The sequence below is a fragment of the Coffea arabica genome, chromosome 3e (assembly GCF_036785885.1).
Source record: "Coffea arabica cultivar ET-39 chromosome 3e, Coffea Arabica ET-39 HiFi, whole genome shotgun sequence".
Taxonomy (NCBI): domain Eukaryota; kingdom Viridiplantae; phylum Streptophyta; class Magnoliopsida; order Gentianales; family Rubiaceae; genus Coffea; species Coffea arabica.
Genome location: NC_092315.1, coordinates 8,203,787 through 8,347,965, shown reverse-complemented (window position 1 = coordinate 8,347,965; position 144,179 = coordinate 8,203,787). Strand labels below are relative to the sequence as shown.

Sequence of the window (144,179 nt, the reverse complement as noted above, 5' to 3'; positions counted from 1 at the left end):
ATAATTGATGAGCGCGAGGTATACATATTACAATTAACTCATCCACAGTCAATTAGGTGTTTGGATTCTCCTGAATAATAATAACTTTGATGTAAATGAATCTTGTTTTGTTTGGTAATTTGAAATATCACTAGGTGTTTGGATTTCTTCTTTATCTGATATTTTGAATGGCTAGGTCCCACTTTATTGAATTAGACTACAAATTCCATAGCAATCAACTTCATTTTCTGGAGCAGGGTCTTGAGAAAATTCCACTTTTTCTTCTCCATCAATTTGGGATAGAGTATCGATCAATTTTTTCTTGAAATCTTCTTCACTGGTATTGACTTCCATAATTCATTGAAATCTAATTTTGGTAGTAAAAAATTCTTGATTTTTGTTTGTTCTGGTTTGAGAATCTCTCGTTGCATGGGATATTTTATTTTTTTTACCAAGTCCCACCATTTTATTTTGAATTGTCTGGTAAAAATATCAATCTCTTGGTAGATAACCTTGTCAAAATTCCAACAAAATATCCATGAAATCCTATTTTTGATGGAATAATGAAGTAATATTTGGTAGTCCACATAGTTTTTGAAAGTTGGATCCTTTTCAAAGAGCTTGAAGTCTTCTTGAAGGTTAATTGGCATAATCTTTAGATTTCTGCCAAAAACTTTCCACTATATATAGAACCATTGTAGGAAATCATGGGTGGTAGTTGGAAGTAATTATAATGAACCATGAATGGGAAAATGGTCTAAAATAAAATATATGACACCAGGCTTTGATATAATTGATGAGCGCGAGGTATACATATTACAATTAACTCATCCACAGTCAAGTTTTACATTTATAAATTTCTAAATACCCCACACGCGATTTGTCGCAAGTATACGAATCGTTTATTGAGTATAGGGGTATTAGGTGTCGATCCCACAGGGAAAATTCTCAATTACCGGTGGTATTCAAACTCCTTTATTATTTAGACTATCACAAGTACAAGAAATTAAATCTACACTATAAAAGTAACAAAAATACAATAGAAAGCTCCTACAGGTATGGAATTCCTTTCTACTATTGCAAATGAAATTACCAGTTAATTGAATGCTATTATCTTGGCTAGTTATGGTGTAATTTCCTAATATATATGAAACCTACTTTCGTAATGAATCAACTATACTTGCAACTAAGCCATACCTACTCTCGTGATTGTGAATTAATTATAAGTTCATTTCTTCTATGAAATTACATGAAACAAATCACTTAAGCCACAAAGGTGCACCTCTTCTCTCGTGAGTGTACTCCCTAGGTTTATCACTTTCTTGAACTAGTATTAAATCCCAATTCTCATTGCAAACTTAACACCTTAAGATTATCATAATTAATGGCCGGTTAATCATGATTAGAAAAGCAAAAGTGATAAATAACTTGCTCAAAATAATACCATCAAATAACCAAGTAAATATCACTAGCAAGATATCGAAAGTTCATCCATAACTCTAGGCATAAACTTTAACTAAACATAATAAAAACACAAATCCAAACTTGTATTATTGCTAAACATGAAATCAAATACAAGAGAAAAAATAGTAGAAGAGATATCACCCTTGTCACATGAGATCAACCTCTCCATCTTTGCTCCTCAATCTTCATCCAAATCTAACTATAAATACAAGAAGGATAACCTACACTAACTATACTATACTACTCTAACTAATGAACTAAGAAAAACTAGTGAAGACTACATTTTTAATGAGTTTCTCTAGCCTTTCAAAATTGTTAAAATGTCCTCCAAAAGCCCTATTTATAGAGGAATTCAAGAGCCAAATAAGTTATTTCTAGTTGTTATTTTTGACTCTTGAAACTCCCATGAGTTGTTTCTTCAAATTCCACACTCTTCTTGATCAGATACAACCAAAATCACTAGCTGGAATTGAGCTGGAAAAGTTGTGTGAAAGCAATACAAGTTGATGAGAAAGTTGCAGAAAACAGGGGAGAATACGCGACCTCAGGAATACGTGACTTACGGTCGCGTATTGATAGCTCGCGTTTTCATTTATGCGAATTTAGCACCATTTCAATTGATATTTTCTCAATGATGGAGGCTGAACTAGCTCTTGTGCAAAACATGAAAGTTGTAGCCCTTTGAGTTAGCATTCCAATGCCTTAACAATCATCCAATTTGAAGCTCTGTAGACCAAGAAACGACCAAAATATCCTAGACTGGTCAGAGCTCTGTTTCAGCTTTCGACAACAGAGTTGCACTTCTGTATTTCGACTTTTTGACAAGGAAAACGACTGAACTGGACTTTGATGTATTCATAGAAAATGTAGATCTATATCTTAGTTTCAAAATAGTTCACGAATCACCTCAATCCAATGCTTGTAACTCAAGATATTACTGAAATACCACAAGGTATCAAAGCTGGAAAACTTGCATTTCATCTCTAGCACTTCATATTCTCTTTTTATCACTTCAAACCATCAATAATCATTCAATTATCTTCTCAATTCACTCCATTTGATGATTGAATCCTTAAACCTACAAAACATGAAGTTTTCACCATTAAAATCCATAAAAATATAGCTTTCATACTTTAAACCGCAAAATGCATATTTTCACTAGAATCATAGTTCACTATTATAAAACTAAAAAAAATACACCAAAACTAACTAATAAAACACACTTAAAACACGTAAAATATGCACTTATCAATAATCATGATAAGTATAAACAACTGGTTTGAAAGGAATATTAAATTGGATTTGAGTTTGATATCCTGTGACAGGCCACTTTTCTAGTTTAATAATTTTTTTAAATTTTTATTTTTTTAAATTTTTATTTTGTGGTATTTGGCTTATTCTTCTAGGGTTTCTTCTGGAAACCATTTCAAAAGTTTAATAGAATCGGTTTCTAGTAAATTTTGTTCAAAGAATTTTCTGGTTTTGAAAAGGGTTTCGGAAAAGTAGAGTAGGTTTGGATGGAAATAGATTTGAATCGGTTTAGCTTAGATTTTATTTGCAAAAAAAGGTTCAATTTCTCCAAAATATGCCTCATCTTGCTTAGAGAAATAATTTTGGCAGTAAAGAGATTTAATAACTTGAACTGGTTGGAAATCAGGAGAAGATATATTTGGGTTAGATACTTTAGGAGAATTAACTGTTTTTGGTAATAGAGTTTGGTTTGGACTTGGGCTTGAAGTACATGGGTTAGATAGAGAAGTTTGAATTATAGGGTTTTAATAGCACTCATATAGGTGTTTGAAGTCTGTTAAGTTAGGGCTAAAGGCCTTTGAGACATGGGCCTTTGTCTTGGAGCTTGAGTCGCAATTGGACTAGGAGTGTTTGAATAGGCTAAAAGGGGCTTTGAAGGCCTGTATTCAGGTCTTCTGGACATTTCCCTATAAAAATTCTCTAGTTAGAACATTTGGTAAAGAATTTTGCTCTCCTTTGATAAATTCGAATTCAAAGTCCAAATTTCAAAATAAAGCTTGCCATCTTGCAAAAATTTGTTTTGAAACTAAACTTTTAACATCCTTTTGTAAAACATCTTTTACTGCCTTATAATCAATATTTGATAAAAACTTTTTTATTTATCAAATCATTTTGAAATTTGTAATATATAAAACAATTGATAGAATTTCTTTTTTAATTGAAGAATAATTTTTTTGAACTCCAATCCAGATACTAGAATAATATCAGACTAATTGCTCATTTGTTTGAAGTCAAGCCTGGAATCATGCATATGTTCATATGTTGTAATATGCTTATTTGGTTTGGGAATGCCTCTGTATCTTACGTCTTCAACTATCATAAATGCATGTGGATGAGAAATTCCTAAAAATGAAGATGCTTAACAATTTGCTTAACCCTTTGGACCGTTTTAGTATGATCTTCAGTCCAAACTGGAGGATTTTTCCTAAATCTTTTATATAGTAGTCCACAAATTTGTCTTAAATTCAGAAACATAGTTAAGACATCCTAAAAATCTTTGATTTTTGTCTCTAATTTTATCTGAAAATTTATTAGCAAATTCTAGGGATCTACCAATTGGCTTGTAATTTCCTTGATCAATATCGTGTCCTAGAAATCTTATTTTTGTTTGAAAAAATTTTAATTTTTGATTTTGAAACAGCTAATTCATTTTTCTTAATGGTATTAAAAAAATATTTGTTAGTGTTTAAAATGTTTTTCTATTGATTCTAAAAAAAAGTAATATACCATCTATGTAGACAATAGCAAAAGTAGAATAAGGATTACACACACATATATATGCATGTGTGTGTGTTTGTCTGTGTTGCCGCACAATTCTTCTAACAATGATAACAATAAGACATGAATGAACCTATAATTTGTATGTTGTTAAGATTCAAACTTAAATATTCTTGTCATCTTTGTGCTTTGAGGAGACATTTCAAATATCATAGCTCATTCAACTAGTTGAAATACTATAACTATAGAAACATTTTCAAATTGCTAATAACCAGTTAATAGGCAACCAAATCCTTTATTCATCCAAACCTATACATAAAAAATCATTCATTAGTATAACTATTGCCCTTAACTTTATAAACACCTAAGGTAAAGGCACGCCTTATTCTTCACTTAGAGATGCGTACCTTAGCCTCTTGTGGCTTAATTATTAGAAATTTCACAACTATAGAAATATAATAAATTACAAATTTATTTTTATATTTGATGGCCGTGAGAGTGCTAGATGCTGGGTGAAAATCTATGCGAACTTATCGAGCATTTAGAGAATCTGTTAAAAAATATCAACAACAAATTTTTCATTGAACACTTTCTACTGAGTTTCACTTTTACGATAAACTTCATGAGAGCATTAATAGGTTTGGAAATTTAGTCACCTGATTGCTCAAGTGAGTTCAATTGGTTTAGCTGATCAATGCTTCCAATTCAAAAGAAGGATTAAATTCTTTTATCGTCGGAACTCTGAAATATTTATTGCCCTTTATTTTTAAAACACCAAAGTTAAAGGCATTTTCCATTCTTAGCTTAAAAATTTGTACCTTAGGCTTTTGTGGCTTAATTAGCACTTCTCTGATTATAGAAATATAAAAAATTACAAAAGTTATTTATAGTAGATTTAATCTTGGTGATTTGTATTAGATACCGGGTGAAAGTCTATATAAACTTCTTATGCATGTAGAGAATCTGTTAAAATATATCATAACTAAACCATGAAGCACATTGTGACCAAAGGGACATTTTCATTGAACACTTACAACTCAGTTTTATTTTTACTTAAAACTTCACAGCACTAATAGGCTTGGAAATTTAGTAGCATGATTGCTTAATTGCGTTCAATAGATTTAGAGCAGATGTCGTTACTGTGAATCACTATATTACTTAAACATTTTTTTTTATAATGCAGTTAGAAGCAGGATAGTTGAAGACACTTTGATTAGGGTCGTTGCTCATCACTTAAAATAGTTCTTCAACTTTTTTACTAATTCAGTTTTAGTCCTCCATCTTAAAAATGGAACAGAATGGTCCTTCAACATAATTTTTTGGACCAAATTTGTCCCAATACGGTTGAGCAGCCATGCTTATTCGAATCTCACCACCATCGGGCACTAAGTATAAGGGCATATTTGTCTGTCCATATGGGTTGACCGCTGACCAGACAAAAAATGCAACAAAAACATGAAAAAACCCAGATAATTAGCAAAAGAAGATCAAAGCCTTTATCTTCAATGCCTAGGCAAAAAAAAAAAAAAGAGCCAAACCCTAGAACAAGAATGGGGCCTCGAAGTTCATCATTGAAGACCAGATTCGATGGTGGGAGGAACAAGAATACATGACTTGCGTGGTCATTGGCTCACTAGTAAGAATATTGGTTGCACAAGGGATATCCTGGGGGAGATTGTGAAGAAATGGGGTATATTAGAGTAACGGAGTGCAGCGAATCGACTCGAAGTGGTAAGTATATTTTGTCCTGGATGACTTTAGTTAGGAAGTTATATTATACTCCCTCTATCTTATTGAAATTGTCATGTTTTCTGTTTTTTTATCTATCCCAAAATATATGTCACTTTCTAAATAGGGTAAATTATATTTTACCCCCCTGTGGTTTACCCTTTTTTACATAACCCCCCTATGGTTTCAAAAGCTATACATAACCCCCTCATGGTTTGGATTAAAGTGTCAAAGTAACGGAAATAGTCCCTCGTAACGGAACTTCTAAAAATGTCGAAATTACCCTTATAAATACATGACACATTAACCCCCTATGATTTTTATATTTTACCATATAACCCCCTTATGGTTTAATACTTTACCATATAACCCCCTTATGATTTTCAAAATATACACATAACCCCCCTTGGTTAATACATAAATTTCAGCCTTACATAAGGGTATTTTTGACATTTTAGATGACGCCGTTACGAGTGACTATTTTCGTTACTTTGACACTTTAATCCAAACCATAAGGGGGTTATGTATAGCTTTTGAAACCATAGAGGGGTTATGTGAAAAAACGCTAAACCACAAGGGGGTAAAGTGGAATTTGCCCTTCTAAATATGACAAACAATTTTTTTTTTTATCTAATTTCCATTCATACCCTTCAATTAATGTTAGCTGCTAGCCCATCAAAATGCTTTTGACTTTTGTTAAGAATCCATGCCTGACCGCACCACCTTGATACATAGGGTAAGAAATCTAGATGGCATTCAAACTATTAAGTTGATCGACTTTTAACCCTTCAACTATTAAGTACATATTTTTGTCCCTCGAACTTGTAAAAAAGTATATTCCCTCCCCAAGATTTTTGTAAATATTACTTGACACTCTTAAAATTTCAAAAATAACATCAACCTCCCTTAAAACCATACCTTTTATAACTATCTCAACCTTGTATCATTAAAATATTCTTATAATAATCATTTAACAAGAGAGATATTCTTTCTCCCACTTCTATCCTTTTGTGTTTTTTATATTGAATTTTCTATCAATTTGATTATAATATAAGATTTACATGTTTTACCTAAAAATTTTCTTTTCTATAATGTTTTGCCTAAAAGTTATTAAAGTAGTGAAAATAATTTTGTGAATTCGTATGCTATGATAATGATTAATAGTCCCATCTCATTGGTATGGAAGTTGAGTGATATTTTTGAAACTTTAAAGATACCAAGTGATATTACCATAAATCACAAGGAGGTTTTTGAAATTATCTTTAGGCAAAGAGTGAAAAATATACCCTTTTATAAGATTGAGGGCAAATATATGCACTGAATAGTTGGAGGGTTAAAAGTCGATCAACTGTATAGTTTGAGGGCATTTTGATTTTTTTACCTTTGGTACATATGGTGGGAGAAAGGAGCGTGCTTGCACACATTTGCGTTTCATATGAGCATGAATCCACAAAGGAAATGACTTGGACCCCATGTTTTTCTATATCTCGTACGCAATTTTAGAACGTGAATTGCACTAACTCTAGTATCAATAGAGCGTTCAACAGACGCATGGCTCTTGATAGCTTGTTGACAAACACATCAATTCTGTTTGCCTTGCACCATTGCTTGTCACTGGTACATTGAAGGGCAAATAGAGAAACTAAAGCAACATAAAATGATGTAAAGGAGAACAACAAATTATTTAGGAAGATGAAAGTTTAACTCAAATGACACAAAAGAGAACAATATTCAGGTCACCCAAATTCAACCAAAAAACCAAAATATTGAACGTACTGTTATAAAAACGAAAGTGCACTTGGGACAAAGGATGTTTTGTTGCTTGTGCCTTTGTGTTGGTTAGGATGAAACAAGTTTCTAAAAATATATAAATATTAAGCATCTCATTATTTTGTCTCAATTACATTGATTTTCTTGGTTTAAGTCCACCTTATTTGACATACTAGTACAATCGTGGGGAGATGCATGCATGCTAGCAGTACATCATCCATGCATGCATAAACTGAAAACCACACCATATATAGACACTAGATAATTAAAGTACTTGAAGTCGTTGATCCTCAGTTGATGATCAAGAGTAGTGCTTGATTAATTCTTGTACCAGATGAGTCTCATGCCTGCAGTTGGGACCGCAAAAACCAATGCTTTTTGGAGGAATGTGGCGCCGCTACTATCCTGAGTTTCAATGATAAGCGCGTAGTAAGCGCCACCAATAACGCCCCACATGAATCCACCAACCACGCAGATGAAAACCAGCTCAGTCCCGGCCTCCTCGTTGTGCTTTGTCACTGCAAACTGTCCGATCTCGATCACACGAGGGTCAGCCGGCTTCACTGGTTCTAGGTCCGTTATGTCGTGCTGTAAACTCGAAACGTTTATTTTTCAGTAAGAAAATTCAAAACAATTGAGTTCCCAAAATCAATTAGAATCCTTTCAGACAAACAAACAGCTAGAAAACTAAATCCAACCAATTAATAAGAAACTACATTGCTCGGAGGAACCTTAATCAAACAATTCAAGAAACCGCTGCCCATGCAGACAACTAGAAATACATAATACGGTATTGCTTAAAGACAATTTAAGAATGCTGAAATTACTTTAATTTGCAACTCCTTTTTATACTTTTTCAAACGTTTCTATGCAAGTTGCTTGTGAATTGATTCCCAAAACCACACACAAACTTGAAAAAGAAAGAAATCAAGGTCTAACTAGGCATACAATCACTATTCACCTTTCCAGCACCGATAGCAGATTTGGCTGCAGCCATTTTTTTCTTAAACAACTAGCTAGCTAATTAATAAGAATGAAAATGGATATTTGTAACTGGTGGTGACTGACGAAAACTTGGTAGCTGAGTTTAGCACATTGAAATAGCATACCAAACTCCTTGTATTTATAGGCAATCTTTTTGTCACCTAAAATCATCTGACGTTTGTACCAGCATGGAACACGTTTCATTATTTATAGCTATAATGAAATGTCACCTCATTATAGCTGGAACTGGGCCTCACAATAAAACGCTGGCAAATACTAACATAAAATTTGCTACTTCTCAAATATTCTAAAATATTCTCCTACTTCTCAAAGCAAAAGAAAAACCAATTTCCGTCCAGCCTTTCATTTCCTACTTCAAAAATAATTTTCGAAGTACCTATTATACGGTTATAGGTCTAAATCTCACGTACTCACACGCACAACCACTTTCCCCTATATGTCCTGTTCTTAATTTTTTTTCCCTGATTCTTTTTTCTATCGGAACATTTTTTTTTGGGATGGGGGCTTGGTTTTGTTATTTGTAAAAGGATAACTTTTTGGATTATTGACAAAATCATGTAATAATATTGGTCTCGATCCTTATTTTTACTATACATTTGTGGAGTTTACTTCTTTTGAGCTTGGGGATGTTTAAATCTTGAACTCCTGGTTATTTGTGTAAACCGGTGCCTGGAGTACTTGGGCTATTATGGAGTCACAACGGACCTGGTTGAAATATTTGCACCTAATGTAACACTATGGTTTTAGAGGTAGTTCTGGAGAACTCAAGATTTTTGTCCAATTTTTCCACAAGTCAAAACTGAGTGTGGTACATAGATGACAATTTTGTTAATATTTAAAGGAGTCACTAACAGTGGGTCGAAAAACAAAATTTGGTTTGTATTATTCAAACTTTGATAGTATTATTAATAATTTTAATACAATTGTGTGTTTGGGGTTTTATACCTTGTCCCTTGGGGTGCGTCCTAAGTGTGTGATTCTTGTTGAATCTTGTCCGGGTTCTAGTTTGAATCATGTTTTTCTTTTAGGGTTGATCGTGAGTTACCTTTAATTCTTAGATGTTCATGTAACCTCTTTAGTTTATCATGCTTACGTACTGCATCAGGTGGTATCAGAGCAGGCTTCTCTTGCAACTAATGCATATTACTATAATTCTTAGTTTGAACACTATATGCAGACATGTGACAAGCTCAATTGATAGGCTTGAAGCACAAGGCTACTTCAAGAGATGAGTTCATGATGAGTATACATGTGTGAGACAAGGATGCAGACACTGCGTCCAAGATAGGAATACAGTTGGGAGATTCACTCCTAATGAGCCTATTGTTCATGCCGTTTCCCTATGTTGTTATAGTTATACATAGTCAAATTTGTTCTCACCATGTTGGATGGTGCAATTTTTGGTTTTGAAATTGTCCTAAGTTTGTATGTAGTTCCTTATGTTCATGAATAGGTACAACGGTTCCATTGCAAGCATCGACCCTACAAGATTCGTGGAAGAATTATGGCTACTTTTCATGGCTCATGTATCAACCTTATCCATGGGAGAGTCTAATACAAAACGAGGACCCGTAGATTCTCGTATTCCTTGTCTATATCAATAATACTTCATTTAGGGTTCTTAGTTAGGGTGAATTTTTATGTTTAATTAGAATTTTTAGTTATTTATCTATTATTTTAGTTATATCTGTGTCAATAAAAGACGGTGGCAGGAAGAATGGTCAAAGAAGGAAAAGGCTTGCACATGCAATCCAGGCCTCGAATCCACTGCCAGCTTGTCCAGTAGGATTCGAGGTAGACACTGGCGAGACGAATCCGCAGCCTGCCGAAACGAATCCATCTATGGATCCTAGTTGATTGGCACTGTGAAGTTTAGTCATTTTTCTATTTTAATTGTATTTTTTTTCTATTTGGCATAGACTACTTGTTGCCTACAAATAATTATCCTTTGGGTTCTACTATTTAGGCATTGATAATACTATTGATATTTTTAAGACAATTGTATATTTGGGTGTAAGATTCTTGTTGAATCTTGTGTAGGTTCTAGTCTGAATCCTAATTTCTCTTAGGATTGATTGTGAATCACCTTTAATTCTTCCTATGGAGAGTATTTGTGTGATCCTTTGATTTATCACGCTTTCATACCGTGTCACATCTATTCGAGGCCACCATTCATGTCCAACCTTTTTTTTCAGTCGTATCTGCTCAGTTTCTACAAGGGAGCAAAGATTAGTCTCAATTACCTTGTAGTTAGATTTCCTTAAATGATTAGGGTCCCAATTGCTTATCATCTTGACTAGCAATAAATTCTTACCACTGGGCTCTAAGATATGCGTTTTTTTTTTGAGGAAACGAGAAACACGTTTCAATCAAATTGCAATAAATTCTTTTCACAAACTCCATCAAATTTTTTTACTCTAACTTTGAGAACTTTAAAGTTTGGCCTCATGTGCTACAAAGTTACCTTCTCTTTAATTTATAGTGAGTCTCAATTGCCTTGTAGTTAGACAAACTTAAATGATTAGGGTCCCAATTGCTTATCACCTACCTAGACTAGGATAGTATATAGTCCAAAAGTTTAGATAAGGCTAGCAATAAATTCTAACCACTTGACTTTGAGAAACACGTTTTTTTTTTCAGTCTTATCTATTCGATCAGTTTCTACAAGGGAACAAAGATTAGTCTCAATTTCCTCGTACTTGGACGGTTGGACCACCTCAACTTGATGGAAAACGCCATAAATCATCAGATGACTATGCTCCCAATTGACTAAGATAGTATACGCGTCAAAAAGTTTAGACAAAGGCCAGCAATAAATTCTTGGCTTTGAGAAACACCTTTTATTTATTTATTTTTTTTTTGAGGAAACGAGAAAGACTTTTCAATCAAACGGTAATAAATACTTTTCTCAAACTCCATCAAAACTTTCTACTGTAACTTTGAAAGCTTAAAGTTTGGCCTCAAGTGCAGCTGAGACTTTTGGGTTTTCACAATTATTTTTCTTGAGGGACGCCCTACAACTTTTTCTGTAATGACTTAGCCCAGTTTTTGTTTCTGGATGAAAGTTAGTACCACGAAGTTACCTTCTCTTTAATTTGTACATCAGGCCTAGCTAATTGAACAAAGTTTTCTGCAAATTGGACTGCACCAATTGTGCCTCCTATACAGGACATATTCTCAAAATACTACTGCAGAATCAACATTTGAGCTAAAGAATCACACCTTTGTCAAAATACTTATGGGAGAGGGACATAGCCTACTGTGGAAAATATTTGAATATTGAGGGTTTGGTAATATATATATATATATATATATATAGAAGATTAATTTCTAGTAGTGTATTGATATTCACACCCCCATCATAGTGCTTGCCTTCAGGTCTTCATTATGTCTTTGCCTACCATACATGCTTGTCATATGATATAAACAAATGTTCAAAATATGTGCAAGAAGTTAAAGAAAGATGCAAATATCATTACCCTTTTCACTGGAGTTTATTTGAGAGTTGGATTTGAAGTGCATGACACTTTTAGATATGCGGATCTTAACTATTACGCGTGATAAGAGTTTATTTTACGTATTTTTAAGTGCATTTTATTAGTTAATTTTGAGTTGATTATTTAGTTTTATAAATAAAATAAAGAGGTTTTTGGTAAAATTATATATTTTTGGTAAAAGTGGATAATATTGCATTTTTAGTGATTTTAATGGTAAAAACTTCATTTTTATGCAGAAATGATGATTCAATCACCAAAGGATGTCAAATGAGGTGAAAAGTAGATATTTGGTGATGAATTCAAGTGGTAACAAGAAGAATGAAGTGAAAAACGTTCAAGTGAGGAAATGCAATACAAGTCAGTTTTGACACTCTTCAGTATTTCGACCATATCTGGAGTTACACTTATCGGATTGAGGTGATCTTTATACCATTTTAAAGCTAAGAAATAGATCTACAATTCGTATGAAGACATCAAAATCCAATTCTGCCATTTTCATGGACAAAAAGTCGGAATACAGAAGCTGCATTCTGTGGTCGGAAGTTAAAACAGAGGTTTGACCAAGTGATAGTATTTCGATCATATCTCAGGCTACAAAGCTCCGATTGGGATGATTCTTGAAGCATTGGAAAGTTAACTCAAAGGGTTACAACTTTTGTGATTTGCACAAAAGCTAGTTCGGCCTTTATCATGGAGAAAATTGCAGTTGAAATAAGGTCAGAGTGAAAATGCGAGTATAAAAAACGCGAGTTTATGACGCGTTTTGTGTAGGCGTGTTTTATAGCCGAAAATCTGCAATTTGCTCAGCCATTCCTCTTGTGTTCAGACTACTTTCCAGCTATAAGTTGCAAGGGAATTCAGTGCACATGCTTCAGAAGACCAAAGGGCAAGAAAGGGGGTTTATTTTCAAGTCAAAAATATTGGTTTTTGACTATGCTAACAAAGTGGAGATTTGGGAATCAAAGGTTAGAATTTGACTTGGAAAAATGGAGTCTTTGAGTAGTTTTTATGCAGAGACATTGAGGGAGGTCTGGACATCCAGACGTAGCTAGTATTCTCACTAAAAAACATAGTCTCTCTAGCTAGGTACTTGCAAGGGGCAATTGAGGTTTCATCTTGTAATCATCTAAGTTCAAGACAAAGGAGATTTTTGGAAGGCTTCACCATATCTTGGCTAAGACTTTCTTTACTCTTTTTGTATTTGTAATTCATGATGATTTACATTAATGAAGTTATGAGTGTTTCATCACTCATGAGTAGCTAATTTCCTTTATCTAGGGAGTAGATGAAACTTATGGCCAAATGATATAAAGTGATTGTGATTTATACTTGTTATGTCTTGTATTAACTTATCTACTTGTGTATGTTGGATTACTTGTTGTTGCTTGATCACTAATAGCAGGTTTATAGTTGTTTTTACTCATTGAGAAATGGCAAAAATAATGGAATGACATAAGTAGAGCTTGAAGAGTATATTCATGAGAATAGAAATACATTCAAGTGGATGAAATCTACATTTCATGTATGCACAAAACAGATTTAGGATTTACCAAGAGATTAGGAAAAACTAATCTGTTTTAACCCATTATTATCATGAGAATGTGATTTTGGTATTGTTGGAAATGGATCCTTGGTTAAACAAGAGTAGTAACAAGTATTAAATTCATTCGTTTTAGATCTTTTGTGTCATATGTGTAATCTACATCCCTAGATCTTAATATTTAGTCAATTCTACTCCTTTTGCGAAATTGCAATTTATCTAGTTAAGAATTTTTGTAGTTGGATTAATTTCTAAATTTTCTGCTCAAATTTATTGTGAGTTTAAATAATAGAGTAAATTAGTATCTAATAATTGTTTTAATTGCTCCTCGTGGGATCGACCCGATACATACCCAATATTACGATTTTGACCTGTATACTTGCAGTAAAACGGGTATAATTCGGAATTAAACTTGCACTTAAAGTAAAAAACCAGTCAACGCGTAGCATTTATATGTAATAAAGGCGTAAAAAAATATATTAATACTTGAAAGAACTAGATTTGAACATATATTACATTAAATTTTATGGAAATTTTTATACACTCATATCATATATCTAAACATTCAACATTAGAAAAGTGTCCCAAGACAAGGTATATTTGTTACTAGACAATAAGTCGATGCATTGCAGACAATACAATTAGAATTTACTTCTTTATGTGGAGAAGCTAGTTCCAAAAAAGTTCCTTAAATTGTGCCTTTACCTGTTAAAGTTTGAGGTAAATTGTGCTTTTAGCTCTTGGTTCTAAGCAATTACTTGAGTCCCTTCTCATCTAATGCAAAAGTTTATAATAACCAATTTTTTTATAAAAAAAAAAAAGTGAATAGTAACCTAGTTTTACTCCATAAGTAAAAGTGGTAATTCTAGATATGTTTTTAGCTTTTGGAAATAGATTTCTTGGTCTTGTAAGAAAATAGGGAGCAAATTTATAATTTTGAACTGGCCTTTTTTCCCATATCCTACAAAATCTGTTGGCGGGAATGAAGTTATTTTTTTGTGGGCGGGTAGAGGAACATACTTGAAGCACTGAAGCAAATAGAAAGGACCTTGTGTGGCATTAAGTTGAGGCAAAATTTCAGTTCAGATGGACTGGCCTGATTGAGCCTGGAATTGAGGAAACTTCCTGGCCTCATTAGGAATTGACTGATGATGTTGGAGTTGCATCCCCATGAATACTTAGCTTGTAATGGTCCGAAGGATGAAAGCTGATAGTGAAACAGAATGAGCAGAAGCTTAATAGGAGAAAACAAAAAACCAATAAAAAGAAGAACAAAAATTGACAATAACCTGACTGAACGTCGACTCTACATGGTGAAACAAGTTTTTTTTTTTTTTTTTTTTGGAAATTAAAAGTTTAGATTGGTTCGACTCTGATAACACATGATTGTTTTTTGTAAGAAAGTGGTACTTCTTACCAGTTGAGTCAACTTATTTTGAAAAACATGGTATTTATGAGTACAATGAAAAGTTTCAAGCGCAAAATGAGAGGAGACTTGTTGAGGTATTGATAAGTGTTTATTTTGCATGATTTTAGTGTGTTTTATTGTCTAGTGTTTAGGTGTGTTTTAGTCATTTTAGTTGCTAATTAATTAGGTTTCTAGTGAATTTTACATTTTGTAGCTTAAGTGAGAACTGTGTTCGATGAATTTAAGTGGTTTAAACTTTATGTTTATATACGTTTTAATAATTTAATAATCAATTGGAGTAAAATGAGAAGATGTTTTAATGATTTTTGATGATGTGAAGTGATTTCAAATGAACATAAAGTGCAAAATATTCAAAAGTATAAAATGCAATTAAGTTCAAAGAAGTTAAGATGGGCAGCCCTAGCATATCCATTTCCTCAATTTTTAATCCTCATTCAACAAAACGTACAGTTCTGCAACACTCCAAAGCTACATCCATTCAAAATGGTACATAGCTATGACACCAGTCATTACCTTAAATGCATTAAATTTCTTCGACTATGGTGGCATAGCTATATTGTGACATGGTCATTGCTGCAATAGCACTATGGATCATTTTACATTCCACCATTAATAGAAAAAAATTAAAGGGAACTAATAAAAGATTCGTAGAATGACATGAAGGAGAGCAGCAAATTATTCAGGAAGATGAAAATTTTGACTCAAATGACATAAAAGAGAACAATATTCAGGTCACCCAAATTCAACCAAAAGACAAAAATATTGATACGTATTGTTATAAAACAAAACTACTCTTGGAATAAATGATGCTTTGTTACTTATGCATTTGTGTTGGTTAGGGTAAAACAAGTTTTGAGAAATATTTAGAAAACAAAAATATTAAATATCACATTATTTTTGTCTCAATTACATTGATTTTCTCAAAATTTTGAGAAAAAAAAAGGAAAATCCAAGAGCATCATATTCACGGCTAATTTCTTAGATTATAGATGAAAAAAAGAAAAATTGGTCAATTGTAGGTCTAACAAGGGAGTTTTACAAAACTACTAGTATGTTTGTTTGGATAGAGTATTATTTGGAATAATTACTATAACATTTTTTATGATGTGATGTATGTGAGATAAAAGAATAATTAAGAATAAAAAATATAAATTAAAAAATATATTTATGTTGCAAGTAAAATATTATTTGAGATAATTTATTATCCATACAAACTGAGCAGCTGACTCAGTACGGCAGACAGAAGTGCAAAAAAAAGCCTGCAAATCTTGCCACCTGCTGGGCTGACTTGGGCCGGCAAGGATGATTCTTAAAAAAAAAAAAAAGTAAAAGAAGTAACCTAAAGCTTCTTTTTTTTTTTTTTTTCAAAGAAAGTTGCCTCAGCCCGGCGGGGGGTGATTGTTTATGAAAAAAGGTGCCTGGGCGTCTGAACCAAGGACTCGTGCGTCTCTTGGTTTGATGGGGAACTTTAAGCATCTTTTGGCCAAATCAAGTACTTGTGCAATTGTGCTCCTTCAATTCCCTCTGTCCCCCTAAATTCCAAACATATACACTTTACCTCTTGTGGTCAACTCTTTGATAGGGTTAAAATGAAGTTATATTTTTAACTATCAAAATATCTCCGGTTAATTCTTACACATATATAATAATTGTAACATAATAAATAGTTATTTTTTAATATTTGTTAAATGCATTTAAATATAATTACATTATGCATTTCGATCTTTTAACACTAAAATGAATTAAATAATTTATGAAAAAGAAGTCTAACCAACTTAATGAGTTTATCTCAATGCCGTAGCAATACTTCTTTTAAATAAAACAAAGCGTATTAGTAAATTTGAAATGAAAATTATTTGCTTATACTTTTTTATTGTAGCACTTTTTAAAGTGTTTTATATCAGATAAAAACTTGATTAAAAATAAACTTTATGAAAAAAATACTTTTTCCTATCGTGCTAAGTTATAGTTTTGCAAAACCGCCTTGCCAGACCTATAATTGACTGATTTTTCTTTTTTTCATCTATAAACTGAGGAATTAGCCCATATTCGCGTGCAAGTCACATACTTTATTACTAGTATTTATGTATGTGTATGTGTATATATGTGTGTGTGTGTATATATGTATGTATCCTATATCAAGTGCCTAAGCACTTAACTATAGTGAAAAATCAAGAGATAGTGTTGTACAAAAAGAAGAAAAAAAAAATGGTTCTAGAACTGAAAAATGAGAAAAGTCCTATTTATTTATTTTTCCTTAATATTGCCCATAAGATATTTTTTTCTTCTTGATTGCTTGAATGATTTGGTGATGAATCTCATGATCTCTGCTCCATTGAATTTTCAAACAAAATATAGGGATAAGTATTATAATCCAACGGTACGTAGGTCTATTAATGTTGTTGTCACATTTTAAAGATAATGGACCGTTCTTTGTTCATACCTATGCATTCTAAACTTAATTAGCACATGGTAGGACACATATTGTTTTCAGATGACCAAGGACTGGCTGTAGAAAGTAGAAACTCTCATCTTTGAACTCTAGTTTTCGAGCTACATGTCTTTCTCTCAATATATCAGTTAATCTTTCATTTCCTTTTCAGGTTTGTGTTCATTTTTTTTTTTTTTCTAAAAGTTACGGCGGTACTCCATCAAAATTAGTCATAGATATAATGAACATGCTGCCTTACTACTAGAGATCAAATTCATTACATATGAAATTAGTGTGGCAATTGTCTGCAGGTGGGACAATACCACTTTCCTCTGAATCTTGTCTCTGGTGTCAAACCAACACAAGAGTAATGGAACCATTCACCGCCTTGGCAATTTTCATTGTCGCAAGCAATCATATCCCCGAATGACACCTGATTGCAGACACAGTAGGTAGGCTCATTAGGATCAATTGGCTGATCAACATCAACAGGTGCAGTAAAATCCTTTTTATTACCACTCCCAGGAGGAGGCATCAGTTCAAAGTCTCTATCACGCTCCCGGTCCCAATCTCTGTCCCTGTAATCAAGCTTCTTAGACTGAGGTGTTCCATAAATTGGTTTACGCTTTTCGTTTTTAGGGACCAACGGTAACGTTGGAAGAATAGCTGGCTCATCTGCTGCTAATTTTCCCTCTTGCTTAAGATCTTCAGCAAAGTTGTTCAGATCCTCATCAAGACGTTTTATGTGGCTGTCTATAAGATCATGCGCTTGTCTGGCCAATAAAACCTTCTCAGTACACAGGCTTAAGGTGTTTTCTTGAGTGGCCTCAATCTCCTTTTTCATTTTCTCGAATGCCTCATCATTATCTTGATCACGGTAACTATCATGATTCCTATGCGATGCCATTCCTAGACACAACTTCGTTTGCTGACTTGCCTGATTTATCATCGCTTGGGAACGCTCGTCGAGTTCTCTAATGGTATTGAGTAGCCTCTGAAGTTCAGCAGGCAAAGTGTTTGCATACTCTAAATAATCATCGACGAAGACTCCTGTTCTTGCAATCGCCATTAGAGTGAGCAAATTGGTAACCACTCCGATTTAATTTGGTTTAAAATCGAAAGGATCGTATTAACAGTATTAAAGAGGTTAAGATGAGCGAGACGACGTTGCAGTTAAGGATGGCAATGGCGGCCCCGCGGGAGGCTAATGGGGGTTGGAAATTTTCCCCCGTTGAGAAACGGGGTGGGGGCTAGGGAGTATAGCTCCACTCTATCCCTCATTTGTGTTCATTTTAAGTAACACTTAACTAGTTATCAGAATTCACAACTAGTCATGAATATGGTAGTTGACATACAAGACTGAGAGATGGGAACCTGCATGCAAGTAATAGAGAAACAAAATACACGGATACAAACTCAAACCCATGGCTGTTTTTATTTATTTAATGGTGCATTTTTGTTCGTAAAAGTGCACCTTTACATACTAGTACAAGGATACAAACACAGACATAAAAGACACAGATACAAACTCGAACACAGATGGAATGGTGCATTTTTGTTGGTTTAAGTGCACCTTATTTGACATACTAGTACAACAATGGGAAGATGTATGCACGGCAGCAGTACATCATCCATGCATGCATAAACTGAAAACCACACCATATATAGACACTAGAAAATTAAAGTACTTGAAGTCGTTGATCCTCAGTTGATGATCAAGAGTAGTGCTTGATTAATTCTTGTACCAGATGAGTCTCAAGGGTTGTCCTTCCACTTCGACCATAACGACAAGTGCTTTATGGAGATATGTGGCGCCGTTATCATCCTGAGTTTCAATGATAAGTGCGTAGTGATCGCCTCCAGGAATGGCCCACCTGAATCCGCCAACCACGCCGACGAAAAGCAGCGCATGACCGTGTTCTGTCACTGCAAATCGTCCGATCTCGATCACGCGAGGGTCAGCCGGCTTCACTGGTTCTAGTGCATCTATGTCGTTCTGCAAACCCCACACATTTTTTTTTTGGTAAGAAAACCCAAAACAATTGAGTTCCAAAATGTCAATTAGAATCCTTTCACACAGACAAACAACCAGAAAAGTAAATCCAAACCAATTACTAAGAAACTACATCACTTAGAAGAAGCTTACAATTTAGTAGTTTGATTTTGAGTTATTATCATTGACCGTCAGTTTTAACCGAAAAATTAAAGGTGAATTACCTTTCACCTTTTCCGTTAATAAAGCAGTAGACATTACTGCTAGTGCCAGTGATACTCTATCATCCAGTAAATTACTAAATTACCAGTGATACTCTACCTTCAAACCACAGGGATGTAAAAGATAAGTTACCCTTAGTTGTTTATGAATTGATTCCCAAAAACCACACACAAACTTGAAAAAGAAAGAAATCTAGGTCTAACTAGGCATACAATCACTATTCACCTTTCCAGCACCAATAGCTGATTTGGCTGCAGCCATTTTTTCCTTAAAGAACTAGCTAGCTAATTAATAAGACTGAAAATAGATAATTTGTAACTGGTAGCTGAGTTTAGCACATTGAAATAACAAACCAAACTCCTTGTATTTATAGGCAATCTTTTTGTCACCTAAAATTGTGGTAATGCACCAGCATGGAACACGTTTCATTATAGCTATAATGAAATGTCACCTCATTATAGCTGGAAACGGGTCTCGCAATAAAACGCCGAAATATACTAACAAAAAATTTCCCACTTCTCAAATATTCTAAAATATTTTCCTACTTCTCAAAACAAAAAAAAAAAGAAAAACCAAATTCCGTCCAGCCTTTCGTTTCCTACTTCTCAAATATTTTCCAAAATATCTATTAAGCGGTTGTCGGTCTAAATCTCACGTACTCACACTCATAACCACTTCCTCCTATATGTTTTGTTCTTAATTGTTTTCCCTCATTCTTATTTCTATTAGAACTTTTTTTTCGGATGGGGGCTTGTTTTTGTTATTTATAAAAAGATAACCTTTTGGATTATTGACAAAATCATGTAATAATATTGGTCTTGATCTTTATTTTTACTATACATTTGTGGAGTTTGTTTGAACTTGGGGATGTTTAAATCTTGAACTCTTGGTCATTTGTGTAAACCGGTGCGTGAGGTACTTGGGCTATTATAGAGTCACAATTAGAGTTGCAAACAAACCGAACTGCTCGCAAGCAGTTTGAGTCAAAACTCGACTTGAGCTCAATCCATATCGAACTCGAGTCGAGCTCGAGTTGGCTAAATCAAACTCGAGCTCGAGTTTTATGCTCGTTAGCGAGCCGAGTATATATATATATATATTTTTTATTTTAATAGTAAAATTACAAATATATCCCTAATTTTTAATTATTTATTAAGAAAAAATAATTATTTTATTCATTTTTAAAAATTAAAATACTTATTTTTTTTGAGCTCGAACTCGACTCAAATTTAAATTGAGCTCGAGCTCGATCTTTAGATTGGCAGCTCGTCGAGCTCGAGCTCGGGTTCAAGTTTGATAAAACTAAGTCAAGACTCGGTTCGATTAGGCCGAAACTCAATTCGACTCGACTCATTTGCGACCCTAGTCACAACAGACCAGGTTGAAATATTTGCATTTAATGTAACACTACGGTTTTAGAGGTGGTTCTGGAGAACTCAAGATTTTTGTCGAATTTTTCCACATGTCAAAATTGAGTGTGGTACATAGATGACAATCTCATTAATATTTAAAGGAGTCACTAACAGTGGGTCGAAAAACAAAATTTGGTTTATATTATTCAAGCTTTGATAGTATTATTGATATTTTTAATATCATTGTGTGTTTGGGGTTTTATAGCTTGTCCCTTGGGGTGCATCCTAGGTGTGTGCATCTTGTTGAATCTTTTATGGGTTCTAGTTTGAATCATGTTTTTCTTTTAGGATTGATCGTGAATTACCTTTGATTCATAGATGTTCACGTAACCCCTCTAGTTTATCATGCTTACATACTGCATCAGGTGGTATCAGAACAAGCTTCTCTTGCAACGATCACTGATGCATATCACTATAATTCTTAGTTTGAACACTATATGCAGACATGTGACAAGCTCATGTGAGCAATTGATAGGCTTGAAGTACAAGGCTACTTCAAGAGATGAGTTCATGATGAGTATACATGTGTGAGACAAGGATGCAGACACTGCGTCCAAGATAGGAATATAGTTGGGAGATTCACTCCTAATGAGCCTATTGTTCATGCCGTTTCCCTATGTTGTTATAGTTATACATAGCCAAATTTGTTCTCACCATGTTGGATGGTGCAATTTTTGGTTTTGAAATTGTCCCAAGATCGTATGAGTTCCTTATGTTCATGAATAGGTACAATGGTTCCATTGCAAGCATCGACCCTACAAGATTCATGGAAGAATTGTGGCTACTTCTCATGGCTCGTGTATCAAATTTCTCCATGGGAGAGTCTAATACAAAATAAGGACCCGTAGGTTCTTGTATTCCTTGTCTATATCAGTAATACTTCATTTAGGGTTCTTAGTTAGGGTGAATTTTCATGTTTAATTAGTATTCTTAGTTATTTATCTATTATTTTAGTTGTATTTGTGTCAATAAAAGATGGTGTGGGAAGAACGGTCAAAGAAGGAAAAGGGTCGCACATGCAGTCTAGCCCTCGAATCCACAGCCAGATTGTCCCACAGGATTCGAGGTAGACGCTGGTGAGACGAATCCGCAACCTACCGAAATGGATCCGTTTGTGGATCCTAGTTGGTTGGCTATGCGAAGTTTAGTCATTTTTCTAGATTAATTGTATTTTTCTTTTCTATTTGGTATAAACTACTTTTAGCCTACAAATAATTATCCTTAGGGTTCTCCTATTTAGGCTTTGATAATATTATTGATATTTTTAACACAATTGTATATTCGGGGTTTTATGCCTTGAGATGCATCCTGGGTGTGAAATTCTTGTTGAATCTTGTGTGGGTTCTAGTTTGAATCCTAATTTCTCTTAGGATTGATTGTGAATCACCTTTGATTCTTTCTATGGAGAGTATTTGTGTGACCCTTTGATTTATCACGCTTTCATACCGTGTCACATCTATTCGAGGTCACCATTCATGTCCAACACTTCGTGAAAGATTATATTCGTGCTCAGATGCACGAATAATTGTGAAATAATTGTGTAATAATTCGTGCTCCGAAAAAGTTGTAGGGCATCCCTTAAGAAAAATAATTGTGAAAACCCAAGAGGCTCAAATGCACATGAGGCCAAACTTTAAAGTTCTCAAAGTTAGAGTAAAAAAATTTGATGGAGTTTGTGAAAAGAATTTAATGCAATTTGATTGAAACGTGTTTCTCGTTTCCTCAAAAAAAAAACGCATTTCTTAGAGCCAATTGGTAAGAATTTATTGCTAGCCTTTTCTAAACTTTTGGACCATATACTATCTTAGTCAAGATGATGAGCAGTTGGGACCCTAATCATTTAAGGAAATCTAACTACAAGGCAATTGAGACTAATCTTTGTTCCCTTGTAGAAACTGAACAGATACGACTGAAAAAAATAAGATAAAATTCTTATACGAACATTCTCCAGAAGAAGATATATACCACTAAAAAATAGAAACAAAATTGCAGCTTATTTTCCCAACGCTCAGCATTTTACATCAATTAGAAACGGCAAACAATAGAAAACTTGAATGGTGACTCAGCCCAGCTTTTGTTCCTGGATGAATTTTAGTGCTACAAAGTTACCTTCTCTTAAATTTGTAGTTAGTCTCAATTGCCCTGTAGTTAGACAAACTTAAATGATTAGGGTCCCAATTGCTTATCATCTAGACTAAGATAGTACATAGTCCAAAAGTTTAGGTAGGGCTAGCAATAAATTCTTACCAATTGACTTTGGGAAACATGTTTTTTTTTTCTTTTTTTTTCAGTCTTATCTGTTCGATCAGTTCCTACAAGGAAACAAAGATTAGTCTGAATTTACTCGTACTTGGACCACCTCAACTTGATGGAAAACGCCATGAATCATCACATGACTATGCTCCCAATTGCTTCTCAACTAGACTAAGATAGTATACGCGTCAAAAAGTTTAGACAAAGGCTAGCAATAAATTCTTGGCTTTGAGAAACACGGGTTTTTTTTTTTTTTGAGGAAACGAGAAAGACTTTTCAATCAAACGGTAATAAATTCTTTTCTCAAACACCATCAAAACTTTCCACTGTAAATTTGAAAACTTAAAGTTTGGCCTCATGTGCAGCTGAGCCTCTTGGGTTTTCACAATTATTTTTCTTGAGGGACGCTAGCTCTACAACTTTTTCCGTAAGGACGTAGCCCAGTTTTTGTTTCTGGATGAAAGTTAGCACTACGAAGTTACCTTCTCTTTAATTTGTACATCAGGCCTAGCTAATTGAACAAAGTTTTCTGCAAATTGGATTGCACCAATTGTGCCTCCTATTCAGGACATATTCTTAAAATACTACTGTGGATCAACATTTGCGCTAAAGAATCACACCCTTGTCAAAGATAAAGAATCACACCCTTGTCAAAATAATTATGGGAGAGGGACATAGCCTACTGTGGAAAATATCTGAACATTGAGGGTTTGGTAACATAGCCTACTGTGTATTGATATTCACACCCCCATCATAGTGCTTGCCTTCAGGTCTTCATTATGTCTTTGCCTACCATACATGCTTGTCATATGCTATAAGCAAATGTTCAAAATATGTGCAAGAAGTTAAAGAAAAATGCAAATATCATTACCCTTTTCACTGGAGTTTATTTGAGAGTTGGATTTGAAGTGCATGACACTTTTAGATACGTTGATCTTAACTATTATGCATAAACATTTATATGTAATAAAGGTGTAAAAGAATATATTAGTACATGAAAGAACTAGATTTGAACATATATTACATTAAAATTTACGGAAATTTGCATACACTTATATCATATATCTAAACATTCAACATTAGAAAAGTATCCCAACACAAGGTATATTTGTTACTGTACAATAAGTCGATGCATTGCAGACAATACAATTAGAATTTACTTCTTTACGTGGAGAAGCAAGTTCCAAAAAAGTTCTTTAAATTGTGCCTTTACCTGTTAAAGTTTGAGGTAAATTGTGCTTTTACCTCTTGGTTCTAAGCAATTACTTGAGTCCCTTCTCATCTAATGCAAAAGTTTATAATAACCAATTTTTTTATAAAAAAAAAGTGAATAGTAACTTAGTTTTACTCCATAAGTAAAAGTGGTAATTCTAGATATGTCATTAGTTTTTGTAAATATATTTCTTGTTCTTGTAAGAAAATAAGGACCAAATTTATAATTTTGAACTGGCCTTTTTTCCCATCTCCTACAAAACGGTTGGAGGGAATGAGGTTTTTTTTTTCGTGGGCGGGTATAGGAAAACACAGAAGCTCTGAAGCAAATAGAAACCACCCTTATATGGCATTGAGTGAAAGGTAAAATGACAGTTCAGATGGACTGGCCTGATTGAGCCAGGAATTGGGGAAACTTCCTGGCCTCATTAGGAATTTACTGATGATGTGTTTGGAGTTGCATCCCCGTGAATACTTAGCTTGTAATGGCCCTTTGGCCCTCCGAAGGATGAAAGCTCATAGTGAAACAGAATGAGCAGAAGTTTAATAGGAGAAAACAAAAAACCAATAAAAAGAAGAACAAAAATTGACAATAACCTGACTGAACGTCGAAATTATTGCGTGCGGTAGGTAAATAAGTTTATACAGTGAACAACGTCTGATTGAGCATAATGAAAAAAGTCAAGGTTGTTGAGTTTAACTCTATATGGTGAAACAAGTTTTTTTTTTTTTGGAAATTAAAAGTTTAGGTTGGTTCGACTCTGATAACATATGATTTTTTTTGTAAGAAAGTGGTCCTTCTTACCAGTTGAGTCAACTTATTTTGGAAAACATGGTATTTATGAGTACAATGAAAAGCTTCAAGCGCAAAATGAGAAGAGACTTGTTGAGGTATTGATAAGTGTTTATTTTGCATGATTTTAGTGTGTTTTATTGTCTTGTGTTTAGGTGTGTTTTATCCATTTTAGTTGCTAATTAACTAGGTTTCTAGTGAATTTTGCATTTTGTAGTTTAAATGAGAACTGTGTTCTATGGGTTTAAGTGGTTTAAACTTATGTTTATATAGGTTTTAATGATTTAATATACAATTGGAGTAAAATGAGAAGATATTTTAATGATTTTTGATGATGTGAAGTGATTTCAAATGAACATGTGTTGGTTTTTTGGGGCATAAATTAAGAAACAACACCTTAGTGTTGCAAAAAAAACTTATAAGAAACTTGTATTAAAGATGGAAAATGAGTTTATGTTGTACATTTATCAACTCACTATTTATAATGATTATATGAAATAAACTAGCAATATATCCAACTAACAATTATTTTAAAAATCTCAACAAAATATCTTCTTCTACTAGCAAATCTTAGCTAAAATATTTGTTAACAAACCAACATGATCTTTAGTTAACAAATATCTTTATTTTTCTAATAACTAAATTATTTTGATGTCAAATTCAATCTAATAAAATCTATAGGAAAAGCTGGCATATCTCAACACTCCTCCTTGCCACTTTTGCTGCAAATTTGCAATTGTCTTTCTCAAATCTTTGAATCTTGTTTTGGATGAGACTTTTGTAAGAGATTCTACAATTGATGATTAGCCTTGCAATGAACTTCTTCCTTTGGATTTTTATGCAAGCTAAGTATTAGTCTTGCAACAAACCACTTCTTTTGTCTTCTCATGCCAAACTCCACATAAAAGATGATTTTTTTTTTAATGTTTCCAAATAACCTTCTCATAGGTTTAAAGTGGAACATCCTTTGATGATATTTGAACCTATACAGAAAATATGAAATTCTGTATGGTTCTTCATTTTGTCATCACCATCAAAATCTGTAGACTCAAAAACAGCAATATTATAATCTTGATAAATATCAGGAATCAATTTGATACCTCCTGACTTATCAATGATCTCCTCCTGAATTTTTTCAGGTTCTGAATTCTTGATTTCATCATCATGTTCCACTTTAGAATTGTCAAAATCTGACCAATTCATAGTGAAACTTTTCCTTTTTATTTTAATTGAGAATAATTTATTTTCAATCAGATCATTAGCCATTATCCTTGTGAAAACGACAACAAAAACTGATATGTGAATGCTGGTTTTGGATCTCTGTCTAACTGCAACTCTGTGGTCTCTAATTTGTGTATCCATCAGCTCTTCAAATACTGGTGAAACAAAATTCGTCTCCACCATATCCCGTAGATTTGATTATCAAATAAGTCTAAAATTTTATGGCCCAAATTTGGTAAGTTTCACCACTAAAAGTTGAAATATTTAACAAAAAATTCTTTCCTGTCATGGTTTTGAACTTATAAAGGATCCTCACCAATGCTTCACTCTCAAAAAAGACTCAGGCCCTTAAGATATAGGCTCTGATACCACTTTGTTGATTTTTTGGGGTTTTAAACTAAGAAACAATACTTTAATGTTGTAAAAAAAACTTATAAGAGACTTGTATTAAAGATGAAAAATGAGCTTATGTTGTACATTCATCAACTCACTATTTATAGTGATTATATGAAATAAACTAGCAATATATCCAACTAACAATTATCCTAAAAATCTAACATGCATAGAACTTAGGGTACTATGTGGATTTGGTTTAAACATATTGGTATATAATTTTTAGGGTTAATTATTGTTTGCACCCCTCGACAATTTGGTTATCAAACATTGCATCCCAAACTTTCAATTTCAGCAATCTAATACTTTCAACTTTTAATTTTTAGCACAATTAATAAATCAAGCTAAACCTAATCACGATAAGGATGAGTGTAGTAGTTTACCCGCGATTTCCTACAGAACATCCAAAAAATGCCCATTTCATTTTCACCTTAATGAAGTCAAATGAATCCTTGGGAGAACCTTTTAACACCCAAAAAATAAGCAATCAAAGTACAACCTATGTCCATATTTCACCACTATCAGCTCGTGTACTACCACCATAACCTCTTCCTACACCATCGTAATCTCTTCACCAATTTCCTACTGCTACCTCCATCTTATCATATCAAATAGATAAATACCAAAAAAAAAACTAGACAAGGAAAAAATAACTTTCTTGTCAAACCAAACAAATTAACACCAAAAAAAGTCAAAGAAAAAAAATAAAAAAAAATTCTATATCCAAATCTCATCATTGTAAACATTTGCATCACCGTCACCATTACCATTAACACCACCATAACCTCTCAACCTTACCACTATCATAACCTCTTTTAATTCGCACGATGAATTAATCCCAAAAAATCATTGGACGAAAATGAAAACCAACAGCAAAATATCCCATATCCAAATCTTGCCATAACAGGCGCACCTCCACCAGCATTATTACCATAACCTCTTGAATCTACTAGTATGGTCATCTTCTCTTGATCAAATGCAAAACTTTTTTTTCAACCTTTTTGATCAACACCCTTTTTCAATTCCAATCCTTCAACGGCAGATGATTTTAACTCCTTCAAGCTCCACCTTTTTGCGCGAAAAAAATGCATGCCACCCTTGTTCTGCTGCTCGTCGTTAAGATGGACAGCATTAAGCCCTTCCCTAGGACAAGAGGCTGGTAGCGTGAAGGGGTGGAGATGGAAGAGGTAGCAATGGTGCTGCTTCTTCTCTGGAATTGGGACGACCGAGTAGGGGGCAGGAGATGGAGATTTTGGGTATGTCTTTTGAGATAATTTTTAGGATGGTTTTGTGGGACTTTGGTGATTGAATTTGGAAGGTAGATTACTTTTTTTTTACATTTGAAATCATTTATTTATTAGCTAATTACTTGTGCAAAATTTCTGTAACTATTAGTATATGCATAGAAAAGGGTATTTTTGGAACAAAGGATGATAATGGTCTTTTTAATTGCCAAAATTTAGTGGATTGTAATGGATTGCAAAAAAGTAAAAGTTAAAAGTAGTTGATTGCTAAAATTAAAAATTTAAGGTGTCAAGTTCAATTGTTGAATAGTTTAGGGTGCAAACATGATAGGTTGCATTTTTTTCATTAATTTTATGGTTATTTCCCTCTTTTATTTTACCAAATATTGCGTTAATTGATGGATTCTACTTATATTTGGTTAATGGTGCTAATTGTAGGAAAAAGAGCAAAACGTGACAAAAAGTGGTAATTTTCCAATTAATTTGATGGTGGCACGTTCAGAACCGGTTTCTAAGTCTGAATCAAATTCAAGGCAATATTAGAGGAAGATTTTGAATATTTTAATTTTCATTATTAGTCTTAGTATTGGATTAGAAAACTTGGAATATTATCTTTAGTAGTTTCCTTTTTATATTTTGGAGAACATATTTTATTATTAGTAGTTGAGGTTAAGTAGAAAATAAAGAATAAGGGAAGCCCGATTCCCGTTTGATATATACCTCGGCTAAGGAACAAATCTAAGGAGAGTACCGTGACTCTTTGTGGGGGAAACGGCAGCCGCTTGGCTGTCTATTCTTATTACTTAGTTTTCTTTGTTGAATGCTGACGCGAAGGGTCTCAATGAACTCGCGCGGTTTCTTCTCAATGATGTGCGGCTAGTTTTCTTTTCTAGTCAAGGAACAACGGAGGTTTTGGTTCATCTAAAAATTGTGAGATCGAACTAATTTTATTTATTCTTCTTATTTACTAGTATTTGTATATTCTCTGATTGTAGTGCTTATGGTTGTTTTGTTAATTGAATATCTTGAGCCCGGATGTTGAATTAATTTGGCAACCTAATGTCAATTGGAGCGTTAAATCCACTGACAGTGTATACACTATCAGCGTTGGATGAATGACAACTATGCAAAATTTGAAATTGAAATTCAACTTTTGTACACATGTCATGAAACCAACAATGATAGTGTATACACAGTCAGTGTAGGAAAAATTTACTCATTGTTTAATTGCTCTAAAATAGTGGCAACTGGCATGATTAGATTTGTGTTAGGGGAATACGCGAGCTAATCTAAAATAACCCTGGTAGCGTGTTATTTGGTTAGAATAGGGCTCCTCTAATACGTAAGGCAATTGAAAAATTAAATCTTACGGACGTACCTAAGATTATTTTCTCTATTAGAGTAGTGATTAACAGGCGTACCTTAATCACCGATACAGTAAGGAGGAGTTGACTGTCATCGTTTGTTTGGCAGTTATAACTTATTTATTAGTTAATAATTGGAATTACCTTTGCATCGATAATCAATTAGATGAACCATTGCCGAAGTTATTTCTTGACTAGAGCTTAGTTATTATTAACTTGATTTTAATAATTTGTCATTTAATTTTTAGTCGGCTATTTATTTTTATTCTGACCGTTTAATTACTGCCATTGCTATAAAAAAACCCCCCATTGTTAGTTTGAACTTCAAAAGAGACAAATATCCCCAGTCTCTGTGGATTCGACCTTGCTTATCACTATCTACAGAAATTATATTTTGTTTGAGCAAGTATTTATTATTGCACAGACTCGACAACCTGTCAAAACGGTAATTAACCCTTTAATTTAATTTGATTTTCGAATATCACATTTAAATATCTCAAATTAACTGAATTCACTTTCTGAGCCAATCCTTGGTTTTTAGTTTGCAGTACTAGTTGTATAGTGATTGATCCCTAGATTTGTTCTTTCAGATGTAGTAGGAGCTATTACTACTTTGTGAAGATTTTTTTGATGATCAATAAAAGAAAGGGTTATTTTTCTAAAAAAAAGGTTTACAGAAAAAACTTTTTGTGCCCCAATAAATATGTGTGCTAGTAGGAATCTGTATGCAAATTAATAGAGAAAAAACTCATAAGAAGAAAATTAAAGCTATTGGCAGATCTTGGAGATTTTTTATTTCCTGGGGCCTGCACTCTTCGCGGTCTTGCAATTAGCCTCTCAAACCATTTCAACAATATTTGCTATTTGCAATCAGCCCTTCTGCAGCCCGTCGTTTTCATTTTTCATTTTTTTTTCTAGAACTATAATATCATTTTTCCCTTTGTTGAAAAGGTGAAAAAAGAAACTAAAAATTAACAAAATGGTTAATAGTTAACACCCAACCCCTCCTTTGGCATTTTTGGCATAACAGTGGTAAACAATTTGACTAATTATACCTTGTACCTGTAACTTGTGTTTGATTATCACTTTGTATCTCAAATTTCAATTCTAGTCACATTGCACCTCAAACTTTCATATTCTTCCCATTTTGGTTTGGTCGAATGGCTTATTGTGTCAATAAAATTAGCAGAAATTACACTCACGCACCTTATGCACTTTTTAGTTAGCAGCTCAAATGTAGCTTTGCACCCCTAACTTATATAACCTGTTTCTACTTTGCACCCCTAGGCACTAATTTAGTTTCAATTTATTGTTATACAATTTTTTAAATGTACAATTGCGATTTTTTTCCGATACTTGGTAGACTTCATCATTGTACACACACGCATGCGCTATGCGCTAAGAATGACTACACTGAACTTTGATCAGGGTCGTTGCTTATCACTTAAAATATATCTTATCCAAACTCTTAAAAAGAGAGAAAAATATGTTATTCCAATTTTAAACCAATTTTTGATGCAAATATCACTTTTACTGATACTCAATAAGTTCACAGAAGAGGCAGGAATATTGTGACATGGTCGTGACTGGCTGCAGTTTAGTATAGTCATGACTACTTGAAAGATCAGATAATCATATAGAAGTAATTCTGGCTTTAAGTCAAACTCAGCAATTGGTGTTATCTAGTGTCCTGGTCGGAGCTGCCACTATGACGTAAATTAACTTAATACCTACAAAAAATTGACTTAATATGCGTAAAAAATTGACAAGGAGCAGTGTGGAGCACGAATTTACGCATCCATGATTAGGCCGGTGTGGAAATATCCATTTCCTCAAGCTTCAACCCTCATTCAACAAAACGTACAGTTCTGCAACACTCCAAAGCTACATCTACTCAAAATGGTACATAGCTATAACACCAGTCAATACCTTAAATGCGTTAAATTTCTTCTTTATAATTGCAATATCACTATGGATCACTTTACATTCCACCATTAATGGGAAAAAATTTGAAGGGAACTATTAAAAATTTCATAGAATGATATAAAGTAGAACTACAAATTATTCAGGAAGATGAAAACTTTAACTCAAATGACATAAAAGAGAACAATATTCAAGTCACCCAAATTCAACCAAAAGGCGAAAATATTGATACGTACGGTTATAAAACGAAAGTTCTTTTGGAATAAATGATGCTTTGTTACTTGTGCATTTGTGTTGGTTAGAGTAAAACAAGTTTTGAAAAATATTTTTAAAAAATAAAAATATTAAATATCACGTTATTTTTGTCTCAATTACATTGATTTTCTCAAAATGTTGAGAAAAAGGGGGAAATCCGAGAGCATCAATTTCACGTGCAAGTCACATACTTTATTATAGTATTTATGCATGTGTATGCATCTGTGTGTGTATATGTATATGTGTATATGTATACGGGTATATATATGTGTATATACACATATGTATATGTGTATCTATATGTATGTGTGTGTATGTATGTGTCCTATATCAAGTGCCTAAGCACTTAGCTATAGTGAAATCAAGAGATAGTGTTGCACAAAAAGAAGAAAAAAAATGGTTCTAGAATTGAAAAACGAGAAAGTTCTATTTATTTATTTTTCCTTAATATTGACCATAAGGCATTATTTTCTTCTTGATTGCTTGAATGATTTGGTGTTGAATCTCATGATCTCCGCTCCATTGACTTTTCAAACAAAATATAGGGATAAGTATTATAATCTAACGGTACGTAGATCTATTAACTTTGTTGTCACATTTTAAAGATAATGGACGATTCATTGTTCATACCTACGCATTCTAAACTTAACTAGCACATGGTAGGACACATGTTGTTTTAAGATGACCAAAAGAATGGTCGCAGAAAGCAGAAACTGTCATCTTTTTATTTATTTAATGGTGCATTCTTGTCCGTGAAAGTGCACCTTTAACATGCATACCAGTACAAGGATACAAACACAAACACAAACTCAAACACAGACGGAATGGTGCATTTTTGTTGGTATAATCGCACCTTATTTAACATACTAGTACAACAGTGGGAAGATGTATGCATGGCAGCAGCACATCATCCATGCATGCGTAAACTGAAAACCACACCATATATAGACACTAGATAATTAAAGTACTTGAAGTCGTTGATCCTCAGTTGATGATCAAGAGTAGTGCTTAATTAATTCTTGTACCAGATGAGTTCCAAGCCTTCATCTGAGATCGCAAAAACCAATGCTTTGTGCAGATATGTGGCGCCGTCACCATCCTGAGTTTCAATGATAATCGCGTAGTAATTGCTCCACGTGAATCCGCCAACCACGGCGACGAAAAACAGCTCAATCCCGGGCTCCTCGTTGTGCTTTGCCACTGCAAATTGTCCGATCTCGATCACACGAGGGTCAGCCGGCTTCACTGGTTCTAGGTCACTTATGTCGTTCTGTAAACCCCAAACATTTTTTTTTTCAGTAAGAAAACCCAAAGCAATTAGAATCATTTCAGACAAACAACCACAAAGCTAAATCCAACCAATTAGTAAGAAACCATTGCTGGGAGGAAGCTTAATCAGGCAATTCTAGAGACCGCCTACCCATATGCATGTAGACAACTAGAAGTATAAAATATTGCTTCAAGACAATTCAAGAATGTTGAAATTGCTTTAATTTGCAACTCCTTATCCTTTTCGAGCGTTTCTATACAATTTGTCTATGAGTTGATTCCCCAAACTACACACAAACTTGAAAAAAGAAAGAAATCTAGGTCCAGCTAGGCATACAATCAATATTCACCTTTCCAGATTTGGCTGCAGCCATTTTTTCCTTGAAGAACTAGCTAGCCGAAAGACAGATATTTGTAACTGGTGACTGTCGAAAACTTGGCAGCAGAGAAAAGTGTCCCAACACAAGCTATATCTGTTACTATACAATGAGTCGATGCCCTCAAGAAAACCGTGCAATAACTCATGGAGATTGCGATTGTTTCTTTCTTTTTTTTGGCTGGAAAGTGGAAAGTTTGGGAGATGAAGGACAATAGCACTTAGCCATTTACAACCATGACAGAGTTAGTACTAATTTCAACAGGCAGTATTGTTTACCTAATCAAGAATTCATAAGGGGACACTATCGATTCATGTGTGCACTTCGTGAGTACGATTGCAACAATTTATACAGTTTTTGGAACTTTTGTTCATGTCGGCTTTGAAGGTTGAATGCATCGGTGCAAATATTATCCATAAATGTCTACAATAAAATATCTCAACTTAGTCCTTGAAAGACAATTATGTTTCCACACTCATTTTCTACTATTTTGAGTAATATTTAATGATTGAATTTGGGGCTCTTAACAATATTATCACTTTAAGATAAATCTATGGGTGAAATAAAGAGAACCAAATGAAAATTCATATACTTTTGTTTTCTTTAAATATCGTTTCTAATTTCGTTAAATTTTCGAGCTCAAAACAAAGCCAATAAATTTACTACGGAACATAGCTAAATATCAAATATATTATGGTGATTGAAGCATTTGTATCTTGCCTTAAAATAACTGTTAAATGTCTCAGTTTCTGTTTCGTACATCCTCGTCCCCTCCTATTTTGATATTCTCCTTTTCTATAAGTGGAAAAAAAAAAGCTACCTACAAGTCACATTATTTATGGAACACAGAATTCACTGTGGAATGTTACAAGTGAACAATTGATTAATGCTTAGACGGCAGAGATTTTGTTCTGTTGTTGATGGTCATCACAAATGTCTAAATTAGCAAGAATTTTAAAACTCATGAGTCATGCTCTGAAGCAATAGAAGAAGCATATTAAACTAAGGTGGGAATGATATGGCGTCAATAGGAATTGAAAAACATGAAATCTCTCTAATCTTCTGTCATTTCTTGTCAATTAATTTACATTTTGTAGGTGAACCATCACCCCAACACAGGTTGAATTAAAACTCTGCCTACACATAAAATTCTTGCAGTTGCATGTCTTTTTCTTCTTGTCATTCATAAGCATGAAGAAAAAAACATCAAGGTTGCTAGGTGTTGTAAAATTTTAATATGACTGCATGTACATAAAATCATTCTCAAACTAACATGTTCTTAAGTTTAATCTCCTTGGCTTTGAATGCTTAATTGCATTTTCCTTGGCTCTGAGTAAGAATTTGGAAGTTTTACTGAAACAAATAGAATGTAAAAACCAGGCTTCTGTTTTGTTTCTTGATCTAAGTTGAGGGTTTTTTTTTTCTTGCCTATTTCTTATTGTTCTCATTGTTGCAGGTATGTTAGCTGCTCTTACTTTTTACTGCCAAATTTTAGCATATTGATCAGCAAAAGAAAAAAAGAAGAATATTTTCAAAAAGCCCTTTCATAAATTATTTTTTACAAGAACAAAGTACAATAACCTCCAGAAAAAGTGTTTGTTGCCATAAGAATAATCATCATCCAATTATTTCGAGTTAAATTGCTATAAAGTTAGAATCTGGTGTTGATGTTTCGCTTAAGATAATAATGCTGATTGTGTAAATCTCTTCTAAATGTTAACGTGAACAAAAAAAAAATTAACAATTGGCTTCTAAAACACCCACATGTTGTAATAATTATAATATATACTCAAAACAAAGCCAATCCAGCATCTTATTTAGCTCAAGAGTGAACATCTTGTCATCACTCATGGAGAGTTTTGAAATGGACAAGTGGAAGTGGGGTGGAAAACTTCTCAGTTTTGACAAATTGACAAAAAAAGGTCCCATAAGAGTCTTACAAGTTAGTTAAAGGTCACATAACATAATTATATTTTCATCCCAAACGGCTTTGTCTACTTTCACTACGTTGATGTTCCCCATAAAGGTTTTTTTTTTTCAGGGTATTTTCCCCCTTGTCTCGGACCTTTTTTTTTTTTTTTTTTCAGCAACGATAGATTTTGTATTGATGGACAAAAAATGTACATTTATATGAGTAAAGGCTCAAGTGATTCTATACAAAAAGTGTTAGCCACACCTATGAAGCACACACCAATAGTACATTTCTAATCCATCCGTTCATTACGTTTTTATCTATAATTTAAAAGTTTAATTTATACACACATAATAGGCTTTTTGGAAAATTTTTAAATTTCCATTAATCTTAATGTCCTTTTCCTCCATTTCTACCCACTTTTAGACCAAAAGTAAGCTGACCAAAAATAACTAAATCCTTTTCCCTCCCAATCATTTCCTCTCTCTCTCTGCAAAAACCAATCCCAAACATCAAAAATCATTTCCCTCCATTTCCTTTCCTTTCCCTTCCCTTCCCTCCTATTCCGTCAAAACAAATAGCGTGTTAAAGCTTCATTTTCTTTCATCTTCTACCATTTCTTACCCTAATTTAATTAATGAGGACTGTTAAGCTATTGATTTTTTTTTGTTTGATTGCCTTAACCCTAATTTTGTCTAACGGCAAAAATTGATAAAAGTGCTTAAATTGATCATTTTTTTTAATTCAAGGGCTGCTTTGTGATAGTTTATAGTTGATTGGCTAAAATCATACAGAAGCAATCGTTTTTATGGACCATCCACGACGTTTCCTCTTTAACTTTATGCAGTGATCAATGACTTTTTGAACATAATGGCGTACAATGAAACAGCCATTGTCGAAGGCTAGATTATATATAAGAATTCAATCTCGGAGCTATATTTTAGTTCGCAGCAACTTTTTTCTTGCCTTTAAATCGAATATTGTGGTTTCCACATTTCCACGATATTACCCATATCACTTGTTTTATCAATAATATGAGGCCACAAAAAAAAAAATTCCCTTAACAATCTTGTTAAGAATAAAAGTTTAGGAAGCAAGTTGCGAGGTTGCCCATCCTTCAAGCCAGTAGTTCTTACAAATCTCTCACCAACAACAAAGAATGCGCAAATGTCCAAGAAATGTGACTGGAGCCAACCCGTGTTATAAGTACAAAAAAAAAAAAAAAAGGTCCATGCTGAATGAACTCCACCATATCCAATATAGTTAAGAATTCAGAATACTTTTGGTGGAGTGCATTAGCAATTAACTATAGGGTGTGTTCTATTAGATTTCAATTAATAAAGTTTACCTATCCAAAACAAATTAACTAACATGTGAGAATATTGAAGTTAAAGGACAAAGAAGCACCACCATTAGATTGTTGTGACATTAATAGCATATGCCATTGAGACATTAGGTTTGTTCCATATTGATGATAAAAGAGTGTAAGGTGATCTGAACTTCAGCCAACTGGCTCACGAGCTTCAGCTTAATCACCATTTTCCCCATCCGTACACGTACACACAGACCGCATATAGACAGATCGAGCAATGATCATCAATGTACTCCAAAATTAAACATCAGCAACATGAAACTAATGTTAATATACCCATCATTAAACTAGATGGTTCATGTACCAAACAAGCTATCTGCTGCTCTGAGGGTTAGACTACTTGTCTAGTGATAGGTATCTTTAGTAAGAGTAATCTCCGTGCCGTAGGGTTGCTAACTTCATTTCCCTCCAAGGAAGACAATATTGGATAACAGTCTAAGACAACTAATTACCTGCGCACATAGAGTTTCACCATGAAACTCAGCCCCTTTAAGTTGGCCAATGTGATCACTTCACAGGGAGAAAAGCTGGAAGCTATGTTGCTAACCATCTCAGCAACCTCCTTTTCGAGTCAATGATAAATTACCTAATCAAGCATTCCAAGGAATATAGAGAAGAAACAGGGAAGAAGGAAAGAAGAGAGAAAAGGGAAGGGGGAAACCCAACCTCCCCTCTTCCCCCCCAAAAAAAAAACCAAAAAAAAAAGGAAAAGACAAAAGAAACATGAGGAAAGGAGCATTACAAAGTATCAAGTACAGAAACAAACTTCATCTTCAATCAAAATTGGACCAACAAAAATCAGTGAACAATTCAATGTATCAGTCAAAATTAACAGCAAAAGCTCCTGCCACTAGACCACCAGAATCCATGATTGCATACCTTCATATACAACCAGATAACACAATCTTGCCAAATTGATCAGTAAAGCACCACTTGATACCAGCTTGAGGACCTGCATGTTCTTGAAATGTAACAGACCCACCAAAACCATCAAATGCGAATCTAAAATGAACTATTATTGCCCAAAATCCCCTATTAACATAGAGCTCTGCCCGCTGCTTATCAATAACAAATTCAAGAAGAAAATATAAAAAATATGTCCAATAAAAAAAGAACAAAGGGAAAGAGGTGTAAGATGACCTATCTCCCCGCGAGTAAACAAATATTCTGTAATAAAAATAATAGATTAATTCCTAACGTGCAGACTATGGTTCTCCTTATTCCAAACTGTATACTTCACCAAGGAAAAAAGAAGGGGAACAAGAACTCACAATAGCTAAGAGTTCTAATGTTTTGAAACAGTTTAAAGATAGGTGGCCGGTTCCTCTAACCACAGATTTCCTAAAGGACAAGCAAATACCATTCAAGAGGAAAGAGATGCAGGACAAAGTTCAGTAGTAACATTAAATGAGTCACCAGTATCCTTAAAAAGAGAAAATCCTTAAACAGAGACAGCATTGAACAAACTCACTACCTACTGATAAAGGTAAGAGATCAGCTTAGATCAAGCTCATACAGTAGTTCCGTAAATTATAGCTCAGTTGATTTAAATAGGCACAGGACTTCCTGAAATATGATAGCAAGATAGCTTCAGAATACAGCAACTCCACTCCATCAACAACCTGCAATCGGGAGAAGGAAGGAAAAAAAAAAAGAAGTAATTATCACAAGAGAGCCACATATCATCCTAATATTTGGGAGCAGAAAAGAAATTGAGGCATCTTCCAAGAGAAACCCAGATCTTCCTCTTTTCACAGCCCTTTCCACACAAGCCTAAACTTCAAACCGAGTTACTTCAAAGTACAGGTTGCTTTTGATGCATTAGCAATCCTTCATTACACTAAATAAATACCATTGCCTTTGGTGACAGCATTTCAAACTAGTTCACGTTTCTTTGGTAAGGTTTAGTTCTGTCAGAGTAGCCTCGGTTCTATCATAGTCACGCTCATCCCTTTTATTGATTTCCATATGGCCATCATCATTTTCTGAATCATTTAAGTCCATAGGACCAAGTTCCATGGAGGAATCATCTGATTCGGTGGGTCTTTCCTTCAGATGTTTCACATTCTCATGCTTACTTTCCTGTAGACCATTGTCACTCGAGTGATACTTGTGTTCCGTTGACCTTGACCTTGAGCGCTTGCTATGTTTTGTTTTCCGTTCATCAGTCCTTCTAGGCTACATCCCACTACTTTTGTGCCGTTTACCTTCAGTAGACCTTGACCGGGACCGCCTTCTTTCGTGTTGCTTGGACTTCTCTTCGCTGTTTTTGTCTACTTTACTACCAACGTGACGTCTTTTTTCAAGAGATCTAGACCTGGACCGCCTTTTATATTTTGATTTGGTTTCACCTGAAACTCTTGGTGACGATCTACTTCGTTTCCGAATCTTGTCCTCAGTGGACGAGGACCTGGACCGTCTCCGCTCCTTGTGCTTGGACTTCTCTTCTCGAGTCTTGCCCTCAATGGAGGAGGACCTGGACCTCCTCCGCTCCTTGTGCTTGGAGTTTTCTTCTCTACTTTCATCCATCCTATCACCAAAGTTATGGTTAACCTCAGCTGATCTGGACCTGGATCGTTTTGTATGTTTTGCTCTGGTTTCATCGTTTCTAGGGGATGATCTACTTCCCCTGTGGTGCTCATCATTTATGCCTTGAGGTGCATCGTAGGTGTGTGCTTCTTGTAGAATCAAATGTGGGTTCTAGTTTGAATCCTGATTTTCTTTTAGGATTGATTGTGAATCACCTTTGATTCTTCCTATTGAGAGTAGTCGTGTAACCCCTTTTATTTGTCTCACTTTCATACCGCATCACCCATGTCCAACACATTGTGAAAGAATATATTTGTGCTTTGCTCAAGCTTCAGTGCTTAATGTATTCAAGTTTTCTATTGTTTGCTGTTTTTAATTGATGTAAAAATGCTGAGCTTTGGGAAAATAAGCTGCAATTTTGTTTCTATTTTTCAGAGGTATATATCTTCTTCTGGAGAATGTTCGTATAAGAATTTTATCCTTTTTTTCAGTCGTATCTGTTCAGTTTCTACAAGGGAACAAAGATTAGTTTCAATTGCCTTGTAGTTAGATTTCCTTAAATGATTAGGGTCCCAATTGCTTATCATCTAGACTAAGAATGTGGTAACGCCGGACCTGAGCACCAAAATCATCTGACGTTTGGACCAGCAAGGAACACGTCTCATTGTTTATAGCTATAATGAAATGTCACCTCATTATAGCTGGAAACGGGCCTCACAATAATACGCTGACAAATACTAACAAAAAATTTCCTACTTCTCCAATATTCTAAAATATTTTCCTACTCAAAACAAAAGGAAAAAAAAAAAGGAAGACCAAATTCCGTCCAGCCTTTTGTTTCCTACTCAAATATTTTTCAAAGTACCTATTATACGGTTATTGGTCTAAATCTTGCGTACTCACACGCGCGACCACTTCCTCCTATACGTCATGTTCTTAATTTTTTTCCCTTATTCTTTTTTCTATCGGAATTTTTTTTTTGGGATGGGGGTTTGGTTTTGTCATTTGTAAAAGGATAACTTTTTGGATTATTGACAAAATCATGTAATAATGTTGGTCTTGATCTTTATTTTTACTATACAATTGTGGAGTTTACTTTGTTTGAACTTGGGGATGTTTAAATCTTGAACTCTTGGTTATTTGTGTAAACCGGTGTGTGTAAGTACTGGGGCAATTACAGAGTCACAATAGACCTGGTTGAAATGTTTGCACCTAATGTAACACTATGGTTTTAGAGGTGGTTCTCGAGAACTCAATATTTTTGTCCAATTTTTGCCCAAGTCAAAACTGAGGGTGGTACATAGATGACAATCTTATTAATATTTAAAGGAGTCACTAATAGTGGGTTGAAAAACAAAATTTTGTTTGTATTATTCAAACTTTGATAGTATTATTGATAATTTTAATACAATTGTGTGTTTGGGATGTTATACCTTGTCCCTTGGGATGCGTCCTAGGTGTGTGATTCTTGTTGAATCTTGTTTGGGTTCTAGTTTGAATGATGTTTTTCTTTTAGGGTTGATTGTGGTTCACCTTGATTCTTAGATGTTCATGTAACCCCTTTACTTTATCATGCACGCTTGCATACTACAGCAGGTGGTATCAGAGCAGGCTTCTCTTGCAACGATCACTAATGCATATCACAACAATTCTTAGATTGAACACTATATGTAGACATGTGACAAGCTTATGTGAGCATTCGATCGGCTTGAAGCACAAGGCTACTTCAACAGATGAGTTCATGATGAGTATACATGTGTAAGACAAGGATGTAGACACCGTGTCCAAGATAAGTATACAGTTGGGAGATTCGCTCCAAATGAGCCTCTTGTTTGTGCCGTTTCCCTATGTTGTTATAGTTATACATAGTCAAATTTGTTCTCACCTTGTTGGATGGTGCAATTTTTGGTTTTGCAATTGTCCCAAGATCATATGTAGTTCCTTATGTTCATGAATAGGTACAACAGTTCCATTGCAAGCATCGACCCTACAAGATTCGTGGAAGAATTGTGGCTACTTCTCATGGCTCGTGTATCAACCTTCTCCATGGGAGAGTCTAACACAAAATGAGGACCTATAGATTCTCGTATTCCTTGTCTATTTAAATAATACTTCATTTAGGGTTCCTAGTTAGGGTGAATTTTCGTGTTTAATTAGTATTTTTATTTATTTATCTATTATTTTAATTGTATCTGTGTCAATAAAAGATGGTGTAAGAAGAATGGTCAAAGAAGGAAAAGGGTCGCACATGCAATCCAAGCCTCGAATCCACTGCCAGACTGTCTAGCAGAATTCGAGGCAGACGTTGGCGAGACGAATTCGCAACCAGCCGAAACGGATCCGTCTATGGATCCTAGTTGATTGGCACTGCGAAGTTTAGCCAATGTTCTATTTTAATTGTATTTTTTTCTATTTGGTATAGCCTACTTGTAGCCTACAAATAATTATCCTTTGGGTTCTACTATTTAGGCATTGATAATACTATTGATATTTTTAAGACAATTGCATATTTGGGTATGAGATTCTGGTTGAATCTTGTGTAGGTTCTAGTCTGAATCCTAATTTCTCTTAGGATTGATTGTGAATCACCTTTGATTCTTCCTATGAAGAGTATTTGTGTGACCCTTTGATTTATCACGCTTTCATACCGTGCACTACAACAAAAATGGTCTTTCCTGACACGTCTATAAGGACACTTGTTGGTTTGTGTCATTATAACACTTCTATCATGACACTTGTTATTAATTCAATAATATATACTTTAATTTTTTTTATTTTATCTGATATAAAAATAATAATGTATCTTTAGGCTCCCTATCATGACACTTGAGAAAATGTGAGACACATCAAAAAAGTTAAAACACAAAACCATGTCGTTTGATTTTGGTAGAGGATTCCTTTGCCTGCCAAAACACTTAGTGAAATCTCAAATCTTTCATTTTGCCGGCAAGTGAAATTTTGATTCTTCTCATCTCTCCCACAAACTCTCTCTTGGCAAACTATCTCTCAAAACTCTCGGCCAAAATTTGTCTTTGCCCACAAAGTTTTTTCTGTTGAATCTCTCCGCAATCAAACTACCCTTGCTTTCCTATTGAAGGTATGGACTGCAGAAAGAGGATCTGGGACAAAACCCACCACATGAAAGCTTTGAAAAAAGTAAAAAGAGAGAAAAGAAATTCCCAAGGAAAGAGGAGGCTCTGTCCATCTGAGGAGGAAGGAGCTAAGACCGGTAATTATGCTTGGGCCTCTCCTCGAGAGACCCTTCACTGTTTTCAGAACCTGCGATTCAAGTGCCACCGCTTCTTGGCTCTCTCTTTTTGGGACCCCAAGAAAGAGGCTTTTGCCGAAGATCTTAATTCCCTCGTCGTTGCAAGTTGGAGTGCCAGGAGGCTAAGGCCCTAAATTCAAGTGCACACAATCGTGCCTTGGCAAACTTGGGTAGTTTCAAGCAGGCCATGCGAAAGCAACAGCCCACACAGGAGCCATCTGCCCTAACTGAAATGGGGATGAAGACTTGTGGGCTATTAATATCTAGCAGCGAGCAATCAGGTTGGTGACAGCGGAACAATCGATATCCAACCCCTTTGGCAGCAAGCCAGATTCCAGCTACCACACAACTAACCCTTGTTTGGTTGGGGTACTACTACTCCTTATTCGATAGAGGGCATTAGGGACAACCTGCCTTTCTACAAAGATCCCAATCTCCCACCAGCCTAGCCACAAGAGTGTTGGATAGCTGAGTCCTTGAGTTAATGCAGTTCTTGCAGCTTTTGCAATTTGATTTCCAGTTTCTAGTCTTATAGTAGGAACCTCCGCTCCAAGGACAAAAAGACCAGGTGAAAGGGGTGCGGGACTCTCTTTAACCCCCATGATATACCTCGTTTACTTCTTCCTGCCCTAAATTGATTCCTATTGGTTGTCTACTTGAATCTGATACAATGTTTTTGTTGAATCTGATATAATGTTTTTTGCTAAATCTCCCTGTTCAGCTTTAAGGATTTGTTGTCCATAACCTGTTCGATAAAATGTCAACCTTCTTTCTTTTGGTACTGATATTAATTTACTCAATAATATATACACTAATAGAAATTTAGTGAAAAGAAACTCATTTTCTAATATTGATACTACACTAATTTGTAGCTTTGACAATAATACAAGAAGGTAAATCTCTTTTTAGAAGCTAGTAGTCTCATTTGATTGGCTACTTGATGAAGATGCTATTTTTGGCATGGAGATCATTTTGATTTTGTGCAACAATGAATGTTTACTGCTATGCTCTACTGTAGCTTGAAATAACTCATATAGTCGTCAATTTAATCAATCTAGGTTGGGTAAACGAATTGTGTCAATATATATAGTCACATAAGACTCTGTTGCTGATAAGTGTATGTTTCCTTGTTAACTCGAAGGTGATAAGTTGAGCTAAACTTGTAATTTTTTTTTAATGTGCAAGTATTATGATCATTGCTTTATAAGTTGGTAGATACACATGTTCCGTTGTTTTTTACTGTATTTCAAATTTTGTTATCTTCTGATTAATCTATGAAAAAATGCAGTCTCCCTGTTGGAATATGATTCGGGTTATGTCGTTGGTTTAGTGATAGAACAAGTGGAGGACTGAGATTAAGTTGTTCTGTCCTAGAAATATCTCATCTTAGTTTCTTGAACATTTTGGGTTTAACTATTTTGTCTTTACACCAAAACATAAAGCTGTAATTCTATTTGGATACCTTAGTTAAGGAGACAGAAGAAGTGCACTTTCTCCAGAATGAAATATCTTTTCTGGTGTTTTATTAGTATGAATTCCTTGCAAATAGTGCCTAATCAGTCTAACCTATATCCAATTTTTCTAGGTCAATCCTTGAAACCTGACTAGTTTGACTTTTACCAAATTAGCATTTTGAATTTTATGATATGACTACTGTGAATCTCATTCTATCTTTTATTAATTCACTCCAATTTGTACTGAAAAAGAAATTTTGTGTGTTTATACACGAGGCAGCAGGTCCATTGAATACAACTTGGAACTCCAGAACTTCGAAAGAAGACATGGAAGATATGTGGATTTGTCCCAATGTTAATAAGGAATGGATGAAGTCAGGAGAGAAAAAGGGAAAAGTTCAATTTTCTCATGACACAGAGAAGAGGCCTTATCTTTCCCGTGTGGAACTAAGGGTGAGATATTATTTATACAATACGTATTTAATGACTGACTATTGAATGTTAGCCTTTTTCTTTAATTTGATCTCTCTTTGGTACGCATTTTGCAATTTCCTTTTCCATTGTGCTTTAAGTTCGTTTTCTGCATACCTGTGTAGTTTTACTCCATGGTAATTCGTCTTTAATGCCAATTAACTGTTTGTGCTCTCAAGCAGACACGTCATGGGCTTTTCTTAGACAAAAATGCTGCAGGCTTGTGGGAGTTTTTAATTTCTTTTAATAACTGGGTTGACTGACGTAATGAGTTTTGTTTGTACCTATGTTCTTTCAATTGCTATGATTTAATCATAGGATGCCTTAAAGGGGACAGAACAAATACTCAAGCAAATATCTTAATGTTATTAATTAGTTCTATAATTCGAAAATCACTCCCTTATCCTTGTTTATTAGTATTTGATATGTTTACTTACTATATAGTCTAGATGTGCTAATTGTGACAATCCAGTGAACAAGTAATCACAAGTAATCATTCAAACTTCTTCATTGAGCACTTGGATTCGTTCATTTGTGATGTTAGTGCTTCGTGAAATTTTGTCCAAGATATCTCTGTTGTTTAACCTTTCCAGTGAGATAAGAGGAACCAGTTGAAGATTGATGGGATATTCATGGTTATGACTAAAGGCTCTTATTTCACTAGTAGTCAGTTTTGTTTGATTCAATTGGGCCTACAGATGATGTTCATTAGTGTTTTCCATGTATTTGTTGTGAAAGGGTTGTGAAAATTGTAAATGTTCCAAGAACCATTTCTTGTTCTGTTCTTTCTTTTTTAAGTTTTCTTTTTTTTTTTTGGGTAGGGAAGAGGAGGGTCAGGGGGCAGGAGATTGGGTTTATTGGACTTTGTGGTTGGTATAAGAGGATGAGTGGTGTGATTATGGTTGTTGGCAAGTATGAGGTGGTAACTAATAGATGAAATTAAAGCTTCCAGGTGGGAAACGTTATGATCTTTTCTCTAGCTAATATTTAAGAAGTAAATGCAACTAAAGCTTCATGATCAGCTACTGCTGCACATTTATGTATTGGCTTTATGGGCATTGAGTTGCTAATACTTATTCTGAAAGCTTTTAACTTTACGCATTGATCTGTCCTGTAATTGCCGATATGAAATGCATGTAACTAGTTTTGTTAGCAGTTGACTTTATGTTACTGAGTGGATACAAGGTTTAGTTTTTCATTGATAGCAGATTGATCTTAAGTGTGAGTGGGTTGCAAAATTTCCCCCTGGAAGTGATTATTTCGTCGAATACAGAAAATTTGAACAAATTTAAATCCTTAGAATGGTTCCTAACTTTGAATCAAACAAAATGACATGGCTCGTGGCCTAACCCAGAGTAGTGGAAAAGGGGTTCATATCTTTACATCGTGGCTCTTAGGTCTCATCATGAATGGCTTCGCCTCTGGAATCACGACAATTTAATTTGATCTTTAGCAAATACATAGTGGCTTTTCTGGAAAGCTCTTGTTAGTATGATGATCTAATGATCTCCCACAAACTTTGTGCACAGGTGGAACCAGCTGAAGATTGATGGGGACTTCGTGGTTATGATTGAAAGCTCTCATTTCATTGGAAAGTTTGGAAGCTACTGTTAGTTCTTTCAACTTGTTAGGGATGAGAATCTTTTAGTTTGTGCACAAGAGAGTATTTCAAGTTTGTGTACATGAGAATGTTTTAGTACTTGTTTGGGATTTTAGTACTTGCTATGTTTGTACTTGTTACCGACTTTTAATTCAATGAATTATATTTGAGTATCGATTTCTTCTTTTAAATTGCTATATGCATTCTGCTCTTTGGGTTAATTTTACAAGTCCCTTGGGATTCTGGTTGATGGAATGTACAGCGGGGAGGACTAATTGCAGGTTGCTTCCATATAAAAAAAATAGAGAAAAAACTCCTAGCAATTAAAAGTGTCAGCATAGCTTAGCTTCGAAAAACACTAATGACAAATGGGCATGTCGTCCAAAGCAGTGTAAATTCACATGGCTACGTGTCCTTAAAGCCATATATTAAGACAACTCAAGATGCCTTCATAAATTGGATATCCTATTGATCCGCTACTGATGTTCTAATGGTATACTGACACTTTCGATTATCACAAAAAAAAAATTTTGTTGGCAGAGGGAATGCTATAGCAGCATGGTTTTCCTGACACATTTGAATGTTGCTAAAGATTTGAGGCTATCCCCACATTGGAAGGGACAACACTCGCCCTAGGTGTGAGGATAGATAAAGTGTCAGGTTAGATTATCTATACTGATACCTTTAAATGTCGCTAAAGGCCATTTTTGTTGTAGTGGTGTCACATCTATTCGAGGTCACTATTCATGTCCAACACTTCGTAAAAGATTATATTCGTGCTTTGGTCACCATTCAAGTTTTCTATTGTTTGCCATTTCTAATTGATGTAAAATGCTGAGCGTTGGGAAAATAAGCTGCAATTTTGTTTCTATTTTTCAGTGGTATATATCTTCTTCTAGAGAATGTTCGTATAAGGATTTTATCCTTTTTTTGTCAGTCGCAACTGTTCAGTTTCTACAAGGGAACAAAGATTAGTCTCAATTGCTTTGTAGTTAGATTTCCTTATATGATTAGGGTCCCAATTGCTTATCATCTTGACTAAGATAGTATATGGTCCAAAAGTTTAGATAAGGCTAGCAATAAATTCTTACCACTTGGCTCTGAGAAACGCCTTATTTTTTTTTTTGGAAACGAGATACTCGTTTCAATCAAATTGCAATAAATTCTTTTCACAAACTCCATCAAATTTTTCTACTCTAACTTTGAGAACTTTAAAGTTTGGCCTCATGTGCATCTGAGCCTCTTGGGTTTTCACAATTATTTTTCCTAAGGGATGCCCTGCAAATTTTTCTGTAATGATGAATTTTAGTACTACAAAGTTACCTTCTCTTTAATTTGTACATCAGGCCTAGCTAATTGAACCGAGTTTTGGGCCAATTGGATGGCGCTAATTGTGCCTCCTATACAGGACATATTCTCAAAATTCTACTGCGGAATCAACATCTGAGCTAAAGAATCACACCTTTGTCAAAATACTTATGGGAGAGGGACATAGCCTACTGTGGAAAATATTTGAATATTGAGGGTTTGGTAATATATATAGAAGATTAATTTCTAGGAGTGTATTGATATTCACACACGCATCACAGTGCTTGCCTGCAGGTCTTCATTGTGTATTTGCCTACTGTATATGCTTGTCATATGATACAAACAAATGTTCAAAATATGTGCAAGAAGATAAAGAAATATGCAAATATCATTACCCTTTTCACTAGAGTTTATTTGAGACTTGGATTTGAAGTGCATGACACTTTTAGATACGCTGCTGATCTTAACTATTACGCATAACATTTATATGTAATAAAGGTGTAAAAGAACTAGATTTGAACATATATTACACTAAAATTTACGGAAATTTGTATACACTCATATCATAAATCTAAACATTCAACATTAGAAAACAAGCTATATTTGTTACTATACAGTAAGTCGATGCATTGCAGATAATACAATTAGAATTTACTTCTTTATGTGGAGAAGCAAGCTCCGAAAAAGTTCCTTATATTGTGCCTTTACCTGTTGAAGTTAGAGGTAAATTGTGCTTTAATCTCTTCGTTTTAAGCAATTACTTGAGTCGCTTCTCATCTAATGCAAAAGTTTAAAATAACCATTTTAAAAAAAAAAAAGTGAATAGTAACTTAGTTTTACCCCATAAGTAAAAGTGGTAATTGTAGATATGTTTTTAGCTTTTGTAAATATATTTCTTGGTCTTGTAAGAAAATAGGGAGCAAATTTATAATTTTTAACTGGCCTTTTTTCCCATCTCCTACAAATCTGTTGGAGGAAATGAAGTTATTTTTTTGTGGGCGGGTATGGGAAAACACTGAAGCACTGAAGCAAATAGAAAGGACCCTTGTGTGGTTGTAAGTTGAGGTAAAATGATGGTTCAGATGGACTGGCGTGATTGAGCCTGGAATTGGAGCCAGGACATAAGTATTAGGAATTGACTAATGATGTATTTGGAGTTGCTTCCCCATGAATAGTTGCATCTCCGAAGGATGAAAGCTGATAATGAAACAGAATGAGCAGAAGATTAATAGCTGATAAAGAAAATTTTATAATGTAAATTCTTACGGTCTTACTGCATGTGAATATTTGTATACATTAACTTGGTGAGGAATACATCAAATTTTGCAATTATTAAAACACAACTCAACTTGCCCAATCACATCTTCACCAATCTAGTTACTAGCTAATCACATATCTCGAACTTTCAATCGAACCCTTAACACGCATTTTGGATCTCCTACTTATTGCACTAAAGGAGCTACTGGCTAGTATCTTAATACTATCTATCAAGTTGGCAAAAATAAATGAAAAAGGGGGAAAAATATATCTTTCTCATCTTTGAACTGTGGTTTTCAGAGTTACATATCTTTCTCTCAATATAGCAGTTAATCTTTCATTTCTTTCTCAGGTTTGTGTTCATTTCAAGTAATACTTAACTACTAAGAATTTATAACTAGTCATGAATATAGTATCCAGTTGACATACAGAACTGAGAGATTGGAGCCTGCATTCAAGTAATAAAGAAACAAAATACACGGATACAAACTCAAACTCACGACTGTTTTTATTTATTTAACATACCAGTACAAGGATACAAACACAGACACAAAAGACACAGACACAAACTCAAACAGAGACGGAATGGTGCATTTTTGTTGGTACAAGTGCACCTTATTCAACATACTAATAAAACAGTGGGAAGATGTATGCATGGCAGCTGTACATCATCCATGCATGCATAAACTGAAAACCACACCATATATAGACACTAGATAATTAAAGTACTTGAAGTCGTTGATCCTCAGTTGATGATCAAGGGTAGCGCTTGATTACTCCCAGTACCCTTTGAGTTCCAAGCTTCCATCTGGTTTCTCATGGACAAGTGCTTTGTGCAGAAATGTGTGGCCTTTACCATCCTGAGTTCCAAGGATGAGTGGGTAGCGAGTGGCTCCAGTAACGGGCCCATGGTATCCGCCAACCACGGCGACAAAATTCAGCTTATTAGTCGGCCGCTTCTTGTTTTCCTCATCCACTGCAAATTGTCCAATCGCGGTCACGTGAGGCTCAGCCGGGTTCACTGGTACTAGGTCCATCTGTAAACCCCGAACATTTTTTTTTCTCAGTCAGAAAACCCAAAACAATTGAGTTCCCAAAATCAATTAGAATTATTTCAGACAACCAACCACAAAACTAAATCCAACCAATTAGTAAGAAACTACATTGCTGGCAGGAAGCTTAATCAAACAATTCTAGAGACCGCTTACCCATATGCATGTAGGCAACCAGAAATACAAAATATTTCTTAAGACAATTCAAGAATGTTGAAATTGCTTTAATTTGCAACTCCCTAACCTTTTTCAAGCGTTCCTATACAAGTTGTTTATGAGTTGATACCGAAAAACCACACACAAACTTGAAAAAGAAAGAAATCTAGGTCCAGCTAGGCATACAATCAATATTCACCTGTCCAGCCAACTTTTCCTTGAAGAACTCGCTAGCTAATACACTGATATTTGTAACTGGTTACTGTCGAAAACTTGGTATAGCCGAGAACCAGACTCCTTGTATTTATAGGCCTAAAAATGTGGTAATGCACCCCATAAATCAATTCGTCATAATGTCGGACCTAATCACCAAAATCATGGTCCACCAGCATGGAACCCGTTTTTACACGTCCGTGATGAGGTCAGTGTGAAAATACACACCAACATCACCTAATTACTATAGCTAGCCCTATAATTTTGTGCTATTGTAATGTCATCATTCGAACTTTCAGCTTCATCCCACTGGGCCATGTTGGTTCAGCGGCTATGAGCTCCCGCAAGTGTCAAATTCAAAGTTTGAGTCATGAGGCTGATAATTGAGGATGGGAAGGAGTGTGGAGAGGGGAGGGAGGATTGAGGGAAAAAAAAAAACTATATATTTTGCTATAATAATAACTCATATTTTTTGTGTTTCTTTCAACCAAAATTAGTTTAACTATTTAAGAAAGTCCTTAGAAATGCATCTAATGTCGCTGCGGTGGATGACAGATGATATCCGATGCCATCTTAGAAAGATTGTTATATTACTTCTTATAACTGCCTTATGTGATATTTAATGCTTTATGAAAATTCTCCTTGCCGTTTAAATAGGTTTCTTCAAAATGTAGTTTAGCTCACTATGTCGACATGATCAGTTTCAGACTTTCACAAGTGGAAATAACCATAGTTTAGCTATAATTAAGATGAGGAGTTTCAAGGATTACAAATTAATTCTACTCGCATTACTAGGAATGATATTGAGAAAGATATAGAATGGATATAATATTTGTGAGTTGAGGTAGTACCTTTGTAACTTAAAAACATTTTTTTCTTATAGTGCACATAGGATCAAGAAAGTTTGATCAAGATCATTGCTCACTTAAAACATCTTATTTCCAGCTTTTAAGGAAGAAAGAAAAATATGTTATTCCAATTCTAGACCATTATGTCCATGCATACATCACTTTAATTTGCTGACACTCAAAATTTCACAGAGGAGGCATTTTAAATCATTTATTGGAACTTTTGTTCATGTCGGCTTCGAAGGTTGAATGCATCGGTGCAAATATTATCCATAAATGTCTATAATAAAATATCTCAACTTAGTCCTTGAAAGATAATTATGTTTCCACGCTCATTTTCTACTATTTTGACTAAAATTCAATGATTGAATTTGGGGCTCTTAACAAAATATCTATCACTTTAAGATAAATCTATCAGTGAAATAAAGAGAACCAAATGAAAATTCATATTCTTTTGCTTTCTTTATATATCGTTTCTAATTTCGTTAAATTTTCGAGCTCAAAACAAAGTCAATAAATATACTACGGAACATAGCTAAATATCAAATATATTATGGTGATTGAAGCATTTTTCCACTTAATTGTAGGATGGGAAGGAGTGTGGAGAGGGGAGAGAGGATTTAGAAAAAAAAAAAAACTTCAGCTTGAATCTGCTAATTCCAATCAAGTAAAAAGCTTATATTGTATTTATAATAATATGTTTATTGCCCTTTGCTTTTAAAAACGCCGAAGGTAAAGACATTTCCTATTCTTTGCTCAGAAATCTGTACCTTAGGCTTTTGTGGTTTAATTAGTACTTTAATGATTTTAGAAAAATAAACACTGCAAAAGTTATTTAAAATAGATTTGATGATGACTAATTATCCTAGATAGCGGGTGAAAATCTATGCAAACTTCTCTCGCATAACCAAACTACGATGTACATTGTGACCGAAGGGACATTTTCATGGAACACTTTCAAATGGATTTGGTTTTTACTTAAAACTTTATAGCATGAATAGGCTTCGAAAATTAATAAATTTATTGTTTAATTGCGTTCAATAGATCTAGAGCAGATATCATTATTATTACTTAAAAAAAAGTAGTTGAAGAAACTTTGATCAAGATCGTTGCTTATCACTTAAAACATATCTTATCCATGCTCTTAAAGGAAACAAAAATATGTTAATCCAATTTTAAATCAATATTTTATGCAAATATCACTTTTGTTGATACCAAAAAAATTCACACAAAAGACAGGAATATTGTGACATTGATACAACTCACGCCCTATTTTAGACGCAACTCGTAACATGACGAGCCACAAGATTTAGAATTGGTAAATCAAGTTTGGATAGAATGACACTACAATTAAGTGTGACTGTTGATTCGTAAGTCGGACCAACATTTAGGATAGTTCTAAGGTATTTCAAATTCCTATTACAAAGAAAAGACTCGCCTATTTATGGACAACAACCCTACTTAGACTAATCAAAATGGAACTAGGATTACTACAGTTATCCTAGTTTAACTAAACTAATGACTTGAACCATCAATCTTTTTTTTTTTTCAACAAAATATCACATGGCACTTGATACGTTTTAACTCTACGAAAGTTTGGAGGCCAGTTATGCAGATGATTTTTTAAGAAATCGGAGAGAGGGAAGACCTAATTTATCCAACCTGACTGCCCCTCTTGCCAGCTGTGGCAGGCGACTTGGTTGGTCATAAACCCTAATCGGGTCAAGTGGCTGTAAGAGACCTTCATTAGCGAGTATGTCTACCACCTTGTTTGCTTCTCTGAAGCAATGAGAGAATTGCTCTGGACCCTCAGCCAGCTGCCATATTTGGAATACCTCTTTACGAATTTGCCACGGGCACTGAAACCTGCGTTGCAATATGCCTACTAACACCAACGAGTCGGACTGTACTTGAACCATCAATCAAACAAACTGGCTGATTATTTCATCTATAAACTACCAAGATTCACAGCCCAACAAAACATGTAGTTGGCCGACTTTGGATTCAACCCTGACAATCTAGCTAACCAAAACTCAACATGAGCTGGCTGTTTTTTTGATAATAAAACATATTTTATTCAAGGATTACTGGAAATCGTGCAACACAATTGAGATACATTGCTGCCCTCATGGCAGATAAACATGCACTAAAATTATAGATCTGCAATTTAACAAATACATAAGATTTGAGAAATTAAGGACAGATCTAAAAAGTACCATAAATTTGAAAAACATTTCATCATAGAATAAGTCGCTGCAACTCTCTTTGTGTATGTTGTAATCGTCAGATTTGCTAATCAACAGTTGTAAGGTCCAATAAAGATAGTGAGATCTGCCGAGATTGATCCAAATATGAAATATTCCCTCAAATCTGCTGTCCAACTGGTTCAAGCTCAATATTGAAAGTGAGATCTGATGAGAAGACTGAAGAAATTGTAGATCTAACATATAGATCTAAAAAAAACTCCAATATTTGAAAAAGTAAAGAAACAAAACTAAATAAAATTCTCACTAAGATAGTTTAGGAGGGACTAAAACTCTCAATAGGACACCCTATGAGAGAAGAAAACTCTCACTAGGATAACCTAGGAGATACTTTATTGAATGAAAGGAAGAGCAAAGGACAAAGGAAGAGGAAGGGAGACCTTGGCTTAAGGCCAAGATCTCCCTCCTATGGAGGGAGGGTAGAGGAGGAAACCTATGAGCTGGCTATTTTTATTGTCTAAGTAGTGTACGGATATTCACACACTACTTAGATTAATTTTTAGTAGTGTATTGGTATTCACGCTCCATCAAAGTGCTTGCCTGCAGGTCTTCATTATGTATTTGCCTAATATACATGCTTGTCATATGATATCAACAAACATTCAAAATATGTGCAAGAAGTTAATGAAAAATGCAAATATCATTACCCTTTTCACTAGAGTCTGTTTGAGAGTTGAATTTGAAGTGCTGCAAGTACATGACACTTTTTTCCTCCGCGCGCTTAACGCGTTCGGGCCGGGCTGGGGGCGCCGGGCACGGGTTACAGGGGATTAATCGGGCCCCGTAAGGATTGACCCAGACACCCCTGTGTCGAAAAAAAAAAAAAAAAAAAAAAGTACATGACACTTTTAGATATGCTGATCTTAACTATTACGCATAACATTTACATGGAATAAAGGCGTAAAAAAATATATTAATACTTGAAAGAACTAGATTTGAACATATATTACATTAAATTATCTAAACATTCAACATTAGAAAAGTGTCCCAACACAAGCTATATCTGTTACTATACAATGAGTCGATGCCCTCAAGAAAACCGTGCAATAACTCAATGGAGATTGCAATTGTTTTTTTCTTTTTGGCTCGAAAGTGGAATGTTTGGGAGATGAAGGACAATTGCATTTAGCCATTTACAACCATGACAGAATTAGTACTAATTTCAACAGGCAATATTGTTTACCTAATCAAGAATTCATAAGGGGACACTATCGATTCATGTGTGCACTTCGTGAGTACGATTATAACAATTTATACAGTTATTCAAACTTTTGTTCATGTCGGATTTGAAGGTTGAATGTATCGGTGCAAATATTATCGATAAATGTCTATGATAATATATCTCAACTTAGTCCTTGAAAGACAATTATGTTTCCACACTCATTTTCTACTATTTTGACTAATATTTAATGATTGAATTTGGGGCTCTTAACAATATCTATCACTTTAAGACAAATCTATTGGTGAAATAAAGAGAAGAACCAAATGAAAATTCATATACTTTTGCTTTCTTTATATATCGTTTCTAATTTCGTTAAATTTTCGAGCTCAAAACAAAGTCAATAAATTTACTATGGAACATAGCTAAATATCAAATATATTATGGTGATTGAAGCATTTGTATCTTGCCTTAAAATAACTGTTAAATGTCTCAGTTTCTGTTTCGTACATCCTCGTCCCCTCCTATTTTGATATTCTCCTTTTCTATAAGTGGAAAAAAAAAGCTACCTACTCGAACATTATAGGAACTATCAAGTCACATTATTTATGAAACACAAAATACACTATGGAATGTTGCAAGTGAACAATTGATTAATGCTTAGACGGTAGAGATTTTGTTCTGTTGTTGAAGGTCATCACAAATGTCTAAATTAGCAAGAATTTTAAAACTCATGAGTCAAGCTCAGAAGCAATAGAAGAAGCATATTAAACTAAGGTAGGAATGATATGGCATCAATAGGAATTGAAAAGCATGAAATCTCTCTAATCTTCTGTCATTTTATGTCATTTAATTTACATTTTGTAGGTGAACTATCACCCCAACACAGGTTGAATTAAAACTCTACCTTCATTTAAAATTCTTGCAGTTGCATGTCTTTTTCTTCTTGTCATTCATAAGCATGAAGAAAAAAACATCAAGGTTGCTAGGTGTTGTAAAATTTTAATATGACCGCATGTACATCAAATCATTCTCAAACTAACATGTGCTTAAGTTTAATCTCCTTGGCTTTGAATGCTTAATTGCATTTTCCTTGGCTCTGAGTAAGAATTTGGAAGTTTTACTAAAACAAATAGAATGTAAAAACCAGGCTTCTGTTTTGTTTCTTGATCTAAGTTGAGGGTTTTTTTTCTTGCCTATTTCTTATTGTTCTCATTGTTGCAGGTATGTCTTACTTGTTACTGCCAAATTTTAGCATATTGATCAGCAAAAAAAAAAAAAGAAGAATATTTGCAAAAGCCCTTTCATAAATTATTTTTGCAAGAACAAAGTATAGTAACCTCCAGAAAAAGTGTTTGTTGTCATAGGAATAATCATCATCCAATTATTTTAAGTTTACTTGCTATAAAGTTGGAATCTGGTGTTGATGTTTCGCTTAGTATAATAATGCTCATTGTGTAAATCTAGAGGTGGCAAAATGGGCGGGATTTGATTGGGTTTGAGATGGAACCGAGTCATATGGGTTTGGGGCCAACCTTACCCATACGTGTTTTGGGACTAACTTGGGCGGGATCACTTTGGGATGGGTTTAGATTGATCCCGCCCAATACCCAAATCTATTTTCTACATATTTTTTTTCCTTTAATTCATTTTTTATTTTTTATATAAATTTAATATTTTTGATTTATTAAATTTCTTTTAGTTTTATTAAATAAACATGCAAGTGCTTTATACTCAAGATTCCCACCAAAAATTGGATTAACAAATAAAGGAAAAAATAGATATACAACCATATTCCAACATATATCAAGATGGTCAAGGTACTTAGGGTGTTGAATATTTATTCTCATCATTGTCCAAGGATGACAGGTCTAAATTGACTGAAATGCTGGAAATTCTTGTGGATAATGACTAGGAAGACTACTAGATTATATTCGTTAGTATGACTATAAAAATTGTTAAAGATAATTTTTGAATCTAAGACTCCGTTTGGATTGGCTATTTTTTCAAAAAATAAGTTTTTCAAATACAATATTACAGTAATATACAATAATTCAAAAAATATCCCATCTATATTAGTATATCAAATATTTCAAAAAAAAAATTTATAGTAAAAATTTTTCATATACACTACTACAATAAAATATTTCAAAAATACCCCCCAAAAATAACTAATCCAAACGGAGCCCTTGCTATTTGAGCCCAATGGGTACCCAAGTAGTTCCCAAGATTTCCCATCAATTAATGGGTACAATTGGGATTTGTCTCATTTTAAACCCAATATCAAATTTCAGTACCCATCCCGCCCAAAGTCCCCATGGGCATGGGTAACCCATTGGGACTTGGGAAAAATTGCCACCTCTATGTAAATCTCTTCTAAATGTTAATGTGAACAAAAAAAAATTAACAATTGGCTTCTAAAACACCCACATGTTGTAATAATTATAATATTTAGCTCAAGAGTGAACATCTTGGCATCACTCATGGGGAGTTTTGAAATGGACAAGTGGAAGTGGGTGGAAAACTTCTCATTTTTTGACAAATTGACAAAAAAAAAAAAAAAAAAAGAAGAAGAAGAAGAAGGTCCCATAAGAGTCTTACAAATTAGTTAAAGGTCACATAACATAATTATATTTTCGTCCCAAACGCTGTCTACTTTCACTACGTTGATGTTCCCCGTAAAGGTCTTTCTTTCAGGGTATTTTCCCCCTTGTCTCGAACCTATGAAGCACACACCATAGTACATTTCTAATCCATCTGTTTGTTAAGTTTTTACCTATAATTTAAAAGTTTAATTTATAAACATATAATAGGCTTTTTAAAAATTTTTAAAATTTTCATTAATCTTAATGTCCTTTCCCTCCATTTTCACCCACTTTTAGACCAAAAGTAAGCTGACAAAAAATAACTAAATCCTCTTCCCTCCCAATCATTTCCTCTCTCTCTTCAAAGACCAATCCCAAACATCAAAAATCATACACCCCTCCATTTCCTTTCCTTTCCTTTCCTTGCCCTCTTATTCCAGCAAAACAAATAGCTTGTTAAAGCCTCCTTTTCTTTCATCTTCTACCTTTTCTAACCCTAATTTAATGAATGAGGACTTTTAAGCTATTAATTTTTTTTTCGTTTGATCGGTTTTACCCCTAATTTTGTCACCTCTAACGGCCAAAATTGATAAAAGTCCTTAAATTGATCATTTCTTTTAATTCAAGGGCTTCTTTGTGATAGTTTATAGTTTGATTGGCTAAAATCATACACAAGCAATCGTTTTTATGGACCGTCCACAAAGTTTCCTCGTTAACTTTATACAGTGATCAATGACTTTTTGAACATAATGGCGTACAATGAAACCGCCATTGTTGAAGTCTAGATTATAAGAATTCAATCTCGGAGCTATATTTTATTTCGCAGCAACTTTTTTTCTCGCCTTTACATCAGTATTGTGGTTTCCACATTTCCACGATATTACCCAAATCACTTGTTTTATCAATAATATGAAGCCACCAAAAAAAATCCCTTTACCTAGTCTTTTTTTTTTAAAAAAAAATCTTGTTAAGAATAAAAGTTTAGGAAGCAAGTTGCGAGGTTGCCCAACCTTCAAGCCAGCAGTTCGTACAAATCTCTCACCAACAAAGAATGCATATGTCCAAGAAATGTGACTGGAGCCAACCCTTGTTGGCAACAATTCCTGTGAAGTACTCGTGTGGAAGTACATGTTGAATGAACACCACCGTATCCAATATAGTTAAGAATTCAGAATATTTTTAGAGGAGTGCAGCAGGAAAGAAACAGACATTGACAACATGAAAATAACATAAGCATTAGCTATCAAGCAATTAACTATAGGGTGTGTTCTATTAGATTTCAATTAATAAAGTTTACCTATCCAAAACAAATTAACTAATATGTGAGAATATTGAAGTTTAAGGACAAATTAGATTGTTGTGACATTAGGTTTGTTCCAGGTGATCTGAACTTCATCCAACTGGCTCACGAGCTTCAGCTTAATCACAATTTTCCCCATCCGTACGCGTACACACAGACCGCATATAAGTGAACACTCAATCATGGATATAGACAGATCGAGCAATGATCATCAATGTACTCCAAAATTAAACATCAGCAACATGAAACTAATGTAATATACCTATCATTAAACTAGATGGTTCGTGTACCAAACAAGCTATCTGCTGCTCTGAGGGTTAGACTACTTGTCTAGTGATAGGTATCTTTAGCAAGAGTAATCTCCGTGCCCTAGGGTAGCTAACTTCATTTCCCTCCAAGGAAGACAATATTGGATAACAGTCTAAGACAACTAATTACCTGCGCACACAGAGTTTCACCACGAAACTCAGCCCCTTTAAGTTGGCCAATGTGATCACTTCACAGGGAGAAAAGCTGGAAGCTATGTTGCTAACCATCTCAGCAACCTCCTTTTCGAGTCAATGATAAATTACCTAACCAAGCATTCCAAGGAATATAGAGAAGAAACAGGGAAGGAGGAAAGAAGATAGAAAAGGGAAGGGGGAAACCCAACCCCCCCCCCCTCTTCCCCCAAAAAAAAAAAGAAACCAAAAAAAAAAGAAAAAGACAAAAGAAACATGAGGAAAGGAGCATTACAAAGTATCAAGTACAGAAACAAACTTCATCTTCAACCAAAATTGGACTTCAATCAAAATTGGACCAACAAAAATCAGTGAACAATCTATCATTCAAAATTAACAGCAAAAGCTCCTGCCACTAGACCACCAGAATCCATGATTGCATACCTTCATACACAACCAGATAACACAATCTCGCCAAATTGATCAGTAAAGCACCACTTGATACCAGCTTGAGGACCTGCATGTTCTTGAAATGTAACAGGCCCACCAAAACCATCAAATGCAAATCTAAAATGAACTATTATTGCCCAAAAGCCCCTATTAACATAGAGCTCTGCCCGCTGCTTATCAATAACAAATTCAAGAAGAAAATAGAAAAATATATCCAATAAAAAAGGAACAAAGGGAAAGAGGTGTAAGATGACCTATCTCCCCACAAGTAAACAAATATTCTGTAATAAAAATAATAGATTAATTCCTACCGTGCAGACTATAGTTCTCCTTATTCCAAACTGTATACTTCACCAAGGAAAAAAGAAGGGGAACAAAAACTCACAACAGCTAAGAGTTCTAATGTTTTGAAACAGTTTAAAGATAGGTGGCTGGTTCCTCTAACCACAGATTTCCTAAAGGACAAGCAAATACCATTCAAGAGGAAAGAGATGCAGGACAAAGTTCAGTAGTAACACAATTAAATGAGTCACCAGTATCCTTAAAAAGAGAAAATCCTTAAACAGAGACAGCATTGAACAAACTCACTACCTACTGATGAAGGTAAGAGATCAGCTTAGATCAAGCTCATACAGTAGTTCCATAAATTATAGCTCAGTTGATTTAAATAGGCACAGGACTTCCTGAAATATGATAGCAAGATAGCTTCAGAATACAGCAACTCCACTCCATCAACAACCTGCAATCGGGAGAAGAAGGAAGGGAGAAAAAAAAGGTAATTATCACAAGAGAGCCACATATCATCCTAATATTTGGGAGCAGAAAAGAAATTGAGGCATCTTCCAAGAGAAACCCAGATCTTCCTCTTTTCGCAGCCCTTTCCACACAAGCCTAAACTTCAAACCGAGTTACTTCAAAGTACAGGTTGCTTTTGATGCATTAGCAATCCTCCATTACACAAAATAAATACCATTGCCTTTGGTGACAGCATTTCAAACTAGTTCACGTTTCTTTGGTAAGGTTTAGTTCTGTCACAGTAGCCTCGGTTCTCTCATAGTCACGCTCATCCCTTTTATTGATTTCCATATGGCCATCATCATTTTCTGAATCATTTAAGTCCTTAGGACCAGGTTCCATGGAGGAATCATCTGATTCAGTGGGTCTTTCCTTCAGATGTTTCACATTCTCATGCTTAGTTTCCTGCACACCATTATCACTCGAGTGATACTTGTGTTCTGTCGACCTTGACCTTGAGCGCTTCCTATGTTTTGTTTTCCGTTCATCAGTCCTTCTAGGCGACATCCCACTACTTTTGTGCCGTTTACCTTCAGTAGACCTTGACCGGGACCGCCTTCTTTCGTGATGCTTGGACTTCTCTTCACTGTTTTTGTCTACTTTACTACTAACGTGATGCCTTTTTTCAGGAGATCTAGACCTGGACCGCCTTTTGTGTTTTGATTTGGTTTCACCTGAAACTCTTGGTGACAATCTACTTCGTTTCCGAATCTTGTCCTCAGTGGACAAGGACCTGGACCGTCTCCGCTCCTTGTGCTTGGACTTCTCTTCTCGAGTCTTGCCCTCAGTGGAGGAGGACCTCGACCGCCTCCGCTCCTTGTGCTTGGACTTTTCTTCTCTACTTTCATCCATCCTATCACCAGAGTTATGGTTAACCTCAGCTGATCTGGACCTGGATCGCTTTCTATGTTTTGCTCTGCTTTCATCGTTTCTAGGGGATGATCTACTTCCCCTGTGGTGGTCAGGTGATCTTGAATTGGCACAAGATGATTTCCTTCGCCTATGAGATGGACTGTCTCGATGACGTTTTGGGGAGTCAGAATCGTCTCGGTATGATCTTCTAGTTCTAGGGCTCCCACTCCTACTTCTACGTCTTCTTGAAACAGGAGAATGGCGATCATGAGATTTACCTGAATCCCTCCTCCTACTTCTTCCACTATCATCCCTGCTATCCCTGTAGGACCTCCTTTCATGCTCATAGCTTGAGTAATGACGAGACCTTACTGGTGATCTAGATCTGTAACCTCTTGAGTACCGACGTGGTGGTGTTATAGAGCGAGACTTACGCCTAAGCCGGTAACTGACAGGAGATCTTGACTTCGACCTTGACCTTGCGCGGGTTGTAGATGGAGACCTACCCTCGCCACGGAGCAACATACAATGTTTGTCAAAAAGGCACAGCTGAAGGAGTTACACTAGATAAAAGAACATAGCTAAACACGCAAACCATCAAAATAATTTCTAGATATGTCGGCAAGAGTATAATACTACAAAATTTCCAGTTTTGATATATTAACTGCTAAATTTATAGATCCTATAGTTAGATAGACATGAGATACTAAAGCAAACTCTTTATTAGATACATCAACTGTTAACATGAAAGAACACCTTGTGGACCGAAGAATTATGAGGAAGAATTGCAAATTTAGTTGTTAAATCCCTTCTATATTTGGAAATCATAACTTCAAATTTTAAAATAAATCATCTTAAAACACAATCTTGAAACATGAAGGATGACACGCTAATATTGAAACATCAAAGTTATGATTATTATGTAAATAAAAAAAAATTTATGATTATGTCAAAACATGAAACAGTAAAATGTCAAACACGAAATCAGAATCACTAGATTTAAATTTGTACTGAACATGTGACCAGAACTAGAATTTGCCAAACTAAATTAAATAAAATAGGATCGGACATTAAAGATGTAAATGCTGTCAACTTAGATCATGCCAGGAATAATAACACTTACAACGCAAGAAAAGGATAACAAAACAAAAGAAAAAAAAGAAAGCAAACCCCAAAGAGACACAACAAAAAGCAGTTAAGAGCACGTTATAAAAAAGATTTCAAGAATAACTACTCATTCACTTCAAGGAGAGGACACAACTTGCTACGTCAGGCTAAAGACTTCCAAATCAGTAAAGTCCACATTACAGGGGGGGGGGGGGGGGGGGGACATTGATCAAAATCTGAAAGAACTTTACTGACCTGAGTTAAATACACCCCACCATAAATATCATGCAAGTGTAAAACAGTCATGAGAAACATGCATCTTTTGAAATATCGTCCATGAGTGACTACCATTTCTGCTGATCTCAGCTTTAGGAAAAGAAGAGTATATGAAACACATCCAAATAATTAAAAAAGAGAAAGGTGGTGTGTGACTTGACAAACTACCCAGGAAACTTCTGACATCCCAGCTTACAGCTATAGAACCCAGCTATTTAGTACTGAACAAGGACAACAACAAAAAGAACTCGAGGAAAATACTAACAAAATCACGCCTGACATGACGAAAGGTTCTACCCAAATCACAAAAGATTTTGCTCAAATCAGCAGGCCTATTATACTTAGATGAACAAAACAGTCAAAACTATTTACAATGTCAACATGAAAGAATCATTATTTGATAAACAAAGTAAGAGATTCAAGAAGTGCAAATAACCTAGATTTGCGATCAGCTTCCTTATCTTCTGCAACAATCCCATTAGGATTCAAACTTTTACTTATTTCAGCAGCTCTAGCTGCTGCTAACTCGGTTGCAGTCTTCATGCTTGCTGCTCGATTGGCAGCCTGCTGCTGTGTCAATGTTTGCTGCATTAATAATGCCTGCTGAAATTGCATCTGCTGCATTGCAACAGCTTGTTGCATCATTAAAGGGAGAGAAGATGAACCAAGAATGGCCGATTTTGGAGGAAGTGATTTTGCCATTTCAACATTCAATGGGCGACCAGCAACGTCCATATTGTTCAATCCTAATGCGGCAGTTGCTTCTTCAGGCTTTGAATATTCTATATAAGCAAAATATTTTGAATCTGTCACATTACATTCAACAACAGTTCCATACAAGCCAAATAACTGCTTCAGCTGATCCACTGTGAGAAGTGGGCTAAGGTTGCTGACTTGAACGGTTCTTTTAAGGGTATCATTTTTCCCCTCTTTATCAGCTGATCCTGTAAAAAAGCAGATAAAGGTAGAAAACACCAAATAAGAGAGTGAAAAAACAGAAGGAAAGATAAACTTCAGAAAGCATTACAAGTTTGCAGTTGAATACATATTTTTCACAGCAATAGCGAGATTGTTAAGCATCAGAAGGACAACTGATGTCTTACTTATAAATATCGAAAAACATGGACAGGGTACAAAAAGCAAAAGGGAAAAGAAAGAAAATAACAAAGATCACCGGAAGGCCATAATGGACATTATACACAGTAGCCTAATGCCTTTCACAGTTATTAGCTGAATGGTGGCAAATTTTAGAATCAAAATTCTTCCCAGACAATAATGATGAGCAATGAATAAGAGGATTATTAGATAGTACACAAATAGTAGGCATTAGAAATACCAGAAGAATCTTTAGCAGATTGTGCCTGAGCTTGTGCTGCCTGAGCAGCATGAGCTTGGAGGGCTTGAGCAGCAACAATAGCCTGAGCAGCAGCCATTGCAGCGGCAGAAGGTGCCATGGGAACCTGACTAACAGTGCCCATACTAGTTGTGGCAGCTAAAGCAGTCATCAGAAGATTGTGAGGAGGATGACTAAACTTGCAATCAGTTTTTGCACACCGACCATTAAGGTATTCTCGACAAACTTCTCCAAGAGATGCACCAATCCCAGGTAAAACCACCCCGCCGGAAGCTCCCTGAACAATACCAGGAATCATCCCAAGCAATCCAGGAAATGCACCTGAAACAGAACCAGAATAATTTGGCATATTGGGCATGGTTTGATTAACCATATTTGGGTATGTGGAAGAGGGAGCAACCCCCAGCAACCCTCCAGTTGTAGGACCTGCATAGAAACATTACAAACTCCAAGTCAACAAGCCAAAACACTTCAAACCTAGTGAATTTGGAACAACTTAAGAAAGCATGTATAACTATCAGCAGTTTTGTCACTAGTAAAGCAATTCAATGGGAATTAGATGCAGAGAAACCTATTCTCTCCCCAAGAATCTAACAAAGACACTTAACTGTCCTATCAAAATGTCCAATAAACAAACAGAATAGTATTCTGCAAAATCTATGCCTGATTGGCTCATATTCACAAATCCAATCATCTGCTGACAATTAATATGTAGTAAGTTTCTCAATTAGCATTTAAGAATCACTATGTTGCAACAATAAAATGTACTTCACTCGAGGATTAGATGAAATAATCTTTCTTTAAAGGATCTTAAGATTCACTTGCCATAAAGGAAAATTTTAGGAAGAGCAAAAATCACACTTTCCAAGGTCCATATTTAGCTAGAAGGGAACTTCTATTCAAAATTTAAGAAGAGCAAAGGGGGATGTTACTTAAAAATTACAGAATTTCCTAATCAGATATGTAGTTCTTTCATAGCTGAGAGGGGCAATAATATGAATTCGCCACTGCTCCAAACCGTGTTTCATCATTTGGGATGGAAATTAGATGGTGCGTTCCAAAATCCTTTTTTAGGAAAGCAGCTGTGGGAGGATTTTGGGTGCAATCAGGTGGTGCACCAGGCCCACAACTCACAAGTGGCAGTAGAGTGCTTGGCTTCGTCTACAAAGAAAGCAATTCAGTAAAGGCAAAGGCAATATATATCTTCAGACGACATGGAAGGGCCAGCAAGATCAGTACTAGGGTGTCATTGGGATTGTGACTGCCAAGTTACTACGAAGGGCTTTTAGTAGGACAAAGGAGGACTGGTTCGTGTAGAGTGTAAAGAAGCAGAGACTGTAATGATGGCGAAGACAAAAGGCAGAGATGAACTGCTGGACATGCGTAATGAGAGAGAAAACAGAGAGCAGGAAAATGGACTTGTAGAGAGAGCATTGACTTTATTAATCAGGAATAGATTAGTCTTTCCATAGCATTCTGTGAACTGCTAGGGCTGTGGTGACTTAACAATCCATCAGCTAGAATCCAATACAGGAAAAACAGGGCAAACTTTTCCAGGATCTACATTAGACTTTCTTCCCCCTCCCCCTTCTTAAGCCTCGACATATAATTGTTTTCAAGATATATCATTCCTGGAAAATTATTATATAGTTTCAATGGCCAAATCCTACTTCAGCAAAAGCATTATTTAGTTACGCAATGATGAAGACTAAAAAGCACAACTAAATTATGCCAAAAAAAGGCTACTACGAGAAATGAAAACATGTGTTCATGTTCTGCTGGAAAAATAGTAAAAGATGCAGACCAAAGTCAAAGGGAAGATTTATGGGTATAAATAGTATTAGACTGCTACATTACTCAAACATCAAGATGAGTAATACATGGCACCTGTTCCCAACTCCAAAGTACAAGAGCCAAAGGTTTGACATGCTATTCTTGCTCTGAAACCAAAAAAAAAAAAGGAGGGAAGCAACAACTGGTATAAAAAATGATGCTCTAAAACTTTACAATCAAGCATTAGCAATATAAACTCAATGTAACTCATTAATAAGCTGAAAGTCAACCAGTGTTTTATACCAGCGCCAGCTAATTCATCTAAATTAAAGCACAAAATGTTCAAGAACTAAAATATAAAAGGTTCCTCCAACCCCATAGAGATTAAAAAGATAATCACTAGCAGGCATAATGTCTGAAATACATAGAACCTCTAAATATATCTTGAGTCAAAACTTCACTAGTCCAAAAATTTCGGCACACATGTTTATACACAGAATAACAATGCCATTTATCAAGAACAAGCTACAAACTCAAAAATCCTTATCCCCACATATGCATCACTCTGCATACTAAACTACATCTTCACGAAATATTTTATATTTTAGGTTATGAAACTGACATCTGTTGAATTCTCTGTACAAGCATTCGAGAAAAGTAGTATATCTTTATGTTTTTTTAACAGAGTTTCATATATACCTGAGCTGAAGAACACAGGGAAAGGGCTCCCCATGATAGCCTTCCCATTACACTCAACATTCACCATATAATTCCCTCTCTTTGGAACAACATACGTCACTGTATACGTCCCATCCCCCATATCCTTCACAATCCCCTCCTGCTCGGTTCCTCCCACTCCAACTCCAGGTGAAACCCTAACTTTGACCTGAGCCCCACCGTGAGGCAACTTCCGGCCATCCGCATCCTTTGTAACCACCACAAAAGTCGACCCCACGCACGCAGTCCCACCGGCGATCCCTGCACCGGCAGCGGTGCACTTACCGGGGTCCACTGGACCAATTGGCTTTAAAGCCAGCCTTCTTCGCTCTCTTTCCTCCTCATCTTCATCGTCGTCATCGTCTTCGGACCCGGCAGCTGCAGCCGTATTGTTGGAGGAGTTCTTAAACGTGGCCTCGAAAGCTGCTTTGGCAGCCGCAGCTTTCTCCGCTTCGCTTTTGAGCTTAGCTTCCTCCGCTTGCTTCATCCATATCGTCTTTCCCACGGCGCCGGTGGCAGCCGCCCCCGCCGCCGCAGCCGCAGCCACATTGGGATTGCCGTTCGTGCTGCTGTTCCGATCCGCCATTAGATTTGTAGTAAATTACAGAATCGCCCTCAGATGATTTTCCCCCACAACCTTAATTCAAGTAGTACTAAATTATTATCAGTAATAATAAAAATCGAAACTTTACAATAATTTTAAAAACCCTAATTGGAAATTTTTGCCCTCGTGATGAGTGTGTGTGTGTGTGTGTGTGTGATTGTGTTTTGTACGCGTGAGTGTGTATGCACGCGCGGTGGAGGTGGAGGTGGCGGCGAGATGGCGTACCTTAGGAGTAACGGCGAGTGGGTAGGACTGGGCAAGGGGTGGAAAAGGACGATTGCAAGATGCTTTTAACGATTGAGAGGAGTATTTTCGGCTGCAGAGACTCTACCTTTTACAATTTGACAAAATTACGTTAACCTCCCATATAGTTGTCGTAATTATGAAATCATTCCCAATTAGGCAATTATATTTTGGACAATATAATTTTGTAAAAAAAAATCCTCTTACATTATAAATATAATTTTCAACTAATTTTTTTATTTTACATGTATCACGTCATTATTTAAAATAATATTTTTTAAATAATCTTATATGGTATTATTTCAAATAATATGTTTCAAATAATCTTATATTTTTCAAATATCAAGTATGTAAGAGTAGTAAGTTTTGAAATATCCAATTATATCCAGACATATTCTTTCAATAAATCTTATATCCAATTATAGTTCAAGTTATTTACTTATAAAGTTTTGGATCTTGAATTGCTTTTTATACTTGATACTGCTTGTATTTAATTAGATTAGTCTTTTTTTGCATATTATTAGATTAGCTTTTTTTGCTACTAAATAAGAAGATTTATAAGTAGAAGATGCTGGATTCCTTTCATTTGAAAAAATGATTAATCTATTTACATAGAACAAAATCCTCAAAAAAAGTATAGTTATTATCTTTTTTTACAATTATTTTCGAAGTTAAACGTAATTCCTTCCTTGCCTAGCTGTTTGTAAATTTCAAAATTTTAACAAAGATCAAAAGAGGACTGGACTTGTACGGATTTGAAGGGTCCATTTCTATTAATTTGCCTAAAGTCGGTAAAACCTCAATAAAACCTAATTTTCCATGTCGGATGGAAAATTACTAGGCATTGTGCCCCGCGAGTTTCGCGGGGTGCCCATTATTAATTGTTTAAGAGTAATGTAAGATTTATATAATAATTAATGTTTAGAGTGTTTTATATGATAGTGGGGTTGGAATAATAAATAGAGGAATAATATATTGGATTAATATATTTATAAATAGATATAGTAATATTGTTGTGATTTGTATTTAATTTTTAAGAGTAACAGGATGTAAATATTATTTAAATTAATGGAATGTAAATCATTTTTTAAGAGTTGAGATAAATTAATAATTCGAAATAATTTCGATATGTTTATTTTTATATTGTTAAATATAAGTGGAAGCAGAATAAAGAAAATTTAGGGAACAGATAATTGCTATGTGCAAGAAGCTGTAGTGGACACGTTTAATTATGATTGTTGGATAAAGTCTCTACTGAAGAGTTGCCGATGATAATTATTTTCATTGAGCAAGGTGAACAGGATGACACTTCCTTCATGTAAGAAGTGTTTTTGTGCCAATATTGGCCAACTTTCTGTTATTTCTATTCCTTCTAACTGAAAGATCCATCGAGTTTTAGTATGATAGCAATTGATGACTCCTATGTTGACTGTTTGTATATGCGAGGGTATATCACCAATGAATACATGAGATAGAAAATAGGGAAAAAACGTAGTTGTATTATGAAATGAGAGTAGCAATGTAGTGTATGAATTATATTGATTGGAATGTAATTTATATGAAACTCACCAAAGATTCAAGATTGTGTGTTAGATAGTGGAAGAGTTTAGTATTAGAAAAACTAAAAGAAAAGAAATATAGTGAAGAATATAAATTCATAAATATAATATATACAAATTAAGGATTTTTAACAATTTGAAATTATAAATTTAGAATCATATATTTGTATTTATTGATCGAATAATTTTTTTGAATCAATAAATATTGGATTGATTTATTTTTAAGTTTATATATATTAGATACATGTCAAGTACATATGATTTTCATTCATTTGTATTAATACGAAATAGCATAATCAATTTATATATATTGACTGGATACACATAGAATTTGTATTCATTTGCATATATTAGATGCACGTAGGTTTTTTAGCGATTTGCATATTTTTTTCATATTTAATATTTTTGCTAATATATACATTTTTGAGAAAATTAATTAAATTTATATATATTAGATACATGTTAAGTACATATAATTTTCATTGATTCGTATTAATACGAAACATCATAATTGATTTATATATATTGATTAGATACACATAGAATTTTTATTCATCTGCATATATTAGATGTACGTAGGATTTTTAGGAATTTGCATATTTTTCATATTTAATATTTTTGCTAATATATATTTTGGAGAAAATTAATAAATAAGCGAATAAATATAAAAAGAAGGCTATTTTATGTATTAGATATGCATTAGCATTTTTAGTGATTTGCGTATTTTTTTAATAGTTAATATTTTGATCAATATACACACTTTCGACAAAATTAATAAATAAGCGAGTTAATAAAGAAGCAGATAAATATAAAGAAGGAGAGAAAATTATAAATATAGAAATAGTCTCGAAATTACAATGGTTAGAGTAGTACTAGTCCAAAAAATTCTTGGAACGCATAAAAATTGCACAAAATCTGTTATATGACACTAATCTATGCCATGTTAAAGCATTACACATAGACGAGAGTATCTACTGATATTCCAAGCTTTTGATTTCTTGTCCGGGCTTCGTTTGGATTGAAGGAAGGGAAGGGAAAGGAAAGGAGAGAATATCAATGGAAAAGAAAGGAAAGGAAAGCAGAGGAAAATGGTTTGCTTCCATCTTATTTGGATTAAATATGGAAGGAAAAGAAAAAAAATACTGAATTTTTATTTGGATTGAAGAAGGAAAAAAAAAAGAAAAGAAAAAAATAAGTGTCAACTTAGTGAAAAAGATAGAGAAAAACAAATGATCTTTTGAAAATATTTAAATTCATTTCAATTAATTTCCCCGTTTCCGCCCACTTTGGGCCGAAAATATAATTTAACAAAATAAAATAGTTAGAGCCTTCCCCTCTCTTTTCCTCCTTATTCTTTTCTTTCCGTGCTCAAAAGTCAATTGAAACAACAAAATATGTTTCTCTCCCATGCTCCAAACTCCACAGGGGAAAAGTGTGACTTTCCTTAATGTTGAGGAGGCAAATTGTAATTAACCCTTCAAAAAATCAGAAACTAATACTAAGAAAGGGTTTCGTTCTTTCACTCTACCACTATCACTGGAAAAAGACTAGGTTAGGTTCCGTTTGATAAAACTGGATCTGGATTCTGAAGTCTGAATTCTGAAATCTGAATACTGAAATAATTAATTTGCTGAATTTTAAGCACTGAAAAAAATATATGAATGTCTGAATTTTAATGCTAAACCTATTTATATTGTTTGATAAATATTTATAGTTGAATGCTTAATAAGTTTAATTTGACAATTTTGCCCTTATATCTTTCATTCAAAAAAAAAAAAAAATCTATGATTTAATTAGTTTAAATTTGTTAGGTATGAAAATGATAATATTTATTTTTAAATCAAATTAATATAAAAGATGAAATATATTATATGAGGAGTATGGAGAAGATGTGAAAGTCATTAAAAAGATAGAAAGAGAAACTAAAAATCGTTAGATAGAGAATATTAGGTTATTTAATTAAATAAGAATTTTGAACATAATTAACAAACAAGGGTGGATTTGGTACATAAGATAAGGTAGTTGAAGTAATTCTATTGATTCTTATCAAAATTAAGCATTCAGTTAGGATTCTTGTGCTGAAAAAAATACACACAAGTTCAACACTGCTTAACAAGTTCAGCAAATTGATTTTCATTTATCAAACACTCAAAACATCTGAATGTCTGAAACAATTCAGATTCAGCACTTTTTTATGTTATCAAACAGACCCTAGGGCTGAGAGCTTTATCGAAAATCTTCCCAGAAAAAGGTTCATTCGCTTTCTGTCTCTGCTTCTTCCGAAATTCCCCAAAGTTTTTGTTCCGACTCTCTTGTGCCTCTAATCAAGTAAGCTTTTTTCTCCGGCTCTGAAGTTGTTAACGACTGTTATGTATTATTCGCATTTGTATGTAGTATGAATTGTATCTGCTTTGTTTTCTTATTGGGATGATTTTTATATTCGTATCAAGTATGTTGAAAATTTTGATAACTTTTGGTCTTAATTATTGCTTCTAGTAATTAATGTTTAAGTAGGGGCTAACACAAGGTAGTATTATAACACTTATTATATGTTAATACAAGGTAGTATTATTAATTTATATATATTAGATATAGGTTAAACACATATAATTTTTATTGATCTGCATTAATGCAAAACAGCATAATTGATTTATGTATATTGATTAGAAACATATAGAGTTTTATTCGTTAGTATGTATTAGATATACATAGGATTTTTAGTGACATGCGTAATTTTTTGATATTTAATATTTTTTTTCAATACACACACTTTTAACAAAGTTAATAAACAAGTGAGTTAATAAATAAGCGGATAAATATAAAGAAGGACGGAAAATTATAAACATAGAAATAGTGTCGAAATTATAATTATTTCACATAAATAACACTTATATATGTTAATACAAAGTAGTATTATTAATTTATATATATTAGATGCATGCTAAATATATATGATTTTCATTGATCTGCATTAATACAAAACACAATAATCAATTTATATATATTGATATATATTGATTAGATACATATAGAATTTTTATTCGTTTGTATTTATTAGATGTACATAGGATATTTAGCAACTTGCATATTTTTTTGATATTTAATATGTTTGTGTATATAGCAACCTGCATATTTTTTGATATTTAATATGTTTGTTAATATACACGTTTTAGAGAAAGTTAATAAGTAAGGGAATAAATATAAAAAAGTGGTAAAATTGTAAACATAAAAATACTTTGGTCAATATACACGGCTTGAAGATAGCAAAACGACGGGAGGAAAAGATCGAAGAAACAAAAGGACAAAATTGATTGGCAAATTACAAACGAACCAAGGGAAAGGGTACAATGGGAACAAAGCAACAAAAAAAGAAATGAGGACAAGCGGAACAGGAAGCAAAGCCGCTGCATGGAGCCTGCGAAAAGACCAAAAAGGACGAAATCAGCTGCGAAATCACAGCGAAACCGGCACAATTAACTGTAGCTCGACTTTGGGCGCTTTATGTAGTTTAGGATAGGATTTCGGCGCTTTATGTAGTTTAGGATTTAGGATAGGATTAGGATAGGATATGAATAAGTTAACTACAAAAAATCAAAAAAAAAAGAAAAAGGTCAAAAAGGAACAACAATAAACTGAAAACCTTAAACCCTCCTCTCAACTTCTGAAGTCGGTAGTTAGCTAACCTCTTAAAGTTAAACCCTCCCCCCTTCTCCCTCCCTTTTCCAGAGATTGAGCTTGGGTGAGGCACCAATGGCGACGCCCGCGGACGCTCGAGCCGTAAAGTCTCTAAACACAGGCGAGGGAAGCAAGAAATTTGTTGTAAGCTATCTATCTTTCTTAATTTTTTGTATGCAAATAAAAAATTGCAGTTCTTTTTATTCAAGTTGTTCATTTTTTTTCCTTCTTGGTTGACGAGAGTATTATGGAATTATTTTTTTTTTAATTCTGAAGTTTTTTTTTTGGGGTGGTGCAGTACAAGTCCAATGTTCAACAAATTGCAGAGATTGATATTAATGTATACCGAAGTTTGGACCCTGTTAAAGCTGAGCCTTCTGAAGGGTCCACGTTTTTTCGCGATTGCCTAGTTGAATGGAGAGTATGTTTCAATATTCTTCTATTTCTGAAGTAATTGTGATTTGAATTGTAGTTTTTTTTTGGTGTAACTTGTGCAGCTATTTCTCGAGGGTTCTTATTGGGGATATCAGTACATTTTTTGGCTGTTCTTTTAGGATAAAGATTTCATTTTTAGACGACAAGTAGGAAACATTAAAGTAATATGAGACATATTTTATTGGGTTTTGGAATTTGATGTCTGCACATCGGGAGAAACTGCTAAGCTTACATGAAAAGTGGGTAGCATTTCAAGAAAAGCTTTTTCATCTGCTTTGTTCCGACTTATTTGGTTTTAAACATCAGTTATAGGTGCCTGCTTATGTTTTTAAAGGATTCAGAAAGCCATTTGTGCAATATAAGCAATACATGGAATCTAGTTGTGGCTTTCTTTTTTTCTGCCATATATCTTTCAAAAAGTTCATTTTTTATTCAGAAGCTAGAAAATTATTTTTATTTTGAGTGTGTTAGTTTGGGAATTTCAATTGGTAAGGGGGATTTTTCAGGGGGTTTTGCGGTGCTGGACAATGTGCTTTGGAGATGTTGATGATGCTGTGTAGAATCTTGGTGGTTTTGATGTAACAGTGACTAGATGAGGATGACCCTTCTGGCTTTGTGGACTAATCTACTGGCATATACAGGCAGATTAGTTTTAGTAGTTTTGGCACTGTCTTTAATCTACAAAGTTAATGTGAAATAAATGAAGGTGTGGTCCATATCTTGCTTGAGGTAGGAGGAGTAAATCAATGGCATCCTTTTGAAGTAGGAAGTGCTATTACTTCTAATGCACCAAAGAATGTTTTCAAGGCAAAGGAGTTTGTGTTAGGATAAGTAATTTATGAAGGTGACATGATCAGAATCATGTTTAGCGAGGGTTGTTTTGAATATTTTCTGGAAGTTCTTGTTTTCTTCCTTTGGTATTTTTGCCTAGGCAGGAAGGTCTAAAGAAGATTCTTGGCATTGTTCCATATTGGTTTTCAGCCTCTATGTTACTGTGCTGGAAACTATCCACAAGGTTATGGATCTAATGTATGGCATGGCTGGTCTGTCTGCTTCTGTCTGGGTGTACTTGTCAGCAATTTATTATGTGTCTTGTATATTTCTAGATTGCTGTTTGTTTTGTCCTTTCTATCCAACTTCATATGATTATACCTTTTTTGAGATAGCAAAAATTTGTACACTTCCATCTCACATTTAAATTCTGCTGATATTGTTGTCTTTTTTTTTTTGACAAATGCAGGAATTAAATACTGCCGAGGATTTTATTTCATTTTATCAAGAAATGTTCCCCTTGGTACAAACCCTACCACAAATTATATTGCAAAGGGAATTGATCGTTTCAAAACTGCTTTCTAGATTACAAATAAAAAGCAGGCTATCACTGGAGCCAATACTCAGGTATTCTTGCAAATTTGGTGTTTATGTATGTTTTTGAAGAATTGTCTCATCGAGATTGGAAAATGGTGGAAAGGAAAAACAAATCAATGCTCAAGGCCTTTTTCTTTTTTGGTTCTTTAATATTATTAGTGTTTCCTGTTGTTTTAACTTGGATCATTGTAGGCATATGTTCTCGATATTGGAACTAAAATTTTTCAAGTGAAGATTTATTCTGAATATATACCTTTTAGAACTACACTAATGTATTTGTAGAGGCCTGAGTTAGTGAAATGGGTTTAATCACATCCTGAATCATATCTCGGATGCAAAAGCAAGCACTTATGGATTTTCTAGTTTTCTAGTTTGTTTCATTTCTTATTTAATTGCAACGTGTTCAACTCTCACCTCAGTAAACTGTAAAGGTGGATGGTTGGTTTGCCATGGAAGTTGTTGACATAAAGTATTGTTTAGTTACAGATTGTCATTCTCCTAATTAAGTGTGTATTGATTCCCTTGCGGTTTATTGTTAAACATTGCTGGGTGCATATGTGGCTTTTCTTTTTCTGGCAGGTTGGTAGCCACATTATCAAGGGATCTTCTGGAGGATTTTTTGCCGTAAGTTCCATTTATGTTATCTGAGGCTTTCATGTTTTTTAAGTTTCTCTTTCCTGACAGTTTACTATGCTTGTAGTGAGATCCATATGTATATTTGTGGAGGTTTTCCTGTTGCCTTTCTTTCAGTATTTGGGATTTTCAGAATCTGAGAATGAGAGATCAATAATTATGGCTAGTGTCACTTCTCGCGTGACATAGCCCAAAGCAAGAGAAAAGAATAAGGAAAACAGAATTTAGCATAATATTTTAGTGCTATGAGAAGGAAATATATAAGAGTCACGTTTTGTATTAAACAAGACTTAGTGAAACGCATTGTACTTTATAGATTTCCAACTGTATAGGGTTAGATAAAGAAAATTTTCCTCCCAAAAATTGAATCCAATGGGTCCCTCAATCAGTTCCAGGTCAGCTAAGAGAAGAACATAATGAGAATCAATCCCTGAAAAAAACTGAAAACCTACATTGCTACAGTAATGGCAGATACAGATTCATCGACCTTAACTCATAGATACCAACTAATTTTTCTTCTGCATCACATTACCGTCTTATGTTCATTTTTTTCAAGTGCTTGGGAAATCTTTTGGCTTACACTCCTGTGTAGCAGTATGTGCATGATGGAGTTCATGAGCTCTGCATGCAGATTGCTAAAAATTGTAATGAATTTGCTGTTACCCAAGTTTTCCCCCGCTTAACATTTAGGGCAATTTTTGTTAGCAGTTAGAGTTTCCCAATTAGTTCTCTTTTGCTCCTTTCTGGCATGTTTTTTGGCACTGGGGTTCCTGGGGGCATGTAGAAATATGGACAACTCATGCTTGAACGTTTATTAATTTAACAATTTTAACTTGTATGCTGGCTCCTGTTGTGCATGTTTGTCTTTGTTAGAAGTGCATGATATTCAGTGACTGGACCAGTGGTAATTCTTAATTCCTACCCTTTCGCAGCAATATTGTCTTCTAAGTCACTCCTAATGCGTCCTTGTTTTTTGTGGGTGTTTCCTTGACTGTGTCCCAGCTTTCTCCAGAGGATTGTGAATGCTATAGTATTTCTTCTGAAAAATGGTGGTGATAAGGATCCAGACATAATTAAGCAGGTCAAGCCAAGTATCTTGTTGTGTTATTTTGTTTTGAATTCTGATGCAATATCTAATTCAGAATACTAGATGCTGAAATTGTGAATTTGGCTTCCGCAGATTTTTACGTCATGGTCATACATTATGATGTTCCTGCAGAAATATCTGATAAAGGATGTCATTCATGTGCTAAAGTAAGTACATATGATGGAAGTTGCTTTTATCCATGTTTATATGTGTGTGCATGTATGTTAAGTGTTTTATTGGATGTAAGGAGAATATGAATGCCAAATTTTGGTTTTAAATTGCTTCTTAAACAACTTATTTTGATTTCTTGAGTATTTCTCAACAAAATATAGAAAACTGAGGTTAATTATTCTTGTACTACCTATTGCTGCCACAAATCTGTAGAAATCCACTTATATCTGAGAGAATACAGTAAACTCAAACATGGGTTGGAAGTAAATCTATGGAAATCAAGAAGCTTGACTGGCTTTGTTGATTTACTGGTGCACATTCAGTGTGTCTTCCCTGTTGTATTTATCATGTAAATGGTTTGATTTGTAGAAAAATTCCTCGAACTATACTTTAAATTCTAATGTTTCTTCTCTCTCTCTCTCTCTCGCTTGCTCTATCTGTCTGTGTATAACAGAGTAACAGTGAAACTGAGATACTATCCACATGGTAGCATACAAAAATTTGTGGCGGAGTCCGTCTCTTTCTTACTCAGGAATGCACCTGTTGAGCAGCTTATAAAAGGTATTGTCTTTAATTATTATGTTAAAAGAGTTATCAGTTTTTTGACTTGGCCAGGTTCAGTAGTTTTGTAGATATACAATTTAAAAGTGAAAATCTATAGTCTAACTGATACAAATATTCTTGTTGGAAATATGCACGTACTGGCTTGTGTTGTTCTGGATGGAAACTTTGAGCTGCACTTTCCAGTTACAAATCAAGCAAATGCCATGTTTCTGTACGTTTTTGACATTGGAAAAGAAAGGTATTAGAGTGATGTTTTAGGAAAGGTGAACGTGATTTTATATGTCCCAGTATAGTAGGTTTGACAAGGTTATTGAATGGAGAGGGTATAAATTTATAAGAACAACTTCTTCTAAGAATGTTATTGTGGAACTATCTCAAGTTTGATCTGTTAATTTTTTTTTTTGTGGAGTATCTAGGGTGTATTTTATGAAAAGTTGACTCAGAACTGAAGTACAGGTTTATGAATGTCAAAGGTCTTAGTGGTCATATAGCCAAGTGATTATGCACAAAAATGTCAATATACGTGAATGGCTAGTCTTTTTCTGCAAATTACTTATTGTGCTTCATTCTGTTGAACTTTTGCCTTTGGGCTTACTTAAATAGAGGAACTTGGAATTCTCTCCTTTTTTTTTTAACAAATATGTTCCATTGGGAATAAGAATGCTCTTTGCTTGATGTGACATCTGTTACATTCCTTGCTTGCATGAGTAATAGCTGATTTTTTCCACAAGTAATAGTCTTATGCTTGTTTACTAAGCATTTCTCCTGTCTAAATATGACGACGATAAATTTATGATTGTCGCATACTAGAGATTTGGATAAGACAAGACAAACTAAATGAAAAATAGTTTAAAGAATGTTGTTATTGAGTTTTGTATATGACAAGGATTATGCTTTCAGTATTTTTAAGGGGATGCATTTTTCATGAAATACTGATCTTTATAGACATTTTTCCTTGACTTTTTTTTTTGTTTCCTAATGGATGAAAACTACAGAGGCCATATCATTTGGATGCGTTACAAATATCAAAGTGCAAGAGTATGAAATTTTGGGATGGTTAAAAACCGTTGGGAAAAATTACTCATTTACTATGAGTTTGTGAACAAGCTTTTTGATATAAAGGTTTTAGGCTTTTCTTAGAGAAGAACCTGGAGATTTTCTTTGTAACGTCCTAACGTGTGTACATGCTTATAGACACTGTGCACATTGAGTCCCTACTGTCATGAGCTTCCATCAAAGTGTTTTGGGGAACTTGTTTAGAGCATATGCAGATATTTGTTGTGTACTAGTACTATGAGTAGGATTAAATCACCCAATCAGAAGCTGGAGTTCCTTCTTCAAATACTTTGACATGGCATTTAGCTCTTGCTTATTTAGGTCAGCCATACTGGGTAGAAGGGGATCTTTTTCAGAATGCTTTGACAGAACTCGACTTGAGCCAAATTTCACAAGAGGGAAAAGAAAAGAAAAATAGATAATGCAAAGCTGAAGTTTCTTACTGCTCCTACTTTTATGAGGCTCAGTTTTTTAGAGTAGTAGTGCTTCATCATGGACCTTGTTGCACTGGAAGATGCCTTCACAAGAATTGGACATCATATTGGGTAATTAAGTAAAGGCTTTCCTCCTCTACTTTCCCTGGTGGCAAGTGCTATTCCTTTCTTCTGGAAGACACTGCTCTTTCGTTCACCATTTTTTCTCTTCTGATTCTCCTTCTATACCTTGATATTTCACAACTACTGCACCGGTCCTCTGCTCATCATGCTCCACATGATGTCGTTTCTTCTCCGTTTTGCATTTCCAACTCCCCCCCCCAGCGCCAAAAAAAGTGAAAAAAATAAAGTTGATTTACTTTGCTTCCCATATTGCCTGTGATACTTTTTTTGGAACTCTGGTTGCTCAATTATCAGATTCTTAACAATATTGATCTTGTTTTCTTGTTCTTTGTAGGGATGAAAAGCTTTGATTTGTCTGTGATGTAGAGATTGCACTAACGTCTTATTTCATAACTCATTTGTGGCAGAAAACTATAGTTTCTTAATGTCATATGCTTCCTTGCATCAGTTAAAACTTTAGTTCCAAGGTAGACCTCAAGCTGTCCAAACAGGCCTACCAATTTGGATGTTATGGTTTTGAGAAAAGGAGTGACGGCATTTGTAGGGTGAATTGCCTGTTTTGTTGTCCTGGGGGCCAGTTTGCTTTCTATCTCTTGGTTAGCACTTGAAAGTTTTGACATATATCAGTGGAATAGTATTTCTCATCTCAACATATGTGCCCTTCTCCTTTGTTGACTGGACTTCTGATGAGAAATCAATTTCAGAAGTGGCATATTCATGTCTCTATACTTAATGGTTCTACTTACCTAGTTGTTGAGAGCCAAACTAATATGATGTTGTTACGTATGAGTGTCTTCTGTTGGTTTTTACTCTCCATTTACAATAGAAAAATAGGTTAACTTCTTAAGCTCAGCAGGTGTTAGGAAAATCATGATTGAGGTCGTAAAGAATCCATTGGCTGAGAGGAAAAGTGGTGCTACTGAATTATTGTGGCATGTGATAAGAGGTTCGCCATCAACATTGCATTCAAGGGCCCCACAAGTGTTGCAGCTTCTATTGGACAAGTCCTTATTCAGCATCGTTGATCAACTCTTGGAAGGTGACATTTTCAGCCTTCGCATGTTATTCATATTTTTCAGTAATGTATTGTCACTTCATATGCTTGAATCCTGCTTCCTTTGGAGCTATTCAATACTATTCTGAATATGCTTTCTATATATTGTGTTCTATGCTAATGCATCTCTTAGTATGGATATTGGTACTGATAGAAATAATACTAGTGCATATGATATAGTGCACTTAAAGAGTCATTTTTGTTTAGGATTCCTAGATCACTATAAGCAACTCATTATTGTCTAATTTACCTGCATCTAGAATTGCATGCATTTTTTTTATTAGTTGTTTGATTTAATATTCCAATAGTCTTTCATGAACTTTTGAAATGTGATGTTATTGCTTCAGAAATGCTGTTTAGTTACTCCAATAGATTGATACTTATGTACCCATTTTACTTAAAAGGAACACGTTTCCAATAACTTTTACACCTGTATATTAAATGCATTTAGATAATCCTGATTGAAAGTGAAGATCCTTCTAGACTGCCAAAGATAGGAAGCTGTCCCCCTCAAAGGGGAAAATATTAAAAGGTGAAGTGGAATCTATTGGTTGTAAAAATGATACAGTAGGATGGCTTTATGAATTTTTGGCTGAAAGGTGTCGTCAACTGTTCCCTGTGAAGACTCGAGTGAATATTTGTGTGTTAAAGATGGTTTAGTCTTGCTCAGGAGGGCGTCCAATAAGTTTGCTCCTGTCATATCTAAGATTGTGGCAGTGTGAAGAGCACTGAATAATAAAACTATGGAGATTGATTACTTTTTCTTTATGTGGATAGGATATTCTGTTATCAGTGTGGGCATCATCATGAAGTGTTATATGCTGTGTTTCATATATTCATGTTATATGAGATTTTTTACTATTTGTTTAGGTTATATGCTTTGGCATGTTCTGTAGTTTCAATTTTCTTGTCCCCCAAGTTCTTGTGTGGGTTTACCTTCTCATGAAAAAAGGAAGTTCGGTTCTTTCCAGACTTTTATTTATTGAATCATTTGTTTATTTATTTTTAGTTCTTCTCGAATTTAGATGCATGACCTTGTTCTCAGAGCACAACTTAATTGTGTGAAGTCAAATGGTGAAGCTATGCAACTCCTTTACTTGAGGTCATTACTGCAGTTCACATGAGTGATCAATTTTCTTTGATATTTCTATTAACTGATGGACTTAAATCGTTTGAAAACCAATCTATTTGGCAAAGTGTTACCTGAGATCATGCTGATGTCATGTTCATTATCAATTTTGGTGTCAAGAATTTGAACCCTGATTTGCTATGATTCATGTTGGGTTAACATTTTGATTGGGTATGAGTGTAATCCCGATGTTCTTTTCAACCAGGCAATCTAATAATGTGACACTACAGTGCATCCTTGGTATCAGGTTGTCTTTATGACTCAAATAAATGTTATGTGACTCGTAGTTTTCTGCATTTCATGTTTTTTAACTGATCCATCTCTCAAAGTTTGTTAGGTTCCTGAAATTCATCTAGATCAAGTGATTTTACAATTTATTTTCCTTTTTACTTGACTTCCAGTTATTGTTATTTATGTCTCGTATCTCTTTCTTGATATTTACATTTTGCAGATCCAGACTGCCTTCTTGAAATTGTCATATCGACTTTCCAGAGATTGAGCAATGAGGCAGGGCCTGTGGAATTAAATTTGATTTGGGATTGCTTATATGGTGAAATAATTGAATCAGTAACCAATGGTCACTCAATGCACGTCAGTCGACTTCTCTCCGTACTCGTATTAATTGTGGAGAATGGATTTATGAAGAAAATTTCCGGTGCAGTACAATTTGCTTTATGGTTTTATCTTGTTCTGTTCTACTGCTTCTTTGCGGTGCTTACTCTTTTCTCTGAGGCTACTCCATTTTATCGTGCAGATTACCAGCCTATGTTTAAGCTAGTCAGGTTGCTAGTGCAGACATATGTTCCTCCTGTTACTGAGGAGGGTGGAAAACAAGCTACAGACATCGTCATTAAAATCTTGCAGCTGTCATTGTTCATTGTTGATGGCCTCCACAAAGCTAATGACCTGTCAGCTCTCTCTGATTTTTCATGTCAGTTGGTTCCCATATTTAGTTTGAAGAATCCTGGGTAATCCTTTTAATATTATCAGATTAGTACTTCTAGTGCTATTTATTTCATCTAAAGAGCTCTCTGTCTGACAATCCTGACTTGGTTACAGTTTGCTGACTTTTCTTAAAGACCTTGTGTCAAGGGACTCCAATGTTCTCAAAATATTCAGGATTAATATTATAAGGTATTACTCATGCATCTTCTGAATAATTTAGTGAATCTTGTATTTTGTGTTCTTGCTTATTCATAGACTTGAGTTAATGATGATTGAGAAGCTTATATTTAGTTGATTCTGACATGGTGCAACTGGATTTCAGTGCATTGAATGATTTAACCAACATTTCAGAAGAAGAAACTGTATATTTGCTGCTAAGATTGTGTGAGAATCTTAAAATGCCAAGCTTCTCGTTCTTAGATGGTATCTCAAAAGACAAGCTTTCAAGAATTTATGATTTGGTTCAGCAAAGCATCAGTTACTGGATAGGAATGATCAGTAATTCGTTACATGGAGATTTATCTTCTCTTCAGTTGGAACAGAGCAGGCTGGCTCTCCTGTGGGGGACTGTCAAATGCTATCCCTATTTGTTCAATGGCCAGGAGAATCTGACATTACTGTTGGACCTTGTAAATGCTATCGATGAGCTTCTGATGACTGAATCTGGTATAAATTTTCTTCTATTGTTCATTTCCATTTATTCAACGCCAATGAGAGATTCAATGGTGCATGACATCACTTTAATTCTTGTGCATTTTCAGTGTAAAACAATCTTTGTACAAGCACATTTAGACTTATGCCATGCCACATGTTTTAAGATCAGATATATATATGTCAAACTTCTAAACCTACTCATGTAGGTATTTTTGTGCAGGAAATGTATACAAATAATACCGTGGATTTAGTCCTTAAGAGATGGTTCTGTTTTAAATAATAGACCTCTATCGGTTTTATCCTAATTATGTTGTGCCACATGATTAATCACAGGAAGAATAAAATTATTGGTAACTTAATTACCTGGGATGTGTTAGGAAATGGAATCTCTTTCTATTCTATAGAGTTGGAAGAATTAGGTCTGCTATCAATGATATTTTGAAAATTTTCACTTGACAGGATTGGCAGATCTTACTTGGCAGAGCCTAATTGGTGCTGCTTTGGGTTCTTATAAAGAAATGCTCTCCAGCAGTGGAACTGGATGTGAAGAGTCTGCAATAAGCAAATTCCTGTATCTGGCAAAAAAATACCACTCATCTTCTCAAATATTAGCCCCCATAGCTGATATTTTGGATTCACATTTTGGGTAAGCCTAAATGTACTTTGAATATTTATTTCTCCATAACACCCGCTTTTGTTTCATCCTACCAGTTAGCAGTGGCACAAATTAGCTGATTCTAATTTTTTTTTAATCCTCTATAGGCTACTTATGTAGTCTTGTTTGCTTTTGACTTCTGCTTTTGGCTTATTTTGGTGGTAAAAGTTGTTTTGCAAAGCATCACAGGAGGTGCTATTGGAAGGAACTATTTCCTTTGAAGACCTTCACTAGACTTAATGAGTTTTGGGCAGCACTTTGCATAAAGCAACTTTAAGGATATGAAGAAAAGAAGAATAGGCCCATAATCTCTAATACCTTGCTATTTCTCTTTTGGATTTATAAAGTCTTTAGCTTTTCTTAACTTTGTTTAATTTGCAATGAAGATCTGTGATTAAAGGGTGCACCAGCTTTAGAAGATATCACCCAGATCTTGCAGCCAGGAATGTAATCGATGCATTAGACATATTGGCTGAAAATCTGTGCAACTGTGATCAAATGCTTCGACGGTCGACCCTCAGAATTTTGTGCCACTATGAACCTTTGAAGTTTGAATCTTCTTTTAACACACAGCCAGATGAGAAAACTGCTGGAAATGATATTATGCAGACCTTTAATGTTGATGTTCGTGGTGATAATGTATGAGCAGTTTTTCTGTTACTTCCTTTCTTAATGTTGTCAGTAGGTTGACCCTATGATTACTTTGTGTGTCAGGTTCTAGAGCTTCTCCTTTCAGTTGAAACTACTGAGCCTTCATCTACTGATAGAAAAATTGAGCTTCTATTATCCCGGATCCAGGTGAATGTATCTGCCCGGAGGATAGATGAGAATTATGTGCCAGCCCTGTTATATGGCTTGATTGGCATCTTCCACATTCGGCTTAGCAACTTATGGATTCCAGCTAAGGAGTGTCTTGCTGTTCTAATAAGCCAACACGTTGGAATTGTATGGGAACCGTACATGAAATATCTGGACCACTGTCAGTCATTGTTTCTGATATCTTGTGATCAATCTAGCAGAAGTGGTACCCAATCACTTAATCAGTCAAGTGGTATGCGACAGACAGTATTATACTTACTCTGGGAGCTAATGTTATGCTATGATCTTTGCTAGGAGCAATCCTTGTTTCCTTTTCATTTTAATATGGAAATTTAAATTTTTGATGATGATGGCTTACTGGTGATTGTTACTTACAACAGAACATGTTGGTTTTGAGTTTTTGTTGTCTTGATCTGAGATGTTCCTCTTTTCCTGCTTCCCATTTGTGGCTGTAAATTATAGGCGTTGTTCATTAGCCTTGTATTTCTCTCAGATTTGGTTGGATACTTCAATTTGTCTATCAATCTCCCATGTGGTAGTACGCCGTGCGCAACAATTTTCTCATTAATGATTCAATCGCTGCAAAAAGTTCCATTTCTAGCTGAAACTCGGTCACGACAATTAATGCCTTTGTTCTTGAAATTTCTGGGATATAGTGTTGATGATCTTTTGAGGTAACCATTTATTGGGCTTTATGCAAGACTACTTGAGATATACTCATTTCCTGTTCTCTTCCAGATTGCTTTTTTAAGCTTTTGTTTGATTTGTTGGTTTGATGATGCAGTGTTGAGTTATACAATGTACATTGTTGCAAGGGCAGAGAGTGGAAGGAGGCCCTTAAAGAGTTGTTAAACTTGTTTAGGTTGCTGCGGAATCCAAAGTCTTTTTATCAGAGCCAATTCATCAAGGATGTTTTTCTATATAGGTTTACACCTATTCAAAATTTCTTTTAGAGCTTGCTGGATTTGTGTTGTTTACTTTATATTTTTTTCACACTCATGCTGTTTTTATTGGGATTTTCTAGGCTTCTGGATGAAACAGATACTGAGTTACAGTTAAAGGTTCTTGATTGCCTTTTAAACTGGAAGGATGAATTTTTACTTCCTTACAGTCAGCATCTGAAAGATCTGATCAATGCAAAGAATTTGAGAGAGGAGCTAACGACGTGGAGCTTGTCCAGGGAATCTAATGAAATCGATGAACATCATAGGGATTTCATTGTGCCTATTGTCATTCGGATATTGGTACCAAAAGTCAAGAAACTAAAAACTCTTGCTTCTCGAAAGGTATTCTTGTTTGTTCTGGAATGCTTATTTTTTTTTTTAACTGTTGTTACATATGTCATTTGGTTTAATGATTTTTGTACTATTTTTAACCCAGCATGCAAGTGTACATCAGAGAAGGGCAATACTTGGATTCTTAGCTGAGCTTGACATTCAAGAGCTTCCTCTATTTTTTTTCTTGTTGATAAAGCCTCTTCAAGGTACTTCAGTAACAGCTGATGTGAGCGGACAGTGTCTTTTGAGTTCATCAGAGAGCGTTAAGGATGAATTTGATTCAATTAGCATCTTGAAGCAATTTACTGTGGATGGCTTAAAGCGGCTTTCTTGGAAGAAGAAATTTGGTTTCTTGCATGTCATTGAAGAGATTTTAGCTGTTTTTGATGAATACCATATAAATCCTTTTCTTAATCTACTAATGGGCTGTGTTGTACGGGTACTCGAAAGCTGCACGGCTGCTTTAGAGAGCTCAAAATGCAAAGAACCATCTCTAACAGATTCTGGCTTCAATGTGGCAGCAGCTTATGATATTGTTGACAGGGAAATAGATATTGTGGTAAGCTTGAAACTGTGCTTAACTAGTTCAGTTAGTATGTTTATTAAGAACTTTTTCCTTTGTACTTTAATGCCTTATTTGAACCTAATTTAAAAACTTTTTCCTTTGTATTTTAATGCAGTATTTGAACCTAATATTGGAAAAATGAATTTGAAATTTGGTTACTAATCTCTACCTCTGAACCAGTGGTGCATATATGGGAGTTTTAGCAGGATTATTGTTAATTGCATTGCCATCTACAGTTTTCCATTCAGGAACAAGAAATGCTTCAGCTCAATTTGTAATTTTTTGTTCTTATCTTGACCCTATTTTATTAGATCATATTCTCATAACTGTATCTTTGTCCCCTAGCTGGGTTTGAGTAGATTAATCGTTGGAGAATTATGAAGGTAATCCGTGAGGGTCGTTCTCACCTGTAATCTTGGTTTGCAGACTAGCACAGCTGTGAAGCAATTCAAGGAATTGAGATCTTTATGCCTGAAGATTGTTTCTTCTGCTCTTGCTAAGTATGAGAATCATGATTTTCGTTCCGAGTTTTGGGACCATTTCTTTACAGCAGCGAGTCCTTTAATAGGCAGTTTTAAGCAAGAAGGTGCGAGTAGTGAGAAGCCAAGTTCACTATTCTCTTGCTTCCTTGCTATGAGTAGAAGCATCAAGTTTGTGCCACTGTTGGGTAGAAAGAAGAATCTTGTTCCCGATATATTTTCAATGTTTACCATCACGACCGCATCTGACGCGATCATATCTTGTGTTTTTAAGTTTGTTGAAAACTTACTAAATCTTGACAGTCAGCTGGGGACTGAGGATGGTTCTGTCAAAAGAGTGTTGCTTCCTCACCTCAATGTACTTGTAGATAGTCTACACTGTCTGTTCACTCATGATAGTGGAACAAAGAGGTACTACAGTTTGCCTAATCCATTTATTATTTGGGCTGGTATTATTAGTTGATTCATAAACCTGTGCTCTGATTTGATTTGCTTTTGGCTTCTAGGGAAAGGTCTCAGGTTTTTCATGTTTAAGTGTCTTTTAGCATGATAGTTCTTTCTGTTTTCTTATTACCTCTATTTTGGTCGTACTAATGAACAAATAGCTCTCTGTTTGTAGACAAATAGCTGCTACCTATCTTAATGATGTATGCTATGCATTTTTGGACACCGGATTTTGTTGTAATTACTGATTTGATAAAGAGCATGAATTTCTATGTCAATGCTTGAAAAAGGTTTTATTTGGTGCTCTAAGCACCTAATCTAGTTGCCACTGATACATTTGTCACTGAGTAGGAAAAGAAGTACATGAACAAAAAAGAAAACTGAATTGTTCTGTCATATCTTTTGTTCTAGACTCTGTACAACATTTATACAAATGGAATTGGACTTTTGTCAATTCCATGAAATCTGTAATTTCCTAAAAATTAGGAGCTAATTTATTCTATCCTAAAATACATTAGGAGTAAATTATTCTATCCTAAAATAGAGCAGAAATCATGGGATATAGCAGAGATCATGGGATATACATAGAAAAAGATATTCTAGATTTTCAACACTCCCCCTCAAGATGGTGAATAGATATTTTCCATTCCCATCTTGCATGTAATGTCTTCAAAGTTGGAAGTTGGCATTCCCTTAGTTAAGACATCTGCCAATTGATTATTTGATGCTACATATGGAGTGCAAATCATGCCACTGTCCAGCTTTTCTTTAATAAAATGTCTATCAACTTCGATGTGCTTTGTGCGATCATGTTGCACTGGATTGTGTGCAATGTTGATGGCAGACTTGTTGTCGCAATAGAGTTTCATAGGCCCTTCACTCTTGATTTTAAGATCATCAAGTATTATTTTGAGCCATAGCAATTCACAAACTCCATGAGCCATAGCTCTAAACTCTGCTTCAGCACTTGATCTTGCAACAACCGATTGCTTCTTACTCCTCCATGTCACTAGGTTCCCACCAAGAAATGTACAATATCCTGAAGTTGATCTACGATCTACAACAGAACCTGCATAATCAGCATCAGTATATGCCTCTATGAGCAATCCTTCATTTTTCTTGAACAAAATTCCTCTACCCGGTGTCCCTTTGAGGTAGGATAGAATTCTATTGACAGCCTGCAAGTGTTTCTCTCTTGGATCATGCATAAATTGGCTTACTACACTTACAGCAAATGCTATGTCCGGCCTTGTATGGGACAAGTATATCAGTTTCCCAACCAACCGCTGATATCTTCCCTTATCTACTGTGCTATCATCCTTCCCTTCATTCAATCTCAAGTTAGGCTCAATGGGTGTGCTTGCTGCCTTGCATCCAAGATTGCCTGTTTCTTTAAGCAAGTCTAAGACATACTTTTGTTGGGAAACAAAGATGCCCTTTCTTGAGTATGCCACCTCAATGCCTAAAAAATACTTCAGCCTCCCTAGTTCTTTAATTTCAAACTCCTTTGCTAAGCACTTTTTGAGTGTTTCTCTTTCAATTGGATCATTCCCGGTGATGATGATGTTATCTACATATACAAGTAGAGCTGTAACACCTCCTTTTGAATGTTTTATGAACAAAGTATGATCTCCTTGACTTTGTTTGTATTGCATTGCTAACATCACTTTAGTAAATCTTCCGAACCAAGCCCTTGGCGATTGTTTTAATCCATATAAAGCTTTCTTTAACCTGCACACTTTCTTTTCAAAAAACATTTCATTAAAACCCGGTGGAGGTTCCATGTACACCTCTTCTTCTAAATCCCCATGTAAGAATGCATTCTTCACATCAAATTGCTGTAAACACCAACCAAAGTTAGCGGCTAAAGACAAAAGAACACGCACAGTATTCATTTTTGCAACGGGTGCAAAGGTCTCTTGGTAATCTATCCCATATGTCTGTGTATATCCTTTTGCGACCAACCGAGCTTTATGCCTTTCTAATGAACCATCAGCTCTATATTTCAAAGTAAACACCCATTTACACCCCACTGTTTTCTTTCCTTTGGGTAGGTTTACAATTTCCCAAGTCTTATTTCTCTCTAGGGCATTCATCTCCTCTTTCATAGCATGTAACCAATTCTTATTTCTAAGTGCCTCTTGTAGTGTTTGTGGAATTGAAATAGAATTGATGGTGGTAAGGAAAGTTTTATGTTGTGGAGAGAATCTATGGAAAGACACGAAATTTGAGATTGGATGCTTAGTGCATTCTCGTGTTCCTTTTCGAACAGCAATAGGCAGGTCTAAATCATTAAATTCACAAGGAGCAGAGTCAGATTGAACACACAAAGGAACAGAATTTTCAGTACCTGATTGTGGTTCAGATTCTTGGATTTGCACAGGTTCAGAAATATGAACTTTCTTCCTTGAGTAGACCTTGAGTGGTGTAGTTGGATTTAAACCAGATTTTCCCTCAACTCCAAGATCAGGTTCAATTTCTTTACTGGCATGTTCAACTTCAAATTCAGGTTCAGGTTCACTGCTAGTATGTTCTCCTTTAGAATTTGGTGTATGGTCCGGCTTGAAAGACTTTAAGTTTAGTGTAGAACTTTGAAGATCAAGGAGAAATTCCTTATCTTCCCAAGAACTCTCCCCCTGGGGATGAGGATTGTTACTTTGAGAGTAAGGTTCATTTTCAACAAATGTGACATCCATAGAGGTAAAAAATTTTTTTTTTGAAGGAGGATGATAACACTTGTATCCTTTCTTTGTGTTTGAGTATCCCACAAAAATACATTTTAAAGCTCTTGGATCAAGTTTCCCTCTTTGGTGTGCATGAACATGTACAAAAGCAACACAACCAAACACTTTTGGTGACAATGTGCAAGAGACATTAAAATCAGGGTAAAAACCAGAAAGAGCAGCAATGGGACTTTGATTATTTAGTACTTTTGAAGGTACTCTATTTATCAAATGTGCAGCAGTTAAAACAGCCTCCCCCCAAAAAGTTTTTGGAACTTTATGTTGAAACAAAATTGCTCGAGTCACATTGAGTAAATGTCTATTTTTTCGTTCAGCAATCCCATTTTGTTGGGGTGTATCTACACAAGATGACTCATGTATTATACCCTCTTTTTGGAAAAAAGATGAGAGAATTTGATTAAAATAGTCTCTTGCATTATCAGATCTTACTCTTTTAATCAAACTTCCAAATTGTGTACAAATCATTTTATGAAACATTGGAAAAATACTGCTTACTTCTGATTTTTCTTTCATAAGAAATAACCAAGTAGTTCTAGTACAATCATCAATGAATGTGACAAACCATTTTGCTCCAGAAATACTAGAAATTCTACAAGGCCCCCAAATATCAGTATGTATCAAAGAGAAAGGTCTAGTAGATCTTGTATTACTCAATGGAAATGATAGTCTATGATGTTTAGCAATTTCACATGTATCACAATGGAAACTACTAACATCTTCATTCTTGAAAAGTGAAGGAAACATGCTTTTAAGTAGCATAAAAGATGGATGACCAAGACGGAAATGATGAAGCCAAATTTCAGATTTATTATTTGAGGAGCAGGTGAGGGATAACTGATTTTTGTTCTTCTTGTTGCCACTCATCTCCTCAAGGTAATAAAGCCCGTCATTCACCTTAGCAAGTCCAATCGTCCTCCCCGTAACCAAATCCTGAAAAACACAGTGAGTAGTATAGAAAATTACTCTACAGTTCAGATCTTTGGTAATTTGATGGATGGATATGAGATTGGAGGACAATTTTGGGACATGCAACACATTATTTAGGGACAAAGAATTTGATAGATTTACTGTCCCTTGGCCTGCAACAGTTATAGGAGATCCATCCGCAACAGTAATTTTTCTATTTCCAGGACATGGGTTGTATGTTCTAAATCTGATTGGGCTGTGAGTCATATGGTCAGTAGCTCCTGAGTCGATGACCCAAGAGCCTAGAGAAGACATGCTTGAGGCACTTAAAGCATAAGAGTTAAGGTACTTACCTGATTGAGCCAATGAACACATACTAGAGGACTTTTCAAGGGAATTTAGGAGGTTTCTTAGCTTTTCGATTTCTTCTTTCTTGAATTCTCCCATACCAGTCTGGTTGGATTTTTCTTGTGTTTGGTCTTCTCCAGCAGTTAAGTGGGCTTTTCCCCCTGTGAATCCTCCTTTACGACTAAGGACTTGTTCCTTCCCATGGAGTTTGAAGCAATCATCTCGCGTATGGCGTGATTTTTTGCAGTACGTGCACCAAATTGTGTCTTTATTTGACTTTGTAGAAATCATTGCCGAGCCTTCTAATGTTTTAGGCTCTAACATGACTTCTCGCCTATTCTCTTCAGCTCGAACCAATGATATTGTCTCATTCAGAGATGATAATCTTTCCTTCCCCAATATCTGGACTCTGACCTGATCAAATTCCACATTCAGACCTGCAAGGAAGTCATAAACTCTATCCTTTTCGATAAAGTTTTTCAAGGTGGCTGCATCTTCACTACGCAACATCTGAACACACCGATATTGGTCCAGTTCCTGCCATAGATTTTGCAAAAGGTTGGCATATTGAGTAACAGAAAGGTTGCCCTGTTTAGTGGCTGAGATCTTTGTTTTGATCTCATAGATTAGGGCAGCATCTCTTGCCTTTGAATAGGTCTGTCGAATAGTAGACCATATATCTTGAGCTGTTGATAGGAACATGCAAGTATCGCTTATTTCAGGTAACATGGAGTTCCACAGCCATGACATGACCATAGAATCCTCTTCATCCCAAGCAGCGAATTTAGGATCTCCCTTTTTCGGTCCAGTTCCAAGCAAGTGGCTGATTTTGCCCTTTCCTTTGAGAAATGTTTGAACAAATTGTGACCACTTCAAATAGTTTTTCCCGTTGAGCCTGTAGGCTGCCTGGATATTCTGCAAATCCCCTGTTTGTGGAATATTTGAGGTCTCTTCTGATTTGGTATTGGAGTGGATTTCTGATGTTTCAGTTTCAGACATGTTGGAGGTTTCAAAGAAAAATTGGCAATGAAGGCCTAATGAAAAATATCAGCAATGAAGGCTGGAAATTGCACTTGGCAATAAAGACTTGAAGAGAGGAAAGCACTCAGCAATGAAGGCTGACAAGAAGAGGTCCCAAGAGCAAAAGCTCTGATACCATGAACAAAAAAGAAAACTGAATTGTTCTGTCATATCTTTTGTTCTAGACTCTGTACAACATTTATACAAATGGAATTGGACTTTTGTCAATTCCATGAAATCTGTAATTTCCTAAAAATTAGGAGCTAATTTATTCTATCCTAAAATACATTAGGAGTAAATTATTCTATCCTAAAATAGAGCAGAAATCATGGGATATAGCAGAGATCATGGGATATACATAGAAAAAGATATTCTAGATTTTCAACAGTACAAGAAAATGTATTTACACCGTAAAAGTGGAAGAAGCTAAAGAAATAACTTCTGTAGGGTAATGTACTACTGCAGCTCGGGTGATGAGCACTGAAACATCAATAGGAGAACCCTTGCTTCTATGGCTAAATAAATTGATGGTTAACCAGACACAATTAAGTTGTATAGATTGCTTAGATTTGCATGTTAAACAGATGAAACATGTTCTAATATTTGATAGATCACTTTTTCTTTTGCCTAATCATGGGGTGGATGCCGTTTGTTATGTGGTCAGGCATCCTGCAGATAACGAGCTCTTTGTGTTCAAATTATTGTCGAAGTACATAACGGAGCCTTTAACAGCCGAGAAATTTGTTGATATCTTGCTTCCACTTCTTGCAAAGAGACTCCGAAACTCTGGTTGAAGATTGCTTCTAACTTTTGCTTATAATTGCTTGATGTATTTTTGTTTCCTTACAACTTCCTATTCTGACTACCAATTTTTTCTTTAAATTTCTCCTTGGCAGATTCTTGTGTTGTCATTTTACAGATACTTCAATCTGTGGTTGAAGTTGTGGGAAGTGAAAATAATTCTAAAATTTTGAGTTCAGTATCTCCCTTGCTTACATTTGCTGGGCTGGATGTCAGGAAGTCCATTTGTGATGTTCTTAATGCTCTTGCTAAAGATGATTCTTCTGTCTTTGTCGTGGTAATATTTATTTTTCTTTCTGGTTCAGTTACAAGGTTATCATTGTCTTTAGTAAACCCCCAGTTTCTTGTGTCTAGGCCAAGCTTCTGAATGAAATGAATGCAACCTCCGCAATGGATATTGTGTCCCTTGATTATGACACTATAATTGGTGCATATGAAAAGATCAACAGGGAGTTTTTCCACACGGTGGGGAAAGAGCATGCACTGATCATTTTGTCTCAGTCTGCATATGACATGTCATCTGAAGAGTTGATCTTCCGGCAGAGTGCATATAGATTGTTGCTTTGCTTTGTTGAATTTGCCTCTGAAATTGTTGAGTTAAAGGATAAATCTGATCAAGGATGCTGGACTGAAGCTCTTATTCAGCATATTGTAACTAGCTTTCTTTTGAAGCATATGGGAAATGCAATGAATAGGGAAACTTCTGTTCAAAAGGTATAAAGCTTTAAGTCAAAAGTTAATTGTTTTTGGGGGTGCTTGTCTCTGTCTCTTTTCTTAATAAGATGGAAGTATTTGTTTAAAATATTTGTGGGTTTGGTTTCAGCTTTGGATTGATTTACTGCGAGAAATGGTGTTGAAGCTTCCAAAGGTTGCAAACCTCGAATCTTATGGAACTTTGTACAGTCAAGATCCAGAGCAGGATTTCTTCAATAATGTTATTCATTTACAGGTAATTCATGAGTTTGTTTTAACTGGGAAATATATGCACGTCAGAGTTTATTCTTGGTGTTGGGTTCTTGCGTCTTTCCTTTTCTGTTATGAAAATGAATAGCTTTCCTTTGATAGTATGGCTAAATTTCTTGTGTATTACATATATATTTGAGTAAGAATGTTGCAAAAACAGGGTGTCAAATTTAAACGCACTTCTTAGGAGAAAAATACATGTTGCTAGTGCTGTTCCCCCCGTCCCCCCTCCTTTTTTTTTGTGAAAGTTTATGAGCATAGGAAGATACACAAGATGAACACCATAGAGGGGGTTCTAAGCTGTTATTCTCTATGCATTCACTTCAACTGTTCTACCATGTTCTTCCCTTCCTTAGTGTCTAAAGTATAAATAACTGATTGATGTCCTGTATACTGTGTCTCTTCTATCTTTTCTCATCATATATATGGTTATAGCTGGTTATCTTTGGCTTAGGAGACAATACCAGATTGGAAATTGAAAAACATTTAAGAAGTAAACCTAAAATGAGAGAAGTTTTGAATATAAGTGATCTAACATAGATGCAACTTGAATATGTCTTTTGTTTATGGCAGAGCAATTAGATTTTTCCACAACTTGGTACAAGTTAAAATCATTTATTGCATTGTAGATTTGATCATTATTGTTCCGATGCTTACGATTAAAAAACATCGCCTAGCTATAGCACGTTAGCAATGGCGAGGGATGATACCTATTCATTGCACCAAGGGGTGCTGTTTATGGCTGTAAACTGGTAGGATCTGAAATCACAGTTTGAATATTGCTGCCCTGTTTGGATCACCTGCTGGGCAGATTTTTGAATTGTCAGTGAATAGACCCTTAATTGGGACATCCTCCCCCTGGATTCTGAATTGGATGGTGGAACAGTAGTGACTCCACATCTGGGTCTATGCTACCTGGTTGGAATTAGTCTATACATCTGCCATCACTTTGCTTATAGTTGCTTTGACGACGGATTTGATAATCGCTAACTAAAACTATCTTGGCAAAGGGCTTATCATGGTGCTTTGTCAAACTGGCTTAGGTTAATTGTCAGTTGTAAAGTTTAGGGAGCTAGTGGGAAATATTTGCAGTGAGGGAGTTTTTGGATGCTAATTCTAAGCTCACTTTGTAGTTCTTATGTTTTGCTATCGGTAATATTCTGGCCATGCTAGACAACATCCCAAAGTATTGGTACTATTCGATACAAGTAATTTATTTGGAGGTTAAGTGTGCAATTACTTGTTTATGGGTAGCTTTGGACCTCTGTGTGGTTGATTGTATGACATGCATGGTTGATCTTTAGTTTCATTTGAGGCAATTCAGAGATCTAAACATATTGTCTTCTGATATGTTCACCTTTCCTACATGTAGAAACACAGGCGAGCCAGGGCACTTTCTCGATTTTCGCAGTTCATTAGTACAGGAAATCATTCTGAGGTAATTCTTATATGCTCTATACTGCATCACATCCTACCATTTTCCTGCATTTGCATGGCTTTATTTTCTTTGCTGCTGTTGCCTTCCAGGTTGTTAGCACCAAAGTGTTTATCCCACTCTTTTTCAATTTGTTATTTGGTGTACAAGAGGGGAAGGGTGAAAATGTCAGAAGTGCATGTATGGAGGCTATTGCATCAATTGTTGGTTGCATGACCTGGAAACAGTACTATGAACTATTAATGAACTGCTTTCGAGAAATGACTAAACGAGAGAAGCAGAAGGTCATATTGCGATTAATATGCTGTATTCTGGACCACTTTCACTTCTCTGAAACTCCTGCAGAGGGTGTTCTTGGTGCCAAAGCTTTTGAGAGAATATCTTCTGGAGAATTGAGGAGATGCACACAACCAGCTAAATTTTCTGATATACAGACATGTATTCAGAAGACAATGCTTCCCAAGATACAAAAATTGCTATCTGATTCTGATAATGTGAATGTGAACATCAGTCTAGTTGCCCTTAAGTTACTCAAATTACTTCCTGGTGAAATTATGAATTTGCAACTTCCAAATATTGTTCATCGCATCTCCAACTTCCTTAAGCATCGCTTGGAGAGTGTTCGAGATGAGGCTAGATTGGCTTTGGCTGCTTGTTTAAAGGAGCTAGGGTTGGAGCACCTACAATTCATGGTCACAGTCTTGAGGGGCACCCTCAAAAGGGGATCTGAATTGCACACACTTGGTTATACCCTGAATTTTATATTGTCAAAGTTTCTTATAAATCCCATTAGGGGGAAGTTGGATTCTTGTCTTGAAGATCTTTTTTCGGTGATAGAGATTGATATACTGGGAGATGTTTCTGAGCAGAAAGAGGTGGACAAAATTGCTTCAAAAATGAAGGAGACTCGGAAGCAGAAGTCATTTGAAACCCTCAAATTGGTTGCGCAAAACATCACATTTAGAACCCATGCTGTGAAGCTCCTTTCTCTTGTTACAGCTCATCTACAGAAGCAGCTATCTCCAAAACAGAAATCGAAATTGGAGAATATGTTGAATCACATTGCTGATGGAATTCAGTCTAATGTGTCTGTAGATCAAACTGAACTGTTTATATTTGTATATCGCCTCATTAAGGATGGCATAGATGTAAATCATGAACGCAAACACGTATATATGTCAGAGGCAGGGAAAGGAGACCGTGATTTGGTGGATAGTCAAATGATTAATTCAGACAGGTTAATAAATCTTGAGCCCAGATATTCTCACTTAATTACTGGTTTTGCACTTGGATTATTGCAAAATCACATTAAGGGCATGAAACTGAACAGAAAAGACGAGGAGCAGCTGTCACTGTTAGACCCTTTGGTTCACTTGTTGGGTGATTGCTTGAGTTCAAAATACGAGAACATTGTGACGACAGCACTCAGATGCCTTTCTCCTCTGGTACGATTACCTCTGCCCTCCCTTGAATCCCAGGCTGACAAGATAAAGAATTCTTTATTGTTTATTGCTCAACGTTCAGCAAATGCTGGCAGTCCTTTGGTGGAGTCTTGTTTGAGGCTGTTGACTGTGCTTCTTCATAACACTGGTGTTACACTTTCAGCAGATCAGTTGCACATGTTAATTCAGTTTCCTTTATTTGTTGACATAGAAAGAAATCCATCTATTGTGTCCCTTTCCCTTCTAAAATCAATAGTGAATAGGAAGCTGGTAGTTCCTGAGATATATGATGTTGTCAAGAGGGTTGCAGAGCTGATGATAACCAGCCAAGTGGAATCAATACGTAAGAAATGTAGTCAAATTTTACTCCAATTTTTGCTTGACTATCATCTGTCAGAGAAACGCTTGCAGCAGCATCTTGATTTTTTTCTTGCAAATCTCAGGCAAGTTTATTGAATTCTTGTAGTGTTTGTGGCAGAGTCATTTGTTGTTGGAGTTGTTACTCTGTTATGACTTCTCATACGGATATTTTGTGTTGGATGCAGATATGAACATTCTTCTGGAAGAGAAGCTGTACTTGAAATGCTGCATGCCATTATAATGAAGTTTCCAGCAAGTATTCTTGATGAGCAGTCACAGACGATATTTGTGCATCTGGTGGTTTGTTTGGCTAATGACCATGACAACAAAGTCCGTTCCATGACTGGTGCTTCTATAAAGCTGCTTATTGGGCGTGTCAGTTCTCACTCACTTAAATCCATTCTTGAGTATAGTGTCTCCTGGTATGTGGGCGAAAAACAGTATCTATGGAGTGCTGCAGCACAGGTAAAGTTGTGGACTCTGTTCTATAGGTGAAGTTTTTTTTTTTTTTTTTTTTTTTTTTGTGCTGTCAGGAATTATGAGTCTGTTTAAAGGAGAAATTTCATTGATGTGGAGATGGGATACAGTTAAGAGAATGAGAAAACCTCAGTGGAAATATATGGATACTTAGTTGAAATACCTTTAGTTGGTTCCATCTGCTGACTAGTGGCGGAGCCAGAAAATTTTCAGTTGGGGCACAATGAAAACAAAGCTCTGCAAATAGTATTGGGCAATAATAAATACACATAGTAAGAAATATGAAGTAGCGGCATCCATTATTATTAAAAATGATAAGGGGGTGTAAGGAACCTACTAAAGTAGAACACGAATTTTTTCTGTATTAAAAAAAATCACCAGTAAGGAGTAAACTAAACTATTAATTTATTGAGGTAGTATTTGAAACATCTTTAAAGCGATGGATTACGTGTGGTACTTGATTCTTTTATTAAAAATGTTACCAGATCAAATATAGGTACATATTTATATTAATATTTTTTATCAATATCAAGGTAGAAAGAAATTCTTTTACAACACAACATTTGAATTGTACATTTTCTTTTTGTGAGTGGGGCATATTAACAAATTAATTGGGTAAAAAAAAGTTTCTTGAAAATTCTATGCATAGAAATGAAAATTTATGAGATATCTTAAAAAGGCACCACTTGAAAGGATGAATTCCTTGGGGCTTATTTGGTTCATGTATGGGATTAGGGAAGAGATAACGAGATTAGTTCTCCATGGATGATTCCTACTTGGATGTCTCATATAATTATTTCTATTTTGGTTAGTATTGGATTATTCATTGGATATCCCATAAAAAGTCCAATTTTATGTTTGGTGAGAGTAGCTTTAATCCAGTGGGTACCCCTTTTAGTGCAAAATAGCTTAAAAATAATAATGTTTCTTATCACATCTATTTGTCATCATAGGATAAATAATACCACCTCCCCCATGGATTATTTTATCCCATGGACATGGCATTATTCTGGCTAACATAGATGATTGATCCCGTGTATAAATCCAACTAAATGGATGACATGGGTTGGTATTCCAATCCTGCATCATCCCATGAACCAAATGGATGTTTTGTGTTACTGCTTCGAATATTCCAGGAAAAAAGTGAAGTTGGAGCAAAAGGATTTTCCTAGCTTGCTTTGTCAAACTACGAAGTATAATTTGGAGAACTTCTGACACAATACTTTTCCAAACCTACTTCGCGTCAAAAATGCTGAACTAAAGTTACCCAATTTGTCCTATATGAGAGAACTAAGAAGAATGAAATTCTTTTCATTACGGACTTGCATAGTTGGATTGCATCTTGGTTAAAGAGTTCACTAGACTGCCAAATTTGACACATGCAATAAGACAGTGACTGTCTGGTGGCAGAAGCTCTCTCTCTTTCTCTCTCTCATGTTAATCACAACAAAACATAATGAGGAACTTGTTGGCATGGAGGGCATTGGCTAAGTTTCAATTCTAAACATCATCATTTAGCAGGCGGCCTTCGACCCTTTCAGGTTACCTGTGTCTAGTTGGACTCATGAACAAGCCATATACATATTGTCCTTTTTGCATAAAGCAATCATTCAGTGTAAGGGCTCAAGTCTTTTTAAGAATGGATATATGAAATCTGTTACATATTTTTAATTCCTTTAGATATAATGTATCTTAGATAGCTTTCCTGAAGTATTTGCTGACATGCTTTTCAGATTTCTTTTTACCCCCCCCTCCCCCACCTGATTGCATTTCTCCCTTGTGTAGGTACTAGGGTTACTGGTGGAAGTTATGAAGCAAGGATTTCAGAAACATATTAGTGATGTACTGCCAATAATGAGAAGAATTCTTCAGTCTGCTGTCAATCATATTGCTATTAGCCAACTGAATGTCTCCAATGAAGCAGTGGTTCCCTTGTGGAAGGAAGCTTATTATTCACTGGTTTTACTGGAGAAGATACTGAACCAATTCCAGAAACTAGGCTTTGAGAAGGATCTTGAGGTACATATTACTTCAATATGCACAAGGATGTGTGTTAGTTTGTGTGTTTATGTGAACAGTTTTCGGGGAACAATTCTTTAAGTTCACTTGAATCTTTTTATAGTGAGAAGAACAGCGACAACACAGGGCACAACTTATATCATCCTGCTAGTTGACTGCATAGACCATGAGATATATCATCCTGAGAATGTTTTATGGAGTCTATGGATGTTAATTAGTATGTCTATCACATTGGAAACTTGAAAATATGTCAAATTTGTAAGGATTTTTTTTTTTTGGGTAAAAGATGATTCTGTAGAATTCTCTTATCCTTCGCAGCTATAAAAGAACATACTCTAAAAAAGTGTGTTGTTATCGAGCTGATGGATGATAAGTTATATGTTAAGGTTTTTCTTTTCGTCAAGTATCATACCAAGAAACCGTTAACTTTTGGGCGATGAAGCCATAGGAAATTTTTAGGTGGATTATTTGAATGTCTGATTTTTCTTTTCTTTTTTTTCTTTGTTCAGTTATTACAGCTATTTTGGTTTCTTTGACCTTATGCTACCTGCGATTTTGGCGTCTAGTGTTGTCGAACCCAACAGACATTGTCCCTCATAGTGAATTTGAATTATTACTATGTTGGTTCCTTTTTTGTTTATTTTTAAGATTAATTGCAAGACTTTGAAGATTGTAGATGTTTCTGGTTTTCTTTGGAGAAACAAGTCCATAACTACCTTGTCTATTAAGCCTTGATCATGGATGCCTTATGTTAGTCTGCATCTAGAGAAGAGAAGGACCAAAAGGAAGAATTTGAAAATTTCTCTCTCACAGTGACTTTCCTATTTTGTGTTTGTTGCATGTTCAGTTTTAGATCTTAATATGTCTGCAAGTGTCAGACATGCAAGTTGAACCATGTATCTGGCACCTAATACTGACTAGTATGAGATTTTTCATTGGAGTACTTGTAAAGAACATCTTCTCTTGTTGCGTAGAGGTCTTAATGAAGGCACTTGACGATATATTTTTATCTCTGCTGCCGCTTTTGTAATGGAGAAACAAAAGGTAAACTTTGTAAAGATAAATGAAGTTAGCCAATGGCCTGTTGGCTTGACCTGTTCTGTAATGCCAACTTTTGATTGGTGAAATTACTGATTTAATCTGTCTGCTAGATATATTATCATTATCTTTTCCATTGTAGTTTTATTGTCTGTATTCTCTTCCCTACATGTATCTTTTCCTGTTCGCAAAAGAAAGTTTCCTTGTTTACTTCCTTTCTGTCCATTGAATTATACTCAGAAGATGCTCGATGGCTTCCATTAGGAAGTTGGGTTGAACCTCTTTAAAGATGACAATAGCCAAATTGTGCTGACATTAGGAATCTTTGAGGTTTCCCTTTATGTTTTCGTTATCCTTTATGGTGATGATCTTATAGACCTCTTCTACATATGGTTTCTTACAGGAGATATGGGAGATGATCTGCGAGTTCCTATTGCACCCACATTTGTGGTTGCGAAACATATCAAGTCGTTTAGTGACATTGTACTTTACACACGTAACTGAATCTTGCAGAGAAGCATGCTTTCTCATGAGACCAACTAGACTTTTCCACATAGCAGCCTCACTTTGCTACCAACTGAAAACACAGCCACCAGATGATGCTGCCAGCACCTTGATTACGCATAACCTTGTCTTTACAATTTGTCATTTGCATTCGCTCCTACGACAGATTGAATATGTTGATTTTCCAAAGTTCTGGTCTCAGCTTGAAGATAAAGAGCAAGGTTGTTTTCTTAAAGCTTTCCATATGCTGGATTCAAGGAAGGGAAGGGGCACATTAGCATATCTTACCTCTGACCTTGGTGTGCCACACAGTGAACAGAAAAATAAGCCCCAACAATACTTTATTGTTTCTTATCTGCTCAAAAGAATGGGAAGGATATCTCTGGCAATGGAGACTATACAGGTGCACTGAATCTCAGAACTCTTCATTTGTTTATGATGTTCGCATTCTTCTTGTATTTGTAGAATTTGTAAGAGCGTGGTGTTTAGCATTTATGGAAGTACATCTATGAGAACCTTTTTGCATTACGGGTCTGTTCAGGTCAAATTACCATGTTTTCAAATTTCAGTATCTTGGAATTCCTTTTTTTTTTAAATTTTTAAATTCCGTGTGATGTTTTGTGCAGATGAAAGTTGTATTCCATTGTTTCAAGTTGATCTCGCCAACACTTCTTGGAGAATACAAGAATACAACACTGGTCCTGGAGGATAGTGGGCAAAATTATTCTTACCAGATGCTGGTACCTCTATACAAAGTCTGTGAAGGATATGCCGGTAGAGTTGTTTCAGGTAAATTCTTCTGATACCATTACTTGACAGAGGTGCATTATCCATCTTTTCCCACCTGCCTGCCCTCCAAATGCCATGACTCTACACTGTCTGTCTTTCTCCCCATCTCTACCCTGTTTCTTTATTGCTTATAATTGCAAGGGTTACAAGTCCGATGCTTGTTTGCATTATTCTGATACTTATATTCAGAAAAAATCAATGTTATTCTTGCCATGTGAAAAATATGGGAAGTGCAGTTGCCAAATTGCTAGCTAGATTATTGTTCCTCGATATAAAAAGACTAACAAAATATACGTTCTTAGTCTGATCATATTCTTCTTGTTTAGGCGTATTGTGTACTTCATTGTGAATTTTGTCTAGTTGATTGAAATGATTTTCTTGCGGTTGCAATCTTTTCTGGTTGATGAGTCTAAGTTTTTTCCTGTCTTTTTCTTTACTATTGTCTTGCATTATTTTACTCCTGTATGATTTATGATGGGTTTCCTTTATCTGGAAAATTTTCCACCAGTGTTAAATTTTGATGAACTCAAGAATTGGCATAATGGTCCCCTATGCCTTACAGATTTATCGTTGTATTCAATCTTTACGGATTTTTCCTTGTGTTTAGGATCCATCCAGTTGCACGTCTTTGATTACCTTCAAATGTCTGTAGTAGTTGTAGTAGTTTTTTTTTTAGGTACTGGATTTCTTGTTGATTAGATGTGTTTGAGAAGCAAACTTTTCATTAAACTGCGTGACTTGTAAATAATGGTTGTTGACATAATTTATTGGTTCCTAATAAAGTGCTGAGTAGCAATATAAACAGTTGTTATGTTGCTTGTTTTCTGTTTCATACAGCTGGATGTCATGGTATTGACTCCTGAAACTTGAAAGAGGATCTGTGTCTTAAAAATAGCAAAGATATTCATTAAATAGAATTAATTTGTTTGAGTCCGAATTTATATGGGAAAAGTGATGGTTGTAGGTGTTAGTTTCATGTTAGACGATATCTTTTTTTTTTTTTCCTTTTTAGTCTGATTAATAAAGTCATCTTCCCTGCACCAGGACAATTAAAAGATGGAAATTACTTAAAAGTCCGTATTTGAATGAATCATGACAATTGTTACACACTATCTACTTGAAATTCAATGTGGAATATGGTCGGAAAAGATTTTTCCTACTCTCTCTAAACTGATGTATTTTCAATGCTTTCTTGCTTCCAGTGGTTTATCAAATAACGTTGAATTCACCTATGGGGAGTGCAAAAGTAGGCATTGGAGATTTGCTGTGTGAAAAAATTTTGTTCTGGTTAATTGGAAGGCGTTGTTTTGTGAAATATATTGCTTTCTATTCAAAAAGTTAACAATGAAACAAGTTTGTCTAGTACCTGTGATAGTCTTTAAGCATCAAATCATGCCTGTGCTGGGAAGCCATACAAACCAAAAAGGTTATGCGGGAAGAAAAAGAAATATTACCCTGCATCTTGATGGCTTCAAATATACTCTCACAAGCATGTGTTTTTTTGGTTCAACGGGAAAATGAAGTAAATGGATCTCACCTTGCAAGGTTATCTGTAATCACTTTTGGTCGCTGATGTTCTTAAACACAGTATCTTTACATCATTATTCTATAATCTCTGGCAGATGATATGAAGCAGTTAGCACAAGAGGTTTGTGAAAGCATTCGAGATAACATGGGAATGCAGAACTTTGTTCAAGTTTACAGTCAAATACAGAAAGATCTTAAAGCAAAGAGGGATAGGAGGAAACACGAAGAAAAGCTCATGGCTGTGGTTAATCCTGTTCGAAATGCTAAGAGAAAGCTAAGGATTGCGGCTAAGCATCGTGCCAACAAGAAAAGAAAAATAATAACTTTGAAGATGGGAAGATGGATGCGTTGAAAACTGTAAAGACTTGTATACATGCGGGTGATCAGACGTATCTGAATCACAGGACTGGTGCCATCACTTATGGAATAGATGCTTTTGTAAAATCCCTGGCTCAAGGGCATGTATCCAGCAACTGGCTTGGATGGGCGTGAGGAGTGTTGCCTGGTGTTTATTGCCCTACAGGGGCGGAAAGACATTTTCTGCATCATGCAGGCGTCTGGTTTCAAGTGTCATACGTTATACTACCATGTTGAGTTTACAGAAAAAGTTTTGGTAGCGTAAATTATGGTAAATGCAACTAGGGTTTAGTAAAAAAGTGAAATATCTTTTAGAATTTAGCATACTTGGGCAAATGTATCTTTAGATATCATACATTTGTTAACCTCGATACTTTCATAGTAGTAATGATATTTAGCAACATCCTTCACTAAATAGTTACTGCAGTGAGATCAAAGGCACGAGCAATTGCACTACAACCGTTGATTGGAGGGTCATATGATTTGTCTGATTCGTCTGTGTTAGATATCAAAACATCTCTTCTACCTTATTAGATATCAAAACATCTCTTCTACCTTATGTCGCCTCAACTCAGGAAATATATCAAGTTAATTTCTTCATTGTGTTTTTACATGATAAATGCAACTACTGGGTCTTGGTCTAGTGGCCACCCAAAGGAACTAAAGCTCCTCACTGGACGCTAGTCAAGGGGTTCGACTACTTGACTGCGTTTCCTATCTAGAGATTTTAGTTTGGCCGAAGGTTATTTTACTCCTTCGTGCCTTTCAATAAATTAGATAGATTCATCCTTATTCCCCTTGTACTTGAATTTGTATAAAAAAAAATGATAAATGCAAGCAAAAGACATTTTATTAGAATGGAGAAAGTTAAAAATATTTCTTATCATCTCACAAGTATGTTCTAACATCTTAATTGTGCTCAAACCAAATTCTCAAGGACCTAAAGGTTGGAAAAGAAAAATGATAGTAAATTAAATTGACACTACATAGGAATAACCGCCAAGGTATTATACTGATCTAATGAGAAAGTGAAATTTAAGATAAGTGAATATGAGGGATTAGGAGAGTCCTGAATGCTTTTGTGTAAGATTTGCTTGTTTTTAGTTCAAAATCTTCTTTTGAAGAAAACATTAAATTGAATTATGGTATATTATTTGAAATATTATTCAAAATGATTACTGTAACACTTTTTGTGTGTGTAAAATGGAAAGGTAGTTGAAAACATAAATAAGTTGATCGGAAAACGTGTTTATTATGCAAGCAAAATAATATATCTGAAAGAAAAACTTAGATTTTATTTTCTAATATTTTCCTATTTTAAATTCTGTTTTTTTTTTTTTGAGAGAAAAGAATAGGATCTGCTTGTAAGAATGACCCAAAAATGAAGGCTGGACGCAGTTAGGCGCAATGAGCACCAATGACACTTTGATAATCAACATTCCTAGCTTGCCTGCTCGGTGCATGAGCAACTCTAATTCCTTCTCTTTTCACCCAAACTAAATCCAAAGGGACTAAAAAAGATCCAAGAAAAGTATGCAACATTTTTCAAATTATGTTGTCCCATAACTCATTATGATGAAAAGCTAGGCTTCCAGATTGTAGATCACAATATAAGACACACACTTTCTTCATATTCTGTTCATAGCAAGAGAGATTTTAAATCCCTTATCAATCTGTAGAAGACGCCTATACAATCAAAGGTTTAGAAAACACATAGGCCATGCTAGAGGCAAAGTTGACATTCATTTTTATCGTTGCAAGCTCTATAGACCCCTGAAGTCCAGCACAGCCCGTGCACGGTACGCCGAGATTTTCAGGGACTAAGGTGGAGAATTTGAAGTCTAGCACACTGAAAATAGTCACAAGAATATAGTATGTAAACTTCATACACTTCCCATGTTTGTTCCTGCTGTGTTTCCTTTAATTTTCCTTTTGGTGAAAAGTGAAATAAGTTATGAACTAGACGATGCTGGTGATAGTGTTCTTTAGGCATGGATATTATTAATCATCGACTCTGCTGCTAGACATGTCGTCTGTTTCCTCATTTATCGAGTAGTATCTGGATTTTGCATGTTTCAATTATGAAATCCAATTATTGATGGAAAGTTAGTAAGCACTTGTTTCAACCTTGAAAATTTGAGAAATCCATAGGCCATGTAAAACTGTTGAAATGCAAAAGTCACAACGTATACCTTTTCATGTTTATCCATATATTTCTCATGGTCTTTACCTTGTTCTGAATCTAGAAACACTAATTAGCTTATTTCTAACTAAGTACTAGAGTACCAAGCTTACTTTTATAGTTGATCTTACTCCTCTATGTTTGCTTCAGGTAAAGGAAGCTGCATTTTCTTCTAGAAAGCTGTTAACTAATAATTCAAGATTGAAGAAATTGTTGGATATTTTCAAAATTTGATCAGTTGCAAGACGGGGGCTGTCTTAGGACCTGACATAAGACCCATCACTGTTTGATTCCTGCAATGTTCAGAAGTTGTTCAAGTCTACTTGGCACTTCTTCATGTTTTTGATAGTTAATTACCATCTAAATGGCATTTAAATATCCAAAAACTGTCTGGACACTTGCATTGATGTTGAGGAACCTTTTGACCAACGCAAATACAGAAATTAGTGGTGAAAGGTTGCAACTGTTGATCATTTTCAATTTCAACTCTATAAAGGTCTAATAGGAATGGTTTGCTGCAGAAGATCATTTTCCTATTACTAGAATTCTCTGCAAAAACACACCATAGTTCAAGTAGGTTCGTCAACTTTGTGCAAGAGTTAAGACAAACACCCTTCAAATTATCCTAAAGGATATTTGTCCAAAGTCTTTGCACACAAAATTCTAGAGAAATAAAGTCTAAAAGAAAGTGATATCGAATCACAATTTGAAGTCTTTTTGTATCATTTGTTTTGTAACATTTAGCCATTTTCTCCTATATTATCCCCAACAGAAATTCATCGTCTCGCAAGCAAAAGAATAGAAGGAAGCGGTTGCCGTAAACAGAGCTCAAGAGATAACTTTTGGAAAAGAAGAAATCAACTCTGAATCTGTTTTGGTTCAGATGTCAATCATCTTGTTGATATAATAAAACGCTCAGCTCCAGAATGTTGTTGACTCGAGACGTCTCAACTCTGTTATCAGGACAGATAAAGGGAGCTCAAATCAATAAACTCCACCTAGGTTTAAGCCTTTAGATCACTACTTTAAACCATCCGTGTTTCTTTCTCTCAGAGATGTGGAACATCTCTGCATGTTCCAGTTGACGTATCTTCAAAAGAATACCTACCCATTCTATGACTTGTTCTGCAGCCTGATAATGGAGTTCTTACTAACTCAAAGGACAATAAACATCATGTAAGCAAAGATCATGCATGCAACTCAGGACAAGGAATTGCAGAACATAACACTGGACGGGAATAAACTTCTCATTTCTTGATATTGATATAAAGCTCTTAATTGCTTTTGTTGGCTATTTTAATAAAAAAATAGCACATATATATTGTTCAATGAATTTTCAGCTACAAATAAAACCATAACTTATGTCTTAAAAATGAGATTTATGTCTTGAATTGTGTAACCTACGTAATGATTAGGTTTATGAATTCATTTAGTGAATTTTTTGCCGTTATACAATGAACCTAGACTTTTCAATTTATAGCTGAAATATGAGGTGTTAATTCCTCTTAATGTTGGTATTTTAATACTCCTACTTTCTTAGCCTATAAATAGAGGCATCTATCAACCAAACCTGATATATACTTGGTCATCTCTAAACTATCTTCTACTTTTCTTCCTCTCACTATAATTGGATTTTATAGGGCAAAGAATTAATGTTGTGTGAAGTTTATATCTTATTCCAACAGTGTAGATTGGAGTAGACTACAGTGACATAGGTTAGGTTATTGTATCGTAGAGGCGACGTGCTGAGACCTATTACACCGGACAATACTCTGTGGAGGCACGAATCGTTTTAAAAAAAGCAATCTAATTCGCACTCTAACCCGTGTCAAATTAACTTTTTATGGTACAAATTATTTGCATTTTTTAATGCAATATTGAGGTATGAAATTTTTGTTAAATTTTGCTAGAGGAATTATTGTTAATTATACGATTTATTTTGATCAAGAACCAACAGCTTCATACGAACAAATGACCATCCTGGCAACTTACAAATCTTGTGCTTTGAAGTGCTAAATATTTTTCAGCCAGTCGTACGGATCCATAACGAATATCATCTCGAAAATGCATTGAGCAAATGAATAAGTTGGTAAAGATTCACTATCTTCATTTACAACTTAGAAGCCGTTCTGTAAAATACAACATCTGTCCAGAAACATGGTAATGATTATTACAGTTACAAACGACTAATAAGGACTTTGATATCCTCATTTGCTTCCTCAATTTCTTTTGCCGACTCTTCTGCAGATTGTCCGCACCACAGGACTTCAATCGTTTCAAGTTCAGGTATCTCTGCAAAATCATCGGGAACTTCCTGAAGGTCTTTGCAATTCTGTAGAACTAATCGTTGAAGTTTGGGAAGGGGATCAGAAGCGGCCTTCCAATGTACAATGTTCAGACTGTCTAACTTCAAGAACTTGAGTTCCTGGAACTCTCCTTCCTTCATCTCCCATGTTTGCCCCTCAAAGGCACCAGAATTTAGTTTAAGAACTTGGAGGTTTTTCAGTCTTCCAATTGCAGAAATATTACTCCAAGGTAGGTGAAATTCAGAAATAGTCAATTTCTTCAGGTTCATTGGGAGAATGAAGCCACTGCTGCTAAGAGTCCTTCCATAGTAAAATATATTCAAAGACTCCAAATGAGTTAGAACATCCAACCTGGGAAACTGATTGCAATTGTGAGAAGAATCACGTGACTCGTAGAATATGCATCTCAATTTGCAAAGATTTGGAAACCTCCGTATTATCCTTTGCATGTCTCCACCACAAGAAAGAGAAGGGCGGGAGAAACTCACCAAATTTTCCAACTGAAAACATCCTTCAGGGTCTTTTCCATCCAAGTTGAAAGCAACATGATCATTCACATGAAGATGCCTTAAACTTGCCAAGTGCCAAATAGTATATGGTAATACAATCTTACCATGTAATCCCTTTACAATCAAAGTTTCCAGGTTCCTGAGGTTGGCTATTGATTCTGGAACAGAGCGCAAATACCCACAAACAGCCAAATATCGCAGTCGAACCAGTAGTCCTATTTCATCAGGAAAGGAGATACCCATGTTGATGCATTCAAAATCCAACACCCTGAGAAATTTGAAGTTGTGGCAAATGAATGAGATGTCATAAGGACATCTTGGCTCTGAATCAGTAAAGGCAAAGAATACCAAAGAACGGGTGCCAAGGCCAAAAGGTCTTGATTCAACAAAGTGATTTCGCTGCAGGAAAATGCTCAACCGATAGGCATCATACATTACTGGATCGATGTTATGGTCATAATAGAATTCAAAACCATAATCTGAAATGGGAAAAGAAGCATATGGTTCATCGGACCTGGTTACTAGCTGCAAAAATTTCTCTTCTTTGGCTTTTGACTGACAGAAATCACGTATTAGATCATGGAGGCGACATGCTTTGACCTTTCCATTATATCTTCTTTTGGAGATTATAACTAGGCTTCGGTTTATAAGATCCATCAAGTAATTCTCCGCAATGTCTTCCAAGCTTTTCGATTCAGTTACTTGTATGAATCCTTCTGCCAGCCAAAACTGTATCAACTTGTGGACAGGAATATCTTTATCTTCAAGAAAAACTCCCAAATAAAGAAAGCATGCTTTTAGATTTCCTGGTAAGTGCCGGTAGCTCAGTTCCAAGATTTCCATACATCGAGCTTCTGGATCTTTGAATATTTCTGAGCTCAAGCTTTCTGCAATTTTTTTCCACCAGTCTTTTCTCTTTTCTGTCCTTCTGAGGAGACCAGATATTGCAACAACGGAAAGAGGTAGTCCTTTACACTTTTGAGCAATTTCCTTTCCCACTAGCAACAATTCCTCAGGACAACCATCACCTTGGAATACCTTTTGTTCTAATAATATCCAACTTTCAGCCACAGTAAATGGGCGAATAGAATGAGGATCAGAATTGGGTTCAATTTCCAAGGCCAAATCACGACGACGACTTGTGACCAAAATTCTACTTTTATTGCAGTCATCTGGCAATGAATGTGTCAAGTCACTCCAAGCTCCAATATCCCACACATCATCCATGACTATGAGATACTTGTTCCTCAACAAGCACTGACGCAATTTTGATTCAAGATCTTCCTCGCTCATGTGATGATTTTCAGCAGAAAGCCCGTGAACGTCCCTTAAAATCTCTAGCAATATCTCCCTTTTGTCATATACCTGTGAGACAGTGCACCAAGCACGACAGTGAAAGTAATGCGTGACATTTGGATTGTTGTAGACTTTTCTAGCTAATGTTGTCTTGCCCATACCTGGCATGCCAACAATAGATACAACATCTCGCTTTGTGGAACCTCTGATAAGTCGATTAACTATAACTTCTTCTTCATCACGGAGATCCACCAATATTTCATCAATTTCTGGTCTTGTGCCTCGCGAAACCATGTTTTGTGAAATGTCAGTGGAATTTTGGACTTTGGCTCCCTCGGTGAACACATGAATTAGGGAGGCCTGCTTGGCAACAAGTCTTAACTCCTCCAGTAGGTCATAAAACCAAAAGAAATGTTGCCAATGAGCATCAATCTCAATGGAATCAATGACATATTCCAGCTTATATGCTAGTTCAGCAATGTGATTACCAAGATCTTTTACCTTTGATTGCTGAATATCCAACTCTGAAATTTTCAAGAGGAAAGAACTCAATGACTCTAAATGTAGCTGAATCTCTTCAATATGAGTCTTCACAGGTGCAATTGAATCAGGATCGTGTTTCAGCAGGTCCTGTATGTTTCTGACAAGAAAGTCTATGAACCCCCATCTGTAAGTCTCAGGGAAATTAGACAATGGAATTTGATTAGCAATCTCCTTGAGCTTTGGCTTGATATGCTTGACCTTTTGTAGCAGCTGAGAAGATGAAAGGATCATTTGGTTGATCATGTCATTTGTGATTTTTTTGGAAGCAAATGAGCGACAGAAATGTGTCACCCCCCTAGCAAATGCTTCAGCTTGCACGAAGATCATCTCCACGTCGTCTCTGTCCTTCATTTGCTGATTCGGGAGAACTAGCGTAATAAAGTTCAGCTGCTCAAGGAGGAGTCCAATCTGTTCTTTTCCATGAGCCAGGAAACTTGTGTTACCACTCTTCGATGATAAAAGTTCCATCAAAACTGACTCCGCCTTGGAAAGCACAATCTTAAGAAGCAATTCGAAGAGTGAGTTCTTTACTGTAGATTCTGTAATCTTCTTACCCTCAAATGACTGACAAAGAAATGCTACCTCCTTGGCCAGTTCCTCAATGAGTTCTAAGCTCTTCTTCCCATATTCTATCTTCTCAGTGGGAATATCGTTGGAATACATTCTCAGGTTTTCCAGGATGTCTTTGAGTTTTTGAATATAGCTGTTATCGAAAAGCATATAGGAGAAAGTGCTGTTGCTGTTGCTGTTAAGGAGAATTCCCTTGAGGAAAAGCTCTGCCTTGAGAAGACAAATTTTGATTAGTAACTGAGAACAAGGAGGAGGTTCCGTTTCATCTTGCTTCCGCAGCAACTCCCAGAGAGAGAAAGCCTCCACGAGGACAGCAATAATTTCTGCAAAGAAACCTTTCACATTTGTCCCGGGTTCCTCCTCCTCCTCCTCCTCTAGTTTAGTGTTGAAAAAATCAACTAACAGGGAACTCAGCTCCTGTTCAAGAAAAATGTTTGCTCTCCACGTGTGAAGATAATCACAGAACGAATCCACGCGAAATGTACCTCCATGGATGCTATAGAGATCTCTCAGGAAATTGAGATGAAGCTCCATGAACTTGGGATTAGTAGGATCAATCTCATTCTGCAAACCCTTCACTAGTTCAGTCAGCTTGATTTTCGCAGACTGGATTCGATCTGTTTTGCAACTGAACCAGCAACTACAAGCCTGATTCGCAACGTGTACAAGGAGAGATGCAATCCGAGTTGGAAAAGCATTACTAATAATTAAAGTTACATCACGATGACCCCGTATAGTTTCAAGCACATAATCCCGGATCAATTCCAGCTCCTTGAATGAGGCAAAGACTTGTTTCTCATCAATAACTAGACTAACTTGGCCAACTTCATCATCATCAAAGAGATGCAGAGTGGAATGGACAGACCACAGATTTAACATTACAGAATCCACAAAACTTGTCCAAAAATAAACATCAACAGGAGGAGGAGGGTGTACCTGGAACGAGCATCCTGATATATGTTGGTCAACAGCTTCTCTAATTTCTGTTATGAATTGATCGGTTTTTATTTGGCAGTCAACTACTAACTGTAGCAATTCAGACTCTGAATTCTTGTTGCCCTTCTCGCGTTTCTTGATCTCAGACAGGCGAACAAGGTCCCGCAGAATCTCCTCGACTGCTGCTTCAATCCTGAGGGCAAGAGCATGAGACTTGGATTCTGATTCTCCTCCTTCCTGTTCCAAATCCTCTTGATGCTGCAGCCGCAGCTGCACAAGCTGCTTATCTCCAGAATCTCTTTGGCCCAGAATGGATTCCCAAAGCATCCTCAGAAACCTCCAATCCCTGCTCAGAACATCAATGTTGCTGGATAATCTTGGAAGCTCCGAAGCTCTTTCTTCCTCTTCTTCCTCAACAAACTCGTCCAGATCAGTCTGTAACTCTTGCAAGGCCAAATGAAAGCTATCAAAGCTCGAAGCCATGGTGACCAAAATATAAAATATCAATGTATTTTGGGCTTTCTCAGTCAGATTATGCTCAATAGATCCAGTAACCTCTTTCAGTACTAGTAATGTAGTAGCTTCCAAAAAAATTATAGCCTGCCTCCAATGTCTGAACACTAGAAAACCGGACGGTTTGCCGTCCGGTGGGTCCCCAATGCTCAGCTGCTTGACTGCTGACAGGCGTCAAACCTGTGCAATAATAAATACCTGCTTAAATAAAATACAAATTCTGTATATAGCGGTAAGCAGGGTCGAATCCACAGGGACTGGGAATAATTTAATTTCTTCTCAAGTTCCAGATATGGGGGGTTTTGAAAATGATAGTAACTAAATTACTTGGAATAAATTAATTAAAATAAAATAACTACAACTCAAATAACTAATTATCACAATAAAAATAATAATGGACGAACTCTAGCCAAGAGACAACTTCGGAGATGGTTCACTTAATTTGATCACAGATGCAAGGATTATTCCAGTTACTATCTGATAAATTAGTTATAGTTGTCATACACGCGATAAACAACCAACTCTTCCTCAACTTGTCGATAGCCAAGGTACGACCGTTGACTATTTCTCTAATCAGGAAATAACCCTAGGTACGACCATAGAAGTTCAATTCCCTAATTGCATGAATAATTAGAAGAGCCTAATTCTAACCAATCAACACGCTATGAGGGTCTCTTTAAGTTAGCCTGCCTATCTCCCTGACACAAACCCAATCATGCCAGTTGCCACCAGTTTAGAATAATTAAACAATTACGGATTTAACTACCCTAATTGGCTTCAGGTTATTGAATTAATCTAGAATCCGGGCCCTGGATAATCGAATAATAAAACAACCATATGAACATAAAGCAGAAGACAGACAAATACCAGTGAATAATGGGAATAAATAAAAACTAATTCGATCTCACAAATTTAGTAGAACCAAATCCTCCGTTGTTCTTGACTAGACAAACTTAGCCACACCTCATGAGAAAATCTTCAAGTAATTCCACTGAGGTCCAGGCCATCAAAAGAGCCAAGAAAGAAACGAAAAAACTAAAACTATCCTAAAAACTAAGCTAAAACTATTATACCTAGCCGCCTGTACGTTTCTTCCTTTTTAAAGCCAAAATGACTAATCCCTAATGCTTTCTCTCCGTGGTCCCCGCCGAAATTTAGAGTCAAAGTCCCAGAAGGGAACTCTGCCGAATTGAGAGAAACCAAGTCCACAAGGTGGGTCCTGCCGAATTGCTTCTTGTTTCCCATCTCTGTACGTTACTTCTCTTAAAGGCCAAATGAAGAAAAGCCTTTTCTCCTCTCGTGGTCCCCACCGAAAACAAGAGTCCCAAGTTACAAAAGTAGCTCTGCCGAATTCTCTCCTTTTGTTTTCTATTGCTCATCAAAGACTCCCATCAGCAACCGAAATTTTTTGTTCTCTTGCAGAACCATGTGGGCCCAACTTGTAAATCCGCTGGAGGCTCTAATGTGTGGAGAATTTTTCTCAGTAAAATCTCCTTATTAGCATTTGTCAGTTCAACTTCCTGTAGATAGGTCCAAATACCAAATATAAGTATATATTAACAATTTAAAACAATATTTGGTAGGGACAAGGGAAAATTAACAATAAAATTACTAACAATTAACACCCTATCAATTCCCCCCACACCTAAATCATGCTTGCCCTCAAGCATGGGACGACAAATAACACCAAAATTTGAAAATGGTTATTGCTCCATCTACCCTATTGCCAAGATACCAAGGAAAATAATAATCAAGCATCAATGGTCAAGTCCAAGAAACATCACTCCGGTTAGCTTCTAAACCACAAACTCCTCTAATTCCAGGTTAACTAATCTAAGAAAAAGGAATGACACATAATATGTATCAGTAAATGGTCCAACTACTAACCAAAATCTCAACATTAAATCCATAAATCGGCAAGCTGACTTTTATTATACACTAACACAACATTCACTTTTTTTTCACATTTTTTTTTTAACTTTCACTTTTTTCTTTCCCTTTTTTTTTTTTCCCTTCTCTTTCTCTTTTTTTTTTTCTTTTCTCAATAGTAACAAAAGACTTAGTCGCTAGCCATTAGAGCCTTTTGACGCGAACTCCAACATTGGCCAGATGAAGGAGCCCGGTTACTCAGCTTCTATCGCCACGTGACCACGTACTCATAGGAATTACTACCTTTTGACGCGAGAATCAACACTTTTAGGTGCAGATCCCCGGTTACTCAGTAGTAAAGACTAGCGGAGTACAGTCAAGTTTATTCATAGCTAAAAATCACAAAAACTCAATATAGCACAAGAACCAAAAGAAAACTTGCATCAGCTAGCCTCATTTTCAAACATGGAGAACTAAAGTTAATAACCGGACCAATTCACATAAAAATGCCAATAATCATTCCCTATGCCTAGGAAAGTTAACCAAAAATTATAAGAGTGAAACAATCATCGATATTCACCAAAGAGATGTTTTTGGATTCAGCCACATTAACTCGATACATTTTTATTATAAAAACTTGGCAAAAGTAGAAATAGAGGCAATAATCCAACATCAAACCTTGGCATGCACTTACGAGCCAGTCACTAGAAAGAGAGAAAGAAATTGAACGAGAGGTGGACAAATAGCAAATTAAAAAGAAAGCAAAAACATCTAAAAAACTAAAAAACAGAAAAACTAGCGCAGCTGCCCCCCCCACACCTAGATCCTACATTGTCCTCAATGGAGGAAATAAAGCAATTAAAGTGAAAAGGACAACGAAACTTCCCTCTCGAGTGGCTAAGGGGTCGGCGGGAACAGCGGAGGGGCACCGATGTGGTGAGACATCAAGTCAACCAGCAAATGCAAAGCTCTGTCCACCCAAAAACTCAACAACGTCTCCAATAATGTGCTAAATCCAGCAATATCAGTTCAGAACTTTAGTAATAGCAGCGCAGTCGCAAGCCCTTGGCGGTCAATCAGATCTCTAACCAAATAGAGTTAACAAGTACTCGCACCCTTACCATTGGTGCAAATCGCAATTCAAAATCAATGAGATTGCTATAGCAAAGCAGATCAGTAGTAAAGCAATAACCCCAAGTGTTAATCTAGTCACAAGAAAGATTCTAAACCTCTAAAGAAGAGCAACAGGCGACTGGAATTCCAATGAATAGAGCAAGTAGAGGAACCGTAGGTGGGAACCCAGTCCACCGAAGTCAATAAACAAACCCAGGAAACAAATAAGTCCTCAAATGAGTCAACAAATTGCACAAATGATCAGACCAAAATCACAGACACTGCTCCTCCAAATCAGCAATATAAACCAACATCCAGAATGTCCTCAAAAACTCGATTAAAAACTACTAATGCCAACAAGGAATGCAGTTGCCGAATTAAATCAACCAAAATTTCAACAAGCACAACACTGGCCGAGATTCTTCCCAAAATATCACAGACAATTGTTAAAATTCCAGCCCACCCAAGAACTTCAACAATTCCCCCCAAAAGTTCGAACAAATGTCCCCAGCAGTGAGCCTCAAGAAGTGAACAAGTCAAGCAATAGTAGTGGAAAACTATGACATTAACAACTGAATCTCAAACCCCCAGCATTTCAACTAGATGCACTGAACTGGAATAAGCAATGTAGAGGGTATAGAAGCCTCCCAATTTAACAAACAATATTTCAGCTCACCCAAATACTCAACAAATGGCTCCAGTTGGCCAGTAGAAGTCGCAACCCAAAATCAGCAATTTCAAAGATAACAGCTCAGGGCTTGGACAATAATCATTTAGCCAACCAAATAGAAGTACCCAATTGAGGTCCAATCACCCCACCAGTACCACTGGTGTAGTAAACTATGGAAGAGAAATCACACACCACCAATATCAGGCCACCGACAAACCAAAATAACAATTAACACTGCTCACAATTGAGAATCGCAACAATCAAAACACAAGCAAAGCTGCCTCCCAATTAGCAAAAGACAATTTCACAAATCCAGCCCACCCAAAAACTCGACAAATGTACCCAAAAGTTCAACAAATATTCTCACGAGTATGGCAAACTAGGAATGAACAAGATCCGGGTCAAATATCACAACCAATACCACTGGTTTACCACACGATTGAAGAAATAACCCCCAACGGCCAACAATACCAATTATTGAGAAACCAGACAGCACCAATGAATATTAAGAAATTGGGAAATAAATTCCAAATACCTCCACCGAAGAGAGTAGCGTGCGAGGTTGGCTGGGGCTGTTGGCAGCGTCCAAGTGCTTCGGTGGCGGCGTTGGCTCGCGATGGAGCTGCGGCGGAGTTGGCTATGCGAGCAGAGAGGGACCAGCGAGCTAGAGTGGCGCGCGCAGACAGCGGAGGGAACTTCAGCAGCGGCGGCGGTGGAGAGGCGGGTGAGCTGTGATGGCGGCGCGAGGGAGATGGGCGGCGCTGCTGCGGTGAGATCGAGCTGGTGGTGGAAGGCAGTGACGGTCACGCGGGCAAGTGGGCGGCGGGACAGAGGCTGCTGCCGCGCGCCTGTGGGCTTGTGGCTGCGCGAGGAAGGAGCTGCGTGTGGAAGGAAGATGGGCAGCGGCGGCGGCGATGGAGCTTCAGCAGCGGCGAGCGGCCTGGAGTGGAAGCATCGAGGGTCGGCGAGGTGCGAAGTGGATGGCTGGCTGGTCCTTTGCGCGAGACGCGAGGTGGCGGCGTGAGTGAGGTGGGCGGCGCGAGTGGCTTTCGGACAACAGAGAGAGAGCAGGGGAGAAGGAAGAAAGAAAAAAGAAGAAGAAGAAAGAAAGAAAGAAGAAAGAAAAAAGGGCAAAAATAGTTTTTTTTTTTATTTTTTTATTGCACACTCAAATTTCAAAACTCGAATTGTGAGAACCAAAACTGAAGGTGTAAAACGGAAAATGTTTTTATTTTGAATTTTTGATTTTTTTTTTTTTCAAGGAACCTCTGGCTTAGGCGTGGGCACGTCTAACTGCTATAGAGTCCGCAGATCCTGAACGAAAATTTCTTTCCCTCAGGCGTGACCACCTGGCGTGGGCACGTCTAACTGCTATAGAGTCCGCAGATCCTGAACGAAAATTTCTTTTCCCTCAGGCGTGACCACCTGGCGTGGGCACGTCTAACTGCTAATTCCCTGTCACCAAACATCAAACTATTAATTGACACTAACACTTAACTAGAACTTCAAAAATGAATGAAAATTGAAAGAAATAGTCTTGGGTTGCCTCCCAAGTAGCGCCTTTCTTTAATGTCTTTGGCTAGACATTATCATGTTTTGCTCATGGAGGATAAAATCTTGTGGCTCGTTTCAATGCTTCATCTTCAATGTGATCCTGGTAACCTTCATAGATGGAGTAATCTTTGAGCACACGAGTTACGGTCTTCCATGGACTAGTAAATGGCACCAAACAACCAAGTAATGACCTTAAATCTTCATTCACTCCTCCATCACAAGCACTTGCTGGTTTGAGATATTTTGCCATCATGACTCTTAATTTATTCCTGGCATGAAATTCAAAATCGTCTGGTATAATAAAATCAATCTCACTAACAGGAATTAAAGAATAAGAGTCAGGAAAATATTGATCAAGGAATGGAGGAGATGTCACCGCATTTGGAGATAGTTCACTGGATTCATTCACTTGAACCATTTGATGTTGGGGTCTCAATTCGTGCTCTTCAACTTTCTTTTCAACTACATCTTTAGATTTTTTTTCTCGAGACTCTTGCAGTACCATGTCATTTGTCAGAATAATTGCACTCTCATCTTCCTCATGGTCGATAATAGTCGGTGAGGACAATTCTTCGTAAACTGGAGAAATCAAATTGCTCGTTTTAAATGTCCATTCAAGCCTTGCTTCTTTCATCTCTTCACTCATCTTTTGTGTCTCCTGTTGAAGTTGATGTACCTCCTGTTGAATTTGATATGTGTTAGTAGCTATTAATTCAACCATTTCTTCAAGAGACATACCTGACATGGATGACGGTTCTTGAGACTCTAGCTGTTGAAAATCTAGTGGCCCTGTTGTATAATTATAACTGGAGTTATCCCACCATCCTTGATCATACCCGTTTGGATTAGGGTTATACCACGTTTGAGACCATGGTGAAAAATCTCCATAATTATTGAGTGGGACACTCAGATTATCTTGATATTCGGGGCACATACCGGTCGAATGATCCCTGGCATAACAAATTTTACAGGTTGCAGCAGCCATTCTTTCTCTAATAGAGTTTACTGCCTCTGAATATGCAAACTTAGCAAAAAAACTAGTCTCATCGCCTTCCTCGGAAACAAAATCCAGTCTATCACCAAAATACGGAGTGTTAGAAGCCATAAAATATAATAAATAAAAAATAAGAGAAAAATAAATAAAAAATAAAAAAAATAAAAACAAGATGAACTCAAAAAGAAACAAATTAATCTGGCACCAGTCCCCGGCAACGGCGTCAAAAATTGACAGGCGTCAAACCTGTGCAATAATAAATGCCTGCTTAAATAAAATACAAATTCTGTATATAGCGGTAAGTAGGGTCGAATCCACAGGGACTGGGAATAATTTAATTTCTTCTCAAGTTCCAGATATGGGGGGTTTTGAAAATGATAGTAACTAAATTACTTGGAATAAATTAATTAAAATAAAATAACTACAACTCAAATAACTAATTATCACAATAAAAATAATAAAGGACGAACTCTAGCCAAGAGACAACTTCGGAGATGGTTCACTTAATTTGATCACAGATGCAAGGATTATTCCAGTTACTATCTGATAAATTAGTTATAGTTGTCATACACGCGATAAACAACCAACTCTTCCTCAACTTGTCGATAGCCAAGGTACGACCGTTGACTATTTCTCTAATCAGGAAATAACCCTAGGTACGACCATAGAAGTTCAATTCCCTAATTGCATGAATAATTAGAAGAGCCTAATTCTAACCAATCAACACGCTATGAGGGTCTCTTTAAGTTAGCCTGCCTATCTCCCTGACACAAACCCAATCATGCCAGTTGCCACCAGTTTAGAATAATTAAACAATTACGGATTTAACTACCCTAATTGGCTTCAGGTTATTGAATTAATCTAGAATCCGGGCCCTGGATAATCGAATAATAAAACAACCATATGAACATAAAGCAGAAGACAGACAAATACCAGTGAATAATGAGAATAAATAAAAACTAATTCGATCTCACAAATTTAGTAGAACCAAATCCTCCGTTGTTCTTGACTAGACAAACTTAGCCACACCTCATGAGAAAATCTTCAAGTAATTCCACTGAGGTCCAGGCCATCAAAAGAGCCAAGAAAGAAACGAAAAAACTAAAACTATCCTAAAAACTAAGCTAAAACTATTATACCTAGCCGCCTGTACGTTTCTTCCTTTTTAAAGCCAAAATGACTAATCCCTAATGCTTTCTCTCCGTGGTCCCCGCTGAAATTTAGAGTCAAAGTCCCAGAAGGGAACTCTGCCGAATTGAGAGAAACCAAGTCCACAAGGTGGGTCCTGCCGAATTGCTTCTTGTTTCCCATCTCTGTACGTTACTTCTCTTAAAGGCCAAATGAAGAAAAGCCTTTTCTCCTCTCGTGGTCCCCACCGAAAACAAGAGTCCCAAGTTACAAAAGTAGCTCTGCCGAATTCTCTCCTTTTGTTTTCTATTGCTCATCAAAGACTCCCATCAGCAACCGAAATTTTTTGTTCTCTTGCAAAACCATGTGGGCCCAACTTGTAAATCCGCTGGAGGCTCTAATGTGTGGAGAATTTTTCTCAGTAAAATCTCCTTATTAGCATTTGTCAGTTCAACTTCCTGTAGATAGGTCCAAATACCAAATATAAGTATATATTAACAATTTAAAACAATATTTGGTAGGGACAAGGGAAAATTAACAATAAAATTACTAACAATTAACACCCTATCAACTGCGAACTTCCTAGGTATCGAACTGCCACTAATAGGGGTACTCTTTCTTTTTTTTTCTTTTTTTCTTTTTTTTTAAATTTTGCTGAGAAAGTTAGAGCTTTTTGTTTTAATAAAAAAAAATTTGGATAGATTCGCTTCGACGAATACACATCCTCAACATAATCATAATCAGCGACAAGAATGAGATTGGAATTTAAGAACTCGAATCCTTGCATCAAGGATAAAAATGAAATTCGAACACATGATTCTTTATAAAGAAGTTATTTATTCTTATCCATTGAACCAACTTGTATTAACCGTTCGACTTTTCACTTAAATAACTGGATAAATCAGTCATCCATAGTACCTGTCCAAATTATTTGGTGACTTTGCATTTCTGCACTTAATAAATCAGCCATCCATCCTTGACCAAATTATTTTTACTCATTTCCCCATTTCTAAATCCCCATCACTACTACAAGACCTCACCTGGCCACATATTGCTGTTTTTGTAAGTACATTTTAGTTTCATAATGTGTACAAATACATCACAGCTACCAACATTTTAATGAAATACCAAATCAAAATGAATAAAATTTATACAACTGCTATGCCAACCTATATCTTGATGCATCCCATGTCTTCTTAGTTTTGACAGAGCAAAAACTCTGAGAAAAAGTTGAGATTCTGTGATACTTTATCCAGTAATGACAAATTGACAAGCACATGCTCATGTTGCATAGCTAGAATTGTTTACAGAAATATTGTAAAATATTGTAAAAAATGAGTAATTATTTTACTAATCTAGTGCTTGTCGCAATGGAACATTTTTAAATTTGTTGAATCGCTTGTGAGGGCCGAACTGTAATTGTACTGAGTAGGTTAAATCCCACATATCCCTTGCTGTAATTAGAAGCAAAATGGTTTTTAGCTGGTTTTGCTCACCCGAATTACAGCCTATGGACGTTGGTTTATGACCAGAACACTGGGCTACTATTGCTTTTTGAACTTCCACGTAATCCAAATTAATTCTCCCATTTGGGATTGCAGTGCATTTACAAAAACAAAAACGCTTTTGAACACTGAAAGTATTTCTAGAGTGTTGGTAACTAATTTCCCGTAACTTAAATAATTCAATTTTTGATAACTCAAAAGCATTTATGTTAGAAGTACTTCTTTATAAGTCACTGCAACCCCAAACGAGGAGTGGAGTAGAGTTTGATACCTTTATAAAAGTATTTTTATGTACATGGTACTGAAAATTACCAAACTACTGATTGATGGAAAATGTAGTGCCAAAAACTACAAGTATTCGTATAATGCATCAGAAGTATTAGATTAACATAAAGGGGTAGAGAACTATGTTATGGATTAAGAACAAAGTTATACAATGCATGGTATAAGAAAAAAGGGGGGGGGGGGGGGAAAGGAAAGAAAGAAGCAAGTTTAACGGTGTGAGTTAGAAAAACCTAATGCAAATGCTTTGTCTGAAGAGCATTCTTGTACTTCACATAAAGAAGGCAAATCTAACCGCTAATCCTAAGTGACATGCAGAAACAGGGCAATATCATAAAATAAACCCCACAAAAGTAAGACACACAACAGGAAAAATCCATCTCAAAGGATATTGTGGCAGCAGATCTACGAAACCAAAGTAACCAACAGAACTGCTACTTCCTTCAAAACGACCAAGTTCTCATCATGAACATAAAAAGGGCAGCAGAATAGACTAAGGGAAAAAGCAAGTAAAGAAGCAGTAAATGCGTATATGCCTGAAAAGGCCCTCAAGAAGACGAAAAGGGCCAAACGGCACCTGCCATGACTGAATGGAAGCAACAATGTAATTCCAGTGACAAACGAACTACCTAAGAGAAGAGATAAAAGCAATAATGCTCAACATTCCGCCATGAAATGACCGAAAAAAGCAAAGAGGAGCAAGAAGAAGAAAAACTTAGCAGTAAAAGTAGAACCGGTTGCTACATATAATTATGATATGCTCAGTAGAAGTTCAAGATACATATCTTTTACACCTCAAAGAAAAGTGTGCACCATCAAGGTGGGGATCATGATTGACCTCAATGTGCATGTTGTGTTTGTAGAGTGGAATTCTGAGTTTCATCTACCCATGTGGTAGAGCTTTAAATCATTCTTACACTTTTGGGTAAACCAGTTCAAAAAGGAGTATAGAAATTGAGAAGCTCAGAATAATCTCCTGACTTCTGGAAATTGATTAGGGAGCCTCGTATTAACATCAAACGTTTAGGTTCTAGCAAAATTTCCATTAGAATAACAAGGAAGAAAATGAAGAAAAACACCAAAACTTCCAGGTTAACATGAATATCGGAATTGACTTCAAGCTGGTTTGACGGTTGGAAATGATTCTCCACAAAAATAGCATGTTCTACACACCCACATTCAGCATTGCTTCTCTCCTGTCTTTTGGAGGACACTAGCTGATTACCAATTGGGAAGACTACTTCTGCATTGAAGCGCATCCCCTCACCTGTCTCCATTATGGACAAAGCCAGATTCATGCTATCTTGATATTCTTCAGAGGATTATCAATATTAGCAGCTTAAATTTGTTGTTGAAGCAGTTTCATCTTTCTTAGCTGCATATTATGGTACAGTAACTGTAGTCAGCAACAGAATCAGTTTTAGAAGTCTTATCCAAATAACAAGAAGTACTGAGTTCCATCAAAAGATCACCATTTTTGGCAGGCCAATTGTCCACCAATATCCCAAACAAAACTGATGATGTGAGAGCACCAAAAGCAGGACCTACTGCAACAAGATGTAAACTTGGTTTTATACTTTCAAACAATGAACTCAGGAAATTCCAATCAAATGAGCAGCCATATCCAAGGCATGCTTTAAAGATATCAAAGCAAATGATGGCTCTTCAGTTAAAAAACAAAAATTTTAAACTATCAGATTATCCTGAGAGAGATCTGCATATTAGAAGGAGAAGGTTCATCAACAATTCATATAAGAAAACAATTTAGGTTTTCTTGAAAGCAGTAAGAAATGGTACTGAAATACCTAAAACCTTAATGTCGATTACAAACAGTAGAGAACCTTGTATTAGAAACTTAACAAGCAGCCACAAAGGAAATCACTGCAAAGTCTGTCCACAATGAATTTCAAATCCCCGGTCTTGAACAACAAAACAATACCAAAAATTAGATACATAATGTCAATTAGATACATAATGTCAATTAAATATCATAAGCAGAAAGTGAACACATAACAAAAAGTACAAAGAGATTAACATAACATTTTGTCATGAGAATTTATCCAATATTGTCACTAGTTCTTCATCTTCCAAAAAAAGAAAAAGGTGCATTAGATATCCTACTGACTGATACTGCATTTCTGACAGTGACAAGAATGCATCTCTAGAATCACATGCTTCACTTAAAAGAGTGCAGAAAGTAATAGCCATGTGTAATGCTGGAAGAAAAGAATAATTAAACACTAATATAAAGGTCCCAAATTCTTGGACTGAACAAATTGTTAACCATATCTCTGAATTTATAATCCAGTAGTCTGAAGTTCTTAATATCTTTCCGCATATCATACATCCTCAGGTAAAACTAAGTAAACCAGTGAAATTTTCCATGAATGAGATTTAAAAGGAATATCTGGACTTTGCAATATTACTGGACATCTACCTGGCATTCATGTATGACCACAGATTATGTTGCCATCAATGAAGAAGATTATGTCAGTATTTGGAGCCTCTTCCCGATTTCTTTTCAATATTCATCTACACACATTTTTCACTAACTCAATAGCCATCAGAGCATTATCATCATGAACAAGCTGCTTATTTTTGTAATACTCTCACTGGGGTAGCCCAACGTAGCTTTCTTGACTAGCGTGTATTCTTCGGAGCAAAATTTGTTCTCAGAAATAGGACATGTGACTTAGAATGGACATCAAGTTTCTTTGAAGGAGAGGTTTGGAGTGACAGAAGACCATTCCCCCTGGCCAAAAATTAAGAAATCAATCTCATAATATAAAACTGACTACATGAGTTCCACCAAACTGAGGGCATCTTGAATAGAATTACCCTGCAATAAGATGTAGACATGCATTACATATTTTCAACTGTTAATTGGCTAAACCACCAACAAAATTGATCACAGGCACAAGTATTTAAGGCACGTGTCAAAGAAATGCAAGCAAATAAGTTTTCAGTCAGCATATATGAAAGATGTTACATTAAAAATATACAACCACAAAGAAGTGGAGATAAACATTCACGAACCCCTAATTCTGCTTTCTGTACTTTGCATTACAAACAAAATGTTTACAGCATCAAATTTCCTTGAGAGACATACTTTTTGAACTTGATATTTTGAAAAAAGTACAGATTTATTAATTAGAAAAAATGGAGAAACCAACCAAATCAAGTCAGAAAACATACTAAGCTGACTAAGGACTTAACTTCAGTAAGAAACAATTGAACATTCATTTAAAGCTCTCAGAACACTTCAAATGAAGAAATGACAACCCAGATTGAATAGCTTTTCCCAAACTACAGCATAGTAATTCGAAGTTCTTATACTTTTCAGATTGTCATACATCCTCAATTAGATGTATTTAATAGGAATATCATTGCACAACAAAGTTAAGAAGATAAGTACTACTTACACTTGAATGAAAGAAAGCAACAATGTCCATACACAATCATGCTGATGATCTCAATTATAAAGAATTGATTACGACTTTGATCTTCCCTGTTGCTTCCCCAATTTTTTTTGCTGACTCTTCTGTACATTGTCCGCTCCACAGCACTTCAATCCTCTGCAGTTTAGGTATGTGCACAAAATCATATGGCACTTTCAAAAGGTCTTTGCAATTCTGTATTACTAGACGTTGAAGCTTAGGGAAGTGATAAGAAAAGGCACTCCATTGGACAATATTTAGAGTATCTAACTTCAAGAATACAAGTTCCCGGAACTCTTGCTCCCCCAAGTGCCATATTTGCCCCTCAAAGGCGCCAGAAAGCAATTTAAGAACCTGGAGGTGTGGTAGTCTCCCAATTACAGAAGTGTAACTCCATGGTAGGTGAAAGTTTGAAAGAGTTAAATTCTTTAATTTAAATGGGAGAATGAATTTGCTGGCATCAAGAGCCCGTCCATAGTAAAATATATTCAGTGACTCCAAATGAGTTAGAAAATTAAATCTTGGAAGCTGATTGCAAATCTTAGAAGAATCCCGTGATTCAAATAACATGCATCTCAGTGTGCAAAGATTTGGGAATCTTTTTAATATCTTTTCAGCATCTTCACCACAAGAAAGAGACGGGCAGGAAAAGCTAACCAGATTCTCTAACTGAAAGTGACCTCCAAGCAGTTCATCATCCCAGTTGAAAGCAACATGTTTATTGACATGGAGATGCCTTAGCCTTTTCATGTGCCAAATAGTAACAGGTAACACAACCTTACCTCGTAATCCCTTCACAACCAAAGTTTCTAGGTTTCGGAGGTTGGCTATTGACTCTGGAATAGAGCGCACATACCCACTAACTGCTAAATATCTCAGTCCAACCAGTAGTCCTATTTCAAAAGGGAATGAAATGCCCATGTTGATGCATTCAAGATCTAACACCCGGAGAAATTTAAAATTGTAGCAAATGAATGAGATGTCATGAGGGCATCTTGGCTCTGAATCAGCAGAAGCAAAGAATATCAAAGAACGGGTGCCCAGGCCAGAAGGTCTTGATTCAACAAAATGATTTCGCTTCAAAAAAATGCTCAAACGATAGGCCTCATATGTTACAGGCTGTAACTGATGGTCAAAATACAAGTCAAAGCCATAAATTGAATCAGGAAAAGAAGCATATGGTTCATCATATGTTGTAACTAACTGTAAAAAGTTCTCTTCTTTGGCTTTCGACAGACACAGATCATGTAATCGATCGTGAAGGCGACAAGCTTTGACATCTCCGTTAGACTTTCTTTTGGAGATTGTCATCAAGCTCCTACTAATCAAATCCTTCAAGTAATCCTGCGCAACATCTTCTAAGTTGTTTGACCGGGTTCCTTGTACAAGCCCTTCAGCAAGCCAAAACTTTATCAACTTGTCAACCGGAATATCTCTGTCTTCAATAAAAACTGCCAAATAGAGAAAGCATGCTTTTAGATATCCCGGTAAGTATCTGTAGCTCAGTTCTAAGATTTTCATGCACCGAGCTTCTAGATCTTCCATTTTATCCAAACTCAAGCTCTCTGCAACTTTTTCCCAGCATTCTTTTCTCTTTTCTGTCCTCTCAAGGAGACCAGCTACTACAACAACTGAAAGTGGTAATCCTTTACATTGTTGAGCAATTTGTTCTCCAACTAGCAACAATTCCTCTGGACAACCTTCACCTTGGAATATCTTCTCCTCTAACAACTTCCAACTTTCATAATCAGAAAATGGGCGTAGAAAATGAGGATCACAATCTGGTTCAATTTGCAAGGCCACATCACTTCGACAACTCATTATCAAAATTCTACTTCCATTGATGCTGTCTGGGAATGAATTTTTCAACTCACTCCAAGCTTCAACATTCCACACATTGTCCATGACTATGAGATACTTATTTTTCATCAAGCACTGACGCAATTTTGACTTCAGCTCTTCCTTACTCAATTGATGAACCTCGTTAGTAAGCCCATGAATGCCACTTAAAATCTCAAGCAGCAATTCTCTTGTGTCATATACTTGTGAAACAGTACACCATGCACGATGGTGGAAGTGATAAATAACATTTTGATTGTTGAACAATTTTCTAGCCATAGTTGTCTTGCCAACGCCAGAAATTCCAACAATAGAAACAACACCTAGCTGTGAGGATCCTCCGGTGAGTCGATCCACAATGAAAGCTTCCTCATCACTGAGATCCACCACCAATTCATTGATTGCTGAAACCTGGGTGGCATTTTGGACTTTGGCATCACTTATTATCTCATGACCTTGTGAGGCCTGCTTATCAAGGACTCTTACTTCATCTAACAGATAATAAAACCAAAAGCAATGTTTCCAATCAGGATCAAGCTCAATCGAGTCAATAACATATTCCAATTTATATGCTACATTTGTAGCATGATCACCAAGATCTTTCAGTTCTGGATGCTCATCAATATCTGAATCTGAAATTCTTGTCAAGAAAGAACTCAATGACTTAAGATGGAGTTGAATCTCTTCAATGTGTTGCTTCACCTGTGCAACTGCCTGGGAATCATATTTTAGCAGCTCCCTGAGGTTGTTGGATAGAAAATCAATGAACCCAAGTTTGTAGGTCTGGGGGAAAGCAGACAACGGAAATTGAGGACCAATCTCCTTAAGCTCTTCCTTGACAAGTTTTACCTTTTCTAATAGCTCATAAAAGGAAAGGATCGGTTTCTTCTTGACCATAACCAAGGAAGCAAAACATGTCAGCCACCTTGCAAATGCTTCAATGTCTGCTAAGATCATGTTCCCATCTTTTCTTCCCTTTACTAGGTCATTTGTCACAATTAGAGTAAAAAAGTTAAGCTGCTGAAGAAGCAACTGAATACGATCTTCTGTACAGTCCACGAAATTTGCTGCACTCTTCTTGGATAATAATTCCATTAAAAAGGACTCTGCCTTGGAAATAACCATATTAAGAAGCAATCGCAGAAGTGAGTTCTTTACTGTAGATTCCGAGATCTTCTTGGCCTCAAATGCCTGACAAAGAGATGCTACCTCCTCAGCAACTCCTTCAATGATTGCCAACCTTCGTTTCCCATATTCTTTCTTCTCATCAGGTAGATCTTCTGAAAATCTTCTCATCTTTTCAAGGATATCCTTTAGCTCGCCAATACGGTGACTTTTGAAAAGAAATGACAATGCAATGTCAGTGGTGTCGCGAAGTAGCTTCTTGAGGAAATGTTCTGCCTTGAGAATAGAAATTTTTGTTAGTAACTCAGAACACGGAGGACAACTAAGTTCAGTTCCTCTGCGTACCGCCTCACAAAGGCAAGCAGCCTCCACAAGCAATGCATTGATTTCTGCCAAAAAACTTCGTACATCCTCGCAAGACTCCCCATCGTCCTCTTCCTCCTCCTTCTCGTCCTCTAGTCCATTGTGGAACAAAAGGAAAATCAGTACCTTGATCTCGGCTTCAAGATTCTTCTGTCGACTACGGCTGCCACCAAGCAGATAGTTGCAAAAATTGCCTCCTATTGGTCCAGGGTGGATTTTATATAGAACTATCAGGGTTTTAGTATGAAACTCCATGAACTTGGGATTAGTAGGATCAATCTCATACAGCACCCCACCCTCCTCCTCTTCCACAAGCTTATTAAGCTCATATACTGCTGAATATTTGCCTGCTCTATAATTAATCCAGTAATCACAAGACTGAATTGCAATGCGACAAATCACAGATGCAACATGAACTAGAAAATCATGAATACCATTTGTTCGATATTCACGCCTGACAACTGCAAGTATGTAATCTTGAAGCGAATCTAGATCTTTGTACAAAGCACCCAATTTTTGGTCAACTTCACTACGATAACGGGCATTCTCATAAATATGGGTGGTGGACTTGATCGACCAAAGATTCGCTCTCACAGCATCAACAAATCTTGTCCAAAACGAATCATCACTGAAAAGAGAAAGAGATTTCACCTGGAATGACTTTGAAAACCGGCACACATATCTGCTGATTTGGGCCATGAAATCCTTGGTTTTCCTCTGGCAGTCACGGACCAATATCGACACGACCAGCTCCGATCGGTCGTGCTTCTCGGCGATATCCTCGGCAATGTTCTGGGCTGCAGCTTCGATTTCGACTTTGAGGGCGAGGGTTGCCCAGTTATTCGGCTGCTGCTGGTGGCAAATGCATTCCCACAGCGTCCTAAGAAACCTCCAATCATTTCTCAGCACGGTGATGTTGCTATGAGTGGGATTTTTCTTGCGCAAATTGTCCAGTAACTCCGTCAAGCGATCAAAATTCCAAGCCATTGATTCCAAATGAATCCTCAAGAAAGACCCACACAAGATTTCTCACTGAAGAATGGTAAACAAACAAGTAGTACAGCAGCAGCTGTTGTAGCTGCTGTTGTAGGAGCTTTCTTTGACTCGAGGACGAGGAAAAGGATACCGTTGAAGCCCACCAGTTTTGGCAAGACTTCATAGCCACGTCAATTTTAAAATTTTAAATAGGAATCTGAGTTATTAATTGGGCTGAGTTTAATATATTGAAAAAAAAAATAGTACGGATTACAGAAATCCTAACATTCTTGTCCCCTAGAGCTGACCCGACAAGGACATTACCAAATCCAGTGACAATTGACTCGGGTTATGGGCTGGAACAGTTGCTGCTTCAACTTTTTGTGAAAGGTTGACTCGAGTCATGGGATGACCTAAGTATTCTAAAGTTTTAAAAATATTATTTACCTTCCTTATTTTTGTTATTTGTGTAACAATAATATTTTCAAAAACTCTAAATTACCCTTTTGCATATTTTACTAAATAAAAATACTCATAAGTCACTTTATTTGCTCCAAAAAGGAAAAAAAAACCACTAACTAAAAAACAAGTTCTAGTAGTATCACCACATCACCAGACTATAATTCATAAAAATATAAATTTGAAAAATAAAAAAGATATTTGTAAAGAAATACATTAGCATTAATTTAATTCTATATGCTCAAAACTGATTTCTTATAAACCTTATTTTTTTTCAATTTCTTTTCAAATCATGGTCCAAGTCTTCAAGTTGTACTAATTATTGTAAAAATCAACTCAAAATAAACAAAGAAATCATATTTCATTCTATCACAATCACAAAAAGGAAAATAAAAAAAATTGATTTACTATTATTTACAAATAAAAAATTAAAAATGAATAAGAGAGGATGTTGGAGAAAAGGGAAAGAGAAAAAAGTAACTTTTATTTCTTTTTTTTAATTTTTTGGACTTTATTTATTTGATATGTGAATTATCTATCAAGTGAGGGGTAGTATAGTCATTTTATAATTACAAGGGGAGGTAAGTAATATTTCAAAATCTTAGGGGTGCTAAGTGATATTAGAAAAAATCTCAACGAAGGTTTTTGATATTATCCCTTTTTTAAGAAAAAAGTTTGGGTGGGTTTGCTTCAAGTCACAATAATGGGTCAGAACATGCCTCTAGTAATAATTGATTTGAGCTATGGGTAGGAACAATCACAGTTGCAATTTTTTGTAAAAGGTTCAAAAAATTAAAGAAAATATATGATTCATTTTTTTATAAAGAAAATATATGACTTTTTTTCTTGGTAAAAAAAAGTTTGGGTGACTTCAATTCCTGTCATCACCATAGAGTAGGGCATGTCTTCAGAACTATAAGTGTCTCGTAGATATTCTTACGGATGATCTACCAAAATAGCTCTCTTATCGATAGTAGGATTCATAGAGATTCATACAAATTGTCCACCAACATAGTTCTTTTATCGACAGCGAAATTCGAACACACAATTTTTTATGAAAAAGTGGCACATTGATAGAGAGATAATTGTGCGCTTTATTCATTGATATTTGGTCTTGATTTTGGCCATTTATTGTTTAGAGTAATGGGTTTCTGCTCATATTTGGTATTTGTATAATTTGCAGGCAACCGGTGTTAAAAGTGACAAAAAGAGACAAAATTTCAGAAGACTAGTCATTCCAGAGCGTACCCACTCCAGACACCGCAGAGTTGCGTGAAAAAGAAGAACCGTGAGACCTGTCCCTGTAAGCTGCCGCAATTCTTGGGAGATGTGCTTGAAGATATGTGGGATTAGGAAATATCTTCAAAGAATACCTTTGGCAACAACTCAAGGAAGAAAATAAGGAAGCTATCCTTTATGGAAACAAACTCTCGATTGGCAAAGAAAGAGGCGGCGGCGAGATTTTAAATAGGACAGCAATAGACTAGGGTCTGGGATCTTTGATCTTTTTTTCCTTTCTTATACGTGAGTTGGAGACTAGCGGTTGTGCCGCTCTTTACTTTTCTTCAATCAGCGAAACTCCATGAAAGCCTTCAATTGCTCCGTGATTATGCGGCAAGTTCGTTTATCTAGTTGAGGAATAATCAAGGCCCGGTGCACAAACAATTGTGAGATCTTTTTTATTATTCTAAATTCGGCGTTTGTGAATATTTAATTATTCTCTGATTTAATAGTCTATTACTGTTTGGATTTATTGGATCAATGTGGCCAGTTGTTCAATTGTCTGAATAGTATACTGTCAATTAGGACAAGGGTGCGTATCACTTGATTGTCTTAAATTAGTGACGAACAGCACAATTTCATTGCCTCGCAAGCAGTCTAATATGGGACGTGGGAATAGTTGATCTAGGTTAAATGAACCCGCATGTGTGTTTGTTAACTAGAATTGGGTCTCTCTAATTTCTAAAGCTGTGATTAGATTAAATCTTTCGAACGTCTCTGAGGTTATCTAATTTACAAGGGGGTAGTTTAAGAGCGTCTCTGCACTACCGTAAAATTAAGGAGAGATTGGGAGTTTGGTGGTTGCAAAATTGCTAGAACCAATTTATTTGCGAACGTGTGGATTAATTCAGGTATCTATGATCAATTGCGTGAACCGGTGCCGAGATTATCTCCTTGACTAGGATGTGTCAATTAAGTGTTTATTACATTCTTTAGTTATTGCACTTCTTGCAATTGTTTAGTTAGTGACCTTACATCTTTAATTTGTTTCTTTTATCTCTCTTCCAAAAATTCTCCAATTGTCTGTGTGTGATAAGTCTACCAGTTCCCTGAGGAGACGACCTTACTCACCGCTATACTCATTCAGTTTTGGTAATAAGTCTAATATAAATTTTATTTTTGATAGTTTGACACCCACCAAATTTTGGCGCCATTGCCGGGGAACTGGTGTTTGAAGTGATTTATTGCATAGGCTTGTTTTGTTTAGTTCGTTCCACCCTTTTTACTAGTTATGACTGCTAATCTTCTGTATTTTGGTGATGGACTGGATTTTATTTCTAGAAGGGGTTATAAGATTCATGCTTTTTCTAATGATCAATTGGCTGTTGCAAATTGTCGAAGTTATTTTGCCTCAGATCATTCAACCGACATATACCCCACATTTCAAGATGACCTGAGTATTCCAATCGACACTTTTGGAGATTTTTCACCTCAATATCAAGTGTGGTATGACCTTTAATCAAAACGGGTATGATCAAGGATGGTGGGACAACTCCAACTTTAATTATAAGTCAGAGCCAATCGATTTTCAACATCAATATCAACAGCAACAGCAATCATCCACGTCAGGTATGTCTTTTGAAGAAATGATTAAATTAATAGCTACTAACACATATCAATTTCAACAGGAGACACAAAAGATGATTAAAGAGATGCAAGATGGAAGGCGTGAATTGGCATCTATAATGAGTAAATTGATTTCTCCAATGTATGAAGAATTGTCCTCACAAACCATCAACAACCTTAAAGAAGATGAAAGTACAATTATCCTGACAAATGACATGGAACTGCAAGAGTCTCAAGAAAAAAAATCTAAATATGCAGTTGAAAAGGAAATTGAGGTACAAGAAATGGAACTCCAATATCAAATTGTCCAAGTGAATAAATCTAGTGAACAATCTCTAAATACGGTGACGTCTCCTCCATTCATTAATCAATATTTTCCTGACTCTTATTCTTTAATTTCTGTTAGTGAGATTGACTTTATTATATTAGAAAATTTTGAATTTCATAACAAGAATAAGTTAAGAGTCACGATAACAAAATATGTCGAACCAACAAGTGCTCGTGATGTAGGAGTGAGTGAAGACTTAAAGTCATTACTTGTTTGTTTGGCACCAATTACAAATCCATGGAAGACCGTACCTCGTGTGCTCAATGATTACTCTCTTTACGAGGGTTATCAGGACTATACAGAGGATGAAATATTGAAACGAGTTACAAGATTTTATCCTCTGTGAATAAACAGGGCATTGTCTAGCAAAAAACGTTAAAGAAAGGCGTTACTTGGGAGGTAACCCAAGAGTTTCAATTTTTAGTCATTTTTATGTTTTTATTTTATATTTTTGTGTTCAAGATCAGGTTGTTTTGGATTCCTATTGACAGAAAATCTTTATTGTAGGTTCTGGGTGTGTTCTGTGATGTTTTATTGGGATTAGAATTTGATGAACAGAAAACTATGGGTTCCAAGGCGTGCCCACGCTTCACAGAAAATTTCATGGGTGCTATTACAAAGAATGGGCAGCCGACTTACGCTTCTTAAGTGTGGTAACGCCTCTCAACCACGGACCGCCGCCGCTACTGCGTGACGCTATATAACCCACGACGATCCGCCACCTCATCCTCCTCCCCTATAGTGCTTTCGTGCACTCGTTTGGCTTTCAGGGAAGCTCCTACTCCTTTCTTTTTGTTTACTGTTTTTCTTTGCTCTATTGAAGACAATGTAGATTTCTGGTACGTGGGAGGAGTAGTTGAAAATTGCTAAAATTTAATGCTATGATGATGATTGCAGTTATTCTACAAATATGAGCAGTGATATTATGTGATTAAATGTCGTATATTCTTAATAATGGAATTGAATGATGAAGTTTGCAAGACTTGGCAATTAATATCCTATTGTGAGCTGTTGAGCCAATGAGCGTTGCATTGATAACTGCTCTATTTTCTTTTATTGAGTGATATCACACATGATTTGATTGTTCTAAAACTTGCTTTGTTATACATGTCAAGATCATATTCCTAAGTTTGATGTATTAAAATGACAAGAGCATTTAGGTTAACCCCTTTTTTTTGGCTTTCTAAAAGACCAACCCTAATCAGATCTCTCCTAGTTGACCATGGTTGAGCCTAAACCTTTTCTTTGTTTGAAAACTCATTTTGTCACCCCTAAACCTCTTGTGTTCAACCCTCTTTGTTTCTATCCTGTGTCAAAGGAATGCCTTGATTTCAGTGCATGATGATTTCGAATCGGGTTGAAAGGAGATGATTGAAGTTAGCTAATGTATCTATATCCCCATGCAGTTGGGCGTATTTGAAAAATAAAGAGAGAGAAAAAGAAAAAAAAAGAGAGAAGGGGGAGAAAGAGAAGAAAAGGAGCACACCAAGAAAGAGAGAAAAAAAACAAAAGAAAAAAAACAAACAAAAAAATAGAAAAAAAAACAAAAGAAAAAAAACAAAAGAGAAAAAATAGTGCATTTGTCTATGTGTGTTCTGTTGAGAAAAATGGGTGAAATCCTTAGTTGTGCTTGCACTTGCTAATTTTTATGGAAAGTTACGGTTAGGCTTTGGAAAGATCAATGGAATGAAGGATGAAATTGGAATTCATGCAGTGGGGACAATGGTGTTTCCTTTGACATAATCAATCTAAATTACTTATTTGATCCAACCCGTGCCTGAGCCCCATTACAACCCGTATCAAGACCCTTTGATTTTTGCATTAAATTTGGTTTCAGTGGTGACAATGTGATATATTAGCAAGCATATGGTAACATCATGTTATTATGTGGTGAGAGTGACCCTTTATGTTTTATGTCGGAGTGGTGAGTAATCATATTCCATTCTATAAGAGAGGGTTAAGTCTTGCAATTTCTGAATTTGATAACATTGTTAGGAGGATAGGATACTTGTGCTCGCATGGGGGACTGCTGCATGTGTGTAGCTGTAATTGTATCCCTGAGCTTTGAGATGTTTGAGGACAAGTATTGTTTTGGTGTGGGGGGATTTGATAGAGAGATAATTGTGCGCTTTATTCATTGATATTTGGTATTGATTTTGGTCATTTATTGTTTAGAGTAATGGGTTTCTGCTCATATTTGGTATTTGTGTTATTTGCAGGCAACCAGTGTTAAAAGTGACAAAAAGAGGTAAAATCCCAGAAGACTAGTCATTCCGGAGCGTGCCCGGGCCAAACACCGCAGAGCTGCATAAAAAAGACGGACCGCGGGACCTGTCCCTAGAAACTGCCGCAATTCTTGGGAGATGTGCTTGAAGTTACGTGGGATTAGGAAATATTTTCAAAGAATACCTTTGGCAACAACTCAAGGAGAAAAATAAGAAGCTATCCTTTATGGAAAGAAACTCTCGATTGGCAAAGAAGGAGGCGGCTACGAGACTTTAAATAGGACAGCAATAAACTAGGGTCTGGAATCTTTGATCTTTTTTTCCTTTCTTATACGTGAGTTGGAGACTAGCAGTTGTGCCGCTCTTTACTTTTCTTCAATTGGCTAAATTCCATGAAAGCCTTCAATTGCTTCATGATTATGCAGCAAGGCTAGTTCTTTTATCTAGTTGAGAAATAATCAAGGCCCAATACACAAAACAATTGTAAGATCTTTTTTATTATTCTAAATTCAGTGTTTGTGAGTATTTAATTATTCTCTGATTTAATAGTCTATTATTGTTTGGATTTATTGGATCAATGTGGCCAGTTGTTCAATTGTCTGAATAGTATACTGCCAATTAGGACAAGAATGCGCATCACTTGATTGTCTTAAATTAGTGACGAACAGCACAATTTTATTGCATCGCAAGCAGTCTAATATGGGACGTGGAAATAGTTGATCTAGTTTAAATGAACCCGCATGTGTTTTTGTTAACTAGAATTGGGTCTCTCTAATTCCTAAAGCTGTGATTAGATTAAATCCTTCGAACGTCTCTGGGGTTATCTAATTTACAAGGGGGTAGTTTAAGAACATCTCTTGACTACCGTAAAATTAAGGAGAGATTGGGAGTTTGGCGGTTACTAAATTGCTAGAACCAATTTATTTGCGAACGTGTGGATTAATTCAAGTATCTATGATCAATTGCGTGAATCGGTGTCGAGATTATCTCCTTGACTAGGTTGTGTCAATTAAGTGTTTATTACATTCTTTTGTTATTGCATTTCTTGCAATTGTTTAGTTAGTGACCTTACATCTTTAATTTGTTTCTTTTATCTCTTCCGAAAATCCCCCAATTATCTGTGTGTGATAAGTCTACCAATTTCCTGAGGAGACGACTTTACTCACCGCTATACTCATTCAGTTTTGGTAGTAGGTCTAATATAAATTTTATTTTTGGTAGTTTGACACCCACTACACATCCATGTCAACTGAGCCAATTTGTGTTGACAAGAAAACATAAGATTCAAAGTACAAAGATGTACATTAATTTTAATATCATGTGTGGAGTTCCAAAAAAATGTATTAATCAACACAGTGTTCAAATTGATATGCATTTGGAACAGACAAATTTACGTTCTAACCCTAGTATCCAATTGACACTCATTTCTTTTTTTTTTTATTATTATAAGGTTGTTCTTTATATCCACTTTCTTGATGTTCATCCATGCGGCCCCTAAATATATTGAGCTGAGTTTTAATAAGGAAGTTCAAATTACATAACTAAAATCCAACTCGTGTCACTTAAACTCAATTGAGCTATCAAGGATATTATTCAGCTCACATTGGGTAGATCTGATTTTCACAAATTCAATAACTCATATTGTGCCACACTGTCTCACCAAGTGATGTGATATAATCTAGATCATTAGATTTTTAAAAGTAGGATCTATCCAAATTTTGGCCTAATATTCTAGTGAACTTTATGAGCTAACTTCCTCTTCCGCCCTTTTTCATTATAAAGCTATTATTTGTACCCACTTTCTCACAATTCATCTCACGAGTGATTTGTATTCTAATTTTCATTTAAAGCCTTTATTTCCCACTACCCTATCAAGAAAATTGAGATTTATTTATGGACTTGAATCAAGTTAACACTTTTATTGTCATTATTGCTATCTTCCCATCGAGTAAAATATTAATCGTTTTTATATCCTCCATTTGATGTTCAAAAAAATTTGTGTTTTTTATTTATGTTATTTTTTAATTATTTTGATAATTTATTGCACAACCTTTGCACAGTAAAAGAAACAAAACATGGTGATTATGTTAAATGGTCTTTAAATTGCAACAAAACCTACACACGAATGATTATCTTTGCAACACCAATTTAACATAGTCTTACATTTATAACAAGAAAAAACATTCATAATTGCCATCAATTAGTCTCACTCTTTTAAAGGGTAACCATTCTTACTTTTGACTTTTATGATTCTTATTCCAAGTTGGAGGTGGTTAAAATTTTAAGCAACTAAAATTTTCACTAATCCTAGTAGATACTATGTGTAAGCAATCAGCACTCTCCACATCAGATTGGCTTGTGTTTAAAATTAGTTGAAGAAAGTTCACTGTTTTTACTAGGTTTTCTTTTGGAGTTCACCCATTAGTTCTTGCTATTCTTTTGGATAATTCAATAGTAGAATTTTTCGTTATAATCAAACTAACTTATTTTTACTGGCTCGAGATGTTATACCTCCATCTTGTCCAAAACTTGATATTCGTATCCGGGCTATTTATATTTAGGGTAAATTATATATAATCCTTTGTGATATCACTTTCAACCACATAACCTTCATATCTTTGATACGACCACATAATCTCAATCTGGTATTATTGAATCTGGAAAATGGAAAGAAACTGATCTCCCTGATGTCTAAACTTGAATTGTCAAAAAATGCATATGGAATCCTCTGTCCATTTTTCTTGTTCAATGCAAAACTATTTGGTTCCACTTATTAATACTATTGATGTGGCATATAACATTGAATGCATATTTAGGGGATGTTTGCTAAATGGGTTTCAAATTTAATAATATTCTAATTGTACCCATAGTCTTCTACTTTGAAATTTCACGTTGTATGATTCAGATGAGATTAGGCAAGCATTTGAGGACGAGATCCTTGAATTTGTCAGAGTTGCAATTACGTACAATCATGTTGATTCAGAAAGTAGGTCGTCCATGCTAAAATTGAATTTGAAACCCATTTACCAAACACTCTTAAATATGTATTCAATATTATATGCCACATCAACAGTATCAATACATGGAATTACGTAGTTTTTCATTAGATAGGAAAAATAGACAGATATATTGGACAAAAGATCCCGTCTACAAAAAATATCCCTTCGTATATATCAAAGATTGTGGGAAATGGATAGAAATAAGTCTCCATTATATCTGAACTTGAATTGTCAAAAATGTCCCTTCATACATACCAAAGAATACGATCAAGCAGCTAGCCATCTACATTTTGAATTTTTTTTGCTATGCTTCCTAGAGAGACTCAAGAGTTAGAGAGAGAATATGAAAAGTCTAAAGAGAAGAAGCAAAATTCAGCAGATTAAACACGGATTGTAGCTGAACATCGAATGTATACCACAGTAAAATATCGTGTACCACTGATTTGGTAAGCTAGCCATCTACAATTCGAATTTTTCTACTATATTTCTTACAGAGAGAGAATCAAGAGATTGAAAGAGAAAGTAAAAAGTCGAAAGAGAAGAAGCAAAATTTAGCAGATTAAACACGGATCATAGCCAAAAATTGAACATAGATCTAATATCAAGAGTTTTCTACTACAGTAAAATATCATGTATCACTGATTTGGTAAGAAAACTCATGTTTTAATTTGATTTAGTGATTTTAGGGTTCTGTATTTGGAGATTTGAATTTGGAAGTTTGAAATTCGAATGCTTAAAAACCTTAGATATAGGTGTTAGCATGTTTTTATTGCAAATCCAAAGGGTTTCATTATAATTTTCCCAATTTGTTACATTTAAGATTTACTCTTTGTGGTATGGATTGAGAATTGGACACCAAAATTGTTATTCTTTTAAGGTGAAATGAAATGGGTATTATGGTTTGTGCATAAATTTGTTGGTAACATACCGAATTTTGTGTCATTGGTTGGGTATTTTAATGTTGCATATACATGCCAAATTCAGACCTTCACACCTTCAATATTGGTACCTTAAAATCTTTGTTACCTCTATTGCTAGGGCTTGAGGATGCCACCTCTTTATGGACCTTCGATGAATGTCTGAGAAAATGTAATAGATGGAGTGAAATTGATCACATGGAATAAGGGCTCCAACTTGGAAAAATTAAGACTTGGTTTCTTATACTAATGATAGTGAGGGGTGAGGCTAATTCTGTCCTAAAAAAAGGATTTTTCTAGGTTTATTCTTTATTCTGCTATACTTCTTGGTTGGATGACTAGAATTGGTTATACATTAATCTTACCTCTAAACCCTTTGGATTCAAATGCATATAAGTGGATTATGTAATTTTAATTCTAAATCGTTCAATCTTGCGTTTATCAAGTAATACTATCTAAAGCTAAGAGAAGTTGAAATAACTATAATTTGGGTTGTATTTTTCTTTTGCGTTCTTTTGCATCTCTCATAAAAATTCAAGAATAAATGTATTTTTTTCCAAATTATAACATAATCAATTTGTGTATGGCCCGTATGCAAGAAAAAATAATACTTATGTGTTATCCTCTTGCTACGAATTAAAAAATAATTTAGTTTTATAAATATTTCTTGGGAAAGATTGATCAAAAGAAAAAAAAAGTTAACTTGTTTCAATAGCTATCCTTCCACGGTGCAAAATTTCTGTGGAGCAAATTATCTGGCTGGCCACTAAACTTTTGCAATCGTCGAGTTTTGGTCACTCAACTATTAAATGTCTAGTTTTGGCCACTATAATGTATAAAGTTAAGACTCGTGACCATTCTGTTAGATTTAGTCGTTAAGTTCGTTGATCTGTTTGTTCGCGTGATTTCCAAGACAAAATGCAGGGTCAATTTAGGAAGTTAAAAATAGCATCTTCTTCTTTAGGGCAAGTTCCTCAAGTTCCTTCCTCAAGCCTAGAAGCATTGGTGATTGAAGTGGGAAAGATTCCAAAGAAATTGTTTTCCGTAACAGCTAATAGTTTCAGATTTGGTAGGGTGAGACCCACGTCAATTGGGAGATTGCCATGGAAGTCATGGAATGGAACTCCAAGTAGTCCTTCCTGCAAGAGAGTCAAAACTGCTGTAATGCTGACTCTCCTAGTCAATAGGGCTATTCAAACCAATCCACCCTAAGCTGTTACAGAATGAGCTGCAGATCTGATCCTAAAAGCTCCACCAGTATTTCATCAGCTGTGGGATGCTTAGACGGATCTTGGGCTCGCACGGGCTGTAGGCACTCTTTGGGCGGAGCTTTCTCGATTCACTAACTGGCTTGGGAAGATAGCAAGAAGTCTGAGCCTTCACATCCATTTCGAGAGAAGCCTCAGTGGATTGAATCCTCGTTCATTCGAGAAATAATTGAACCAACCTTTTCAAAAGCCCCATCTCCAGAGGCAAACTTCCTTCCAGATTGTTGAAGTCAAGGCCGAGTCCGATCAATGATGATGATAAGTTCCCAATAGGAGAGGGAATCTCTCTCGTCAGATTGTTTTTGGTAAAATATAATCCTTTAAGCTTCTTCAAATTGCTTAGCTGAGCGATTGGAATCTTCCCTTCTAGCTTGTTACTGGTTAGGTCAATAGCTATCATCTCTGCGCAGTAGCTCAGATTTTCTGGGATTTTTCCACCGAGTGCATTACTCGACAAGTTCAAGACTCTTAACCTGAGGAGGCGACCGAATTCTTGGGGAATCCCACCATGGAATTGATTCTCCTCAAGTTGGATGAACCTCATGAACCTTAGATTTCCGACCTAAGGAGATATAGTTCTAGACAACTGCTTACTCCTCAAAGTCAAGGCAATGACCCTTTGGTGTCGAGTACCACAAGTGACTCCTTCCCACTGGCAATGGTGTTGTGAGTGGTTCTAGGAATCACCAAGAACCGTCTTTGTTCATTTCTCAAATGTTTGATGTTTGGGTTTAAGCAAAAACAAAAGGAATACGAAGAACAAATGCATAGGAGAGGACGAAGAGATGCAGGTGCTATTTTTAACTTCCTAAATTGACCTGCATTTTGTCTTGGAAATTGTGCGGACAGACAGATCGGTGAACTTAACGACTAAATCTAACAGAATGGCCTCGAGTCTTAACTTTATACATTTTAGTGGCCAAAACCATATTTTTGATAGTTAAGTGACCAAAACTCGACGTTTGCAAAAGTTTAATGGCCAACCAGATAATTTGCTCAATTTCTGTGCATTTTTTTAGAGTTCACTTGTCTCAATACTTACATCTCATTATCATATTCTGCATCTGTTACGTGCCAGTTCTGTGCTTGATTTTGAGCCTTCCACTTGATAACCATTCTCACTTAGGTGGTTAAATCTCATCAGATCATGACTACTTTGTTCTATAAAATTTTGTACATCAACAACTATTGAACACAACTCCCAGTTGGTAGTTTGGTTGGGACTGGTTGTCTGTTTTTACAGCACGGTCTCAGATTTGACCCTCACTTGCTATTGTTGCTGGACACCTTTGTGATGAGCTCTGCCCAATCTAGAGGGATTAGTCTCGGTGATTCCAAGATAAACAACTATTGAACACAATTTTACTTCTAAAATGACTAGTTAGTTGCTTATCTCCCATTAATCACTCTCATATTTCATCTATATATCTGCCAATTCTTGCAATATCACTCAATAAAAGTGCACACTTATCTACTCTTGTTAGTAAATGAATTTAAAATATTAACTTAATTCCATTAATTCTTCATAATAGTTTTAACTGGTCACTTCCAAAATTATGAATCAACGAAACAGAAACACAAATAGTAGCCGAATGATTGGTCAAATATCTACGAGTCTAAAAGACATCCAACCATTACATCGTATGATGAACATAAATTAATTTTTTTTTTAGTTTTAGGTGTTTTATTCTCTCTTTTAGGTATCATTAGGTAAACTTTTCACATATTTTAATGATGCTATTGTTTGACACAAGTTTTTTTTTTAATCTTTTGCCTATGTTTCGTTGAATTCAAAATGTATTGCTCTGTAACTTTGAGATTTTAATAATATTGCTTATTCAAAGGATTTGTTAAGTTAAATTTTTTTACAATATGGATTAATAATATCTTTTGCCAAATCTTTTCCTATTTGCTCCTTTTTACCATTTTTCTTTTTACTTTTTGCGATTAGGCAGTTACATTATGAGTAATGTTTGATTTTTGCATTATTTTCTTTTGTAAATATTCAATGTCATTTGGCATGTAGTAGAAAATGATACTGAAATTTTATCTAAAAGCATATCATGATTTATGGTAAAGCAAACAGGATAATCCTAGATATATTTCAATGTTCTACTCTCATGAACTATATTGTTAAGTTTAGACACCGTAAATTAAAATTTAATATAAAATAAATTTGTAATGACATATATGAAAAGAAGCATGTATATATGTAGAATTAATTTGTTAATTAACTCAAACTACAAGTGTTATGTCCAATTAATTTTATATTGAGACAATACAACTAGGATTATCTTCCATGATATCATATACACTAGCAAGCTTAGATTCACTGCTTAATTCTAATTTGAACTTGAATTTCAAATTCTGCAAATGCGATACAAATCTACTCCTACTGAATTATACACTATTAGTATAGGAAAGATAAATCCTTTCTTTATCCCTATTTTTGTTTAAATAAATTGAATTTCTATTTATGCTGCTTCTTTATTTTATTCCTTATTTTGACAAACTTACTGCACGGCCATTGCATGACAAAAGAATAGGATTATGGTAATTATTTGGTTTTCGAATTCTAACAAAAACAAGTGCACTGCTATTTTTGCAATACCGACTGCTATTTTTGCAATACCGACTTAATATAGCCATACATCTATATGTAGAAAGTCCATTTATAATGGTCATCAACTATTCTTACATTTTTTAAGGGCTATTCTTACTTTTAACTTTTATGATTCTAATTTCAAGTTGAAGGTGGTGAAAATTATAAGCAACTAAAAATTGTATAATAATCCTACTAAATAGTATGTGTAGGAAATGACACTCTCTACACAAAATTGGTTTGTGTTCCAAATTAGTCAAAAACAGTTTGCTACTTTTATTGGGTTTTCTTTTTGGGTTCACCCATTAGTGCTTGCTAGTGTTATAGATGATTCATTAGTAGAATTTTTTTTTTTTTTTGTTATTAGCATATCTATTCCTTTTTTACCCTTGCGAATCCATCCAGTCCAGCTGGTATTATATCTGGGCTATTTATTATTGCTTTGTCTTCCATTTTATCTACACTAAGTCGACCAAGAAACAAAAAGAAGAAAAAACAGTAGAATCTATTGATAACTTACCATAACATCCAATTGAATCATAACATGTGATTTTCTAAGATTGAAAAGTAATCTTTCAATTAAACATGCTGCAAATCCTACCATCCTTGTATTAAGTGTAAATACAGTATAGCAAAAGAGAAAGAATGTCCATAAAACAAAGTACACCCCATATTAAGTTAATAATTTAGGAAAATATGTAACATATGTCGTTACTAAAAATGCTGCTTGTCAAGAAATTAACTAAATAAGATTCTATGAAACTAAATATCACAATTTTACGAATTCAGGTCACAGACATTTTTTTGACGACTAAATTGTTGTGAATAACGAGGTTGAGAATAAAAACTAGAATCTGAGAGAAAATGCCATAGAATCAAAGCCATGGAATAAGAAGATTATAGTAGCATCCACAAGAGTTATACTAAATTTGCTTTTGTGAAGTAGCAGAATGATATAAATTCTCTAACAGCAGATTAGAGGCACAGGCACAGATAATAATTCATGAGTAGCTTTGAATTTATTATAAGATGAATGAGAGGATATAGGATAACTTTTTGGACTTCTAAGTATAAATATTCACTGTAGAACTAAAGTGACAAGGAATATGAAAAACAAATCCGTATACATAATGGATGGATTTAGGACACCTGAGGAGTAACTGGAGGTGTCAAAATGGGTTACTTGTGTGGATTTGGACGGATCATAATTAGATAATGGATATAATTGGGTTAATTCATTTATATTCATTTAAATAAATGGGTATAAATGGATACCTATTTATACCTATTTAATAAATGGGTATGGGTAAATTGAATTAGTCATTTACGAGTCACTTAAAATTTACTTATTTTTTTTATTTTTTTGCATGTTGTTTGACAAGAAATAACGATATTTTATTGTTCTTAAATTGGTGAAAATTTCAAATTTATTTATTGAACACACACTAAAAATTGAGTTTAAATGTATAATTATTTTAAATAGGTATAAATGAGTGAGTCGAGTCAACCTATTACCCACCAATTAAATGAATTTAATTGGATACCCATTTAAACCTATTCAAAAATATGGAGCGGATTTGAGCGAGTCCATATAATTGAGTTGTAATTGATAGCTATGGGAGCAGGGGCGGATTTAAGGTGGGGGCCCACTGCCCCCCTTAAATTCCTATAATACTTATACAATTTTGACATAATTTTAAGCGTGCTCCCAGAGTTTTTTTAGAAAAAGATGTGAAAGAATGGGTCACAAAATTTAATTTAGTTACTTATATTGAGAAAAATATACTTCTTGAAGTTCAAAATGAGAAAGTTGTAAACCGTTATCAAAATATGAAAATTCATCGTGAGCAATTATAAATAGTTTAGTTTTTTTTTAAATAAAATTATTATTACAGTAATAATTTTGATTTTGTCTTTTTTATGTTTTTCATGGAATGTACGTATCATTTGTACTTGTTGGTGAATTTATTTTTATTTTTTGCTTAAAAAAAAGAAAAAAAGAGTAGATAAAAAATTTTAGTGTTATTTTTACCCCACTAAGATTTTTTTCTGGTTCCGCCGCTGTATGGGAGTAACATAGATTTATCT

At 35.5% G+C, this 144,179-nt stretch overlaps 6 protein-coding genes and 6 long non-coding RNA genes across 22 annotated transcripts; 3 read left to right on the top strand and 9 right to left on the bottom strand.

Moving 5' to 3' along the window:
• Positions 1-7,773: 7,773 nt before the first annotated feature.
• LOC113736367 (cysteine proteinase inhibitor 5) lies at positions 7,774-8,784 on the bottom strand. The gene is made up of 2 exons (XM_027263301.2): positions 8,651-8,784; positions 7,774-8,277 (listed from the first exon to the last, which is right to left on the bottom strand). The coding sequence occupies exons 1-2, from the start codon at positions 8,684-8,686 to the stop codon at positions 8,008-8,010; spliced, it is 306 nt and encodes a 101-aa protein (XP_027119102.1). The 5' UTR covers positions 8,687-8,784; the 3' UTR covers positions 7,774-8,007.
• Positions 8,785-17,804: 9,020 nt separating this feature from the next.
• Positions 17,805-18,815, bottom strand: LOC113736366 (PHD finger protein ING2-like). Its single transcript, XM_027263300.2, has one exon. It carries the CDS (start codon positions 18,658-18,660, stop codon positions 17,881-17,883), a length of 780 nt encoding a protein of 259 aa, XP_027119101.1. The 5' UTR covers positions 18,661-18,815; the 3' UTR covers positions 17,805-17,880.
• A 545-nt stretch (positions 18,816-19,360) lies between these two features.
• LOC140038633 (uncharacterized) lies at positions 19,361-20,139 on the bottom strand. Its single transcript, XR_011842208.1, has 2 exons — positions 20,032-20,139; positions 19,361-19,587 (listed from the first exon to the last, which is right to left on the bottom strand). It is a non-coding gene; the product is annotated as an uncharacterized lncRNA (long non-coding RNA).
• Positions 20,140-32,570: 12,431 nt separating this feature from the next.
• On the bottom strand, positions 32,571-33,389 carry LOC113737844 (uncharacterized). The gene is made up of 2 exons (XR_011842207.1): positions 33,236-33,389; positions 32,571-33,146 (listed from the first exon to the last, which is right to left on the bottom strand). It is a non-coding gene; the product is annotated as an uncharacterized lncRNA (long non-coding RNA).
• Positions 33,390-37,530: 4,141 nt separating this feature from the next.
• On the bottom strand, positions 37,531-38,419 carry LOC113736364 (uncharacterized). Its single transcript, XR_003459687.2, has 2 exons — positions 38,281-38,419; positions 37,531-37,758 (listed from the first exon to the last, which is right to left on the bottom strand). It is a non-coding gene; the product is annotated as an uncharacterized lncRNA (long non-coding RNA).
• A 3,872-nt stretch (positions 38,420-42,291) lies between these two features.
• On the top strand, positions 42,292-46,301 carry LOC140038631 (uncharacterized). The gene is made up of 3 exons (XR_011842206.1): positions 42,292-43,180; positions 44,338-44,510; positions 46,058-46,301. It is a non-coding gene; the product is annotated as an uncharacterized lncRNA (long non-coding RNA).
• A 2,875-nt stretch (positions 46,302-49,176) lies between these two features.
• Positions 49,177-50,247, bottom strand: LOC113736363 (uncharacterized). Its single transcript, XR_003459686.2, has 2 exons — positions 50,101-50,247; positions 49,177-49,730 (listed from the first exon to the last, which is right to left on the bottom strand). It is a non-coding gene; the product is annotated as an uncharacterized lncRNA (long non-coding RNA).
• Positions 50,248-59,652: 9,405 nt separating this feature from the next.
• Positions 59,653-66,999, bottom strand: LOC113736362 (uncharacterized). Its single transcript, XM_027263298.2, has 5 exons — positions 66,864-66,999; positions 66,017-66,671; positions 63,527-63,970; positions 62,627-63,134; positions 59,653-61,309 (listed from the first exon to the last, which is right to left on the bottom strand). The coding sequence occupies exons 2-5, from the start codon at positions 66,618-66,620 to the stop codon at positions 60,163-60,165; spliced, it is 2,703 nt and encodes a 900-aa protein (XP_027119099.1). The 5' UTR covers positions 66,621-66,671; positions 66,864-66,999; the 3' UTR covers positions 59,653-60,162.
• A 5,045-nt stretch (positions 67,000-72,044) lies between these two features.
• On the top strand, positions 72,045-103,152 carry LOC113740051 (uncharacterized). Of its 4 annotated transcripts, none has more exons than XM_072084661.1 (31): positions 72,045-72,259; positions 72,414-72,536; positions 73,791-73,948; positions 74,498-74,542; positions 75,554-75,632; positions 75,732-75,805; positions 76,264-76,370; positions 78,843-79,025; positions 80,627-80,824; positions 80,924-81,137; positions 81,229-81,303; positions 81,437-81,780; positions 82,237-82,414; positions 82,810-83,062; positions 83,138-83,474; positions 83,736-83,916; positions 84,027-84,167; positions 84,267-84,528; positions 84,623-85,078; positions 85,511-85,974; positions 91,690-91,814; positions 91,922-92,103; positions 92,181-92,540; positions 92,650-92,775; positions 94,162-94,227; positions 94,317-96,109; positions 96,212-96,491; positions 98,289-98,522; positions 99,964-100,467; positions 100,691-100,853; positions 102,476-103,152. In XM_072084661.1, the coding sequence occupies exons 1-31, from the start codon at positions 72,191-72,193 to the stop codon at positions 102,730-102,732; spliced, it is 8,031 nt and encodes a 2,676-aa protein (XP_071940762.1). In that variant the 5' UTR covers positions 72,045-72,190; the 3' UTR covers positions 102,733-103,152. The 4 variants fall into 4 exon arrangements, with proteins under 4 accessions (XP_071940762.1, XP_071940761.1, XP_071940760.1 ...); XM_072084660.1 differs by having other exon boundaries at positions 80,621-80,824; XM_072084659.1 differs by having other exon boundaries at positions 82,228-82,414; positions 102,476-102,975.
• Positions 103,153-107,001: 3,849 nt separating this feature from the next.
• Positions 107,002-116,302, bottom strand: LOC113736354 (putative late blight resistance protein homolog R1B-17). Of its 2 annotated transcripts, none has more exons than XM_027263289.2 (2): positions 115,780-116,302; positions 107,002-111,772 (listed from the first exon to the last, which is right to left on the bottom strand). In XM_027263289.2, the coding sequence occupies exon 2, from the start codon at positions 111,560-111,562 to the stop codon at positions 107,096-107,098; it is 4,467 nt and encodes a 1,488-aa protein (XP_027119090.1). In that variant the 5' UTR covers positions 111,563-111,772; positions 115,780-116,302; the 3' UTR covers positions 107,002-107,095. The 2 variants fall into 2 exon arrangements, with proteins under 2 accessions (XP_027119090.1, XP_027119089.1); XM_027263288.2 differs by lacking the exon at positions 115,780-116,302 and adding an exon at positions 112,666-113,498.
• Positions 116,303-121,422: 5,120 nt separating this feature from the next.
• LOC113736398 (putative late blight resistance protein homolog R1B-17) lies at positions 121,423-128,642 on the bottom strand. 6 transcript variants are annotated; one of them, XM_072084657.1, is made up of 5 exons: positions 124,130-128,642; positions 123,145-123,459; positions 122,513-122,626; positions 122,180-122,254; positions 121,423-122,082 (listed from the first exon to the last, which is right to left on the bottom strand). In XM_072084657.1, exon 1 carries the CDS (start codon positions 128,456-128,458, stop codon positions 124,184-124,186), a length of 4,275 nt encoding a protein of 1,424 aa, XP_071940758.1. In that variant the 5' UTR covers positions 128,459-128,642; the 3' UTR covers positions 121,423-122,082; positions 122,180-122,254; positions 122,513-122,626; positions 123,145-123,459; positions 124,130-124,183. The 6 variants fall into 6 exon arrangements, with proteins under 6 accessions (XP_071940758.1, XP_027119143.1, XP_027119141.1 ...); XM_027263342.2 differs by having other exon boundaries at positions 122,549-122,626; XM_027263340.2 differs by lacking the exon at positions 122,513-122,626 and having other exon boundaries at positions 123,145-123,546.
• Positions 128,643-130,145: 1,503 nt separating this feature from the next.
• On the top strand, positions 130,146-134,830 carry LOC140038955 (uncharacterized). 2 transcript variants are annotated; one of them, XR_011842466.1, is made up of 3 exons: positions 130,146-130,572; positions 131,542-132,479; positions 132,588-134,830. It is a non-coding gene; the product is annotated as an uncharacterized lncRNA (long non-coding RNA). The 2 variants fall into 2 exon arrangements; XR_011842465.1 differs by having other exon boundaries at positions 130,146-132,479.
• Positions 134,831-144,179: the final 9,349 nt, after the last annotated feature.

Bases quoted from the DNA above. Each gene is read 5' to 3' on its own strand.
- LOC113736367 (XM_027263301.2), bottom strand. From the start codon at position 8,686: ATGGCTGCAGCCAAATCTGCTATCGGTGCTGGAAAG. The intron at 8,278-8,650 runs GTGAATAGTGAT...TCGAGTTTACAG, and splicing joins CTGCTATCGGTGCTGGAAAG to CACGACATAACGGACCTAGA.
- LOC113736366 (XM_027263300.2), bottom strand. From the start codon at position 18,660: ATGGCGATTGCAAGAACAGGAGTCTTCGTCGATGATTATTTAGAGTAT.
- LOC113736362 (XM_027263298.2), bottom strand. From the start codon at position 66,620: ATGGCGGATCGGAACAGCAGCACGAACGGCAATCCCAATGTGGCTGCG. The intron at 63,135-63,526 runs GTATTTCTAATG...GCTTTTTTACAG, and splicing joins ATCTGCTAAAGATTCTTCTG to GATCAGCTGATAAAGAGGGG. The intron at 61,310-62,626 runs GTTATTTGCACT...TGGCGAGGGTAG, and splicing joins GAAGCTGATCGCAAATCTAG to GTCTCCATCTACAACCCGCG.
- LOC113740051 (XM_072084658.1), top strand. From the start codon at position 72,191: ATGGCGACGCCCGCGGACGCTCGAGCCGTAAAGTCTCTAAACACAGGC. The intron at 83,475-83,735 runs GTATGCGACAGA...TATTTCTCTCAG, and splicing joins ATCACTTAATCAGTCAAGTG to ATTTGGTTGGATACTTCAAT. The intron at 92,104-92,180 runs GTAATATTTATT...TCTTGTGTCTAG, and splicing joins ATTCTTCTGTCTTTGTCGTG to GCCAAGCTTCTGAATGAAAT.
- LOC113736354 (XM_027263289.2), bottom strand. From the start codon at position 111,562: ATGGCTTCGAGCTTTGATAGCTTTCATTTGGCCTTGCAAGAGTTACAG.
- LOC113736398 (XM_027263340.2), bottom strand. From the start codon at position 128,458: ATGGCTTGGAATTTTGATCGCTTGACGGAGTTACTGGACAATTTGCGC.